This window comes from Rhipicephalus sanguineus, chromosome 1, assembly GCF_013339695.2.
Source record: "Rhipicephalus sanguineus isolate Rsan-2018 chromosome 1, BIME_Rsan_1.4, whole genome shotgun sequence".
Classification (NCBI taxonomy): domain Eukaryota; kingdom Metazoa; phylum Arthropoda; class Arachnida; order Ixodida; family Ixodidae; genus Rhipicephalus; species Rhipicephalus sanguineus.
The window spans coordinates 189,036,811-189,180,989 of NC_051176.1; the positions used below are offsets into that span (position 1 = coordinate 189,036,811).

The window sequence follows — 144,179 nt, forward strand, 5'->3', positions numbered from 1 at the left end:
GAACATCCGCAAAAGAAGCAATTCAATGTGTACTCTCTCAGCTGGAATTGGTGAAGACCGTGAGAATTCGGGAACAGGTGAGGGCAGAGCATTCGTGGTGCTATGAAAACATCAGCTCTTGGCTGATGCACCTAGAGTTTGAAGCCTATACAGTTAAGGGCACACTTTCTAATTCGAATGGCTCTATGATGGAAATTTTAAATGGCACCTTTATGGCACATACAAATCACATAATTTCAAAAGGAATCAGTTCCTCGAAAGCTTAAATTGTGTAATTAATAAGAACTTGTTGTTGGGCGAGTTGGTGAGTACTTAACATCGTGCTTTAGCGCTAAAAAAAGACATACACACGTGAGAGACAAAACAGGACATTCTAGGAAGAAGCTGGAACAAGTCAGCCCGTGAACTTTGGGAGGTGTATCATATAAAGAAAAAAGGTACTAACCGTGTTAGCGACACGTATATCTGCTTGTATAGAAACGAGATTAGGCTTTTGATGCCACATGCCTGTAGCCTGATAAGTGGTGACGCCTTGTGACGCGCTCGTCGCGTCTGCGCACCAGTGTGCTATTTATTCCATTGCAACCCTTGCAATAAACCAGTTGTCAGTAGCGCCTGTCCTCTCTCTCACATGTGTCTGTCTCTTTTAGCGCTAAACCACGATGTTAAACTGTGTAGTCTGTTGGTTTGCCATTGGTACTTATTGATACATGGACAAAAAACGCTGTGACAAACACAAGCGCTAAACTGCAAATTAACAAGAAGGAAATTAATACACCAAATAACAAGTCCTTGATCTTTGCATGTGTGGTGGTGTGTCACTTTGTGCTCTGTATCCCACGGCAGAGAGAAATTTGGGGACTTTTGTGGCGGGTGGGGAAGGGCACCCCCTGGCTACAAGCAATACATTCAGATTCCACAAGTAAACTATGAACAGAAGGAAGCAAACATCAGCCAACATTTGTGTAGTGTGTGCCAAATCGACATCGTTCGCACATGCGAACATTGGGTTCTTTTGTTAAGCGTGCTCCAAACATGCGGCAATACTGAATTTAGTTAGAAAATAGCATCACTGCATAGAAATAATCGCAGCATCGCAAGCCTCCCATGAGGATACAAAAATTCCATAATCAATACGCTTGCAGGTCAAGCAACCATCCTAGCCTGTATTTTATTTTAGTCAAGAGTATATATGTTGAAGACGGAAACGAGTCACAGAAAAACTCGAAATCAAGCGTAAACATGCCACCGGCATTTGTCCCACATGTCTTTGTTCCGCATGTCTTACATGCTTACTGATTGCGAATCAGTTCTGCAAAATTCCGCAGAGGAATGTTTATAAGAGCGGAGGAATGTCATCCACAGATTTGTAGTGCGAAGTTACAAGGGAACGCGACCTCACCAGGACAAATTTTCTAAAGGCTACGAATTAAACTTCCTCTCTGAGACGTCAATGTAAACTTCCTTTGTAGCTTTGTAGCTTTGTAGCTTTGTGCTACAAACGTGTGTACTACTATATTTTTGTATGTTTATTGATAATGCGGAATCAGCAGGGATCATTTTAACATATAGAAACCACACAAAATGACTTCCACAACATTTTGCCACATTCGCAGAGCTTCTCTATTTTTTTTTTCTTGCTGTTCCTTTTTCCTTTGGCCACAAAGCCCGCACAGAAGAAACTTCAGAAAGTTCTTTTTTTGTCTCATTCATTCTGTGATATGGACCATGCAGCAAGTTAATATATTTCAATACGTTGATGATGTCTCAGCCGTTATTCTCGAAGGCTCAGCCCATACAGGGAACTCATGGTAACGATAATATGAGCACACGATGCCTTGTCCTTGTTAACGTCAATAATAGTTCCATGAAATGATGTCTGCCGTTCTAATGCGATTAGCATTTTTTGAAATTTCCTGGTATGTTCGTACTTGACCTCGTTCAAGTTAACTTTGGTTTCACTGGCCACGTGCCGCTGAAAAACATTAATACAGTGGATCCCGAGCGTGCATTCAGCAAAGAGCGTTGAATTAATGGAGCCGTGGAGAAGACGTCAGTAGCAGAAAACTGACAAAGTCGGTTGCGTACGGGTGAAGAATTTGGCAATGTGTCTCATTACATTGCTCCGCTGTTAATCGCATTAACGTCACTATTCACCGTGAGGTGGGTTCTGCCGGAAGTGCTTAAATTGAATGCCCTGGATTTCCCTTTGCTGGAAAAAGAGGAAACACAGCCTCCTCCCTTTGTTTGCGTGCGTGTATAAGTGCCTCTCTCTACACACGCCGGCATGAGCGTCACCCCTTTCGTTCCTTCCCCTTCAGTGGTTTCCTCGTTTCAGCATTTCATGCATTTATTCATTCGCTAACAAAAGCGTAACATGTCAAGCCAGAGTGCAAACACAGCTCTGGTGAAGTGCACGAATCGTTCGGTTTAAAGGAGCCATCGCGTATAAGGACAGCGGGCATCGGGCCATCGTGGTTAAACGCTTCACCGGGTGCCCCAGCGCGAGGGCGAGCGCGCGTGCCCAGAAAGCTGACCCATCTCCGAGGCACCCGGTCACGGGTCTCCGTCGTGCAGCAAAGCCGCAAAACAAACAGCACCCGCGCCGCGAGCTAGCAGCTACAAAAATAAACGTAGAAAGACGGTGAGGAATGTCGTGGGATGTCGCGGCGAAATCGTGTTCTACGCTGCGCCACCAACTCCCATAATACATATCCGCGGCTTTAAACAAACAAAGCGAAGAGCATAAAAGAGTCAAAGAAGCACGGGAGTAAAACGAGAGACTTGTCCCTCGTTGGGTCCCCGCGGCGCCGGTCCAAGCTGGCGCGGACGAGGAGGTTGTGGAACAATTATTCTGGGAAGCTCGGTGTGGCGCCTTTCGCGCGCGACGGCGTCACTTCGCATTATAGCGCATGCTATATATTCATGCAGCTCTTTTTCCTAAGGCAACACGAGCCCTTCAGCTCACGTTCTTTCACCTGCCAGTGGGTAAAGTATTGCAAATGCGCTCCTCTGCAGCGTCAGGCGAAAGCCGAGCCAGTGGCCGGCGTTGATCGCGTATAGCCCTGGTGCAGCTGCGCGTTATACGTCCGCGCGCAGGCCGGCAGCTGCGAACCACGCAGTCACATGCGTACAGCGTGATTTGCAGCTGCTGCCGTCTCGGGACTTCGAGTTCCTCTTTCTTATTGGTCTGCTATGGGTAGTATACATAAAGCACTCGCCCTTTATTATTATTCTTCCACCGAAATCGACGAAGGAACGCCGTTTATATGTGCACGCAGAAGCGTCCTCGACACCTTGCACGCTATCGATCCATCCATCGTTGACTGAACCGAAGTTGGATTTCTCAGAAATATCGACTGTAGCTTTGTCATCTTTTATAGTGAAAACACGTGTCTGCTGATATGAACGCAAGCGAAGAAAGTGTGCACTCTCCAACCAACTTCGTAGGCCACAACTGTCTATAGCGCTTTCTGCAGTCAGAAGTGCACCGAACTTTTTCTTAGAACGTTCTGTAAACCTCTTTTCGCTAAGCGCTTGCAAACATCGCCCGGGACGCGGTAATAGTTTATTCCAGTCCCTCTTGCCGCACGGTCACACCATTTTCTACCGACGCCCGTCTCGAACATGTCCGGCGCAATACATGACGGTGGCGATCGAACGCTACTTCAAAAGGGGCACACCTGCGAGTAATTGTCATAAGTCATCAGGAGTCAGACATACGAAGTGCGCTTTCCGTTTTTTTTGTTTTTTTTGCCAAAGTTCGAACTATCAGAATAAAAATGCAGAAGTACAAAGTACGTTATTCAAGATCAACAACGTGTCAAAGTTATTACCTGTTCCTTCGCAGACGTGTGTACTCTCACAGCAAGAGGGTTGCGTTTCGAAAACATTTCCTTTCTTTTTTAATTCTACTTTTATTGCGATAGCGATTAAAGGTATAATTCAATAAAATTTCCGTCTTATCACTCATGGACATCGCATAAAATCCATACGTGATAATACCCTGCAGCGCCGCGCGAACCGTATACCATCTGTGGATGCGAGGAAAACCGTGCAAGGTTGAGCACACAGGAATGGTCGATTAATACTTGCCGTCTACCCGCACACCCAGTATAACGGAAAACAGAGTGTGTGAGCGCTAACCTCCTTCTCTAGCTGGCCTTGCCACCAAAGGACGGGCGAGCAGAGATGGCTGGCGGCTTCGTGTGCGCTGTCTTCAGTGGCATTATCTCAAAGCTTGGGAGGCGTGTTTAATAATAATTATTATTGTTATTATTATTGGAGTTTTAATTCAGCAGAGTGGCTTGTTGAGCGAGTTGGTACTGGATCATCGTAGAAATTAGTGCGACCACGGACAGACATCGCAACAGTGCACAATGAACACAACAGACAGAAACAAGTCAACGCATCGTGTTGCCTCTGTTAACCGCGCCTCCCTATAGTGGTAATGGTACTTGACTGCTGACTCGAAGGTCGCGGGATCGAATCCCGGCCGCGGCGGCCGCATTTCGATGGAGGCGAAATGCTGGAGGCCCGTGTTCTTAGATTTAGGCGCACGTTAAAGAACCCCATCGGTGGTCGAAATTGCCGGAGCCCTTCACTACACGTATCTCATAGTTATTCGTGGTTTCGGGACGTAAAACCCCATCATCGTAGAAATAAGCGATAAAAACAGAGACAAGGAAATGACCACACGTACACAACGCAAAGTGATCCGTTTACTGCACATTGTTGCATTTATGCAACATTCCAAGAAACGGCAATTAAAACAAAAGAAAATGCCTGTTTGAAGCCGCCGGTACACGTTGTTGCATTTCCGCAACATTGCTTTGAAAAAGGCAACGTGTTGTGTCGCCATCAGTGCTCATCCTGTGCAACTATTCTGAAAAAAATCCATGGCCGACGTTGCACGCGCCAGCGTGCAGTTGTGCAGTGATACAGGGAAGTTTTGCCAATTATAAATGCATTGCCTAATGTGATAAAGCGCGGGAAAATTTGTAAGCTCTGCTACACGTCCTCCTGATTATGTAGATTCCAAAAAGACATTGTCATCTCGTAATAGTTTCTGGCGACGGAACGTTGCTATGTTGCCAAAATGCAACAAGGTGTAAATGGGGTTTGTTCTCCTCAGAAGTGGAAATGGGCCCTAAACGCTTCTATGGCAGAGTAATTCCTTCTGATAGTGAAGACAGCGACCTTCCGGGACTGAGGATGACCGCAAGTGTAAATCCATTTAGATTCAACATGAGTGAAGCATGTTTTTAGGTCGTATGTCCAAATTTTCTTATAGTAGTTCGGTGTATTCGCGCGCTACCGTATCGCTTCGTCCCGGGCGTATACCCTTACGCCTCTGCTTCTACATTCGCTGCGATCTGTTTCCTCCTCCCGAGGTCATCCGAGCCATAATACAACGGGCCCGACACGTCGCCGGAATCGTCCTAGTTACCCCGGACTAGAGTTTCCTCCCATGCTCCTCGCTCAATTCCAATAATAATAATAAAGATGTTTTACTCTCTCTCCTTCAAGTGTTCAGCCTGATGTGGAAAGGCGCTGCAAGTTTCCTGGCGGCACGGAAATCTCCATGACGTACTGCTAGAAGTGTGGAAACTAGCTTTGTTCAACAAGCAAGAACAATTGCTTTCTTTTGCACCACACTACAAAATGAGTGCACCCACTCATTGTCACGTGCAAATAAATATTTGAGTTCGAATCGCACTGAGTATCTTTCCCCTTCATCTTGTTCTTTACTTGCTCGTTATTGCAAATTTGCAACATATCTTTTTTCTGCTTTGACAAGTTGTAAAAATCCACAACATTTATTTTCGATTGTAGTACAGCTGCTGTTATGCTTCCATGGAAGCATATTATTGGTGGAGTAGCGTGCACACTACTCCACGAATAATATTATGATGAAACAAAAAATGTGCAGTAAAGGGATAACACCAAAATTGTGACAGCGAGGGCTCGCGGTCATGCAGTGAGATATGTTCATGTTCGCCTGTGCGCTTCTGATTCCATGTTTTGATGTTTATAGCAATATACGCGGCCAACAAAACCACGAATCACACTTGGCAAAGCTGCCTAACATATAGCTGTCGTTATCAATGTTTCGCCCTTCGGGCAAAACAGCGACATCTTCTAGCACCAATGTGCGATGTGCATTTCTATACCGGCGCGTTTCACTCTTTTCGCGTTTTCATGCCTTCGAAGTGAAAGTAGGTAAAAATAAAGGAGTCCCCGCCCCCTTCTTTCTCTTCTGCTCCTGCTATAAACGTGTACTCGTTTCTGAATTTACATTTATGAAAAATCCGCGATAGCCCCAAACCCGGCCCATCAGTGCAACAGCATCCAGACGTACACGTTGCTAAAGATGACCGCGATGAGCAATCGCTCTCAGCATATATGACCGAAAAAAAACAGAACTGCGTATTGTTCTGTGTATTGAACTGCGTATTGAACTGCATTGTTGTATGTGCGTATTGTTCAGTTACTCTCTGGCTGCCCTGGATTGAGGGACAAAGAGTTATCACGCGATAGCTTTCTGCCCTTCCTTCTCATCTTCCCCTGCTGCTCCTTGAAGCACAAAAAAAACATTATCTGGGTAAAGGGTACTTGCCAAGAAGTACTTTTCGCTTATCGGAGTCTCAATTTTTGAGCAATACATTCGTCAGTGGAGAGAGCGACACTCTGCCTCCGTCATAAACAGGACCGGCCGGCCATCAACGGTCGATGACGGCAGTTACGCGTCAGGTGAAGAATGTCGCTATAAATTTGTGGCAAAAAATGCTTGGCGCGCTTGCTGGGTCATATTAACATGTGGTTTGTGGCAGGTCATGCAACCACCGTGGCTAAAAATGATCCACAGCTATAAACACCATATACACCAGTGTAAATATGTATAATTCTGTCGAATGTTAATGTAATTGTTTCTGCTTAATTATGCTTGAGTTTTTCTGAGGATAGAGAAATGCATAACGATAGCTTCCAGTAATACCTGCAAGGGTCTTGAAAGTATTAGAAAATGAGTGAATACATAAATACTGTCAGAAAGCAAGCAGCGTGCTATCGATCACGTTATGAAGGCGAAAGCCTTATGTGTCATGTGAGTAAAAAAATCAGGCGTAGTTGGCGTCAACAGGAATGGTAAAAAAAAAACTATGTAATAAAAGTGTGGCTAGAGGCACGCGAGTCGTTCTCACTTTGTCTTTGCGAACGCACGAATCCGAAGCGATAAAACGTTTCAGGAAGTTTTAAGAAAAACAGCTCACTTCAAGAATGCATTCATCTGTGAAATTGCATACTTTGACACGATGTACTTTGATATGATGCACTGATGCACCGATACGTAGTACTTTGATAGGATGTACTTTATTTTGTGTCGTCCTTCTGGTCAATACCAGCTATAGAGAGCGACCGGCGACTTATAATTTTCTCCCCTTCCCCCTCCCCCCGTGTAGGGTAGCAAACCGGGTACAACCTGGTTAACCTCCCTGCCTTTCCTTCGCTTTTATCTCTCTCTCTCAAATCAATAAAAATGGCGGACCGTTATAACAACTAATTCGCATATTCGCAGAAAAAAATATTAAATAGATATCTTCTTTCCTTATCCACTATTCCCGACCGGCTGATACTGGTGACAACATGCATGTGAAGTGCAGCTCAGACTACTGATGAAGCGTGAAAAGGAAGATCATTCACATTGAACCGTCACATTGTCCCAGCCCTGAAGAAAGTTAATGCTTCTTCTGGCTCATGCATCTCTTATTCGAAAATTGGGCCGTTTCACCCTAATGACATAGCATTAAAATAGAAATCGGCGTTTATAGGGTTGCGCTGAAGCTTCTCAAACAGTGTTGTAAGAATACGGCGTGCCTTATAATCAGATCTGGATTTTGGCGCGTAAAATCACTGACTTCTATTGTACAGAGATTGTTTTCGGCTCCGCAGCAATAGCATATTTACGTAAAATTTTACCAGCAGAAGTTGATGGTAGATCATTGCACCTAATTTATACTTAATCATATGTTTGGCTTACATACCCTATAGTCGGACAACGCAGATGCGCCGATTGCCGTAGCTTTGTGGCATCCTTTTATGTATATATACATAAAGAACCTTAAAAGCCTGACTTCCCGGACAGTGTAAGCAGTCTGTGAAGCGGTCATAATTGCAGTCCCTAGCCTCTGACTGCAGTGAGACTGACTGAAACGAGCAGAGCACGCACATCTTCCTCTTTGCACACATGCGCTAGAAACAAAATTGAGGCTCGAGAGGAACGTCTCCGAGAAAAGCACTCTTCCAAAAAGAAATGAAGACTGCCAACAGAGTGCGCTGGGCGTACAAGGAAAGTCGCATGTTCCGACCAGATTCGACACGGGCCCAGTGCACGTTCTTGCGCTGGGACACATAGCGGTATATAAGGTCCCCCTTCTAGCCGTCGTTCGCTGAGTTTTGCCTTGCTCGCTGTGCTGTGGATACACGCAAGTTTCTCCTGCCTCCTCTGCCCCGAGCACTCGTCCAAGATGTGCCAAGCAACTTGCACGAGCATGTTCGCTGCCGGTAAGGCTTTTCTTGCACGCCGTTGTCCAGAGCGCCACGATCGCCTCAGTGGCGTCGGACAGTGTTGCTCGAGGTGTTCGCTGCTAAACAAAGACTGTCCCGCTGTGTGCGTGCACTTGTACAGCGACTTTTGCAGCAGACGCTGCTCCGGTGTTTTATACTCAACAAAAATGTGTGAATTTACATTTGTGACTGCAGTTATAGACAGATGATGCCTGCAGGTTAATACAACGTGATGAACTACGTGAAATTGGTTGAATAGGCCATGGTATCGCTACGCAGATTGCATGCCCTAATAGTTGCAGATTTGGTAAAGTGGTGAGGTTTCATATGGTAATTTTTTGCATCTCAAGGCTCTAATACTAAACTGTTGTTTAGTATTTCTGTCTTGTAGAGGGAACATTAGATATTGCTGCGACGTTCAGTACTACTGTGCCATTTTTTCAACGCTGTGAATCGGGTGAAACCAGTTAGGTTGTTTTCTAACATCCTTGTTTGTTTACTAGTTTAAATGATCTCTCTTTCTGTCGGCCTCCACGAAATTGCACGAAGAGAGATCTTCTATTCAGTGTTTGTTCTGTCAATTAAGGCACGAGATTTTCAAACAAACCTGCGTTCCAGCAGGCATACCACGTTTTGTCGAAACACTCGTTGCGCTTCAAAACGTTCTCGAGAGGAAAAGCGGCTTCCATGGTGTCTGCTTAAGACCGCAGTTCCTCTGCACGCTTTCTTGTATTTCATGTGGGCAATATGCCGTAAGTTCCCTTCTAATGTTATATCCTATCAATGTCTCAACTCTTTTGTAAGTTTGTTTTACTGCTGTGACTTCCAGCTGACGCGAATGTACCCTTATTCGCAGTTCTGCTCATCCTTTCATTTGTCGCTGCCCACGACATTGCTGAGGAGCTCAGGGTAAGTTCTCCGTGAACAAGTGCCGGAGTAGGAAATGTTCAGTGCTTTTGTAACACAAAACACAGCGCCGAACGAATGAACTGCTTGAGCTTTATGGCGTATCCTGGCGTGCAGCCACCGAATGCGTTTTTACGATAAAAAAAGATAGGCGTGTAGATACGGATGCAAGAGAAGAAATCGAAGCAACACAAACGCCGGCTATCAACTGAAAAAGCGCACTGCGGGGGACATAAAAACTTTCTTTAACGCCACCGGGCACTTTTGCAGTTGATAGCCGGCGTTTGTGTTGTTCTGATCTCTTGCGTCCGTATGTGCACGCCTATCTTCTTTTACCATGAATCCGTGCCAACTAGCTCAACTTTTTATCATTCCAAAGCGTTTTGCTTTAGGTTCTTCAAATTGAAACGGACGGCTAGGAGGACGGGAAATTGAGTTTACAATATCTTTACCCAAGACAGGATGTCATGTACTCCTTAGTAAGGATGGCTGTTTCTGAGAATTCTGAACGCGTAACCAACCATCTCACTGTTGCAGGGGCGTAGCCAAGAAGGGGGGGGGGGTTGGGAAGTTCAAACCCCCCCGAAATTTTTCAATTTTGCTTGCGTATATAACACGCAAACATACAAACGCACGCACGAACATCATAAAGTATGGTTGAACAACCCCCCCCCCCCCCCGAAAACAATTTCTGGCTACGCCCCTGCACTGTTGTCTAAGTTTAAGTATTGGGACAACATGAGAGAGGTTTACGTAGCACAGTGTGTTCCTATCTCGACTCTCCGGTGTCCTTAATTAATCAAATCAGAGCCGGCTAGTGAGATGGCGCGTAATATTGGCGTGTAACTCTCAGCTGTAAAAAGGAACTATGTAAGCAGTCTACAAGGAAGAATACGAAGACATTTGAACCGTCTGTTTGATGCACTTCAAAGCTCGTACCCTCTTAATCCTGTCCACAGCCCACGTTTCAGTGGAGAACAAGTTATCTTAGAGGTGTTCAGCGCATTCTCTACATTTAGAGCGCCGGCGAAGATTACGTGTCTCTTTTTTCTTTTTTTCGGACAAACACAACGAGAAAATATCCGGTGATATTCACATCATAACTACGAATTAAGCTTACAAAGTACAGCTCAAACGGCACTCAAAGCACCGTTGAGATCATGCCTCCCGTCATGTATTGTGTCCAGCAAGCAGAGTAGCGTATGGAGCAATTTAGGCGCGATGCAGCATCTCGTGGGACATGTTGAACTAAGTTGACCGTGTCCTTAAAAGTGATAACTACTAAATGCATATATTCCTCACAGTTTAAAAAGTACAAGAACACGCGGAACTCTGCAAGAGATTCCATTCTTCATTACACTGCACAACTGAAATTTTGTTAGACCTACTGGATTAACAGCGGTTTATTGGTATAACAGCAGAAATTTCCATGTCAGTATGCAGCCATAATTTCCGCACGTAGTTTTTTTTTTTTTTTTCGTGAAACCTCTACGTCTACCACCGCTTTGTCTATTGCTCTTCAGTACTTATACGAAAATTCCTGATATAAAAATTAACCGATCGAATACGAATCAGTTCACGAGCACTGTTCTATCGGTGACAATAATTTTGAACAACTGCAGTAACCATGGACAGCCTCCGCAACACCGCCAGAAAGGAAGGCTATATTGTGAAGAGCACTTTGAGAGAGAAGTACGCATCCGCATATTACAAAGCTTAGCTAACAGTTGTTGGTCTCGAAGGGCAAATGCGACACGCAGGCGAATCGCGTACGCCCCGCCCTACATAATGGCATGGGTAGCGATATTTTGTGAGGAATACTTATCGCACGCGCCATTCGCACTTATTAAGTGATTGCACGAGCTCGCACAGTAGGATAGGAGCCAAATTCATAAGAAAGATTATTTGCTGCTTCATAGTAAGAAGCGAAATATTATAGTGAGAGAGAGAAACGATCCCGTATTTCCGCAATTCTCTGTATGACGCTGCAGGTTTAGAGTGTTGCGCCTAAGTGAGTTCGACAACAGCGAGTAGAGACAGTGTAGGCATTGTCTTCTTTGTTCTACTAAACTGCAGATGAAACGCCAGACGTACTCACTGCCACATGGTTCCGAGCTGCTTCTCGATCCCCTGACGACGAGGTTCATCTGTCGCCACGACGGCTACTTCGCAGACGTGGACAACAACTGCAGGGTTTACCACATCTGCACTCGGTGCGCGAACGCGTCCCTACATCGGGTGTACACTGAAGGGTTGACTACAGAAATTCCTGTAGAAAGTAGTCCAGTGACAAGCTGATTGCTTAGCACCCTGCCTATAGCAGAGGAGCACGTTATAAATAATGTGGATATAAATCTATAACTAAACAGTGGCTCGATGTTTACGATCGTACGGCATACGTACGATCGTAAAATTAGTGTGAAACTAAATTAACTCGAATTACCTCACTACAGATGAATTATATTTCCAGGCAGAAATAATTTGCGAGAAGAAGAAAAGCAATCTCTTCACTTATAACTAAACTAATGACATCATAAGTTTTGTTACAAACTTTATCTACGGCATATGTTTAGCGTCAAAAGCTGAATGGAATCGTTAAAGAAAGTCTGGTTATGGGTTTTTACCTGTCAAAAGGGCCACTTACCTAGCAAGAGTAACTGGCGTTATATTATCCGGTCAACCTGATTACTCAGACGGCACCGAGAAGCGCGTCTTTCTGTCCAAGACGTCTGTGACGTAGAAACCTGCCGTAAAATCAATCGTCCTTCATACTTTCTTCTTCCTACACGCTGATTGGCGCTTTCCACGAATTCCTAATGAACGCGCAGTCATTTCCGCAGCAGAGGCAAGAGAAATATGCGCTGTCCCATCTACGTCACATGGGAGTTGGATCACGAGCCACGCTTCCCAGTGCTGCATGCGTAATCAAGCTAATCGAACGAACACTTTGATGACAGCTACATTGGCCTACTTGGTCGTTTAGAGATGTAAAAACGCGGTACTGGACATTCATGGCGTTATTCCTCAACATTCCAATCTGAACACATGCTGTAAACTGTGTGATTGGAATGGTAATTGATGTAATCATGTTAATTAGTGAACCGGTTGATTTTATTTTTGTTGTAAATGATATTGGCCTGAGAAATTGATGTGTAGTGACTTTTCTTTTTGTAGTGACACCTTCCATTATATTTTTGTTGTTCGACATAAGAAAGAAAAACACCCTGCATATTGATGTTCCATTTAGCATTTTATTGATGTACGCGACGTTTTTTCGCAAGGATAGCATGTGTAACACGTGCTGACGTATTCATCGCGCATACCGCGAAACAAATATATCTCGATGCTCGTGCCATTATCAGGATTACTAGTATTATATCACTTTCTGATCACTCACCAAAGAGATAGATAGCCGCTAGAAAGGTTAAATAGTGAATGCTCGGTAACTTAATAGCGGCTGTCTCAAAATTTCTGGCGTCCGTTCGCGCGAGAAAAAAACAGGAAAAAGGGACGTGCACCCCTCAAAATGAACAATGTAATATCAAATGCACTGCCTTCAGATGTTTGCGTGGACATGCGGTAAAATAGAATACTAATCCTTGTCAAAGTTCAACTGGCAGTATTTTCTCTCTCTCTCTCTTTCTCTCTCCAGACTGCTTTGCTGTGGTTACATTGTGTTTCAAGCTTCGTCGGCGCGCTAATGCAAAGGAAGAACATCGGACGAAACTTTGTGCGCGGTAACACAATTTGTCGGCGCGCGAAAATACGCCCATACCTCTCGAATAGAAAGCAAGCACTTAGTAACAGCGGCCTAAGAAGAGTTCAGTACCTCTATGCCGCTTTGCAGAATCATTAATCAAAGACCACAGACGCAGGTCAATGCGATGCACCCCGCTCTCTGGAAGCTGTTTAGTGTTCTGGACACGTGCTATCCACGCGACCTCGCCATCGTCATCGCCGCCGACTGTGCCGCGCCTTTGATTAAGGCGCTCAAGCAAATATTTCCGACTTCGTAGGTCAATATGTTATGGGCACACCGATTCGTAGATAAAGTCATCTTCTTTTACTGCTTAGAGGGGTGTCCTTAAACTGCGCTCTTTTGCATGGCGCTTCGTTGGGCCTCGCAGTACGTTGCTCCTACCTTCCGGCATGCCTAAATAAGTCGCTCCCTTCAATATTCCTCCGTGGATACCGTGCACGGACGTCCACATTTCCTCAAAGTTAATCTTTTAACAGGCTTCTAATGTTATACAGTCATTATCCTAGCATATCTGCGATCTTTGCGGCTGGATCATTCGCAGGTTTGGTAATATCTTGTGACTGCTCCCATTGGCTCTCACATATTTATACAACTCATGTATTTACACGACTCTATATTTTACTTATTTTGCAGCGAAATCTCCAAGCTAGCGTTATATCAAATTAGCGGGACTAATAAGTATTCTGACTCCCGACAATTAACTTGAATATTTGCAGTGCTTCCGACAGTTGATATTAAATGCACTCCGCAGTCGTGTAAAGTTTCATTCCGATGCTACTTCCAGCACTCTTGTGCTCAGTTCAGACATGTTTTTCTAGTGCATGTTTCATTTGTGCGCGCGGTTTCTCGGGACGCGAGAAGTGAATGCATTATGAGCATTACCAGCTTCTCAGGAAAAGAACGAAAAAAATGAATAAAAACGGGCGCTTACATTACGAGTAGAGGCTGCGGACATCGTTCTAGCATAGCATTGTTTTGTGACCCAGTTCATGCTCCAGTATGACAAGCCAGTCAGATGTCTAACATTTTTCGCTTCTGATTTGTAACTAAACATGAATTTCAATGGCTTCCATCAAGCCACTAGCGCGAATCAACTTTTCGCGCAGTAGTACACATGGGTCGGATAGAGAGAACCGAGGATTGGGTAGCAGGAGCCGTTGTGTTATGCTCGAAGAGCCCCACAGCACTCACTTTGTAGCAGAAACACGTTACCACTGGCCATGGCGTGCTTACACTTCGTATAAGTACTTAGCATTGATGCTTGAAGCGGCTATATATATATATATATATATATATATATATATATATATATATATATAAAACGAACCTAATAATGCTCGTGCAATACGGCACGGAGATTCCATTGTTCAGTTCTAACTCTAGTAATGATGCCTTCATGAAATTTTTGGCTCTGTTAGGCATATGGAACGTTCAGACATGTATTTAAAATTTCATTACCAGTGGAACGTCCAAAATTGCACCAATGTCGCCTCGCCACCACTCTGCACGCGAATTTTCGAAGCAAGTCATGTCTCAGTCCAACAACGCAGAAATAAACCCACGTTCTATCACGCCGGCGAAGGCATAGTTTGCATACGTTGTGTTTACGAGAGCGCAACAGCCACAGTGCCTGTTGAACGAAGGGTGAGACGAGTGGCGCTTCGACTCACGTATTCCCCGCGCCACTGCCTTCCCGCAGGTCCGCCGAGACGCGACAGCTGCAGCGGTACAGCTTCCTGTGCGGAAACCTGACCATGTTCAACCAGCTGACGCTGACGTGCTCGCGACCCGAGGACTCGGTGCCGTGCCGGAACGCTCCCGTCTTCTACTACGTCAACGACAACATCGGCTACCAAGACACGCCCTTCCTGTACGACGATGACGTCAGTAATGCCGACCAGTTCATTCACAACAACAGGCTGCTCGAAGCCAATCCGGCAGCCAAGCGGCCTTTCTAAGCCGAGCGGCCTCGATTACGACGCGCATGATGTAACGGTGTGATGCTGACACGGAGATGCCGTCTTCGCGAGCACCTGATCGGCGAAGTTCGGGAAACGCGACCACGGCGTGTCATCCGTGGTCAGCCTGTCCGAGAGAGTTGACGTCGAAGAAAAATGTGGGGCAAAGTCGGCCCGCGCTGTCATTTATCCAACAGAGGACAACCCCTAGAAGCGAGCTAAGGTTCGTGTGCGGGCCATTAGCAGCACCAAGAAAGCACGGGTCAAGACACACGGTCTGACAACAAAGTAACGAAGCTGAATAACTATACGAAGCAAACGTGCTCCGATTGTCTGTACATCTTATCCACGGTAGGAACATGTAGTACTTCGCGTACACTGTTACAAGCAGTAGTTCCCAATGCGTGGAGCTCAGCCTGCATCGCAGGCATGATGTGATAAATTAATAAAAGAAACACAATCTCTTAAGTGTGCCCGAAAAATCAATATTCAAGCTACACCGGAAAGCCCCGACAGGTTAAAGACCGCATGGACATATCTTCTGTCGATGCCTTGTTCTCTATATATACGGAGCGTTTTTCCGACGACTGCCAAACTTCTTAAAATATGGGGATCCTTGTCTCTGCCATCGGGTAAGGAGGAAATGAATGAATTTCTCGGATTTTACATGCCAAAACTCCGATGTGATTATGAGGCGCGCCGTAGTGGAGTACTCGGGAATAATTCAGCCCATCTGAAGTTTTTTTAACGTGCACATAGATCTAATTACATGGGTGCCTTGCCTTTCGTCTCCATCGAGATGCGGCCGCCGTGGCGAGCAATCGAACGCGCGCCCTCGAGCTTAGCAGCGCGACATCTTACCTGCTAATTGCTACCACGGCGGGTGGTTTACTGCTACGCCAAATTCGATGTATTCGTCGAAACCTCCCACAGTACTGGCTTCGAAGTTGAAAGAAGTGCGGCAATGTGTAGTCGTCTAAGATGAGAGCCAGAACCTTGCGAATATGTAAGAAACTGGACCTTGCGAAGCCATCCAGTGCTATTGATTCGTGCAATACGCTACGCCTAGGCAAGTTTTTGGCAGCAAGTACCCATAAATCTTAATTTCATTTGCCTATAATTGCATCGGTGAACCGAACATACCAAAAATTTTCATCTCTGCACCTTTGCGTCAGCTAAACAAACTGCCGGTAGTGGAAGATTCTCAAAAAAACAGTCCGAGAGAGTTATACGCTCTCTCTTGCCGGAAATGAGACCAAATACCTCACTCCTTTTTCAGTTTGCATAAAAAATGTACATTATTGGATACTACAGGATGCTTTTATTAACAATGTTCCAATTCCAAACAGCATCCCGTAAAACGACAGGTTCGTTCTTGTTATTGCTAACCGACTACCTTGGTTCCAGTCTCGTAAAGTGGAATGGAGGCATCCTCTTACGGCAGGAGGGTGTCTGTATTGGATCATGCATTGCCCCTATTTTAAGTGACATTTTTTTCCATAGCAAAACTGCACAAACTGTTGCAACAGCGCCTATGCAGCACATGCAATAGTTTTGTGTTTTAAAATTTGTTGACTAATTTATAGTAGCCTTGGAATGGTGACAGGGAAGCATTCTTTCGCCCCGCCACGGTGGTCTAGTGGTTATGGCGCTCGACTGCTGACCCGAAGGTCGCGGGATCGAATCCCGGCCGCGGCGGCTGCATTTTCGATGGAGGCAAAAATGTTTGAGACCCGTGTACTTAGATTTAGGTGCACGTGAAAGAACCCCAGGTGGTCGAAATTTCCGGAGCCCTCCACTACGGCGTCTCTCATAATCATATCTTGATTTTGGGACGTTAAACCCCAAATATTATTATTAAAAAGCATTCTTTCGATATAATTTCAGTTTTACAATGGTGCCTCGCCGCCTAATTTATCTGTGACTCACGAGTTTCCGGTAGACTTCTTTTTGTAACGTCTTCTCGATTTAGGGCCGCGCATTTCGTTCAGACAGGTTTGCAGGGCAGTCCAACCGAGAGCTAACAAACCAATTTTATCTGTTAACTACTCTTATTCCGAACTAGTGAAGCGCATCATCGTTTACTCGTGCTTTGACAATACCTACACGAAGTCATGTGTTTCGACCACCTGTTTCGTCGCCTCGCTGAGCTGGCTATCCTTGAGCGATTACGTCTCCTGCTGCAGAAAAAAAAAAAAATGCTTAAGAAATTCAAGAAAAAGCCTCTGAATTCCAGCCGTGATACAGCATAACAATTTAGACAGCATGTGCCCGTAACTGCCTAAACACACGATGTTCCACGTGAACTGAAGAAAGTTGGGTAAAGGGCAAGTTTTAATCCTGTCTCTCCCGCGCCTGACATATGCTCGCACAGTTCTGCGGCGTAGTTAATAAAGAATACAATATACAAAAATCTCAGTGCACAAAGAAACACCGCGACAGGTTTTCAGAACGTTCTGGAAACCGGGCACACGCAATTTCATAGGTATGCGGCGCCACGTACGTAGGCCAAACGAGCATCTGCCTCAACGGCAGGACAACAATTAGCAACACAAGAAAATTATAATCTCTTTGTAGATTACCCATTGTAGATACTCTGGTTACGCCAATTACTAGCAACCTGTCCGAATTAATTGATCAACTGAGTAGAGAAATTATTAAAGCCCTTGGGATAAAAAAAGGCTGGGTGAATCATGCGTGAGCATGCACTAGTAACGCAGTGACAGAGGGATCTTCGTTTTCCACCAAAACCTCTTACGCATGCGCACTAGGCTTGTTCATTTTTTCTTCTCTTTTGCACATGTGCGTATATTTCGTTTATTCTTGCACAACCAATAGCGCGCAGAGTAAGTACGGAAGTACTTATTCTGCGCGTTCAAGAAATAAACCTTCAATTGTTAGTGCAGCTCGCGATTGTCAACGTCTCCATTTTTTTGTCCTCCGTATTATCTGGCTCCGTTTGTTGCTGTAGTTAACCAACTAGACGAACAATGCGTGCTGGTTAGGAAAATGACGCATAGAGCCGTCGATAAGGCCAATATGGGTTATTACGTGACAAAATACACAAGGACACAGACCAAACACACGAGCAATTTAATGACGCTATCATGTTTCATAATCGCTGCACGGCTTCGGCACGTGTCTTGTGAAAGGAAAAAGAAAATACGAAATCCAAGTCGTCCTGCCACTAGCCCGGTAGCACAAAGGGACGCGTCCGCACAGGTGCACTGTCACGCCTGCTTTTGTACAGAAAGAGTGCATCGCGCTTGCACAAAGAGATCTTGCCCCCCACCCCTTCAAATCTCCCTTCGGTCACACTAGAGCTTGAAACCAGTTGTTTTCCGTTTAGTTGCACCGGTATCCTGAAAAAGAACGTTTCTTTGGATTGTGTTCTATTCCCCCTCCCCCCTTCTTTTTCTGCTGTTCTGCAATATGCGTCATCAGCCACAGTCAGTGTCAACAAAAACATCTGCAACACGGTCACATCACCTGCCTCTTTCTTTTTCTCTTCTTTTTTATTTCTGTCTCAAAACCTGGTTGCCGCAAGGTGACTCGCCGGGCTCAGCACTTACGGCCGCCTTTCGCAGCACACTTGTCAGTGTGCTGCTGCCACATGCGCCGAGCGGCCAGCCCGCTGTTTCGTGGGCGGCTGCCTGCCTGACTTCTCTGTCGGCCGCGGACGCGCCGGCTCCTCTTACGCGCCCTGCACAGGCCGGTCCGTTTGACGCAGCGCGATCCCACCGGGCAGAGGCTGCACGTGGGGCCCTCCGTGTACACGGGCCTGCCTTTGATGTTGCCGCTGCGGTGGAAGCGAACGCTTTTGACTGCGAGCGAAGGAGGCTTCGATCACGTCGGATCGAGAGTCACTCGCTCGCACACTCACGCACACAGGGAGTAAAATAAAAAAAAAGCTAGCGGGAGTCGTCTGCGCTCGCCTCAGGAATTGCGTAGCTTTGTACGGCACGTGTACCTCTAAAGTACCCGCACGTATCTCGCAACAGGCCGGAAGTATTATGCAAGCGGTGAGACATCTAATGGGAGCCGGCCCTTCATGAAGCGTCTATACTTAGTGCACAGTTCGCGTTGCTTCAAAGAGACGTCGCATCGTGCTCGGTGCACCTCGAGAGCGCTGTGTTACTCGGAGTTAATACTGCTAAGATTACTTTAGGCGTTCCCATTCAGATATATATAACCGAAGTGGCGTAAAATCTAAGGGGAAAGAAGGCGAGGCTCTATGATCTACGTGGAGGACGTTAACAAAAATGAAAGATCTCGAATTAGCCTTCCCGTCTTTTCCTTCTTCTTTCACTAGGCAATGAGTCGAAATCCCGGTAAGCTGCTCTTCAACTCCGCTTTAGTTTATTTAAATAGTGCTCGTAATCTTCTTAACCAATTTCGCATCTACCGACTTAAAGCAAACTTACTGCCTTCTCTCAAAAGATCCTCGAGACGATTGAACTTAACGCATCAGTTCATGCACATAAAACGCGAAAGAGCGCTTAAACTAAATGGCTAAGATGAAAGATTAGCAACGCCTCAGCTGGTTTACAACCCCGCTGGAACGAAACGCTAACGAAGTGAGTCCACACAAAAGACAGTTTGCGCAAACTTACATCAATACTGTAACGCAAGCTTTATTGGCAAATATTTGCCGCAGTGCCCGCTATAAAGAGAGATGACGTTGAGCCAGAGAAAAAGACCCTACTTCGTCAGTCACCTTGGAAGAAGCACGGCTCAGCGTTGAACAGCGCACACGGGCAGTCACTCGCGGCGACCGCGCTGGCCAGTCTTGATGACAGGCCGCTTTCAAAAGCATAGAATCCTGCAATGCTGAACTTATAAAGAGTCGTCGCACCAGAAGTCGGTGAAGTCATTATTGAAATTTTTACGTGGCACTGGCCAGTCAGAGAGACAATACTTCTACCGATCCTCACCTCCTGTGTTTGTTCACACATCCTTTTTTGCCTCCGCTAGTCCTTCCGCTTTTCCCACTTACTGCTCCCCCTACTGCAAACAAGATGTTTCTCTTGCGCTTAACCACACGGCATTTCACTCATTTGCCTTTCTCTTCGTTGGCGGATTGGTGTTTATTTTTCTTTTCTTTTCTTTGTTTGTTACCAATATGACTGCGCAAATAGAGGGAACACAAAGAAACGCAGACGGTGCAAGAGTGTTGTAAACTACGTTTGTTGCGCGAGTAAACAAACAAACAAAAACGGGGAAAAACTACAGCGCGGCGTTGAAACTTGCGTATGCCGTGCAGTCCGCTATTAAATGAAGCGCTATATGTACACTGTAATATGCGGCTCTCACTTTGCTAGCCATCTAGGCCCAGCTGCTGGCTGAAGTTATGTGAATGCACTATGAAAGTGTGCATAAAAATTCTATGGCGCTACCGACCACAAACTATTCGTTTCCGAGTGAATGAGATTCGCCAGATGAAAGGATGTACCCACGCCTTCCACACTCGTGCACCACTTTCCCATTACCAGTGGACCGCACGCTACATCTATGTTAGTTCCGTTTATATGTGCAGCCGTTTTTAAATGCGAAGCATTTCTTAGCGCACCCAAGGCACTTTGAGCGTTTATATCTACATATCTATCTATCTAGCCACTTACGTCTGGGTGCTCTCGTGATCGCCTCCTTAGCTTGGTGTAGACCAAAATTGGCACGGGAGGGTAAGAGGGTTTGACGAATATGACTGTCTGGTCCCGACATGAATAACGTAAAAATCCTGTCGCGTGATTGACAGTTTATGTCTTCCCAGTAACGGCGAGAACAGACATTGGTAATTTAAATGCGAGAGCGTAAAGAAAAACCGACATCGGCAGCGTTGACCCGACGAATGCAAAGAATAAAAATCAGGACTCCAGCAGGAATCGAACCCAAGCATCTGCGTGGCAGTCAGATATTCTACCATAGAGCCACGCCATGTCTTGAAACTGCTTTGGAAAAAGACCCTATGCAGGAGTAATGTCGGTGCAACGTCAATTGTGGTTGCAGTGCTGGCAATCTAATTTTATAACAAAGCAATAAACATTACATATGCTCTCCTATGATACAGACGTCATGCCGGGTTAACGTTAATTGTGGTTCCAGTGTTGGCTCCGCTTTTATAGAAGTCTAATAAACATTATACAGTGAAACCTCGGTGATACGATCACAGCTCATACAAATTTCGGAGTGATACGAATTTTTCGTTGGTCCCGGCCAAGGCCCATTGGTCTGCAATGTAATGGAGTACGGCTGTTGCGAACCGATTTTCACCCAGCAACGTTCCATACGAACGCACGCTACCGCCCAGGTACGAAGAGGTGCTGCCCGCGGTGTCGCGGAAGACGCGCCAGGCGCGTGCGAGCGCGGGAACGCAAGCGTGGCCATGCGCGCCGCCCCGCCAAATCGTCAGAATCGCTGTGTAAGAAAAACACTTTTCTTACAGTGAGAATAAACCTTTAGAGACGCGTCACGGCCTCCGAGATTGTGTGCGCGAATCTTTGGGGCTCATGTGCCTCCGTTATGTGCCTCCGTTATGTGCCTCCGTTTAGATTACACAGAACATTATCGCCATGCTTTTTTTTTTTCTAACAAGTCGACGCGGGCTGCTGTCGTTGTACTGTGTTTATACGTGCCTGCCTCGTGCATCAGACATCCTATGAAAGGTAGACGAGGACCGAGAGAACGCGAGGACGGTCTTGGCGAAGGAGTCAGGCCTCACAACGTCAACATGCGTGACCGTTGAGGTCGCACTTGTGCGGGCACGGCCGTAAATCTCCCAAAAAGCATCCCAAACACCTCCGCAATGACAAAATCATAACACAGGACCGTGGGTCTGTAATTTTGTGGCCTTGATCCAGCACGTCAAAGCGCTTCTTTTGTTACTTTCGCTGCAGTACTCTGGTGTCATGCAAAAAAGCATACTAAAATTTAGAAGGGGCTACTGCTGTCGCGGGTCACAACGCACCTGGTTAATTAATTAAATACATGCGTACGGGCCGAATATTTACGAGAGCTGGTATGATTGCTGACATCTAAAAACTTAACAACCATTCAGGGTTCTTCCTGACGTTGCTGCGGCCCTGAAAAACAATAAATGAAAATGTACGCTAGCTTTCTTTTGTCGCATGCTAATTTTCCATGCTTTCTGGTGATGCGAATTTCAAATGATACGAATATTTTGGTGGTCCCGTGAGATTCGTATCACCGAAGTTTCACTGTATTTGTATTCCTATGATTCAGCAAGCTATATTCAAGCGTTGCTCAACCCCGGAGGCGCACGCTAACGAAAGTTGCATATGATATTCACATCATCTCACCGTAAAGTGCACTTCGTTTCGATAATACTGACATCTGTGCTCTAAAGTGAGTGCTGACGTTACGTTACCCTTTAAACGCCAGTGTAGTCGACGTGACTGGTAAAGCCACGTTGTTCACACAACTACTGCGCTTACAAAAACACTTCGATCCACCTCGAACGCTTGGCTCAAAGTCGAAAAATGCAGCATAGACAACTACTCGCTGACTGCTTTGCATGCAACCGATTCCCACAAGGCGTGGGATCTGCTGATTTTTTTCTAGAGTTTGGTGTTCGGCCGGCCACTGAACGAAGTGTAGTCTCGTAACTTAGCGTCCGAAAGAGGTAGAGAAGCAAGTAAAGGCAGGGATGTTGACCACAGGAACGTCCCGTTTGCTACCCTGCACTGGGTGGAGGGATAAAGGGGCGAAAAGCGAGAGAGAATGGAATGACACGCTACATAATTGTCTAGCTTCGGCCACGTTCGGTCGCTGCCCGAGCAGAGGCTCAACGCCACCGACGCCAGAATCCCGCTGGGCTCAAATTCCGCCTAACGGATTATCGTAATCGTCTGTGAGATTTCTTTTATTTCTGTTTACTTAGCTATACACTTACGAACGCCACTTCACCACCACCACCTTTTTCCATCTTCCCCACTCTTTCTGTCTAGCCCCATTCACTGTTTCGCACACGCCACCGGCTTCAGAATGACTCAATGAGCAATTTTTCTCAACTGACAGCTAAATCGATAATAGTCCTTAAACACGATTGTGTGAATGATATGCTCTGTGCTAAGACACCTAAAGTATTCGTTGCAGTTCAGTTTGTGGCTGGCTTTGCACACCTCATGCATGAAGCATATTCGCACAGCGCGTCAAGGCTGCATTTGCGTATACCCACCTATCGGCGTAGTTGCAGACGTAATGCTTTTGGTATGGCATAACACCGATGTCGCCTTTCATGCGAAACATGGTGAAGCCACAGCCAAGGTACTGCGTATCAGCCCATATCATCTGCAAACGACAGGCAAATAAACATCAAGGGCATTTTTAAAAACCGCACTGAATGCGCATACTGAATAAGCGATGTTTACGCACACTTCATCTTGGTAAGTAAATATTGATAACGGCACGGCAAAGACTAGACTGCAGATACGTTATCCTACCTTTTGAGTTATTTCGCGTACTGTCATATTGATACACGTCAGCATTCATAACGACGAGGCAAAGGTGGCTCATGCGATACTCTGAGTTATTTTAGTAAACTTAGAGGATACGCATTTCTTGACGATATTTTCACATAGGGTCTGAATTACGAAGTCGGTGCAGTAACGCTCAAACTGCGTGCTCAAACCTGCACAGCCGCTCAATAAGTTCACCCTTAAACCATGCCAGTCTGTCAATCGACCTTCCAGAGAAGGCGGAGACAGGTCCCGCGGAGGCGTCGACGATGGAGTTCCCGAACCAACCAGAGTGGACAGCCGGCTGGCACATCTCGTAGCGGCCAAGAAATCCATGCAACGGAGATCGAGTAAGCAGAAGCTCAACCGAAAGCTACGCAAGAAGATCGCCGAGATTAACCGAGAGATTGAGGCACACTGCGCTCGGCTGTGCGAACAGGAATGGCAGGAGCTGTGCGATACGATGGACGGGAACATGAGCGCAGGACGGACCTGGAAGATCCTCAGGCACCTGCTGGACCCGACCAGCACCAGAACGGCGACCCGTGTGCAGATGGCGAAGCTGCGACACAAGTACAAAGACGACCCGGAGGCCTTCGCGGAGGAGATCGTGCAGACGCACCTCGCTCGCCCGGCAGGCCAGAGTCATTTCGAATACCGCGGGGCTCCCAACGAGGAACTAGACGCGGACTTTTCCGTGCAGGAAATCAGAGCGGTCCTCCAGCTACTGAAGACCAAGTCGGCGCCCGGTCCTGACAAGATCACCAACCAAATTCTGAGGAACCTGAACGATGACGCCATCGAGAAGCTATGCCAGTACATCAACGCATGCTGGAAAGAAGGTCGCATTCCGCACGAATGGAAGACTGCGGACGTGATTCTGATACCCAAGCCAGGTAAATCGCTAGAGGTTCGAAACATGCGGCCAATCTCCCTGACGTCCTGCGTCGGGAAAGTCATGGAGCACGCCTGTCTCAACAGGGTGACGACGGTCCTCGAAAAGCGGGACGCCTTCGGCACCCACATAATCGGTTTCCGGAGGGGGCTTTCCACGCAGGATGCTATGCTGCAGATCAAAGAACAGGTCATTAATGCACCAAGCACGCATGTGCGCGCCCTGCTCGGATTAGACCTGAAGAGCGCCTTCGACACCGTGAAACACACGGCTATATTAGACAAGATAAGCCGACTTGATCTCGGTGCGAGGTTCCACCGTTACGTGAGCAGCTTCCTGAACGGGCGCAAGGCGACGGTCAAGATCGACGGGGCTCTGCCGCGAACGGTTGGCATGGGGGGTGCGGGTACGCCGCAGGGCTCTGTGCTTTCCCCCATGCTTTTCAACCTTGTCATGATCGGGCTACCGGAGCGTCTTGACGCGATAGAGGGTATCAATCACACGATCTATGCAGACGACGTGACCGTGTGGACGACGGAGAATACGAGCGTCGGCGAAATGCAAGACAGACTACAGCGGGCCGTCCGGGAGGTGGAGCGGCACCTCGAAGACACGGGTCTCGTCTGCTCTCCAGATAAATCGGAAATCCTGCTGCATAGACCGCGCAAGAAAGGACCTCACCCGCAGGCTGTAGTGGACGCCCGTCGTTTGGGCATCCACGTCACTACGCAGGAGGGGACCCGAATACCGATGGTGTCCAAAATACGAGTGCTCGGCCTGTGGCTGGAAGAGAACGGTGCCAACCGCGAGCTGGTTGCGCGACTGCAGAAGAAAGTGGCCGCCGCCACGCACCTTGTGCGACGGGTAGCGAAAAAGAGGAAAGGGCTGAAGGAACACAACGTGACAAAGCTGATACAAGCGTACGCGCTGAGCCACATAGCGTACGTCGCCGCGTACGCCGACTGGAACAGGAGCGAAACCGACAAGCTGAACGTGGCGATTCGCAAGGCCTTCAAGACAGCCCTGGGTGTGCCCCAGTACACGGAAACCCATAGGCTCCTCGAGCTGGGCGTGCACAACACGCTCGACGAGATCGCCGAGGCGCAGAGAATCGCACAGCTCGAGAGGCTGTCGGGCACCAGAACGGGAAGACGCATTCTGGACCAGCTCGGGATTCGATATCACGAGGCGCGGGGACTGAAGGAAGCATTGCTACCAGAAGTCAGGGACGCCATACTGACAGAAAACATCCCCAGGAACATGCACCCCGTGCACGACTTGCAACGCCGAAAACGCAGAGCGGTAGCGATCCTGAAGCAACACGGAAGACGAGAGGGCGTCCTCTTCGTCGATGCGGCCAGGTATCCACGGCACTCCGGCGACGGCAACGGGGAGCAACCACAACCACCGCCGCTCCAACAGAACGTGCGAGACGAACTGGGGGCGCCACTACCATCACCGTTACTACTGCTACGACAACAACGGCAACAGCGCCAGCGGCAACATCAACGACAAGGCCAGCCAACAGCGGCGGTACCTGCTTTCTCCATGGCGGTCGTGGATACGAAGGAAAAGGTCCGGGTCACGGCATCTGCGAGGCTGCGGTCGGCCGAAGCTGCGGAAGAGATGGCCATAGCCCTCGCGGTACTCCATGGAGGTGCGGAAGACACGTTGATTATCAGCGACTCAAAATCAGCGATTCGCAACTACACCAAAGGCTGGGTGTCCGAGGAGGTGGCTCGCATGCTAAACGCCAGGGCTGGGGACTTCAGGTCAGGCAAGATTACGGACAAAGCCCTCAAGTGGTTCCCCGCGCACATGGGGGACATTGCAGCTATCTATACCAGCAGCCGTAAAAGCAACAGCAGCAATGCCAACGGCCAAAGACCCACCTGCACCCTGCCCAACCACAATGAGCGCGCCCACCTCGTCGCGAGGCAACTTACCCGCCGCGACGCGGTTACCCAGGGAGCAGGCACCGCCATTGTTGTGAGGGACTCCGATGGAGGAACGGCGGTGGAGGCCACCGGCTCCGGCGCCGCCGCTATTGACACCACCACCACCTCCGTTGTTGCGGCAACCGAAGTCGTGCCGCAAGGAGCAAGGGACCAGATGTACGCCGACTGCTATGCCGAAGAGTTCCCGGCCACGTACCACGAGGTGCTTGGGCACTATAGGAAAGACCGCAAGATATATCCGGAACCCCACGTGCGTCTGGACAGGTCGCAGGCGGTTGACCTGAGGCGGCTGCAGACGGGTACTTTCACCAACCCCTACCACCTGCACCTCCTGTGGCCCGCGCTGCACCCATCGCCTGGCTGCCCGTGGTGCGAGCACGGACGGGCCGATATGGCCCATGTACTTTGGGAATGCGGAAGAAATGAAGATACACTACGAGGAAGGATGAGGACACCTGAAGGACCCTCTGAAGCGGGGCGCCTTGCTGAGCGATGGCGAACCGCCCTTCTCAGCGAGGCCCCCGAAGACCAGGAGTGGGCCGTCCAGCGGGCCAGGGCCGTCGCTGAGGACCTCGAAAGATGTTCCTCGAATGGCGGATCCCTGGCAGCCTAGCCCCGGGCACAATATCAACCGTTGGGCAAATAAAGTTTATTCAACTCAACTCAACCATGCCAGAAGTGTCATAAAAAGTCACAGTTTCACCGCAAGAGCGAAGCAATGAATGCTACAGCAACAAGTTGTAATGTTTTACGAAGTGAGGCTGGGAGCTAACTCTTTTGGGTCCGACCTGGCGTAACTCTACAAAACGGCGGTATAAGAGAATACGGCCGCTCCAGGGAAAGGTGCTCTTTCCGCACAGTCTCTTCGCGTTGAGAGCGCAGCACGTAGAAGGGGGTATACGAGCCGCGCCCCCCCCCCCCCCACTCGCGTCTTTTCGTGCTCGGTTATGACGGGCGGGGCGTTTCCTCTCCGCTTCGACGGCAGGCCTCCCGAGTGGGGTGATGTTTCGCATGTGCCCTCCGAGCGACGGAGGTGGACCGGCTCGTTTGATCTCTGCTTCAGCCGCGTTCGTAGCCCCCGCTCGAGCGCTTTTGCCCGCGGTAGAACATACGTTGCGCGAGAGGATGTTACCAATTTGAATTTTATACGGGACATGACGGCGACGGCAAAAACCCGTCGAGAGTGTCCATATAATTGCTATCGCAATAAAAGCGCAGCAAATATGGTGTTTTGCAGTTTTGCATGTTTCTCTGTTTCGTTTTTGGCGGAGCCATATATATCCTTCTGGAGTCTTTGTGAAACCACCGTTAAAATACCCCTGTGGGGTCTTTAACAGCGACAAGTTGCCCATAGCCGAGCTACTCTTTTTGAGCAAAGCGGCGCCAGATTTGGACAATGCGCTGCATTAAACAAGATACAAACGAACAAAAAGTGCTGCAGAAGGAAGCGACACGCAAATGTCGGCACACCTGGCTGCATTGTCAGCCGAATACTTGAGCGCGCTTAAGGACGATACCGAAGTTTCGGGACCAGAGTCCGTTTACTACGTGAATAAATTAAATGCTGAATTTCCACCCTGAACAGACTATTTTCAGTCACGGACTACTCGGGATATTCGTCCCGCAGTTCTCTAGTTAAACGCTCAAAGACTCACTCTCGGCGCACAGCCTCTCCAATGCGTGCATGCAACTCTTCTAATAAATCTAGCGGTCATTACCATATGTTTATGGTCTGATAGTTTCGCCACATATGCACTAGGTACGGGAAACCAATGCAATGGACCATATGTTCATTCCAAATTCACTTCTGCGAACTACGTGCAGGTCGGTATCGCTGGCCACACTCCCTAAATCACGATAAATATCGAAGTAACATAATAAAGGCCGTTTGCACGTTCGCTATTTGATGGAGCAGCGCACAAAAGGACAAATTCACGCACACATAAAATTACACAAACACAAGCGCTGTGCGCTGCTTCATCAAATACCATGGCTCACCAACTAGCCCATCAGTACATATTAAGTATGTACGATTCTCATTTAATTTGCACCATCTATAACGACGTTCTACAAACCGCCCGAACAAGATAAACTAAAGCAGGCAAGAAATAACAGCGCCTCCAGTTGCAAATGCCACGGGCCTTGGGACCATATAATATGCAAAAATACTTAGGTTTAGTATCTCCATAAGAGTAGGAAGTTAATATTAATTCGAACGCTACTTCAAGGCAGGTTTAAGGAAAACTATTATGAGTTTCTATAATTCAAGGTTGTTGTTTTTTATGTTTTTTTAAGCTGGCAGTAGTCGTTATTACCTGAGTAAAATGACCGGTAGGCCGTGGGCCGAAACTCGGCATGAAATGCTTCACTTGGTGTGGCGGGTAATCGCGGTGCTCCTTAAACCAGGTGTCCACAAAACGGAGGCCGTCCATCTTCCGAACATCATTCGAGCGCCGCTCCGATGCTAAGTTTTGGCCGGTGACCCTGAACCGACCTGCAGCGCCATGGTGTCAGGGTGAAGGTGGTTACGGCAATTCTCGCTGAATGCGCTCGATTATTTCAATTCTATTACTGTTGCCTGGCGACAGCTCGTATTTCATTGCTCCTCAAGGCGACAGCATGAAATCCAATTTTATATGATCATCCCGGGCTCATGTGTAATTACTTTTACGATAAAAAAAAAGAACACTTAAGAAAAAATTGCTATTCACTGGTTTATAGTACGTCCCTTGTTCTGCGTTTAAGTAATCTTTCTACCGATAGCACCAGAAACGCTTGCACATCCCTTCATCAATGTCAGAGCGTAACCGCATTTGTTCGGTCAGTAAACTCATACAATGACAGGCAAGTGTACTGCAGGTGTCTGCAGCACAAGCAGACGAGTACGTCCTGCACGTGCTTGCAGCGTCACACCAATTAGGCCAAAGGAACGCCTTAACGGCCCACTGCTCTGCGTCACCTTCCAGGAAACTCCGATATGACTGCAGCTTTTAACAGCGGAGCTGTTTAAGCTTTTCTTATCGCCGTTTCGCGTGACCAGAAAACTAAGCTGCGCCTAGCGCGTGCAACTCAATAACACGACCGGCACGCGCTCTCTTGGTCCTCTTCTTCATCTCAGGAATGACTATAAATAGACAGTTTGCTCTGGGCGACGTACGTACGTTCGAGAAATGAGGATAGGACATCTGCCAAGTTCAAGGCGACTGAATCCGAGAGATTTAGAAACGGGGCGACTTATCTCATTCACCCCCCCCCTCTTTCTTTTTTTCACAGGAAAAAAAAATATCTGAAGCAGGCGGGGGAAAGGGGGGTGGGCGAGTCGGGTACCACCTCCCACCCCCTATTTAAAAAAAAAAGAATATTCTTTTTTTTTAGCAATGACAAGGACAACTAGATCACATCTTTATTGCATATTTACATGTGGCTCCACAAGCAACAAGCAATCATTTCTGCAGGCATTTCGTTGCAGATGCTATCGCCTTTTTCAAAAATTCCTCAGATCATGTTATTTCTCTTCGGCAATTTTTCCAAGTAGTATTAAAAAATATCAAGAACTTAGTCCACCTTTCAAGGCAGGGTCGATGTTGCCTTTTCAGCTGCATGATTTACGAAGTGACACAGGCATCCTACTAAGTGCGGATCACTTCAGGGGCCCGGGCTGTTGTATGCTGTCGTAAGTTGTCATCGTATGCTGTCATCTCATGTCGTCGCTTGGCATCACCCAGGCAAAAACATGTAGAGCATAGCCATCTATAGCATAGCAAGGGGGAAATGAAGTGAAGGTGAAGAGGGCTGATGTGAGAGTGAGGAGGAGGGAAACTAGGAAGAGAGAGGGTAAATGATAGCATAGCCATGTACGGCATCACGCAGGCAAACCCATCTATCGCGCAGCGATGTATAGTATGGTATAGTAAGGGTGCGGGAAACGGAAGTGAGTGCGGGGAGGAGGGAAAGGAGGAGAGTGAGGGTAAAGCATATAGCATAGCCATGTATGGCGTCACGCAGGCACAACCATGTATACCACAGCCATATATAGCATAGCCATATGCAGTAGCCTATAGAGTAGCAAGGGGTGGGGAAGGGAAGTGAGAGTGAGGAGGAGAGGTATGAGTGTGACGAGGAGGGAAAGGAGGAGGGGGAGGATAAAGCATAGCATAGCCGTCCATAGTATGGTATAGCAAGTGGGTAGAAAATAGATGCGAGGGTGAGGAGGAGTGATGTGAGAGTGAGGAGGAGGTGAGAGGCCGCCACTGCATCACAAATGAAAATTTCCTTTCCCGCCATGGACTCCGAGCAGGATGCACGTTTGAAACGCCAGTGCTTGCTTGCCCGTGAACGCGAGCGTCGCTGAAGAGCAGGCGAATCACTGCTCCGCACTCCCTTCAGTTTTCACGTTAAGTGCAACCGCATACATTTTTTTTTTTGCAAAGTTATACCTTTTTGCACTTATTCAGCGCCGCAGCTACGGCCTTCTTGCCTATCGTAACGTTGACATTCTCCTAGCAGAAAGCTACGCAGTTTGCGACAAGAATATCAAAGGACGCCAGTGCACCCGTGACCAATTTTGCAATGTTGCGTCCAGCTGCTTGACCCTGCAGCACAGCAACCTGCTCTCAAGAAGGCCCGTATCCTGTCCACAATACTACGTCACGACGATAGGAAAAGTTGGGCCTCGCTATCATGCTGCTGGTAGTGACTCGCCATTTCATCTGCAGTAGCAATTGTTTTCCTTCGTGCACAGGCGTACCATTTCACAATGCCCGAAGTCGGAAACACCTTGCGGAGCAGGAGCCCACTTGGTCGGCGGCTCCAGCAAAAATCCCGTAAAAAGGCACTCCACGCACCCAACATCACTGTCACGCAGTCCTTTGCTAAAGAAGTGGCTCAGCTGCTGCTGTTTTTCTTGGCTTTGAAAGTGATTGGCATGAGATTTCCGGGATTTTTCTGTTAACCGTACAACCGCAAGAAATGGTCGAAATCCGCGAGATTTCGCAGGTATCGGATAGTTATAGTAACTTTTTCTGTATCGCCTAGTAATTTGGCGGATAATAAGGCCTGTGGTCAGTACATTCATTGAGGTTGACACGATGGATGTGCGGTGTAGGCGTTTCTTCAACGCGTGTGCCTTCTGAAGACAACAAAGTAGAAGCACAGAACAGATAAACGGAAGAGAGAGAGAGAAAGAAACAGACAGGAACAGAGGGAGGACCTGCCCAATTAAGACCTTCTTAATTAATGCCTGCTAATTAGGACAAAGCTAAAGTCATATTATTCCCCTGCAGTCAGACTCCTGCCGCTGCGTCGTTCAGCTTAATCAGTCTATAAGCGCCTAAATACTTAGATTTCTTTGTCATAAAATTTGCAGCTCATGCTATACATGCACTTTAATTACATGACATAGTTGGGGGAAAATTAATGTTCGTTTAAAACTGCGATACGGTCAAAAAAGGTCCTAGAAATGTCACTAAAGTGATTTATAGTCGTGACATGTGTAGGATAATTAGAGTTCAGTTACGAAATTCGTTTCTTTATGCAGTCGTAAGCGCTACCGTTGGAAGGTAAGGTGCATACTTACATATTAAAAGCCCAAACACGACAGGAACGACAAAGAGCACAACACGAGAGCCAAATAAGCATGAACCAGTACCAACTAGCTCGCCTTTCCGTTTTGCTTCAAGCTCAGGTGTACTTTCGACGGCCCGTAATGAGGTCGGTGAACGTATTACGCCGCGAGTGGCATTAAGTTTTATGGTCAATAAGTACCCCCGTTGCTCCAACGCGCGAATGGCATTAAACTCGAACGGGAGTGTGCGTTCGCCCTGCGGCACGGATAGAAGGCAAAGTAGCAGATCCGTTCATGCAATACTTACCCCTTGCAATGTTCACCTGTGACCTTCATCTATTCTCTGGCTAACTAACAAGCAGTGCCGATGACCGAGTAACATATGCCCGTTAACGAGCCATAAAGGGCAACAGCACTGAAATGGCGATAACGGTAGAGTTGTCAGTCTCTCAAGTAGGGTAAGGCGGGGCAAAATGAGACGAGGGGCAAAACGCGACATTTTGACTTTGCCGCCCTCTAGCTAATACAAAAAGTACCTTTTCTTTGTTGCTCTATTTCAGCGATAGGTGCCGGTAGTTTTCGACGTTTTTTGTGTAAAAGTTGATGATTGCTCACAGCGTTCGCGCGGGAAAAATTGTGCGGCTGATGTCGGTGTGTCCGTGGCCCGCCAAGGAGGGGCGAAATTCTGCTCGGCCAAATTTTCGGATTCGTGCATGAAGCTACTATGGTGTCAGTACAACAACGTAAGTATTTATATTGTTACTTTATACTGCCAGCTTCATTCCACCAAAAGTTTAGTTCATTTGGTGCCGTGGACCAAAGGGCAATTTTTGTTTTAATTCGGGCATGAGAGGGGCAAAACGCGACAAAAAGGCATTGAATTGCCTTAGAGAGTGTCTCATTAAGTGAGCCATTTATTTACGCTCAATATATATAATTTCTTTTTGTTTAGAATGGTACGCACGTACGAGAGAATATCATCTAGAGTTTCCTGGGAGGAAAACGACATGAAAAATGCACTGAATGATTTTCAGGAGTTTCGGAGCAACACAACGTCGGGTTCTGTTTGGATTCAATGCGTGCAGTGCAAAGACTGGGCTCATGAAGACTGCGTGGGGGCTGTTAGGAAAGAGGTAGCGTGGCCCATCGCTACCGCCACTTTTAGGTTCCGACGTCGTCCCTCAGGCTCGCTGCTGGGAATACGCGTCGTTGCATCCCTCCTCTGGAACCGCTGTTGGGACTCGGGTTGCGTGGCCGGTGCGAACACGGGTGTGTATCGTGCTCGGAGTAGTCAGTAAGGGCAAGGTGAAGAAGGAAAAGATTTTATGTACAAACTATTTACATAATTTTGCTACCAGGCAACATGACTGCCAGCCCGACCACGTCGGCTGGTTCGACTCCGTTCGAGTCGTTCTCCTTCTCGTTCCTCCTTCTCCCCTCTCTCTCCTCGTTCCACGGACCGGCACGGCCTTAAATCGTCTAGCCGTCCATTGTCCTGTTGACTGTCCGCCGGTCGCAGGTGTTGGCTCCTATTCAAGTTCTCTAAATTGCGGCGCGCTGCTAGAAGTCTCAATTGCGACGCGCTGCCAGAAGCCGCACGCAGGTGTTGGCTCCTGTTCAAGTTCTCCAAATTGCGGCGCGCTGCTAGAAGTCTCAATTGCGACGCGCTGCCAGAAGCCGCACGCAGGTGTTGGCTCCTTTCAGTATGTTGAGCAGCCTTTCCATAGCTGGGTAGCTTGGAAGAACGACTGTCGTCAGTTGACGGGGCCGGCTGGACGAAGACGCCGTTCTCCCGGGATTGCAGACAAAGCATGCAGGGGTTGATCCCTGCTTCGACGTTCGGTCACCTGCTCTGGTACAACAGCACCCCCGCCGCCAAACAATGCATCAGGAGGACGAGCTGCTCCACGTAGCTCGGCTGAATTGATGCGGCCGGACACCAGGCTCATCCACGGCTCGAGGCGAAGCTCCCAGGATCACTGCCCTCGTGACATTCCACACGAACACTCAGCTGGCACGTACTCGAAGTTCCTGTGGATAAGACGAACTCGACAGGGCAACCATTGTCAAACTACACCCAACGCTGCAAGTGCCCTCCGCACTCCCTCCAATTGCCAGACATGAATGAAACAGATCTTACTGACAACTAACGTTCCCCCTTTAAATAAAACAGGAGAAGTGCGTATCGCATGGCGACAAATTCAACAACAGACCTCAATTTCAGGTGTTGTTAAAGAAACAACTCCGAGGTAATACAAGAATTGTAATTGTACTAAAGCTGCTCAGGCATGGAAGGTAAACAACCAAGGAAGCCAACGGAAGCTCAAAGGCTCCGCTAAATTCTCACTAAACGCTCTTAGCGTAAGCGTAACACACTAAGAACACAACATGGTTCTACTAACTATGAAGTGAAATTGAAAATAAAGCTTACACGCTCCACATAAAACAATGTTGAACTACCCTTCGCCCTAAATGCTCATGCTAACTAGTACAAAACAAAACAAAACTCAACCTACAGCTAGCTCCGTTGAACCATTTTTCAACTACGACGCTAGATTACCCTCCAAAATATAGACACTACATAGGTCAAAATTACTGCCTCTACAGTAAACACAAACAAGTAACATTCGGTTACGCTCGACAAACACCACTCTTTCACAATTAGCGGTCGTAAAATCTTTACTCACGGCTAACGTGTCTTATTCTACGCCGTCAGCTCACTCCCATGCGGGTTACTGCTTCCGCATGTTATTTTTAATATTGCGCCACTAAAGCTAGACATGTTCCCGTGAGCACTCTGTCACGCTGCACCCACATCAGGAACTGAATCCGCAAACGACATCCGTAATTGCACGTACTAGTGCCACTGCGAGCGTCTACTCCGCGGATGTACGACTCACCTAGCTCTACTCTTGTGGTCACAATTCTTACAAACAACCGAGCGACTCGCTATAGCCTTTCCTCATTCGCTCCTACACAGAACGCACGCGAAAATAACAACAAACAAACAAAACCAATCTTCGCGTGGCTCTACAAAAACTCGCACAAAGCATAGGCTTGCTTACCCTTCCCGCAAGCTCCCAGCTTAACGCCTAAGGTTCCGCTCCACAACTCGTGGGATACCCTGACTTACTGGGGAGCTCCCGAACGGCGCGCGCAAAGCCCTGCGCCGGCCTTTCATGCAACTGCACACGTGTCATACGCCAACCGCTTGCGGGCTCCCGCTAAGTGACGGAAACAGCAGGCCTCAAACGCCAACGCTAACTCAGCGCACGCCACCCGAAAACTGCCCAATGTTTCCTTGCGTCCACGCATGACACGCAACGGAAACGCCACAAACTCTTTTCATAGTCAGCTGACGTAACCCTATTCAAGGCGCTCGTCCCTTAAAGCCCTCGACTCGCTCTGATACGTGTCACTAACCATCTGATAGCTAACCGCACAACGCATATCGGCAAACAAACAAAACCACAGAGCGCTAAAGAAAACAAGGTCAAATAACAGTTAACTAAGCTATCATCACTCGCGGAAATAACAAGGAATACTAATTACTAACTAAAATCAACAGTCAAAATTCCTTCCAACAAATCCGGAGTCGATATTCCAAAAAAAGCCAACAGCTGTCCTCAACAACTTTTCAGGCGCACTCGCGGTGGTCGCGCCCAGAAGGCTTTTCTCGTCAAGCGGGGTGTACGATACGCATGAAAGTTAATCACCCCCTCGTCGAGCCTCACTACTTTCCCTGTAGCGGACTTTTCTTTGTCGCCTCCTGCCACTTCGCGAAGGTCACCGACCTCGCGGTGTCGCACCTGTTTCAACGTTCCTCGAAAGGAACAACGGGGAGTTCTTTTACCCACTGACCCTTTCCGCGAATCATGCGCTTCTCTTTTCTTTTTCTTTCGGCGGTACGGGCGCATGCGGTAGAAACCTGTCCCTGACGGCAATCGCACTTGTCTTGCAATTTCGCGCCGACTTTTGAACTTCTTTCTCAACCGCGTCGCGACCTTTGTCGCATTTCTATCTTTCGGACGCTTTCTCCCTTTCGCACGCTTCTTGGTGCAGACTTTGGAGCATTCCGTCCGCCTCCGATGCTCATCAACATGCTCCTCAGCTGTCTCGCGCTTACTGTCTTGATGATTGCGCATCAATTCCTCCTCTGACCGATTCCGCGAACCATGCGCCACTCTCCTCCTGTTCTCTTGGTGGTTCAGACGCATGCTGTAGAAACCGGTCAACAATGACAATCGCGCCCTTCTCGCAATTTCGCGCCGACGTCCGAACTTCTTCCTCAAACGCGTCGCGACCTTTGCCGCATTTCTCTCTTGCGGACGCTTTCTTTTTGCACGACTCTTTGTGCATACTTTGGGGCCTTTGTCACGATACCTATGTGCGCGACACCTCGTTGCGCTCCTGCCTCTACACGGCAGTGAAAAAGATGAGAACAGACGGAAACCTCGGCGCCTGAATCTCATCGACATTCGCTTCCTCGCGATGCGCTTAGCGCACAATCTAGATCCCCGCGGGACTCTCAACTTGGGACGTTTCCTAGCCTGCCTTTTTGGGATTTCAGGCCAAGCCTTCAACTTGGCGTCTCGAGAGATGCGGTCTTCGCGTTCTGCTAGCTCTTTAGCACGCTTACCGCTACTAGTCTCTTTTGCATTCCCCTTTTTCTTTCGCCGGCGCCTTTTCCTCTCTAAACGGCTCGGAATGCTGGCAGCTTCGACGCACGCGCGCGCAAGTACGCTGCCTTCGATATTCACCGCCAAAATCTCAGGCGGCTCAACTAGCCTATCCTCGGTGTCGTCGCTAGGTGTCCTTACTTCTGACATAGCGACAGTCTCGACACTCTCCAACTCAGTTAGCTCGCCCTGAGATGTCTCTCTAGTTTCGGGTGATCTATCACTGTCCTGGATAGCCCCTTTTCTCAGGCCTTCGAAGGCGACCTCTGCGTCCTGCGCCTCGCGACGTATCTTGACCTCTTGGTCTCCACGGCGCGCCTCGTGTTGCACATTTCGACGCGCTTCGTCCTCACGCGCCTCAGCTTCTCGCGCTATATGAAGTGCCTCTTGTTCTCGCGCCTCTTTCGCTTTTCGAAGCGCCTCGTCCGCTCTCGCCCATCGAAGCGCCTCAGCCTCTCGTTTTCTCTGATGCGCCTCCTCTTCTAGGGCCTTATGACGCGCCTCTACGTCCTGAAGCGCCTCGCGACGGGCCTCAGCCTCCTGTGCCTCGCGACGCCTCTCGACCTCTTGGTCTCTGCGGCGCGCCTCATCCTTTTGCGCCTCGGAGCGGCTCACAATACTAGACGCCTCGTCCCTCGTACTTGCATGTACGGAACTCTGTGGAGTCAAAGCTCCAAACGGCTGAACTGAGCTACCCTCGCGGTCTTCGTCAGTTATGTCCTGTGACTGAACGACAGCCGCGACGCTCTCTAAGCTAGTCAGCTTGCTCTGAGGAGTCTCTTCCATTACTGGGGCTTTATCACTGCCCTGCAAAGACCTCTCTCTTGGGCCTTTGCATTCGGCCGAACCTACATTACCCCACTGGCTGAACAACGTATCCCTAACCTCCGTTACTTCCTGCTGGTCATCTGACACTAAGGCTAAAACTGAGCCTGTCCCACGTCTGAGGCACTCTGCGTGCCTGTTGGCCATCTTTCCTCTTCCCCCATGCGTGCCCTCCTCCGATGTCCTAGCTTTGCGCGTATGACTCAAACGCTGTTGGAATCCTTTTGCTGACAAGCGACATTTGCGCAACAGCGCCTCTTTGACCTTGTCATACGATACAGCGTCCTTCCTATTGAGTCTAGCTATTACATCGGTGGCCTCGCACGGAAGAAGAGTTAGCAACTCTTGCGGCCAACTTTCGAGGGGAAATCCGGCCTTCTCGCAGGTTCGCTCAAAATTAACAAGAAAAAGTGCGATGTCCTCGCCAACCCTGAACGGCTGCAAAAGGTCTTCCATCCTTACGGACTCCCTCACTATGGGAACTTGTCTTGCGGCGGATATACGAAGTTCCAGCTCCCTTAGGTTCAACTCATGTTCCTGCTCGGCAGCTTTCTCTTTATCCCTTTCCTCCTTTCTGGCTCGAATCTCCTCATGAGCTTCCTGGGCCTCCTCGACAGTCACCTTCTCTGCCTCCATAATCGGGAGGATCTGTCGTTTCCGCTTGGCCGAGCCAACCGAAATGCCCAACTCCTTGCAAATTTCAAGGAGGTCTTGCACACTGAACTTGTCCATACTGACACTGCACTCCGCCTCGTTTACCCTCTACTTAAACTAAGCGGTCAGACCATCCAATTCTTGGCTGACCAAACAAAGTTAGAAGTCTACACAAAACCTGCTAACAATGACTTAGGCTAGCTAGGTCTGGCAATAAGAGAGGTAAACTTCAGGCACTCACCACACCAGGGTAGCTGACGCTGGCCGATCCCACCGAGCTGCCATCCACTGTTAGGAATCGGGGTTGCGTGGTCCATCGCTATCGTGCTCGGAGTAGTCAGTAATGAATGTGTGATTAGAGGAAAGGAAAAAGGCACCTAATTTCTGCAGCCCTATAGGGAGCACGGCGCAGTGCCTTAGAGGGTAGGGGGAAGTGGGAGAAAAGAAGAGGAGAAAGAGGAAAGGGGTCAAAGCGCAGCAGGCGCGGGCGCGGCAAGGTTGGCGTGGAGCTGAGGCTGCAGCGGTTGAATGCCGCAGCCGAGGTTGTGGTCAGCCGTAGCCGACGATGTCGGGATTCCTTGGGAGGATGTGCCGACGAGTAGGGGCGAGTCTACTCGCTCCTGGGGGCACCTGGCTGCGCGCCGATCGCCTGGAGGCAGGTGGCTCGCAGCGGGTGTTCCTCAGGCAGGTACTGGATCACTGCCCGCAGAGTTGCCATCAGGTTCGCGATGAGTGCGTCCCTGGGATCCTCTGCAGGCGTGATAGGAGAGGCAGCAGGCAGGTGGTCCACCACGGCGGAAGTCACTGCTGGCTGCGGGGGTCGGCGCGGCGCTGTAGGAGTGCGCTACTGGCCGAGGTCCTTGGAGGGGCTACGAGGAGGGCAGCGTTTCAAGGCGGCAGCGTAGGAGCGCACCTCGCGGGACTCCTCGCGAACCGCCGCCCTGACTGCCCGTCTCGACATGATGATGATATGTGGGTTTTAATGGCGCAAGGGCCATGCGTGGCCAAAGAGCGCCATGAAAATGATAAAAGTGTAGCAATGGTCGGTGGTTTACAATGGTATGTAAGGGATGTGAGCTATGATGGTGTTACGTGGCTGTATATGGGCCTAAAATTCCGCGCCCTAGGGCGGGTAAAACGTATAAGCATTAAAATCATGAGCGTGATGTGATGTGTGTTTGTAGTGAGAATGAATGTCGGGTTGTTGTAATAATAAAACTAAGGGTATATGGCACGAGCACAAATGCCTCGTCAGCGCCCTTGAGACCAAGGGCTGCGAGGCAGGTGCTTACTTTAAGTGTAACTACCGCAGCAGCAGCCTCTGTTAGGAGGCCGTGCTACGGAATGCCTGGGTAAATAACGTGAAAGTCATGTACATCTTTTAAAAACGCGAAAAGTGACTGATGTTTAAAAACAGGTTCCCTACCGATGAACATTGATGGGTGAAATGGTAATTGTTGTCGGTAGGGTATATAAAATGTTGTTTTCCTAAGCGTGTCTAGATCATTACACTGGATTAGAATGTGAAGCACGCTAAGTGCTTCACCACATCGATCACACAATGGTGGGTCGCCGCCAGAGAGAAGGTGTGAGTGTGTACTGTATGTGTGTCCTGTTCTTAGCCTTGTGAGTATTACTTCTGTGTGGCGTGACTTTGACACTGGTGGCCAGTTACCAAGATGAGGCTTGATAACGTGTAGTTTATTATGTGTTTGTCTATCCCATGTGCTCTGCCATCGAGCCCTGAGCTTTCTTTTAAGGAGGGGTTTTAGGTCAAGGGCAGGAACGGAAATGAGTGCATTGGCGGCAGCATTTTCGTGGGCGGATGCAGCTAGCTGATCCGCCAATACGTTTCCTTGTATCTCTCGGTGCCCTGGCACCCAGCACACCACGACATGCTGTTTGAGTGTGTGGACCGTACACAGGAGTGAATAGAGTGACACAAGGACAGGGTTTTTATGCTTTTTGAGAGATCTCAGGGCTTTTACTACACTTAGAGAATCAGTGTATATCACAGCACTTTCTAGTTTTAATTCTTTGATGTGTTTGACAGCCGCAAGTATGGCGTAGGCCTCTGCTGTGAAGATGCTTGTATTCGGGTGTAGTATGCCGGCATTGGAAAAGGATGGACCAATAGCTGCGTAAGACACAGAAGTACTGGACTTTGAGGCGTCTGTAAAGAATTCTGGACAAGTGTATTTGAGCTGCAGTTCGAGGAAGTATGTTACGGATATGTGCAATAGGTGCGTGTTTTGTAACTTCCACGAAAGATATATCGCAGTCTATAAGCTGCCACTGCCATGGCGGGAGACGAGCAGCGGGGGGCCATTAGACTGTGTTCAAGAAGTGGAACACTCATTTCCTCTGCCAAGCCTCTCACATGAGCGCGTAAGGCTCTCGCACCGAAGGACGGTTGTGAAAAAAGGCAGACGTGGACAAATCATTGATTGTGGCGTGTGATGGGTGTTCCTTGTTTGCGTTCACTTTGAGAAAATATACAAATGATAAGTAGGATCTCTGTAGATGAAGCGACCACTCGTTTGATTCGACGTAGAGGCTTTCTACGGGGCTCGTGCGAAAAGCACCCGTAGAAAGACGAATACCTAAATGGTGGACAGGGTCCAGCATTTTCAAGGCGCTTGGTGTCGCGGACTGGTAGATTATTGCCCCGTAATCTAGGCGCGTGCGTATGAGGCTCTTATAGAGGTTCATCAGGCACTTCTTGTCACTACCCCACGTAGTGCGTGACAACACTTTGATGATATTCATAGTTTTTATACACTTGTTTTTTATGTACTTGATGTGTGATATGAACGTTAACTTCGTGTCGAAAATCAGGCCAAGGAATTTATGCTCCGTCTTTAGAGACAGACGGTGGCCACCCAATTCAATGTCAGGATCGGGATGAAGGCCTCTCTTTCTAGAGAATAATACGCACGTGCTTTTTTGTGGGTTAAGGCTGAACCCGTTCTCGTCTGCCCACTTGGTTACCTTGTTCAACCCAAGCTGTACCTGCCGCTCACACAATGCAAGGTTGCACGACTTATATCCGATCTGCACGTCATCAACGTATGCGCAATAAAACATATTGCGTGGGATGCATAGATGCAGGGAATTCATTTTTACAATAAAAGTGTGCAGCTGAGGACACCACCTTGTGGCACCCCAGTTTCTTGAACAAACGGTCGTGAAAGAATGTTTCCTACTCGGACACGGAATGTACGATCCGTAAGGTAACTCTCTATTATGTCCAACATTTTACCTCGTACACCTAAATGGGACAGGTCTCTCAGTATTCCGAACCGCCATGTTGTATCGTAGGCTTTTTCCATGTCCAGGAATACCGAGAGAAAAAATTGCCGATAGACAAATGCTTCACGAATTTGTGCTTCAATCCGTATTAAGTGGTCGGTTGTAGATCGCCCCTCTCGAAATCCGCACTGGTACGGGTCAAGTAACTTGTTTGTTTCGAGGAAATGAATTAGCCTGCAGTTTATCATTTTTCGAAGAGTTTGCACAGGCAACTCGTTAGCGCGATAGGCCTGTAGCTAGTAACAGCGGTTGGATCCTTTCCCTGTTTCAAAACAGGGATCACTATAGCCTCTTTCCAGGAACTAGGCATCTCGCCGGAAAACCATATGACATTGTAAAGAGAGAGCAGTGTTTCTTGTGTTTCAGAAGGTAGCTGTTTCAACATTTCATATAATACCCGGTCAGAACCTGGGGCGGAATTATTACAGCAGTCTAGCGATGTCTGAAGCTCAGCTAAGGAAAAAGGTTGGTTGTAGGCTTCGTATTTTGTGCATTTGCGTTCTAATAATTCTGTTTTTCTATTCTCGTGCTGTACCTCTGGAAAGCCTCGGAGTATTGCGACGAGCTGGACACCTGTTCGAAGTGTGCGCCTAGGAAGTTCGCCTGGTCTTCCAAGCTGTCGCCTTGTGTATTTACTAGAGGGAGTGAATGTGTTGCTCGTCCTGCTACCCTACTAACCCTGTTCCAGACTTTAGCCTCCTGTGTATATGAGTTGATGCCCGATAAAAACTTAACCCAGCTCTCCCTTCTTGCCTGTCGGCGCGTTCTCCTGCCTTGTGACTTTACGTTCTTAAAATTTGTAAGATTTTCCGCTGTCGGCGAGTCCCGAAGTAACCTCCACGCTTTGTTTTGCCTTTTTCGCGCATTTCGACATTCGGTGTTCCACCATGGGACACGTCGTTTGCCAGACAGTCCACTTGTTTGAGGATGCATTTGGTGGCAGCGTTAATCAAAAAAGCTGTAAAGTAGTCTACGGCTGCATCTATGCTTAAATCACACATCTCCGACCAACTTAAAAGTGTAATTTTCTTAACTGTTCCCAATCGGCCCTTTCAATCTGCCATTTAGGAATCTGTGGATGAAAGTCATTTCCTGTTGGTGCGCTTAGTACTATTGGAAAATGGTCGCTTCCGTAAGGATTCCCGATAACTTTCCAATTAAGCAGGGGAAGAAGGGATGGAGATGTAATGCTGAGGTCTATGGACGAGTAGGATTTGTTCGCTAGGCTATAATATGTTGGCTCTTTCCGATTCAATAGACACGCACCGGAAGAGAAAAGGAATTGTTCGATCAGACGACCTCGTGCATCGCAGCGAGAATCACCCCACAGACTGCTATGTGCATTAAAGTCCCCAAGAACTAGATATGGTTCTGGGAGTTCATCTATTAAAGATTGAAATTGATGTTTTTGCAGTTGGTACTGTGGGGGTATGTAAAGAGAGCAAATGGTCACGAGTTTGTTCATAAGAACCGCTCGAACAGCCACTGCCTCAAGGGACGTTTGGAGAGGTAAGTGTGTACATGCAATTCCTTGATTAACGACAACCGCTACACCACCGGATGACGCCACAGCGTCATCCCGGTCCTTCCGGAAAATAATATAACTGCGTAGAAAGTTGGTGTCTTTGGTTTTTAAGTGTGTTTCTTGTACACACAGCACTTTTGGTGAATGTTTATGTAAAAGTTCTTGGATATCGTCGAGGTTTCTGAGGAGTCCTCTGACGTTCCATTGCAGAATTTGTGCTTCCATATTGGAAGTTAAGTAGTGCTGTGTGTATGTACGGGAATTCGTTGTTGTTCAGACAGAAAGTTGGAACTTAGGTAACAGAGCCGTCGGTGGGCCCTGTTATAGGCTTTTTCATTTTCTTAGCGCGCTCCAAGGAGCTACGCCGCTCTTTCGGCACCAGGGGTACCGAAGTCGTGTCCATTGCCTCGTGTGAGGCACTGGACGCCCGCGTACGCGAGCTGTTGGCTTGTTTTTCCGACCTCGCCTGGCGAGGCGTGGTCGTGAGACCCGACGACCCTGGAGTAGCCGGGATCTCTGGCTGGGCAGGTGGAGCAGACTTAACTGCTGCCACCACGGGGGCAGCCGCCACGGCCGGTGGCTCACCTTGTGTGAGCCGGGGCTGTGGCGGTGGCCGATGCGACGCTGCCCCCTGACGCGCCGCATCAGCATAAGTTGGACCGTAAAATGGCGAACACCTTCTTCGTGCTTCTTTGAATGAAATGTTTTCGCGTACTTTCAGTGAAATGATATCTTTTTCTTTTTTCCAGCTTGGACAAGAACGAGAATACGCGGCGTGGTCGCCGTCGCAGTTAACACAGTGTGGGGTTTCGTTGCAGGTGTCCGAGGCATGGCCTTGGACACCGCATTTTGCGCAGGTGGGTCGACCACGGCAGCTCTGGGAGCCATGGCCAAATCTTTGGCACTGAAAGCATCGGCGAGGGTTTGGGATGTAAGGCCTGATGGTTGTCTTTGTGTATCCAGTTTCTATGTTCTGTGGAAGTTCACTAGTAGAAAAGGTCAATATCAAATGTTTGGTTGGGATTTCCTGATTGTTTCTCCTTATTACAATTCGCTTCACATCGGTTACGTACTGGTCCTTCCAGCCTTCGAGGAGTTCACTTTCTGATAGTTCAAGCAGATCTGAGTCTGATACTACTCCGCGTGCGGAGTTCATGGATCTGTGTGGTGTAACGCTAATAGGAATGTCGCCAAAAGTTCGGAGGTTCTTTAGTTTATCAAATTGTATTTTGTCATTTAGTTGGAGAAGCAGGTCACCACTGGCCATTTTTGTAACTTTATAGCCAGCACCTAAGGTGGCTGTCAGTGTTCTGGATACAACAAATGGGGACACGGTTCTAGCTGTTTTGTCAGTCTTGTCACAGTGCACTACGTGATAGTGAGGGAATACTTCTTTGGTTCGAGTGAGAAAGGAGAGTTCATCGGTGCGTACGCGCTTTGAAGCGGTACGATCTTGTAGCAACGGGAATGCTCTATGCATAGTAAATGAATCTGATTCGGCAGCGATGGCAGCCACCCACCACGGAGCCCAACATGGGGACGCTACAAGATTCATGGAATTGAAAGCATGCAGACGCCAGCCGTACACCGCTACTATAACCAAATGCGCATAGAACAAGGTTGCCTATTTGCACAAGGTTAACCCTCGCCGCCAGGAAAAAACGGAAGTAAATGGAAGAGAGGAGTGGACAGGAAAGATTAAAAGTGAGAGAGACAGACGAAGACGTGGGGGAGAGAGAGACAGGAAAAGGCGACTGCCGATTTCCCCTGGGTGGGTCAGTCCAGGGGTGCCGTCTACGTGAAGCCGGGGCCAAAGGGGTGTGTTGCCTCTGCCGGGGGGCCTTAAAGGTCCAATCACTCGGCGTCGGCTCAACCCCCAGGATCCCCTTTTCCCCGGACACGGCAATGCCACGCACGGCTAGGCGTGGGAGGGGGTCGAAACCCCCCCGTTAGCTCGGGTCCGTGGTGTCGCTACACACCAAACGCCTGCTCGCGCAGACGCCCCTGCGGGGGCCCGTCTCGACAGCGGCGTGGTAGAAGTGGCCAGCAGGGTGGCCACACGACGTTCCTCCTGCCAGCGGGGGCAGGAGGGGGTGTCAGCTGCATGGGCTCCGCCGCAGTTGATGCAGTGGGGCTTGCAGCTCTCGGCAGGCGGGTGTTTACGGCCGCACCGTATGCAGTCGCCAGCACGCTGGCAAGCGGCAGCGATGTGGCCGAAGCGGCCGCACTGTCGGCATTGCATAGGGCGCGGCTTCACGTGACGAACACGCAGCTGCAGCCCGTAGATGGAGATCTGCGCTGGGGGAACAGCACTCGCGAAGCGCAGCTTCACTGAACGGCCCTCCCTGGTCGCAGCAGTCACTGGAGCAGACGAAGCGATGGCCCCGATCAGCTCCGAGTCAGCAAGGTCACCGTCCACACCGTACACGAAGCCGAGGCACGATCGACGGTCGGCAGGCTCCCTGGCGGTGACGGGGATGTCGTGGAGCTCCGAGATGGACAGGAGCCCGGCCAGACACTCGGGCGTGGTCGCGTCGGCGGCCACAACGTTGCGCAGGTGGTTAACGCGCACCGCCGCAACTCCGGGCCGCCCGGCGAGTCCCGCTGCGAGCGTCAGGCGTGGCGTTCCCCGAAAGGTACCGCCGGGGGTGGAGGGCCGAAAGAGTACGGTCCCCACGACTGCCGCGTCGATGTTGATGGCCGCAGTCTCCATGGCCCTTGCTCTCCGACTAGCTGCCTTGCACATGACGACCTTGAAGTCGTCACCGGCAGGCGGGGAGCTCGGGCGCGGGTGCGGGCGGTCGACCACGATGGAGGGAGGCCTCGGTGCTGTCGCGGCCTCTCCTGTTGCAGCTGTAGAGTTGCGGGGCTGCTGCCGCTGCTTGCTCTTTCGCTGGTGCTTTCTGCGCTGCTCCGGCTGAGATGGAGAAGCTGCTGCGAGTTTGCACGCCGCTGTCTCTTGCGAGGCGGTGGCGAGCACGACGCTGGTGTCGTCCGTTGTGTTTACGGGCGTGAGAGGTGGGGAAGCGTCGGTCACGACCTGCTTGGACGGGCCTGCTGGTCCGTCTTCGCTGCTGGCCTCGCGTGATCGCTTCCGCGTTGCTGTGCAGTCCATCTGCTCTTCCTCGGCTGTCTCGGAGGGCGGGCAGACTGCGTGTTCTTCAGCACCGTCGCTTGCGGGAGCCGTGGCCTCCTCCGTGATGGTGCGTGTGGCGGTAGCTGCCGCGATGGCTGGGGCCGGCTGAGAGGGTGGCGGAACCGACGTAGTCGCCTCCTTGGCCTTCTCCTTCAGCCAACCGCCAATCACGTTGACGGCTTGCTTCTCCAGCTGTAGGCTTTCGTCCCTGTTCGTTCCCGAAGCCGCGCTCGCCTTGGCGTGCTCGTGGCTAATAGGGGCAGGCAGGGAGTCGCTCCTTGTTGCACTCGCAGCCGGGACTTTCGTCCGGTCGGTGCGTGTAGTAGCGGGTGCCGTGTTAGCGGCTGCGGACTCGGGTGGTGGGAGAAGAGGTGTTCTTTTTCCCTTTTTGGCCTTGCCCTTGGCCCGCTTCTTGCTGCTGTTAACTGGCGCTGGTTGTGGCTCCGGCTGTTGTTGTTGTTCTACTGCTGCGCTCGCTTGTAGTCTCTGAGACGCGATGTAGAGCTGCAAATCTTCCTGAAGCTTTGCCATGGCGTTGAGGGCCCTTTCGGTAGCCATCGTCAGACAAAGAGGTGAATAATCCTACGGTGGTGACGCCGCGCGTGAGCGCGGGCCGTGCTCGTGGTTAGCGTGACGCCCAGACGTCCGCACTCGTCAGTGGTTCCAACGGAACTCTCAGTAATGGCAAGGTGAAGAAGGAAAAGATTTTATGTACAACCTATTTACATAATTTTGCTACCAGGCAACATGACTGCCAGCCCGACCACGTCGGCTGGTTCGACTCCGTTCGAGTCGTTCTCCTTCTCGTTCCTCCTTCTCCCCTCTCTCTCCTCGTTCCACGGACCGGCACGGCCTTAAATCGTCTAGCCGTCCATTGTCCTGTTGACTGTCCGCCGGTCGCAGGTGTTGGCTCCTATTCAAGTTCTCCAAATTGCGGCGCGCTGCTAGAAGTCTCAATTGCGACGCGCTGCCAGAAGCCGTACGCAGGTGTTGGCTCCTATTCAAGTTCTCTAAATTGCGGCGCGCTGCTAGAAGTCTCAATTGCGACGCGCTGCCAGAAGCCGCACGCAGGTGTTGGCTCCTGTTCAAGTTCTCCAAATTGCGGCGCGCTGCTAGAAGTCTCAATTGCGACGCGCTGCCAGAAGCCGCACGCAGGTGTTGGCTCCTTTCAGTATGTTGAGCAGCCTTTCCATAGCTGGGTAGCTTGGAAGAACGACTGTCGTCAGTTGACGGGGCCGGCTGGACGGAGACGCCGTTCTCCCGGGATTGCAGACAAAGCATGCAGGGGTTGATCCCTGCTTCGACGTTCGGTCACCTGCTCTGGTACAACAGGGCCCACGGAATGAATTTGAAGTGCTTTTACTGCAAGAACTCAAAAGATAGAATTTTTTTCACACTGTCTCGTTTTGCCTCACGCAGCGTCTCGTTTTGCCCCGCAGGTTGGGGCAAAATGAGACATCTGGTGCATTTTTTCTTTCTTTTTAAAATAAACTTTTGAACAGTTGCAACATCGCCATATTTATGTAGCCCATACCTTGTACCCAAAAGAAACTTCCTGCATTAATGTTTTATGGTAACAAGTGAAATAAAATAAAATATTCGCTATTTTCAAACTTTTTTCTCACTTTGTGTCCCGCCCTACCCTAAACAACTACTGTATAAGACTAGCACTACAGTTTGGGAAAGAAAGTTCAGTGGCTATGCCAATGAAGCAGCACGGGCTCTTCCCGCGCACAGCTGCAAGAAGCATGGGTTAGCTCCGTCGATTACCGCAAGTTTTGTGGCCGTTTGCTGAAGCAAGAGGCTGCTGGTTGAGCAATATTTTGTCAAAGGTGTAGAGTTCATAGAAATCAAGGATTGTGTAAAGTAATAGAGTCATTCAAAAAAGCACCGATTGAACACATTAAAGGGGCCCTGCAATACTTTGCGAAATAATCATCGAATGGCTCCATTAAATGAGTTTATTGCACCACGAATCGACCGCCGCAACAATTTTTCTAAATGCATCAAGTACGAGCGGAGCCACATGCGTGCGTTGTGGCTCCGCTCGTACTTGATGCATTTAGAAAAATTGTGGCTCCGCTCGTACTCCGCTCCGCTCGTAAGAAATGCGAAGCATTTCTTAGCGAACTTCTGCGACTTTGAGCGTATCTATCTATCGGTCTATCTATCTATCTAGCCGCCTACGACTTTGTGTTCTCCTGGCCGTTTCGTTAATGGGATGTATACCAAAATTGGTACGACACAACATGACCGTATTACGAACATAAATGACAGGTCATAACATGAAAATCATGACATGCATGTCATAAACAGCATGATTTACATGCCACGGTCTTGGGGTCTTGCGGCCGTCTCGCTAATTTGATATATACCAAAATTTGTATGGCGTGACAAGAGTGGATGACAAACATAATGACAAGTCCTAAAGTGCAAGTCATGACACGCATGTCATGTACTCATGTACAGTATGATTTACGTTACATGGTCCCGGGCCGCTCGCGGCCGTTTCAATCAATGGATAAATACCAAAAGTGGTAAGACGAGACATCTCTGTGTGACAAACATAACTGACACATGGTAACATGAAAATCATGACATTCATGTCATGTACGACATGATTTACATGCCACGCTCATGGTGCACTCGCGGCCACTTCGCTCGCTTGATATTCACCAAAATTGGTATTGCGCGACGAGACTGTATGATGAACGTAAATCAGTGGTGATAAGGGGAAAATCATGAAATGCAAGTCATGTACGACATGATTTACATGCCACGCTCATGGTGCCCTCGCGGCCATTTGGCTCGCTTGATATACATCAAAAAATGGTATTGTGCGACGATACTGTATGATGAACGTAAATCAGTGGTGCTAACTTGAAAATCATGATATGCATATAATTTACGGCATGATTTACATGCCACGCTCATTGTCCGATCGCTGCCGTTTCGCTCGCGTGATATACACCAAAATAGGTATTGCGCGACACGACAGCATGACGATCGTAAATGAGAGGTGGTAACATGAAAATCATGACATGCAAGTCATGTACGACATGATTTACATGCCACGCTCATGACATACTCGCGGCCATTTAGCTCTCTTCATATACACCAAAATTGGTATTGCGCGACATGGCTGTATGGCAAACATAAATGACAGGTGGTACCTTGAAAATCATGATATGCATATAATTTATGGCATGATTTACATGCCACGTTCATTGTCCAATCGCTGCTGTTTCGCTGACTTGATATACACCAAAACTGGTACTGCGCGATGCGGCTGTATGACGAACGTAAATGAGAGGTGGCAACATGAAAACCATGACACGCATGTCATGTACGACATGATTTCCCAGCCACGCTCACGGTGCGCTTCCGGCCGTTTTGTTAACATGATATATAAGAAAATTGGTATGGCAAGACACGAGTGCATGATTAACATAAATGACAGGTCATGCATTGTATATTCCAGAATACACGTTTCATTAGCATCGTATATACCGGATTGGACATGCATGCATGCATACATGCATGCATGCATGGCAAACATACGATATATAGTGAACTAGATGCCATGGCATGAATGACTTCATTTGCCTCAAAAACGAACAAGGCCATGTAGCAGCTCTTTGCCGGCTGCTTCGCATTACATCGATTCACATGGTGCGTGGGATCTGGCGTATTTTTCTTTGTGGCTTTTATATATAATATACATACATATACATATACGGAACATGACGGTGAGGGCAAAATCCCGCCGAGAGTGTCCATATAATTGCTGTCGCAATAAAACGGGTAAGCGGCCATAGGCACTGGGAATCGAATTATGTGCCTCCCGAAACCACGATTTTCGAATTGAGTGTCCGGTGTTCTACGTATTGGACTATGGTGGCATTGCTTTTGTTCAAGTACGCAGAAGGGGGGGGGGTGACAATCAATAGGGCAAGAAGATACGTCCGTTCGCAAGCGCGCGTTGTGACCTTGGGCGCTTTCTTTTCTTTTTTTTTTAACGGTGAATCTGTTTAGGGTGCCGGTAACTTGTGCTCCATCGTAAAAAATTACAATAATCATGGATCGGCACGCGCTCTTTTTCATTCTCGTTACAGTGGAACTTGTTAAACTATCGGTAACTTGTGCTCCGTCGTGTAAAACTTCAGGTGAGTATGCGCCACGGGAATTGGGCAAGCCCCACTACTGAGTACAGCAGGTGCGAGCGTTAGACGAAAACTCTGCTCGGTGAAGTGGACCACGTGAAAGAGAAAGAGAGACAAAGAAGGAGATAGAAAGAAAATGAAAATAGAGAGACAGAAAAAGAGAGAAAGAAAGAAAGAGATGATGATTAGTGGGGTTTTGCGGCGCAAGGGCCATGGGTGGCCAAAGAGCGCCAAAGAAAGGAAAAGATAAAAAGAGGGAGAGAGAGAGAAAGCAATATAAATAGAAAAACACAGAGAAATAAAGTGAATAAACATATAAAAAGATAGAGGCAAAGAATGAGAGAGAGAGAGCGATAGAATGAAACAGACACGAAAAAGAGACAGAAAGAAACAGAGAGCAAAACAGAAAGAGAAAGAGAGAAAGAAGCAGAGTGGGAGAGAAATAGATAGAAGGGAAGAGAAGCGATAGAGAGAGAGAAAGGGAATAGAGAGAAAGAAATATAGAAAGAGCGAGAAAGCGCAATAAAGGGAGAAAGAAAGAATAGAAAGACACAGATAAATATACATACAAGAAGCAGAGAAATAGAAAGAAAGAGAAAAATAAAGAGCAACATGGAAGGCCATTCAGCTTCGCTCTTCCTTCAGGCTTGGAACCTCTAGTGCGAAGCTGCCTTTTTTTTTTTTTTTTTTCGCACGCGCGGCTTACTTCCAGTGTGACCGCGAGCTGCGCGCGTTAGGGAGCTAGCGCGCGTGGGCATGTGGCGGTATCCCGCGGCGGACGCGCCAACTAGGTAGTTCACGATGTTCAAATCAGCCAATAGCCATGAACTTTGGGTTTATGGCGCGGTCATTTGGGTTTATGGCATCATTTGTTGAAAGAAAAGCAAGCGATTTCCGTAGCTGACTTTGAGAATTAATTGTAAATTCCAGGCCGCGTGCTGCGCTATAATGTTTGGCTCACGTGTTCTCAGCAGCCTCGACTACCGATCGGCAGCGTTTTCTGACCATGCTGAAAAAGTGTTGCAGGGCCCCTTTAATGTAATTTATGTCACGCGAATCTTGTCTAACATGGCGAGACAGCACCGTTAATGTATGAAACGAGCACACGCTCGCTGCCTGTAGTTCTCTGCTTCCCGACAAATCTAGCTCGTTGAGGGAAAAGCCTTCATTTCATTAGAGTGGTGTGCACATATATACGTACGAGAGATACGCAAATACAGTTAAAACTCAATCTAACGAAGCCCAATTTTACGAAGTTCCCGATCTAACGAAGAAATCTCCATTACTCGGCAAATACCCATAGGGTTCAGTGTTGTCATCAACCTAAGCTCACAAAATAATGTCGCCACCAAACCCGATTTAACGAAGTATTTCTTGAAATATCCGAGCAAGAAGGCGGTGATTTCTTTATAATTTTGACAAGAGGCGTGTTTATCCTCGAGGGTGCGCTCTAACGCTATCGCGTTAGAGCATCTAGGCACTCTAGTTACCACCCTAGCTTTACTTTCGCTAGGCTGCATGACGCGCCAATACACAGAACTGACTAGACAGTCAATAGCGCTCTTACGTACCGGAAGGCTTAAAGCGGCAGTGGTTGCTTTCGTTATTTCATGGTTTATGCGACAGACAACACTGATAATCTCCTCGCAACTTTCTCGCTCGGCCTTTTGGCACAGTTGCTCGATTCGTTCTCCACGTGATCGCATATCGGTAGCACTTCATAGCTTCACGTGACCGTCTACGTGGCTTGCATCGCCCGCTCATGGTGTCTCCCATGTCCAGGCCGCCCTCGCAGACTTTTCAGATGCGTAGTCTTGCTTTTCGGCAAAAACAATGCCGTGGTAGTTTTTGGATATCGCTACGTTACAATTTTAAATTTCGAAGGACCGGAAAATCATTTTCTCGACCTTACGAAATTCCCGGTTTAACGAGCTAATTCCAACGTGGTCATCACTTCGTTAAATCGAGTTTCAGCTGTTCATTTACGGTATCTGTAGGCTATTTGCACCGCGGCCAGAGAGCACTGTGACGATTTCATTTACCCCTGAAGTTTTGTTTATCACCGGATGCGAATAAAATCAGAGGTCATTCAAAACGAGAACGAGCAATCATTCGTTAGAACGTAATGGGAAGTGTCGGCGCCAGTATTCATCGCGTCTTTCCCATTTTGCTTTCAACACGTTCTGACAGTGCTTTCAACTCCTGAAAAGCTTCAACACTAGGTGCTTATACCCGACCTGACAAATAGGATCATACTTATTCCTGGATATTGGCCAAGAATGGGCACACACCCAGTAATATACCCAGCAGCTCAAGTCAGGCACGTAGCCAGGATTTTTTCACGGGGGCCCAAGGCCTAATTGATCGAAAGAAAGCCTTTCCATAGCAAACAGAAGAAAAAGTTGCCCGGCAATATAGAAGGATGGACGAATTTCGGGGGGGGGGGGCGGGAGCTGGCCCCCTGCCCCCCCCCCCCCTTGCCTACGTGCCTGGCTCAAGTTATCTATATAGGCGCCTCACCCGTGACACGTACTCAATGGATAAAACTGTCTACTAGACATGAATGCACCCACATATAGGCAAACAAACTTTGAAACAAGGCGGAAACGCGGGCTGGTTGGTTTAACATTACTTCAGAAAACAAAAACCTCCACTTTTTTTTTCTGGCACAAGAAGTTGTAAGCATGCTTTTCGCGCACATAACAAAAAAAAAAGCTTTCTACATCTGAAATAATGTGTCTCTGAAATTTCCGTCCTTGGTTTTGTTATTTGTTTTCCTTTTTCTTACTGGATGTAATAGCGACGCTTCTGCTAAGTGGGGCTAATGCAAAGCACGAACCTCCAGATTTTCTCGCGATAGCTTCTGCTATGTACAAAGAGAGATCTTGGATTTGGTTACTGCAAACTCTGGTTACGATAAACTAGCTTTCGCGAAGTGCAGAGCTAGACAGAAAGAGAGAAAGAAAAACAAGAGGGAAGGCAGGGAGGTTAAGCAGATACAGATGCAAGTATCCGGTTTGCAGCCCTTGGGTGGAGAAGTAGGGGAATGGAAAGAGGACAGAGAGAGAAAGAAAAAGAAGGAAATTCGTTCCAATAATAGGCGTTCGCAAGGGCCGGTGGATCGCAAAAAGCGCTGTACAAAGCGTTCGCACAGACGTCTTATGCCATGCGGTGACGTAAAATGATTTCTTCCGACAGTGGACGGTCGTCCAACTAGTACGATGGAAAGAAAATGTCTCTATGCGCTCTACCGTGGACACTGAGACAGGGCATACCTAATAGTTTCTTCGTGGCCGATGTGGCTACAGGCTGCGGTGTCGGCCATACCTATGCAGAACGCATGGGCATTTGTTAACGCGACGGACAACCATTGTCTGCACAATAGGGTCCCGTTTTTCCGGTGAAGTTTTGTTTGTCGAAGGCTTAAGGTTGGGTCCAAGGAATACAGTCAGGGTGTGCATGGGAGCAGTGCAGGAATGACTGAATGCAAACTATGGACGTGACGTCGACGGTCTCAACCACAGGGCGTAAGCAAAAGGGGCCATCTTAATGCTTGTTAGCTGCATATGCGTCCATTGGTCAGCGTTTTCCCGTTACCGTATCCGTGGTCACATGTGTTTTTTTTTTTTCCTCTTTCCATACGTTATTTTATCTTTCCACCATAGGTCGGCAAACTCACTCATGAGTAGACTCACTCAGACTTAGATCGGCCGTGAGTCTGAGTCCGAGTGAGTCCGGCTAACGAATGTTTTAGTGAGTCTACGTCCGAGTGAGTCCGGTCGAGTAAAATATTGGTGAATCCGTGTCCGAGTGGGCCCTAAGCGCAAAATATATTTCTTGAGTGAGTCTGAGTGAGCTCCGCCTTCTATTGCCGACATATGGTCCTATCTACTCATCTTCAACATTACTATCAGCTTTATATCGGCTTACGTTTGTATTCAAGTCTATTTCCACATATCTCAGCGCACTAGCGTTCATGCACCACCTCAATATTTATTGATCAGAGGCGGGAGTTAGGGGGGTGGGGTTCCATGACTTCCCCCGCAAACTTTTTCACGGGGAGTTCTTGATAAACATATCTCGTGTGAGTCGCGTATTTCACAAAAATGTCCTTACTGGATTGAAACCCCTGATAACTCGTATTTGAAGGTACAAGACCAAATGGCATATCGTAGAGCACCGATTATGTGAGATATTGGCGTTAGAGATCATTGACACCATGATCGAAAAAGCTTATTTTACGCTAACGGACTCACGAGTCGACTCACTCACGCTCACTCAAACTCAGGTCAAGCCGTGAGTCTGAAGGAGTCCGACTGAGTAATATGTTGGTGGGTTTGAGTCCAAGCGAGTCCAGTTGAGAAAACGTTTAGTTAGTCTGAGTCCGAGCGAGTCCGGTTGAGGAAAATTTTGGCGAGCCTGAGTCCGAGTGAGCCCTCAGAGCAAAATATATTTCTTGAGGGAGTCTGAGTGAGTTCCAATTTTTTTGCCGACCTATGTTTTGCAGGCATCATTTCTCTGACGCAGTAATATTTGGAAGTGGGTAACCCGATTCACCTTTAAGTGACCAGACCTCAATTTAGGTATTGAAAACACAGAGTGGTGTATGAATTCACCAGCTCAAAAAGAGTAGTGTGAAGTCACGAAACGTGAGAACAGCTTTTTATGCCGTTCCTTCCTCTTCTGAGGAGGAAGGAATGGTGAGGAGGGATTCAGGATCGCGTGATTACCTCTTTGCGCCAATATACTATATACATAGTCTCAAAAGTGTGAAAATTAAGCCTTGTTTGCGAAGCAGCGCACCTTAATTTGCAGTTTAATTACACCACACCCCTCCCCCCACACACGCACGCGTGCGCGCGCACGCGCTGATTCATATAATATTAAGACAAATCGGGCGGCACACTCTTTTGAAGAGCTCTTTGTTCTACCTTCTATAGACGCTTGTTCTACCGCAGACGTAAAAATTCTTGTTTATAAAATTGCTCTATCAGCCTCAATATAATGATGTGCAAAATTTCTTACTGACGCCAAAATGAGCTCTAATGGCATTTAAATTAGCAATAATGGCGTCTAAGTGAGGACATTGATGCGTAAACATCGTCGTGCTGATACCAAACATTATCCTACCGTTGCACTAAGCCTGAAAGAGAATCAACGAGATTTATGAGTACAACGAGCAATAACGCGTACTCCCTCTGCTTTGAGAAGATGGACGTTTCAATACAACAACAAAAAATGGATTTCTGCGCTCATAATTGAAGTGGCCTTGAGACACAACCTTTCAGATTATGTCACAATACCAACATTAGGCACATAACGTTTGTTTCATCACGTGTTCGCAAGGAGGCTTCACAGTTGTAAAATCCACGGCGATGTCTTCTATACCTCAGTCTTCATAGGTCGCTAGTAACCCTGGAAATCTGGCATGGCACCATCGACCAGTGCGTGTATTTCGTCATGAACGTGACAAACTTCTACAACTTGAACAAATGAGCCCGTAAATAAATCTCGTTGCAATTCATCAAGAGTGTGGTATAATTCTACAATTCTTACTTGCATAAACGTGACTAAATCAACGCTTGCCAGTCTCCAGTACCTTAAATACAGGGTGTTTTTTTGTGTGTCTTAGCTGCACAAAAAAGTGCCTGAACTAAAATTTCGTCACTTCCTTGTGACGGGAAATTCCGGTCTGCCGTAACACAGTGCCCGCGTTTCCTGCGCGCCGTGCGCGATCAGTTTCAATATCGCGATTAAATTTGGATGATGAATATCTCATATTACGTGCAACTTTTGTGATTTCTAAAAAATGGGTATGCCATAAATTGTTAGCAACTACAACTTTTGAATATAAACTGCCCTCAAATCAATAATTAAAAAGTTAATTAACGAGTTTTTTTTTTTTAATCTGTCGCTTCAGTGTCAGTTTACCTGCGGCAAAGTATTTCCGACTCGACGCAGAGTTCGTGTGCAAAAACGACAGGAGCCTTACTGTCATAGGATTTTCGTTAAAAGATCTGTATTATCTACGAAAAAACACCCCGTATACAAATGCATACGTGCAACAAGCCACCAGGACAGCAATGTTCTGGTGCCTTTCTCCACTAGCAACGCGCCCGGACAGGGTTCAACGATCTTCACTTTCGAATAGCCATAATGGCCACTGAACGAACGCAAGCAGGGCGTCGAGTATTTGTGAAGTGTTTCTATCTGTAGGCGGTTGCAGCTTTGCAGATTTGTTGGTTGCAGATTATAAACCAGTGCATACAGCTTAACGACGACCTGCGTTGTAGGTGTTCCTCTGGCAATTTCTTGGGAGCTAATGCGGAGCCGCGCTGTCACTATCGCCTGCAATTTAAATGATAAGCCTGCCAGTGTGCACCAAGAATTAGAAGCCGCACTCTTCGCAGCTTTGTTGTGCCTTCCATCTTTATCCTTTAAATCCTTGTTTTTGAAGTTAAAGGAGCCCTGCAAAACTTTTCCGAGTAGTCATGGAACGGCTTCCTTAAAGGAGCTTATTTTCTCACGAATCGACCTCCGCAAAAATTTTTAGAATCCGTCCAGTACGAGCGGAGTTACAGATTTATCGCACCCTGCAAATGCTTTCTCTCTTCTCTCGTCCGGACGATCAAGCGCTGGAAGCTAAGCAGGGAGGGGTGGCGCGGGGGAAGAAGGCACGTCACGCGCACCTCGTGACCTTCAGCACTTTTTCTCTTCGTTTTTTTTCTTCGAACGCCCGGCGTACTTTCAGTGCGATCGCGCGCGCGCGCGCGATCGCACTGAAAGTACGCGGCGGCCGCAGTAATCACCAAACGCGCCATGTTCAAATCAGCCAATGGCGGGGCCAGTGGCAGTGACGCCGTAAGCATCATTTTTGTCGAGAGAAGAGGAAGCGCTTCTTAGATAGCTTTGAGAATTTATTGTAAATCCCAGGCCGCGTGCTGCGCTATAAAGGCCGAACCATATAGAGCGTTTTTGCCGGCGTTTTCTGACGTTGCGTCCCTCGGCGTCGTCGCATCAACGCCGTCAGAGAGGGCGGCAAACCATATGAGGAGCGTTAACTCAGCGTCGCACAGTGTGACCAGAGGGAATGAACCTGACACCTCGTAAAGCAGTGTACAGTTTCCGTCAATGGACCAACAAGATATATTCCTGATTATAGCTTTTATGTCTCATTTGCAGTTCTGTGGTGCAAAAACGAGTCGCAGTGCCATCGAAAAGCCTATTTTTTTTTATTTGACTTGTAGCGCCAGCTATTGGCATTCAGAAGAACCACAAACTTGTAATATATGGCCTCTGAGCTTGAAGCTGCCGTATATCTTTGAGGCCACGTATTCGGCCAATACACTTATTCCTGCTAAGCCTACCGATGAACTTGAGTACGGCGCTCGGAAAGACTTCAAAGATATCACGATCGCTTTGCTGTCGAAGCTTCTAGGGAACAAGCTAAGTCAAATACAAGCATCAGTTGAGAACTTAAGGGCCACACAGTGCACGGCGACGACTTATTAGATCCGAGGCGGGCGGCAGCCATTTTGGCAGCAGCGACGACGCCGTTACGTAGCGGAAGTCGCTGCCAGCCGCACGCTGATTGGTCCTACGTACATCGAACTGCTTCCGGCGTCGACGCTGCCGCCCGTGATGTCTGGACCGTCCAGAGGTGGACGTTTCGTCCACCGTCACCGGTAGCGTCGACGTCGAGGGACGCCGGCGTACGAAACGCCGGGAAAACGCCGGCAAAAACGCTCTATATGGTTCGGCCTATATAGAGCCGAACCATATAGAGCGCATATAGAGCCGAACCATATAGAGCGCTTTTGCCGGCGTTTTCCCGGCGTTTCGTACGCCGGCGTCCCTCGACGTCGACGCTACCGGTGACGGTGGCCGAAACGTCCACCTCTGGACGGTCCAGACATCACGGGCGGCAGCGTCGACGCCGGAAGCAGTTCGATGTACGTAGGACCAATCAGCGTGCGGCTGGCAGCGACTTCCGCTACGTAACGGCGTCGTCGCTGCTGCCAAAATGGCTGCCGCCCGCCTCGGATCTAATAAGTCGTCGCCGTGCACTGTGTGGCCCTTAAGTTCTCAACTGATGCTTGTATTTGACTTAGCTTGTTCCCTAGAAGCTTCGACAGCAAAGCGATCGTGATATCTTTGAAGTCTTTCCGAGCGCCGTACTCAAGTTCATCGGTAGGCTTAGCAGGAATGAGTGTATTGGCCGAATACGTGGCCTCAAAGATGTACGGCAGCTTCAAGCTCAGAGGCCATATATTACAAGTTTGTGCTTCTTCTTAATGCCAATAGCTGGCGCTACAAGTCAAATAAAAAGAAAATAGACTTTTCGGTGGCGTTGTGACTCGTTTTCTGCACCACAGAACTGCAGAACTGCTAATGAGACATAAAAGCTATAATCAGGAATATATCTTGTTGGTCCATTGACGGAAACTGTACACTGCTTTACGAGGTGTCAGGTTCATTCCCTCTGGTCACACTGTGTGTGACGCTGAGCTAACGCTCTTCATATGGTTTGCCGCCCTCTCTGACGGCGTTGATGCGACGACGCCGAGGGACGCAACGCGAGGAAACGCCGGCAAAAACGCTCTATATGGTTCGGGCTTTAATGTTTGGCTCGCATGTTCTCGGGAGCCTCGACTACCGATCGGCAGCATTTCTGACCATGCTTAAAAAGTTTGCAGGCCTCCTTTAAGTCGGTTTCATCTGGGCTCCAGGCGACGTGGCAATCACGCACCTGAACCTACGCATGATAGCAACCATACATGATTTATTGTGATAGCAATTATATGGACACTCTCGACGGGTTGCTGCCGTCGCTGTCATGTCCCGTATAAAGTCCAAATTGATAACATCCCCCGCGCATCGTATATCCTACCGCGGGTAAAAGCGCGCGAGCGGGGGCGAGGAACGCACCCGAAGCAGAGATCAAACCAGCCGGCCCATTTCCGTCACTCGAAGGGCGCATGCGATAACATCACCCCGCTCGGGAGGCCTGCCGTTTAAGCAGAGGGGAAACGCCCCGCTAGTCTTGAACGAGCATGAAAAGACGCGATGAGGGGGGAGGGGGGTCGCTCGAGCAGCAACTTTGAACTTTGATTCTAAGGGCGTGGTCGCGATCGCTAGCGCGCGCGCACTATCTCAGGAGCCATCAGCGGGTGGATCGTATACCCCCTTCTATGTGCTGCACTCTCAACGAGAAATGACTATGCGGAAAGAGCATCTTTCTCTGGAGCGGCCGTATTCTCTTACAACGGCGTTTTGTAGAGTTACGCGAGATCGGATACAAAAGAGTTAGCTGACAGCCTCACTTCTTATAACATTACAATTTGTAGCTATCGCATTCCCTGCTTCGCCCTTGCGGTGAAAGTGTAACTTTCTTTATGAATGTTTGCGATCGGAGCATGGTCGGAGTCGTTTTCTTGCACTGTGTGGCATCTTCTCGCTTATTCTTCTCGGTGAGACAAGTGATCCCTCACCAACAGCTTCAATACGGCTATTTCTTTGTATGTGAGGGGACACTCTTTGTAAGACGCTTCACGAGGTCTTAGAGCTAGGGCACTTCAGTGGTTACGATTATCGTTATTGCGCGGCCCGAAGCAGCGGAAGAATGCTGCCGTTATTGCGCACACGATGTTCCTGTGTCGAAGCTTCATACATTTCTGGCATTTGAGTGGTCTTCGTAGGAATGAACGAACTATACGCCGAAAACTGTCCACGTTGGCTTGTGACGGAACCTATGAGGCGTAGAAGAGCCCGCAATGGTGGGATTTACACGAAATTCAATGCCCACATGCGTGGTATTTATTAACGAACAGCTGATATCCTCCAGCAGAAGTAACAGTTTTTGGAAGTTGTAGCAATAGACGAGCAAATATCCCACGTAAAGGAGACTTCCCTGTCCCCGGCTGAATGCTATATATACGGCTCCGTGTTTTCGGTGTCTACTTTTCTTGAAAATCGGCGGGTGTTTATCGGAGTTTATATTTTTGGCGGAAATTCGGCGTTTATCGGAGTTTATTTCTCGTAAATCCCCAATTCTCCGAAATTCGGAGTTTTGCATTATTCTCGAAACCCCAATATCCTAGATTAATTCATATCTTAATACTAAAACATCAAAACACACGACGTTCATTTTTTTTTCTAGAAGGTTTGAATGCACAAAAACATATACGCACAAGCGAAATAATTGAACACAAAACACCTGCATTTGTATAACAACCTTATGCTTAAAGCTTATTGTAAAACACGCAAGCATACTTTGCGAGGTTGCTGTCAGTGATCGAACCGCGCTCTTTTCGATTTACTACTCACAGCTTTGAAAATGCCCTTTCAACGTTAGCGCTAGGAACAGGAAGCGCCAGAAGACGCAGCGCGCAGCGAGAAAGCACTGGCCACTGGACATTGGGAAGTCTCCAAAACGACAGGGGTTCAGCAATGTTACATATTTCATAGCACTGATAGTTTGCAAATCACTCGGGAGCTGGCTCATGTCGTCAGTTTCAAGAAGCACTAAATGAAAAATAGGCGCATAAGTTTCGAATGCGCAGGGCAGCTCATGCTTCACATTTGGATTCACAATTTGAACAGTGTACCGAAACGATTCTTTGATGTACTGTAGATGATCCCACAGGTTCCTCTCAGATGTCTGTCTCCATTTTTCGGCGACAGTAGCGTAGTATCCATGAAAGTCTGCGACAGTCGTTAAGCGGTCGGTCTCGTCAAGGAGGTCCAACAAGTATGTTGTGACTTGTGACATCTGATGCGAAGACCTCGGTTGGATCACGTCATTAACTGATGAGTGCGTGCAAACGAACCCCCATTATGGGATAAACTTGGTGTACCAGGGTACTCTCTGCCTCAAGTTCCTTGATGATTGAGATCACGGCACTCGAATTGGTCATCAGAAACCTCATCTTAATGAGCAAGTCGTGCACAGCTTCAGGTGATGAAATAAAACTCTTGAGCTTCTCACACTTCGTTCCCTTGGCTTCGTCGCTTCTCAAGAAAGACAAAATGGCGCGCCAGTTGTCCAAAATATTGCCGCGAGTCTTTTTTTCATGCGTTGAAGCTTCACCCACAAAGACTGTGGGCAACGCGCTGCGCAAGCCTCGCCGTGATGTGTAGGAAGCTTCGCGATTGTTTTGGAACAATCCGTTAAGATTACGCGCCGCACGAGAATGCTCCAGCTTTGTCGAGAGATAACGCCGCCAACAGCGATATCGCTGGAAAGTTCGATAGCGCCTGTATAAAAGCCGACGCGCTTGACTGCTTGTCAGTTGATCGACGGTCGACGCCCCGTTCGCCGCTATTATTGCACAGCGTGTATTGCTGTAGTTTGACTATCAGTTTCCCGGCCACAAGTTCGGCCAAATAAACAGTTTCATCTCGGACGTGCTGACTGCTGTCTTCGTCGACGTCACGACCCCGTGACATCTGGTGGAGGTGCTGCTTCATGATCCGGACGCCACCGCGGAGCGCTGACCCAAGCCCAAGCCGCGAAGAAGACGACTCTAAGGACAACCCGGATCCTCGAACCAGCCGCCGGCAGAAGGGACTACAACCAGAGTACGGGCTCCTTCCCGAAAACGCCAGGCAGCCGAAGACCGTCACATCGACCGCCGAGACGATGACAGACCCCCTGCCGCCTACAACGGTAGTGATGCAACAGCCAAGGGAGCCACCGACTTTCCGTGGATCGTCGTTTGAAGACCCGGAGAGCTGGCTGGAGACGTACGAGCGAGTCGCCACCTTCAACCATTGGGACACTGAGGAGCAGCTGCGCCACGTCTACTTCTACTTAGAAGACGCCGCGAAAACGTGGTTCGAAAACCATGAATCGAGCCTTCAATCCTGGGACCTCTTTCGGACGACGTTCCTCAATACCTTCGCGAGCATCGTCCGCAAGGAAAAGGCCGCTGCTTTGCTGGAGACAAGAGCACAGCTACCGAATGAGACGGTCACTATCTACACGGAAGAGATGACGCGACTTTTCCGCCTGGCCGATGCTGCCATGCCTGAGGATAAAAAGGTCCGCTTCCTTATGCGGGGAGTGAAACAAGACCTCTTTGCACGATTGGTGCGGAACCCACCGAAAACTGTCACCGAATTCCTAATGGAAGCCACAACAATTGAAAAATCCCTCGAGATTAGGACGAAGCAATACAACCGCTCAACCCTGTCGACAGGCCACACCGAAGCGCACTCGCTAGGCACCGACGACCTACGGGAAACCATCAGAGCGATATTGCGGGAGGAGCTGCGCAAGCTGTTGCCTTCAGCGCAGCCTCAAGTGGATTCGATCGCCGACATGGTCCGCGAGAAAATCCAGCAGTCGCTGGGCACCCCCGATGCAACGCAGCCGCAGCTGCAAGCAATGAACTATGCGGCAGCAGCCCGACGCAACGCCCCCTCCTCGTCCACGTCAAGACGCCGCGGCGCCGCAGCAGTTCCGCCGCCAGACGCCGCCGCCGCCACCACCACCGACACCCTACTGTCCTCCTGTCGCCCAGCGCAATGCCCCGCGCTACGCGCCAAGGAAGACCGACGTTTGGCGCGCCCCTGACAACCGCCCGCTGTGCTACCACTGCGGGAAGGCCGGCCACACGTACCGCCGCTGCCAGTACCGTCAGATGGGGCTACGCGGATTCCCCGTCAACGCGCCGCGCCCGCAGCCAGGCGAACGGCCTCGCGACATCGACGACTACCTCACAGGCACACAGTGGCAAGAACGACGACCTTCCCGCTCACCGTCGCCCGGCCGCTACATGTCATCGCACCGCCGGCAGTACACTGGCCCAAACCGGGGCCGGTCGCCTAACCCATATCCTGAAAACTAAGGGCAGCAACCGGTGGAGGTGCGGTTGCTGAACGACGAAATCCTGAAGATCCTCCGCCGTCGACGACGACAACGCGACGAAGTTCCGAGCCCCCGCCGCATGCCGAACGACGTCGACGTCCTGAAGACGAAACTTTGCGACCGGAAGCAGACCTGAAGACGCAACGCGGAAGCAGCGGTGCAAACCGACGTAGCCGTGACCCGACGCCGCGACGTAACCGCAACGCAAGACGGCGGACTAGCGACCTCGACGTTCTGATCGACGGCCACAACGTCACCGCTCTCGTCGATGCTGGAGCCGACTATTCCGTCATCAATGAGCCGTTCGCAGCAAAGTTGAAGAAAGTTAGGACTGCTTGGGAAGGCCCCGAGATCCGGACCGCTGGAGGCCATCTAATAACGCCGATTGGTGTCTGCACGGCGAGAGTCACTATGAACAACCGGACTTATCCTGCGAGCTTTGTAATCCTACAAAACTGCTCCAGGGATGTGATACTTGGAATGGACTTCCTAAGTGACCACGGCGCCGTCATCGACTTAAGAACCAGGTCGATAACCCTATCGTCGGAGAAAGCGACACCGCCGGATACGAACCCATGTCAACATGCCCTGAACGTGCTCGAGGATCAAGTCACCATTCCTCCTAGATCCAGCATCATAATTCCCGTCGGCACCGAAACGGCTGAATGCATCGAAGGTGTCATCGAGAGCGATCAGGGTTTGCTGCTAGACCGTGACATTTGCGTCGCAAGAGGCATTGCTCGGCTGTATGAAGGGAAAGGAAGCGTGATGCTAACGAATTTCAGCCAAGAATACAGACACCTGAGCAGGGGCACGACGATTGCGTTCATCGAAGAAATCTTGGCTGTCAGCGATGCGTTTGCCTTTTCAGATTCTGACGAAGCTACAACGACAACCGCAATGCCTGAGCCATCCTTCGACGTAAACCCAAGCCTTCCCGCCCGCCAACACCAACAGCTCCAATGCCTTCTGAAGAAATATAAGGACTGTTTCTCGTCGTCATCACGGGTCCGGCAAACGCCCCTTGCTAAACACCGTATCATAACGGAAGAAAATGCTCGACCACTCCGTCAGAGTCCCTACCGGGTTTCGACGCGAGAAAGGGACGCCGTTAAGAAGCAAGTCGACGAAATGCTACGCGATGACATCATCCAGCCGTCCAAGAGTCCGTGGGCGTCTCCCGTAGTGTTAGTGAGGAAGAAGGATGGAACCCTACGTTTCTGCGTCGATTATCGTCGCCTGAACAAAATCACGAAGAAGGACGTGTACCCTCTTCCACGGATAGACGACGCCCTGGATCGACTCCACAACGCGAAGTACTTTTCGTCGATGGACCTCAAGACCGGCTACTGGCAAATCGAAGTCGACGAGAGAGACCGAGAAAAGACGGCCTTTATAACACCAGACGGCCTCTTCGAGTTCAAGGTCATGCCCTTCGGTCTTTGTTCGGCACCTGCGACATTCCAACGTGTTATGGACACAGTGCTGGCTGGCTTGAAGTGGCAGACGTGCCTCGTGTACTTGGACGACGTCGTTGTGTTTGCCTCAAGCTTCGACGAACACCTCCGGCGCCTTGGAGCTGTACTTGAAACAATCAAGACCTCCGGCCTCACTTTGAAGCCTGAAAAGTGCCGCTTCGCGTACGAGGAGCTCTTGTTTTTGGGTCACGTTATCAGCAGGGATGGTGTTCGTCCAGACCCGCGGAAAACAGCTGCCATCGCTGCCTTCCCGCCACCCAGCGACACCAAATCCGTGCGCCGTTTTCTCGGCTTGTGCGCCTACTACAGGCGCTTCGTCAAGGAATTTTCACGAATCGCCGAGCCGCTAACTCACCTCACGAAGACCGACGTGCCATTCAAGTGGGAAACGGCGCAAATCGAAGCATTTGAAGAACTGAAACGACGCCTTCAGATGCCTCCGATACTAGCGCATTTCGATGAATACGCCGATACGGAAATCCACACCGACACAAGCAGCGTAGGACTCGGCGCAGTCCTTGTGCAGAAGACTGCCGGGCAGGAAAGGGTCATCAGTTATGCTAGCCGGTCGCTATCAAAGGCAGAAACAAACTATTCCACAACGGAAGAGGAGTGCCTAGCGATCATCTGGGCTACATCCAAGTTTCGCCCCTACCTCTACGGCAGGCCCTTCAAAGTTGTGAGCGACCACCATGCATTGTGTTGGCTAGCTAACTTGAAGGACCCTTCAGGTCGGCTCGCACGGTGGAGCCTACGACTTCAAGAATTCGACATTACCGTCGTTTACAAATCCGGAAAGAAACACTCCGACGCCGACTGCTTGTCTCGTGCCCCCGTCGACCCACCACCGCCCGACGACCACGATGATGACAGCTTCTTGGGAGCCATAAGTACCGACGACTTCCGAACAACAGCGAGCCGACCCGGAGCTGAAGAGTCTAGTTGAATACCTGGAGGGCAGGACCATCGTTGTCCCAAAAGTATTCAGGCGAGGGTTGGCATCATTTTCCTTGAAAAACAACGTCCTCGTAAAGAAGAACTTCTCTCCTGCCCGAGCCAGCTACCTTGTCGTTATACCTTCAGGACTGCGACCAGAAATCCTGCATGCCCTGCACGACGACCCGACGGCTGGACACCTCGGACTTTCCCGCACGCTCGCACGAGTACAGGAAAAGTACTACTGGCCGCGCCTTGCCGCCGACGTCACTCGCTACGTAAGGACGTGCAGAGACTGTCAGCGACGAAAGACACCGCCCACAAGACCAGCAGGCTTCCTTCAGCCGATCGAGCCTCCTCGGCGACCATTCCAGCAGATCGGGATGGACCTCCTGGGGCCGTTCCCAACGTCGACCTGTGGAAATAAATGGATCGTCGTGGCCACCGACTACCTCACCCGCTACACCGAAACAAAAGCCCTGCCCAAAGGCAGTGCCACTGAGGTAGCCAAGTTCTTCGTTGAGAGCATCGTCCTTCGACACGGCGCCCCAGAGGTTCTCATCACCGACAGAGGTACGGCGTTTACGGCTGACCTAACTCAGGCGATCTTGGAATACAGCCACACAAGCCACCGCCGGACCACCGCGTACCACCCACAGACCAACGGCCTCACCGAGCGTCTAAATAAGACCATCGCCGACATGTTGGCCATGTACGTCGACGTCGAACACAAGACGTGGGATGCCATCCTTCCGTACGTGACCTTCGCGTACAACACGGCCGTACAGGAAACGACGCAGACGACGCCATACAAGTTGGTCTACGGACGGAGCCCGGCAACGACTCTCGACGCCATGTTACCAAACGTGACCGACGAGGAAAACATCGACGTGACCACCTACCTACAGCGCGCCGAAGAAGCACGACAGCTCGCCCGCCTGCGTATCAAGACCCAGCAGCACACCGACAGCCGTCGCTACAATCTTCGACGACGATTCGTGGAATACCAGCCCGGCGACCGTGTCTGGGTCTGGACGCCAATACGACGACGCGGACTGAGCGAGAAGCTTCTTCGACGATACTTCGGACCGTACAAGGTACTTCGACGTCACGGCGCACTCGACTACGAGGTTGTCCCCGACGGCATCACGAACTCTCAGAGGCGCCGAGCTCGACCCGAGGTCGTACATGTGGTGCGCCTTAAACCGTACTATGCTCGTTAACGCACCTGAGGACTCTAATGTTTGCTTTCTTTATTTGTTTTCTTTAGTATTGCATGTATTCATGTTCTGTTTTTAAGCATCGGGACGATGCTTTTTCAGAGGGGGGCATTGCCGCGAGTCTTTTATTTCATGCGTTGAAGCTTCACCCACAAAGACTGTGGGCAACGCGCTGCGCAAGCCTCGCCGTGATGTGTAGGAAGCTTCGCGATTGTTTTGGAACAATCCGTTAAGATTACGCGCCGCACGAGAATGTTCCAGCTTTGTCGAGAGATAACGCCGCCAACAGCGATATCGCTGGAAAGTTCGATAGCGCCTGTATAAAAGCCGACGCGCTTGACTGCTTGTCAGTTGATCGACGGTCGACGCCCCGTTCGCCGCTATTATTGTACAGCGTGTATTGCTGTAGTTTGACTATCAGTTTCCCGGCCACAAGTTCGGCCAAATAAACAGTTTCATCTCGGACGTGCTGACTGCTGTCTTCGTCGACGTCACGACCCCGTGACAATATCTTCTAGAGTTTCATAAAAAGAGAACCACCTCGACGGACATATGGTTTTCAGCGACTTGATGGACATGCTCATAGCCAAGCACACAAGACCAAGCTTACGGCGCAGCTCCCGCGACGACTTCAACAGGGCAGGAAAGTGCACAGCAAAATCGTGAACTACGTTAAACGAGCTCGTCCTGATTCCATCCTCCAGAGCGTTGTTGAGTAGGTGGCACGGATCTTTGAAGTGAGGCGCCTTGAATTCGGGGTTGGAGAATTGCAAGTCCTTGTGAAGCTTCTGCATGTATAGGAAGCTGAGTCGGAACACACTACAGCTACATCGCCTAATAGAGCTACGCGCGGTAAACTTTAAATCGGTCAACCCAGATGTATCAATGAGCGCTTAGAGCTTGCTCTTTCGATAAAGAATGAAATCAGGTCATATTGGCTCTTGAAATCGGAGTTTATCGGATAAATCCGAATTGTCAAAAATTTTATCGGCGAATGTTTATCGGATTTTTTCGGATAAAACCGAAAACACGGAGCCCTAGCCTATATACCATACGCATAGGCTTCTTGCTGAGAACACCAAAATAGTAGTACATATTTTTATGTTACAACTTTACAGGGTGTTGTAAAGCTGTCAGACTCTTGTCGTTTGATTCGTGTGGTAGATTCCACTCGTCGTATCCGACAATTGCAGAACTAACCTGCGTGCTAATCAAATTCTTCAAACAGGAGCTCTACATATGTCTTGACTAACTGGGGAACGTGTCAATGGCATGAAACTATAGTCGCTCAAGGCTACGTACTCGCGACGCACAATGGAGTTTTAACAATGCGCGTTCACGTCAGGCACTGCGCTGGAACCCGCTTCCCATCGTCTACAGCAATTCTTCCAACAGAAAGGTTGTGCACGACATTCAGCGCAACTGTGCCCACATTGCGCTTCGCTTACGTCAGGATACGCACCTGCAGTCAGGCCATTGTTTCTTCCATTGTGTTTGAGCTGTTCTCAAGTACACCTAAAGGATTCCGGGGTTCTGGAAAAAGGCCTGCCTACCATAATCTCCACTCAACTTGCTTTGCACTTCCTATGCGAGATCTACTGCAACGACCCACACGGCTGTAGTGATGACTCCCCTACACTATATAGAGAGTTATGACGAGTCGGTGGCTAACCAACAAAAAACAATAACACTAAGATTCCAAACACAGCATGCTTTCGTAGCCGCACGCAATGTGCTGCACTCTCTCTCTCGCTCGCGTATAAACGTGACTAATTTCTTATTGCAGTTTTCTAAAAACTGCTCCTTAACCAGCAGTTCGACCAGGCCTTCGAACGTTTAAAGAACCTCTGATAGTTCGATCCACCTATCGAAGTACTCTTTGATCCTGGCTGCGTACTGCGTAGCTGTCTCTCCGTCCTCGGGTATGGAGGAGCGGAAACGCTCGCGATGTCCTTCTGCCGTGAAGCGAAAACGCTGTAGCAAGGCTATCTTTACAGTACTCTAATCTAAATAGTCTTGAAGGGACAGTCTACCACACACTTTCAAAGCTTCTCCCACGAGGCACATGCTCAACGCGATGGCCCATTGTGACTTTTCCCAGCTCTGGCTGGTTGCAAACCGGCAAGTCTGATACGTAGCTAAAGGCTACGTTCCTCTGCTTCAGCTCGCGCTCGTTCCGAGGACACGCGTTCGGTAGCTATCTCGTGACTCAGCGTTGGGGGCTTGCGTTGATTTGCACAGAGCGAGAGCGAGAATATTTTAAAGAGGCAATGGGGAGGGCTGTTCAATTAAAAACGACTTCAGCTATTTATCCTTGTACAGCCCTCAATACCAGCCGGCGCAGATCATCTAGGTTGGAACTCGGCAGTGTATACCCTCCTACCATTCGACAGAGGGTCACCGAGGATTCCGCAGAAGCGGGGAGTCATGCTAAATGGGCCGGTTCTTGGGCTTCAAACTCGGCTTTACGGGGTATGCACTCAGTTTTCCGATATGCCAACCCGTTAAATAAAATCGTAGGATTTCACAACCACGGAAATAAAAATGTCTTGCTAAGAGATGCTTGGTCATTTTGGATTCACTGGAAGCAATCACCGCTCGAATGTCAGACGAAAAATGCCACTGCATTTCTTTTCCACTCTCTAAGCGAGGCACATTCACCACTTGGCACGCAGACTCTCTCTGGCAGTGTGGAACGCCCCGTATACAAGGGTCGTCAAACTACACGAAAATCTTTCGCTGAAATTCCGACCTCAGCACGGGGCACGTGCGACGTGCATTTTGTGTCGGCTGCGGTTTGAACTTACTTTCACGAGGCCTTACACGACATTAGACCATATACCAGTCAGTTTCACGAAATTATTGGGTCCGTGACCAACAAAAGCAATTAAACGCGCACCTTAACAGCAAATAAAAACATTCTTCGGGACACTGGCATTGCCGAGAGTTGTCAACATTTTTAACGTTCCTTTCTTTATTTTAACATCGGCGTGTATACATGATATTATTTTCCTTGACATTGTTTTGTGTTACTTTCAATGTCACTGTGCAATGTTATGTGCTGGGGTATTTTGATTTCTACGTTACCGTATGCTGGATTACCATCTGTACATTTCAGACTATCGTTATAAGGGTATATTATTGTTTCCATTATAAGATTGATAGTTTTTTTTTTGTTTTTTTTAACATAACGGTGTTCTCTGTTGCATGATACAGAAACTGCATGTTGTATGCGCACGTACCACCTGTTCCAGTGGCAAGGAGTAGGCGACGCCGTATATATGCACCAAAATTTCCTTATACTATCTCCAGCAAAAAAAAAATAATAAGTGAAACACCTAATTGGAGTATAACCGCATGTGATGCGTAAGGCCACGAAGAGAACACCGACCACTTATGTGTCACTGTTCTAATATAAACGAAAATCACACTCTCTAACGCATTGCGACGACTGGAGGATGGGCCACTCCGTGAAGGCGCTGCCGTAACACCACGTTTGCGCTCTCTTTCTTCTTTTGTCATGTTTATATTCCTCCTTTTTCCTTCCCTCTTCGTAAGGTAGCCAGCCGAAGGCTTTTCTAATCGTATTTTCCTGCCTTATCTTTTACCTCCGTATACTTGACCGTTAAAGCAAAGATGCTTCCAAGAGCTGACACTGAGCCATGCTCCCGCAAGGGTTGCAGAAGATAGCGCCATCGTCTTTCTTCAAGTGCCACTTCAGTTTTCAAAGAGCGCGCATTCGCTTCCGGGTTGCTTTTTGTCGGCTTCAATTAGCCGATATGAAGGCCTGCAGTTCTTGTTCCTCGAGACCGGCCTTTTTTTTTTTCGCGGCATAATGCACCGATAACGAGAGCCGGCTGAAATTCTTTCTAGATTCATCTCTCGCCCCACACCCACCGCATTCCCACAGTGATTTACCCTTCCTTCCTGCCCTGCATCATTCTACTCTGTCCGGGCAATACAGTCATCCAGGAAGGCACCCATCCGACCCATTTTGTAGTGATTTATTACAGTGTTCGGCGAACTTGGAGAAGTGGTTATAGCACTTGATCTACCCCTACTCCTAAGTGCATACTTCCTCCACCGTACTGGAGAAGTTGCAGTTAAGTTGTACGAAAGTCTTTCAAAATATTTGCACGCGGGCGAACACGCTCAGTACTCTACCCAGAGTAAAATGAATTTACCATCAAACTGAGTGCGACAGAAACTCACGTGTGAACCTGCCATTCGCATTATCATGCATCATGTCGCCACACTGATCGGCCAAGGCCTGCGCCACTTCGGCCAATTCGTCGTCCCACACCTGCGAGCAGCGTATCAACAACAATGTACGAAGCCCTCTGCAACTCAATCAGCAGAGAAAAAAAAAGAACGTTTTCAAGTGCTTCCAGTATGAAATATGGTTTCAAACGTGACAATGTTGATCGACATAAGAACTGCGTTTAAAAACTGTATGAGAACAAATACGTCTAAAGCAGAAGCCAACTAGATCATTTTCTGGTCAACCTCCCTGCCCTCTGCCTTCCTGAGCGTAAGCTGCGGAAATATGTCATATACAAGCAATTACCACCATGTGGATCTGCAGTTTATGACGCCGCAACCCGCGACCCCATCTATTGCTTGTCGCCTGCAATACACGGGCTACCAGCCACGATTAGCCACCCATACAACACCCAAGGTAAATGTAAATGGTAGCGAAGCTTCCATAGAAGCCCATACGTTCAGAAAATGGCTGCTCATCAGCTGCTCATGGGGCTTGGCGCCATCTGTGTGAGGAGGGAACACTTCCGGCGGAACAAAAAATAAAGCGGATGTGACGCAATATCCGGTAAAAAAGTGACGTCATTTTGTTGGCACTAGCGCGAAATTTGACCTCAAAATATTTTTCCTAGGCCCCTGATCACTAAGGACTCGCGCTACAGCGAGCCGGCAAGCCCTTGGCGAATGCGCTTGAAGCCAACGCTAGCTAAACTAGTATCGACCCGTGAATAAACAGCCGTGTTTAAGTGTACCGTCGTGGAATTCGCCTTGGTTTTACCAGGAAACTTTATTCTCTGAGCTTTTATTCTGCGTTCGTGTGATCTTCCACAGCGTGAATAACGTAGGCAGCAGCGTACATCTCATATTTGCAGCGTTGCTTATTTGCTTCGCACATGCGCAGGGGACTTAAAGAGCGCATTGCATGCGTGCTTCAGTTCTAACGAGAAGAAATGACGCCTGGTCACGCCAAAATAATGATATTTCAGTTTTATTCAATGGTCACAATAAAGCAATTTAACACACCCTACACAATGAGCAACAAACCCTTACAAAAATTTATTTAGGCAGTCTATAGACTGTCAAAACCCATTTCTAGACAGTCTATAGACTGTCTAAATGTATTTTTGTAAGGGAATGTCATAAGTACAAAAGGTGCGTACACTACGTGCACTATGTTTTGCCTTTTGTTCCGATAAATTAACCTTACGTGTAACGTGTCAAGACATGCGAATTGCAGCGATCGTAGCGCGACAGATAACTTAGCGATCTGCTCACCGATAACCGGAAATATAGTAGGCACCGCATGTTCACGAAGGAAACCGGGCAGCAGGAATACTGATCCATGAAAATCCAGCAAGCACACTACTCCGAACCGTTGCCCCGGTGTCTTATCTAGAAGAGAGGGCTCGCCAGGCGTACGCGTGTTGCTATTGCATCCTTGGAACACCACATCGTTTCCGCTAGTACCGAGGAAAGCGTTCGGCGTGAAATGTTAGCCGCCTCGTGCCGTTGTCCGTTGAACACCGTAGCCAACACGTTCACCAATGATGAAACGCACATCGCAACTTCGCGCACACAAAAATCAAATTCTCACCACAATAATTCACAGCACGCATGCAAGTGCGAAACACCAGCACACCTGAGGGGGTGTGTCGCCGCAGGACGAACTTTACGCGCGCCTTTCCGAACACTACAAGGACTGCGTCGCAGAGCAATGGCATGTGTCATTCTTTAGAGGGCGCTAATAAGAAGATTTTTGATAATGCATATACATTTTCATGAATTCTTTGTACACTGGATCTAAATAAATGTTATTCTGAAATAAATCTCGGTCATAAAATATAAATATTATTTTGTTGTTGAATGAAATTAGGTTTTTTGTTATTAGTGTTTGTTCCCACAACACCTAGTCGCGCTTCAATCGCTACTCCCATAACTCCCCATGCTGATGTCGCTGACAATAGGATCTGAACCGCTTTTCGCCCGAAGCTTCGCGACCTATTTGGATAGACCTTGCAACACCTGCAAGCAGTTATATAATCGCAATAATCGCAACGCTTTCCAAAATACAATTTTTCCTGGTCGCTTTAAAGAGATACGGAACGATAACTTTGCGGACGGTCTTTTGTGGCAGAACAAGATAACTACTAAAAATACCAATGCAACAAAGCGATTTGAAAAAAAAAGCAGGACGCACGAAACAAACGAACAGGTACACACAAGACGAGCGCGAACTAATTGTCACAGTTGTTACTTATTTCTGTTTGAACAGCGCGCTCCTTTCGCAAACGCGGCCCCTGCAGCGAGCGAAGCGAAGCACCCCACCGGCCGCCCCTTCTTTCCTTGAGATAAGCGCACGAAAGCAACGTCGCCCTGTAGAGCCAACAGCAACGGCGTTCGCAGGGGCGGGGCGACGATCTTTAAAGCGCGCAACACGCGCGCACGTCGCGCCATCTATGTGGCCACCAAGAAAGCATGCTGAATTTCATAGTGTATATAAATAGCTCGCCGTTAGCAGGCTGAGAGACGATGCTGTCGTGGCCTAACGTCTAACGCGGCGGGCTGCAAAGCGAGAGGTCGCCCGTTCGATACCGCGCGTCGGAAAGAATTTCTTATTGTGACCTTTCTATATATATACATACTTATACATATACGGTGAATGACGGCGACGGGGACGGACATTTTCCAGCCGAGACTTTCCATATAATTGCTATCGCAATAAAAAAGGACGATAAACATCTTTTTTTCAGCGATTTTCGGTTGTGCCTAGAGGCTGCCGGTAGCAGCTGCAACACGTCATCACACCCCGCGAGCGCGCGGCCGCAGCAGCCACGGGGGCCGCAGTGCCTTCATTGCTGTCGGCGCTACTCGCTTGCAATTGACGTACAGCTGTTCCAAAAGTAAAACGGAGCACGCGAGCTGTGGCCAAACGGGGCGAAGCTACATCGAAGATGCGCAGCAGATAGCGAGAGTGCGTCGGCATATCCGGCTGACCCGTCCCGATATTCTGATGCTCGCCCTATCGCCGGCTGGAGCGAAGCCGCGCTACCACAATAACTGCTCGACAGGGGGCGAAAGGGGTGGCATTCTTGGCTATACAGAAAGCGCATGTCTCCGAATATTTTGTCGCGACGCTGGCGAGAAATGCCTAGAGCGTTGAAAGCGTTCCCTGACGAGCAGTGATGGTAGCAGTGCGGCTTTCGCTCGAGCCGGTGATAAGGCGAGCATCAGAATATTGGGATGGATCAGCCGGATATGCCGACGCACTCTCGCTATCTGCTGCGCATCTTCTGATAGAGCGCGCTGGCATGCAGTTTCGCCTAAAGTCCCCGGATATATTGAGGGACTTTAATTTCGCCCCGTTTGGCCACAGCTCGCGTGCTCCGTTTTACTTTTGGGGCACCTTACGTCTGAAACGTCGGGGAAATTTATCGCTTTGTATGACACATGCTTTCCCGCGGTGGGTCTTCAGTTTTAAAGCATTCGTCGCGGCGGAAGGAAATGCCTTGCTATACTGCTGCGTTGAAGGCTGTCATAACAGCATCGTCGGTCGCAACACACCGTCGCATGCCTTTCCTAGAGATGACAGTCGGCGTAGACTTTGGATACGTGCTTCCCAGCCATCACGCCAAACCTGGACACATTTAAAAATTGACTTTTATTTGCTAGCTCGGACCACTTTGTTGCTTGACTTAGCTGCGTCTGAAAATAAAAAAGGAACAGCAAAAGCAAGGAACAGTGGCACCATCTTGCCGTAATGCGCGCAAAGAAGGCTTGCTTTCGAATATTCCATGCTCTCCATCGTGACGAAGTCAACCGATCTCGATTAATTCAACCTATAAATGGCTTGTAGTAGCGTGGATGTGACAGTAGCTGCCGTATGCACAGAGCTATGAAACGGCCGAACTGCCTGACCGGCACGTCCACGGCCTCCTGCGCCTCTGCGTCACTTGGCGCCAGTGGTAGCGAAATACAAAGCTAGTGTAAGTAGACTAAAGTACACGTCAACCCGCCCCCGAAAGCATTCGTAATGCATCCGCAGTCCCCAACTATGGCACGCTCCATAATCAGATCACGGCTTCAGCGCGAAAAACTCCAGAACTTATTCTTGAGTAACAGCTCAAATCTGAACACATTGCGGTTGTAGTACAGCACTGAAGCAAATGTTCATTTACACCATTTATTACCATGAGACGTATTAATCCTTTACAGCTTGACCAAACACTTAATCGCACCTGCAAGTACGCAGCTTCGGAACCCGCTCGTTTCTGGTCGCTGTTCATGCAGCTTGTTTTCTCTTTTTTCTTATAAAGAAAGTTCAGGTAGCCAGATCCTTGCCCTTTGCTCTTACTGGCACTGCTGGGCGCGTTGGCGCGTAGCTGCAGCAAAACAATCTTTTTCAGAAACAACGCTCCTAAGAAAACTGCGCAGGTCGATGCAAAGCGTGAAGCATTGCAAGTGATAGCTAAGAGAATATTACATGGAGCTAGACTCGCCGACGTTTGCCGGTGTAAAAGTAAACGGAGACGGCTACCATATATATATATATATATATATACAGTTGACCCATGTGTTCGCCGCTGCACGCGAACCTTTCTCTGCGCCCCTCTTCGAGTGAAACGAGCTTTTGCATGTCCTCTATAGACACCGCATACTTAGGCCAAAGAGAAAGCTCGGCTATGTAAGAGTGCTTGGCGTCGTTGCATGGTGACGTTATCATTGGTGCGCTGCGTTGGAACTGTGTATTCTCCAGCGGATGTCAACGAGGCGGTATGTCAAAACCCCGCGTGTTACTTTTTGCGCCCGAGCTTCGCTTCCGGCAACATCAGCCAATTACGCCGTTTCTGTTCACTTGTGTTTTCTTAGCTTCGCTATACGCAAGGGAACAGTTTCTATTCTCACCGCCAACCTTGATTTCTGTCCGCAATGGGCTCACCAGTTCGTACATGTTCGCCGCCGGCTTGAAGCCCTTGAGCCGGCCCATGGCTATAAGGCTGCGTAGTTTGTTGTGGCGCCGCAGAAAGTCCTTCTTCTCGCGGTTCGACAGACCCCGTAAGAGTATGGTGCAGTTGCGATTGCGTGGCTGGCAAGCAGTGTGAACGACACCGTTGCGCGTGTTCCAGTAGGCGGGTCTACAGGGCTTCGCCACGACGGCGCTGGAGCCGCTGGCTAGAATGGCCACTGCCACCCAGACGCAAAGCACCAGCCACATCTGAGCAAAAGAGCAGAGTCGGCATTCACAAAAGAAGCTCCTACACCAAGACTGCTTGTAATCGTCGTGTTATCCTCGTGTCGGTCATACAAGCGAAGGCGACCGGCCAATGGCATGCAACGTTTAAGAAAGAGCTTTGCAAATGGGCCCAGGTATACTGCGATCTGTAGATAAATGCTCTAAAGTGCGATATTAATGATAACTAACAGACAATAATGCCAAGGAAAGTACAGGGAATGTTATATGTAGTAATTAGGTTATAAGTGTGAAGAAAGTAAAATGGACGACAAGATAACTTGCCGCCAACAGGAACTGAACCTGCGTCCTTCGGATAACGCGTCCGATGCTCTACCACTGAGCTACGGCGGCGGTCATCCTCCCGCCCACTTTATGGCGTATATATGTGCATTTTTAAACGTAGGAGTGTTAGTAGGCGCCCATCGAAGCCATGGCGGCGAGTGTGGAACACTCTTTTCTTCTGCCTGTAGGCGTCACGTAGCACGTGATCTTTTTACGAGCTGCCAGCTGACCAATAATTCTTCGCATACTACCTGAAGGCATCAAGTCTGCTAGAACGAGATCCTCGCTATGAATGAAGGAAAGAAGATGGCTTTCAAGAGCTAGTTTTTCTTTGTTAGACACAACATTAATGATAACTAACAGACAATAATGCCAAGGAAAGTAGAGGGGATGTTATTTGTATTAAATCGGATACAAATGTGAAGAAAGTAAAGTGGACGAAAAGATAACTTGCCGTTTTAAATGCACATATATACCCCATAAAGTGGACGGGAGGATGACCGCCGCCGTAGCTCAGTGGTAGAGCATCGGACGCGTTATTCGAAGGTCGCAGGTTCAGCCCCTGTTATCTTTTCGTACACTTTACTTTTTTCACATGTATATCCTATTACTACAGATAACATCTACTTTCCTTGGCATTATTGTCTGTTAGTTACCATTAACATTGTCTCTAACAAAGAAAAACGAGCCCTTTAAATTCATCTTCTTTCCTTTTAAGGTGAGAGGGATACTTTTGGTCAGTGATCTCCTTATTGTGCAGAATGCACTGTTACTTTGCGCTTCTTGAAGTCCACATCACAGCATCATTGGTAACACTAAATAATTTCATTAACTTTTCTCTCTGCTATTTTTTATCAAACGCATAGATTAAGCAGAAATATAGCAGCAAAAGCACGGAAGTGACAGTTTTACAAAGAAACGTGTAACAAAAAAAAAGCGCAAGATAATTCTGAATAGCGCCGTGGTACGTATTGTGGACATAATGCACGCCATGCCGTGCGTAAGGCTGTCGGTCAGCAGTGCTGGAAAAGTCATGCAAATGCGACTGCGCGTAGTCGTTTATATGCAAGAAAGAACAAGCTCCTGTCAAGCCAGATCAGTTTAGTGCTAAAGATAATGTTAGGTACGAGTATGTGCGGAATCGGCGCGAATTTGGAGGTATAATTGCGCTCACGCTATTATGATACACGGGCGTTTAATGTCACCGATTTTCTCTCGGTGCACATTGAAATCAGAACAGCTGTCTGTTTATACTGAATTGCAATAAATGCGAAAGTATCGAATACAGTGAAGCCTCGGTGATACGATCACAGCTCATACGAATTTCGGTGTGATACGAATTTTTCATTGGTCCCTGCCAAGGCCCATTGGCCTGCAATGTAATGGAGTACGGTTGTTGCGAACCGATTTTCACCCCGCGACGTTTGATACGAACGTGCGCTACCGCTCAGGTACGAAGAGGTGCTGCCCGCGCTGTCGCGGAAGATGCGCCAAGCACGTGCGAGCGCGGGAACGCAAGCGTGGGCATGCGCGGCGCACCGCCAAATCGTCAGGATCACGGTGTAAGAAAAACACTTTTCTTATGGTCAGAATAAACCTTCAGAGGCGCGTCACGGCCTCCGAGATTGTGTGCGCGAATCTTTGAGGTTCTTATGTGCCTCCGTGTGCCTTCGCGTTTAGATTAGAGAGGACATTAGCGCCGTGCTTTTTTTTTTTTTTTCTAACGCGTCGACGCGGGCTGCTGTCGTTGTGCTGTTTACGCGTGCCTGCCTCGGGCATCAGACATCATATGAGAGGTGGACGAGGACCGAAATCTCCAAAAAACATCCCCAACACCTCCGCGATAACAAAATCATAGCACAGAACCGTGGTTCTGTCATTTTGTGGCCTTTATCCATCGTGTCAAAGCGCTTCTTTTGTCACTTTTGCTACAGTACTCCGGTGTCATGCAAAAAAGCATACTAGAATTTGGAAGGGGCTACTGCTGTCGCGGGTCACAACGCACCTCGTTCATTAATTAAATACGCGCGTACAGGCCGTATATTTACGAGTGCTGGTGTGATTGTCGACAACTAAAAACTTAACTGACAATCATTCAGGGTTTTTCCTGACGTTGCTGCGGCCCTGAAAAACAATAAATGAATATGTACGCCTGCTTTCTTTTGTCGCATGCTAATTTTCCATGCTTTCTGGTGATACGAATTTCGGATGATACGTATATTTTTGGTGGTCCCGTGAGATTCGTATCATCGAGGTTTCACTGTATTTTGCCACTTATGGGGGCCTGTAGTTCTGCCCGCCCATGACTTCATCCTTCAGAGTGACTACGTTGACTTTACAAATGGTATGAGTATGTAAAACAAGATAAACGTTTGGAAAAGACTCAGAAACTCTTCAGTAGCACTGAAGGTTTGAAATTACCATTAAACACTTCAGTAACATTAAAATTAGCATGTAATTCTTCTTTTTACTCGATTTTACTCGATCGCAAGTAAATATTTTTGAAGCCAAAATGTTTTAGCGCTGACTGGAGCTTTATGATTTTTCTGAACCATAAACCTGGTCACCTCGCAAGCAAGCGCAGATGTACGTAAGAGAGAGTATAAAGCAGTGTTGTCTATACTCCCCACGATGATCTTTGTCATTCTACAGAACACACAATGAGGAATTGATAGGTAAGCTAGAACCAAACTACATAAACCTTAAACACTAACGTACTCACGTCATTAAAGATGAATTTCACGTCGAAGAGTCTGAGATGTATCCACACGTATTTCGCACGGCTAGAGAAGCAACTGCAACTGCAAAGCTTGTTTGACAAGCCACCAACGTCAGAACGTGACACCATAGACGCATGACCATAGACGAATGGCTTAGGTTTACGCTGAAACTTGAGCAGCAGGCAAAACAACGCGTTGCCAGTATACAATAGTGCATGTACGAAAATTTCATACGGTGTTTTGACTGCGAAAAACGAAACGCCCGCTTTACTGCTACTCATGTAAGGTGCTTCCGATGAGAGTGCTGCTCGCACTGGCGTGCCATACCCCGCGAACGCGACAACGGAGCCGTGATGCTGTTTATAGTGTACATATAAAGATGACGTCAGTAGCAAGTAGAGAATAAAAGTGATTTAAGGCATGATCAGGCACATTTAGGCGTCTTGTGGACGTCCCTATTGTAATAGCAGGCTATTTCCTTTGCCGTAGCGTGATAAGATGCGGCAGTTAGTTGTGGTTCATTGCGGAACAGCGCAAAATAGGTCAAAACACCAAAGATAAGAAAGCGACCCAAACAAGCGCTGACTATAAACTGAAGCTTTATTCCTAAGAACAAGCCAATATAAGGGAAAAGGTCAAGGAACATATATAGACTACAAAAGAGATGCAGCGAGGAGGGAGGGAAGAAAACCTTATAGTGGCTTGTTCTTAGGAATGAAGCTTCAGCTGATGGTCAGCGCTTGTTTGTGTCCCTTTCTTATCGTTGGTGTTTTGTCCTTTTTTGCAGTGTTCCGCAGCGACCCTTTGCCGTGGCCGACACTAAGTGAGCGCGCACTCACCGCGAGGTTTCCGCCGCAGTGTCTACACTGGCGTCGAAGACACTGTAACCGAAGTGGTTCGTCGCTGTCGACAGGGTGCACAGCTGCCGGCCTCTGGTCTGCCCCCTTTGAGGCTGCGGTGGCACGCGGCCGCGCCTATTCACGCTGGGGGCAGCTGCGTCACGCCGGCCCAGCAGCGTGCACGCCGTGGCGGGGCTGCGCGCAGAAAAGCACAAGTGACCGGAGAAAGGAGGGAACAGGGCACACTTGTGAATAAAGTCCCACGGATCCAGAACGTCGCATGCACTAAGCGCGTGCCCTTCCCATGCAGTGCGGTCTTACACGGTGCTGAAACTGCAGAAGGTGAGGGAACCAGCAAGCGCGAACGAGTGTCACGTTCACGCCTGACGACAACTGGCGGCATTCAGAGCAATTGCTGCGACTTGGGAGAGAAGCGGGGCGAAAGCTCTGCTTCCGCCCCAGGTTGAAATAAAACGTCACCACAGTCAAAAATGATAAAAGGGGAAACGCAAAATGCAGGCGCACTAAGCAAGATTTCCAGCTGCCACCCATTTAGTGACTCTCGACTGTACCCGGCCACTACCTCTACGCTTCTACTTGCATAGCATTTCTGCGTCAGAGCTGAGACCGTTATCGGCATTGCTAAAAATGAAGAAATGTTCTGCGTCTCGTTTGCTTCTGAAGTGCCGATGGCGGTGCAAGAGGCGCGGAAAGCCTGGCTTGCTTTGTCGGCAATTGCACCATCTCAGCATCGGTTACACTATTAGCCCTGGTATCGCACTGAGGGCACGATGTAGGCATCGCTACCTCACTACACAGCGCATACCCCTTATAACTTCGGCTATAAGGAACAGCATCATGAGAACAGAGAAAACACATGAAAGGGGTCATGAACCACTTTTCCAAGTAATGATCTAATAACCTTGGTATCGGAGTTTACTGCCTCCCGAATCGATTGCCGCAAAAATTTCTCGAATCCGTCAAGAATCAGCGGAGTTACGGGGGTTTGGCGCACGCTCCCAGCGCTTTCTCTCTTTCCTCGTGCCGACGAGCGCACTCGAAGCTAGACAGGGAGGGATGACACGGGGGAAAGAAGTTACGTCAGTGCGCGTCATGAAACGCGATCGCTCTCCCGCTGTGATTCGCTTGCGCGAGTGCGGCTACCGTGTACTGAGGAGTGCGGCGCCGGCAAGTGGCGGCACCCCGCGGCAAGAAGCGCATCTGATCCGAACTCCGCTCTCGATTTACGTCGGCTATCGGCCAATAAGCATGCTATGTCTCTTGCGACGTAAACTGACAGATCCGCGACGTAAACTGACAGACGCCCCGCCCACCGACGAGAGTGAGAACCGGCCTCAGTTTGAAAAGAGGGCGCCTGGGGAAACGGCAACTTCGCGCTCCGATTGTGGCCTTTACGCGGCGCGCACGACTGTAGTATTTGGCCGAGTAGTTCATAGCCGTGTCAGCTTTCCGCAGGATGTGTTTTTTCAACAAGCCCAAGGGGTGCTTCATGACCCCTTGAAGGCAGTAGGCCAGAGAACTGATTATCAATGAATGTGTGACAGGCTCATGTTTCAGGTAGCATACAATGGTTTATTTGTCAGCTGCCTACTCCGAAGATTCACGTACACCATTGGTTAAAAGAATGTTCCACTTCCGCCGCCGTGGCCATGAGTGACTTAGGCTAACGCTCCGCTGGTTAGATCTTCTACACATAATAAATACCAAGTAATGTAGTACACGTGAAAACAGACGCCGCCCTATCGCAAGTGGTAGCTCAACGCTCGTGCAGTCATAAGGCTGTGGGTGCGGCTCCCACTGAATATCCCCTGCATTTCCATTACAAATAAACACCGAGACACATCCTCCAATTTGCTCCAAAACGGGCTCAGAGGTTTCAAAACTTGCGGGTGATCTTTTTTTTTTAACTTACAGCTTGCAATAGACTATTTTACGTAAGACATGTGGGCGCCGCCACCTTGGGCTGTTAAACGAATGTTTTCTCATTTTTGTATTTCGCGACGTGAATTGATAAGGTCAGGAAACGTTGAATGCACGAACCCAACCGTTATAATGCGTATACCAGGCACGTAGGCAAGGGGGGGGGGGGGGCGGGGGGCCCGCCCCCCCCCCCCCGAAATTCGTCCAGCCTTTTATGTTCCCGGGCAATTTTTTTTCTTTTTGCCATGAAAAGACTTCCTTTCGAATATTTAGGCCTTGGCCCCCCCCCCCCCCCCCCGAAAAAAAATCCTGGCTACGTGCCTGGCGTATACGTCTGCCGTAGCACTGTTCGTTTATTTGTTAAAGATCGAAAATGGCAAGGTTAACAGCCCAATATGGCGCCACCGTAACCCATCCGTAATATAGCGTATACGGTGTATTATGCGTATACTGTGGCAACGAGGAAAAACAGGTGATGGAATCACGTCGCAACACAGACCATGCAGTTCTATATACTGGGGGCAGACGCGTCAACTTTGTAATCTTCGTAAGTACGGTGGTTGCTGCTCAAGTTCTCAGCTTCGTTCACCATGACAGTCTAGCTTTACGTCGTGGTATTCAAAGCAGCGGCACTGATCGAGGCTTGGTTCAACGGTCGCACTGACAGAATAATTGCTTGATTCCTCACTCAATGAAATTTGATTGTTTCTGAGACAGTTAACGGCAAACTACGAACAAGTCCGGCGAACAGTAATCCTTTGACGCCTCGCATTAGATGGCGAAGTTCTTTGGCATCAGGGATCTCCGGGTCGGCTCGGGGATACAGACGGGCCGTGTCCACCTCAGACTCAGTGACACCCTCATCAAATATCACTAAACGTGACTCTACAAGTTGCTGTACCCAGTCATTACGACCATTACTTGCGACGGAGTCTAGAAGTTACTGACAAAAGACAAGAAGGCAGCATAGCTTCCCCGCCACGGAACAGTGTACCAGCGCTGCCCTGCATGGCGAAGTATATGTTCGAGTGCGTTATTTTTATTATTTTTTTGTCCGGGGTTCATTGATCTACCTGGGCGACCCGCTTGTATGGCTCGAGCTAATCTTCGATGTCCTCGACTGCATCACCGTGAAAAGTGTCTGGAATCCTAAAATGTTGAATAGTCGCATATGAAGGGCCGGCATTTACTATTTCGTTGAGAAACGGCTCCTGGTTGGCTGCGGTAATTCGAGGGACATTGCGTGAGGGCTAAGACCTTGCAGGCGGCGACTGTAGCGGTGGACAGGAGTATCAATGGGAGGAAGTGGCTCTGCGTCCAGACTGGAGGTGCCGGTCCGCGCGCCAGTCTCGAGAAGTAATTGCAGCACCTTTACCAGTGTCGCGACAAGGAAGAACAGGAGGCAGAACCCTGATGCTGCAAAGACCACTTTTATATCCAGGCCGTCGGCAGTTACATCATTCCGACGTCAGGAGATTGGAATTAATCACAGTGAAATAACCTGACGTTACAGTATCCCAAGAACGTGAAAAATCTACTGAAGAAGCTTCGCATGTGGTTGTTCAATTAAGTAACGCTTTTCTTATAATCCAAAGAATTGTTATCGCTAAAATCTATTCCGTCTCTCGTAGACATGCTATCATGGAGCCACCTAACACCATGGCTAATACCGTTCAAAACTGGCTGATTCCATCGAAGGTCACTAATCGTATAGTGAAAAAGCATCCCAAGCTTTCAGCAGCTGCCCCTGCTCATAACTCACCATGAAAGGCAAAATGATTGTATGTTTCTAACCCCGAAATTATGACTGCGCCAAACGAAATAAAAAATACCTTCGGAGCACGTCTACTCACCTAATGTTCTTAGCCCTCAACGAGAAACACGAAGCCATGCCAGTTCTCTTGCCTGGCAAAAAGCAGCTATCCTGGTGAAAGTTACAAGCGCATACACGCAACCATCGTCGCCGTTATGGACTCTCAATTCTGCACATTGTAGAACTCATTTTTCCCCTCGCTCGCATTTAGGAAACGATGCAGTCATACGTTGCGACTCTCCCATCCTGTGGATGTGCAAAATGGCTAGCAACAACGCTCCCAATATTTATTTTTCAGCGTTACGCTCTAGTATCGAAGGCCGGACAAGCAACGTGCCAGCAACCGATCTATGCCCTTACAAAAATGGATTTAGACAGTCTATAGAGTGTCTGTAGACTTCTTGTAGTCGAGTTCGCCTTTATGTAGATTTAGTATTTTGCCTAAAGAAAATCTTTTGACAATCTATAGACAAAAGTTTATACATGCGTGTCATCTTTCATCTAATTGCGTTCTATAGATTGTCTATAAACAAAAGTTTTAAAAAGCGTATGGTTCTTTTTTTTCTATTGTTGGTCTATATACAATCTATAGACAAAAGTTAAGTTGATGAAGTTTGTGTTTTGTCTAATCCCAGTGTATAGATTGTCTATATACAAAGGTTGATAAATTGGTGTTATTTCCTATTGTCAAATCCCAGTCTATAGACTGTCTAAAGACAGAAGCTAAAGTGGAGTTATTTAATTTTTTGCTGAAATAAGGCTTTTCATTGAAATTTTATCAGACGTGTGTACTTTATGCAATTTTGCTACCTTTTTGTTTATATAACATCTAAGCATGCACTCCTTATTGCCCCATTGGGCCCTAGCTGTAAGGTATGTTAAAAAAGAACTAAGGGGGCTCATTAATTAATTGAACCACAATGAAATTGAGCAGGAATGCGTTTTTGTATAACTCATTAACACATTCTGGCGCACATGGCACATATATATTTCCCCTCGTAACTCGCATGCTCACATTAGAACAAAAGATGTTTCTCAGTAAGTATGTCGCACTCTATGGCTCACCGACTGGATGTACTGCAAGGACTGTGTGGTTCTTTCCAACGTTACTAGAACAAACTCAGTTTCAAAGCTCCGTATCTCCGCCAGCGGAGGAGGGTGGTCCGAACGGCGGTCGCGAGAACTAGCGGCGCTGCAGTTCCGTCTTGCTCCACTATCGGCGCGTCGTCTGCTGCCACGGCATAACGCTGCGGTGCACCGCGCAGTTGCTCGCGGCAACTGCGCGGCAACTTTCTTATTGTATTAGTTAGGTGGATGCTTAGGTGGATATGCATAAGGTCGTCTGTATGCATTGGACCGCGTGCGTTGTTCATTGATTGGCTAAGAATCGATGTTCGGTCTATATTGCCACGCCACTTCTTGTTTATTTTGATGTATTCGGGTTTGACCAGCAAGGACGGTTATCAGCGCCCGACGCTGTCCGCGAAGCAGTGTTCGAGAAGCTTCGCGATCGTAGATCGTTTTGGTAAGATTGCGCGCTGCACGCGAATGTTCCAGCTTTGTCGAGAGATAACGCCGCCACCAGCGATATCGCTGGAAAGTTCGATAGCGCCTGTATAAAATCCGACGCCCTTGACCGCTTGTCACTTGATCGACGGTCGACGCTCTGTTCGCCGCTTTCAGTGTATTGCTGTAGTTTGACTTTGAGTTTCTCGGCCACAAGTTCGGCCGAATAAAGAGTTTCAACTCGGACCTGCTGACTGCTGCCTCGTCGACGTCACGACCCTGTGACAATATTTGAGCTGTCTACATAGCGCTTAACTTCCAGGCATAAGAGTTTCTAAGTGAATGAGGGTTTTCAGCGTAATTTTTATAACTACCACCACAATTTTAGCCGCTGCCGTCTTATCTAGACCAAGAACAACCCAACACGTTTGTAAAAGCCTTTATAGTGTACAAAGAAGCGTACTTACTCGAGATACAAAAACGTTCTAGAAAAACAGTACTCGTGTTTCTACAATTTATTGAAAAAATTGTTTTTGAAAAACATTGCCAATGCTCTGCAATGTTTACAAGACACGTTTTCGCGACGGTTAAAGGGATACTGACCCAAAATCGGAAAATTTTACGAGAACTCCGTAAATGAAATCTCAGTGTGCGATTACATCGAATAGCTGTCGTCTCTGAACAATTTTTTCAGCGATAGTTGTATTTTCGGTGTCTCATCTTTCTACGTCGCATCCTTCTACGGTGCCTTACACAATTCGAACAGCTCGGCCGTGATGTGAGCACCGAGCAGTTATTCGCGCGTACTCTGTCACAGTCGTCAGCATTCAACTTCAGTTTTTCAACTTCACCGAGCAGATGTTCCATGCCCGCAGCACTTACACTGTACGACAGCCGTTTGCGTTTCGTGCTGTAGCCGTTCACTACGCAGTTAAACTGCTCGTCAACTACAATTATCTTTTGCACAAGTAAGTCTCCGTTCCCGAAGCAAAGTGTGGGATTGGGCTAGTTGGTATTACATTATTAAACTGCTCAGCGCAAAAGATTTGACACGGTACAGCTAGAAAAGACGAGAACCAGCGCTGGTCCTCGTCTTTTCTATGTGTACCGTGTCAAATTTTTGCGCTGAGCAGCCCGTTCCCGAGCCGGCGAGTGTAAAATATTCCGCACATCTTGTTGGATACCTCGTCGTAAAATCTCTCGAAAATCCACTGCTTTGAAGGCATGGCGACAGCTGACAACTGATCGAATGTCAGTGTGATGCAACTCTCAGTCTCGGTAGCGTATATAGGTAATCGCCTGCCTTTCGTTTTGTTGTTCTATTTCTGGCGGCTCCTCCAAACTGGGCACGGGGCTTTCGCGGGGACGCCGTGCGTTTTGGGGAGGATTTGCGCCAAAACCCCGAACATTTTGGCTTTGAAATGTGGGGTGGAAGTGCTGGGAACAAGCGCGGCACGGCACCGGGCGCGAGTTCCCACTTTCCACGTGGGATCAAAACCTCTTGTCTCACAACGACACGACGATAGTGCTTTACAATGTCGTCACTCTCAAAATGAACGTCACAGACCCTGCATTTCGCAGTAAGCTTTCTATCTTTGCGATGCGAAGCTTGAATGGCGTAGGGTCTTTTGGAGGTCCGAAGAAGTGTCATGAAGCGGAGTCGTCGTTGCGGTAGCCGCTCTTGCGGCCCGGCGCAAAGCAAGTCGGCATACCGCACTGTGAATCTGTTCGCCCTCGTTACGCTTCGTACATCACTTCGTACAAGACGCTAAGCCCGGTCAAGAACAGTCGCAAAAATGACGAGCTAACAAAGCGCAGACGACGCTGTAACCCACGTGCGCTCGTACATCGCCGGCGCCGATCACAACAAGCGCCAGCCGCGGGAGCTAGACGTGACTGCAGCGCCACTAGTTCTCACGACCGCCACGCGGACCGCCTCTCCGGCGGAGCTTTTAAACTGAGTTTGTTCTAGTAACGTTGGTTCTTTCCGCCTTCGTTGCTACAATGCAAAGGGCAATGTATTTCGTGGAACACTGGAAATCGCAGCTTTGAAGCGGGACGATGGTCAAACAGTGAACCGAGTTCAACAGCTCTTTTTCAAGACACAAATAGCAGGGCCCACTGCAGTGCTTTCATTTTTGTTACTATTCAATATACAGTATTTCGCCATTCTTTTCATATACGAAGCACTGTGCCCAGAAACCAATTTTGTTAAAAATATTTTACGAATTAGCTGTGGCCCTTTCACTAGCTCATTATATATGTTCATTTTCACGACATTTTCAGAAGGTAATATGTTAATTAAGATGTTCTTCAACAAATATGCATTTTTTCTGTTTTCATTACGACGACGTGCAATGTAATATTAAATCGTGTTTCAGTAAACGATTTCAAATTGATAATGTGTGTATGCACTTGCTTACATCTGCCGCTTAGAATATATTAATTTAAATTAACAGGGAACATCAATAAGAAAGAACTTGCAACTGAATCGCCCTAAGGGCGAGGCATCGATGGCGACACTGGCTCGGTGCAAATTTCAGAGAGATATCACTCGGCACTGCATCCACTTGCTATCAAAGGCTCAAGTTTTCCACATGCTTGTGATCATACACACAGACACAGCCGTGAGGGCAACAGCTGTTCAGATAGTAGTAAAAACGGACCATTCGTTACATATCCTGTACACGAATGGTCCACGAACGGTATGTTTAAACAGCAAGCACTGGAAATACAATTGAAGAATCGCTCAGAAGCGGCCTCCCCACTAAGAAGTTGCTTTTTCGTTCAGGCACTGCCGTGAAGGCCAAACCCCATATACGCGAAAATGCCCGCGACAGCGACGAGCGACGCGACGTAGATCGTCTTCGCGCAAGCGGTCGCTTGGATGGGCAAACCCCATTCACGCGACGCCCTCGGCGAGCGATCTCCACTGTTGCTGGCATGAGGGCGTTCACTCGTACCAAAAGTGGCCCGTTCTCAGCGGTATGCAATGTAAAATACGATGTTTTGTTGCATAATGGTACATAAAATGTTTATCATTGTCTTGCAGCATTTTTTTCGATCCCATCACTGCTGCTACGTGCTGCCAAGCCGCGTCACAGACGGCGCGGGTCCCAGCGTTCGCGTTCAACAACGTCAACATTGCGCTCGTCGCCGTTGGTCATGTTGATGAACGTTGTTGTTGATGTGCGTCGATAAGAAAGTGGCGGCAATCAGCAATACGTCACTGATGCATCTTATTCCGGTGTTTTGCTATTGGCTGCTTGAGCACAGCACTTCCGGGCGACGAGCGACGGACATGCGACTGCATGCGACGCATTCCAAATCTGAAAAACCGAGCGATCGCGCGAAATCGACCACGCAACACGTCGCGCGAACGGCTCGTTTCGTCGCTCATAGCATCACTCGTCGCTGTCGCGCGAATTTTTGCGCATATGGGGTTTCGCCTTGAATCGTGAAGGCGCGTGAGCGAACACGATAAGGAAGGGGAGAAAAGCGAGAACCGGTGCGGCAAACGAACGGAAGAGGTCGCGCAGCTGCAACTCAGTTTCAAATCGCTCGCTGAGCGAGAGCCAATCAGTTCAAACCAGGGGGCGCGCAGGCGCACTGTTAAGCCGTTCAGGCAGTTGACGCATTTGAGGGTCGTTGTAAAAGAAGTTCTTGCAGCGCAGTGTGTAGTGCAGAGAAAAGTTTGTTGCGCGCATGTATTTTTACCACGTTGATTAATATTACGTGCCGGTATCGTCGCTGGAAGTCGTGGAGTGGACACGTACTTACACCGCGTGTCGGGGCGGACGCATCGTTGTTTGGCATGGAATCGTTGACGGCCATGTGTTGTCGTAGCCCCAACGAGCGCGAAGCTTTGAAAAAGATCACAAGCGCGCGCCTTTTGACGAGACTGTCGCCACAGCGAATATCGGTCTTCGGTGAGTTCAAGAACGTTGCCAAATCGCGTGACTGTGCATGACGACTTTGTGTAGGTAAGATTGCCCGAGCGGCGAGCTGCCATAATAGAGATGGTGTGCAAGAGGAAGTGTTTGATACGAAAGTATGCCTTGTACGAGTGTCTCTGCCTTCTGTGGTGTTCGTTATACGCTTCCGCGGAGCCGTTGCCGTGTGCGTCGATTAGAGCTAAAAACAGCCTGAAGAATACGCGTTGCATTGCGCGATGCTATGCTTGTGTTATGCAGGCCTTGTGTTGTTTCGCCCTTCTTCCTTGACTGTATGCAATGCGGCATCCTTGCATGAAATGACGTGCACATGCCTTGTCACTATAAAATTGAGTCTGCTTTTAAACATTGCTGGTCGCCCGTACTCTTTCTGTGGTGGAAATGCAACAGACGTTGTCGTTCAATAAGCATAGTGCTGACCCACAGGTCGCGGAGATCGAATCCCGGCCGCGGCGGTCGCTTTGCTTGAGGGCTCGCGAAGTGCTTGAGGCCCGTGTTCTTAGATTTAGGTGCACGTATAAAGAACCCCGGGTGGTCAAAATTTCTGGAGCCCTCCACTACGGCGTCGCTCATAATCGTGGTTTTTGGATGTTAAACCCCATCAATTATTGTTATAAGCATGGTTATAGTTAACTAACGTGCAAATCAACTTTATAAAAGTAGACGGGTGTGCAGATAGAGAGACACATGTACACACACGGCGCGGTCATGCATACGCCATGCTGCTCAGAGGCTATGTGTTTGTAGCTGCGTCGCCGTCTATACGGTGCCGCGCTCGTTTTTGCAAATGGACGTAGTTGCTCTATATTAAAGATTTTAGTCTGTCTGTCGCGGATCGTAGCTCTTGGGTGTGTACAGACACAACCAAATCAATCGATTAGCCAAGGGAAAGCATAGCGGACTTTAATTGTTGGCTTTATTTAACTGTAGTGCAGTAATAATGGCCTAAATTGAAATGGAATAAAGTGAACGGAAAATCGCCCTTTGCGTTGATGGTATCTAAACGCCCGATGCTCAGCCGATTGAGCTACGACGGAAAGCGCTTCGCCGTACGCTTTGCTGGGCATTTATGTATGTGTAGTCCCTTGGAGTGTTAGCCAGTGCCACTCGTACTCAAGACGGTGAGTGTGGAACACTCTTCTTTGCCAGAGTTTGTCACGTGGCACGCGATCTTTCCATGAGGCGGCAGCTGACCGATAAAACGTCGCATGCGAACTTGAGGCATAAGTCAGCCGGGGCAAGGACTTCGCGGTGAATGAAAGAAAAAAAAGGGGATTTTTGGAGAGCCTCGTTTCTTTTTTATACACAACCAAAACGATCGAAAAGATCCCCTTCTTTCGTAGATTCAGCGAGGGCGTCGCCCCGGTAGACTTAAAGCATCAAGTTAGCATGCGAAGGTTTATTGGTCAGCTGTATGTGGTGCTAAGACCCCGCCGCGGTGGTCTAGTGGTTATGGTGCTCGACTGCTGATCCGAAGATCGCGGGATCGAATCTCGGCCGCGGCGGCTGCATTTTCGATGGAGGCGAAAATGTTTGAGGCCCGTGTACTTAGATTTAGGTGCACGTTAAAGAATCCCAGGTGGTCCAAATTTCCGGAGCCCTCCAGTACGGCGTCTCTCATAATCATATCGTGCTTTTGGGACGTTAAACCCCAGATATTATTATTATTACGTGGTGCTAAGATCAAGTGCCACGTGATGCCCTCTGTCAAAAATGAATGTTCCAAACTCGCCACCTGGGCTACGTGCGGTGCTGGCTGACACTCCTAGGGATAACAAATACATAAGTACCCAACGAAGTAAACGGGGAAGCGCCAGACGTGTAACTACAAGGTTGTGGATTCAGATCCCACCGACGGAAAGGGTGAGTTTTCGTCCACTGTAATCAATTTCAACGTACGCCATTATTACTACACTACAATTAAAGGAACACTAAAGAGAAACAATGAATCGGTTTAGATCGATAAATTGGGCTCTGAGAACTCTAATGTCGTTAATTTCGCCACCATAGGTTTATTAATAGAGGAGAAAACCAACGTCAAAATTTCATTTTTAAATTTCGCGCCGAAATCTTCCCGCGTGACGTCACTGATTTCAAAGTGTATTTATCTTATTTTGGCGCCATTTGCTCAATGAAATTACCCCAAACTTGGTATGTCAAGTCTCTGGCCCCGTCAGAGGACAATGTACTTGATTTTTACCGATTAGGAACTACGTAGTCCCTAGTAGGCGCCGTCAAAACATGTAACGTCACGGCGAATGGTGTGGAAACATCAAGGTGGCGTCGCCACCCACATTTTGTTTTTGCGTAGTTTCGTGCTTACTAAGCATCTTCTCGCAGCAAGCGTGGTGGTTTTGGTATCGTGAAAGAGTAATTTACTAATATGAGAAAAATTGTTTTGCTCTTCAGTGCCCCTTTAAAGACGACAATTAATGTCCGCTATGCTTTCCCTGGCTTAATTGTCTGTTCGATTAATTTGGTTGTGTCTAACAAAGAAACGAGGCCCTCGAAAAAATTCCCATTCGCTCGTTCATTAGGTTTGTACACGAGGCTCACTGTAAGGCAATTCATTTGTCTGAAACACGTTTTGAACTGGTAGTAACAATAAGTACACACATACAACTACAAACTTAATTCATTCGAAGTCGCACACCACGTATATGTAAATTATCGTTGGTGGATGTGAGCTACAGTTCAATTAAACTTGTTAAGCGAGTGCATGCTCTCCTTGTTGTTGTATCTGTGTGAGAAAAATTGGGGCAAATATTGGTCCTGCCACTCCATATTTTGTTTGTTTGATGAACCATAAATTGTCTGTCTAGTAAAAGTTCTATAACGGAGAAGTAGCTTCGTTACATTGTATGCAAAAATGGGTCTGCATTTGTTTTTCGCGCATGCTTTGTCGTAAGTTTTTATATTTTTGTATGTTTTACTGATTAAAGCTCTGTTGTAAGTCAGCGCTTGTGCTTGTCATTCTTTTCTCTGTGCTTTGCCTCGTTTTCTTTTCCAGAATTTATTGGGATAAATTTATACATCACTAATCTACAGGAACTACCTCTAGGCAATCTGTAGACCACAGTATATTTGTGAGGTAATAAGTCCGTAGACACTCTATATACTGGGTCATAGGAATAGCCTATGGATAATCTACAGACATTTGTCTGTGGATATTTTATAGACAAGAGTAAACCAAAGTAGATTTATATGAGCCTATAGACTTTTGTTTATAGACATTCTGCAGACATCGGTTTAAAGGCATGAATTTTTATTAATCTACAGACCTTCTATAGCCAATCTATAGACTTAGACTTTCTTGTAGACTGGTCTATAAAAACGAGTGCGGCCACTATTCCATAGACTGTCTATAGACCAGTCTAAAGAACTCAGCTATAGAACGTCAATTGATTTTATAGACAGATGTCTACAAACTTTATATGGACTATCTAAACATATTTTTGTAAGGGTGCACCCAACTCTGTCGTTTCGGAACTCGCTCGCACGGGTCCCGGATTGAGAGGGCTTCGCGGCGCGGATGCTGTGCGGCGTTCATTTCGTGAAGATCGCTCACAGTATAATATTTCTTGATATTTGGACTTCTTACCCCTACGTTTCTTATCAGCCTTTGCATTGTTTCGTAGATTTTTTTTTCTTCTCTTCATGCGCACCAGTATCGGAACCTCGGGCACTTTTGATTGATTGATTGATTGATTGATTGATTGATTGATTGATTGATTGATTGATTGATTGATTGATTGATTGATTGATTGCATCCAGCAGATTGTGCAGACATGCTCAGCACCGCAATACTAGCGTTCTGCAGACAACCGTACGTTCGGAGGCGGCACATAAGTGCACTAAAGCTTCCGCGTCTCATTCTACAGCACGCTCCAGCTACCTGGAGACGCTGCGCTCAAGTAGCAATCCTCGGTGCACGCACACGCAGGTGTTGCTGCGGTCACTGTAGGTGTTTGCGTGCACAAATTTTGCGAGCAGCTGCAGCTATCCATTTATTGTCTATTGTTGTAACATGTCACGTACACGAAAGCGTGCAGGACGCTGGAACCGCAGGTATCGGTAGGAGGCGAGAGCACGAGTCAAAGTGGTCGTCCTTACTCACAGCGCACACAGGTTACGTGCCGAGAAGGGCTCCAATACCGCTGTGCAAGATGAAAGCTACGGTGGCATGCCTTGTGGTAATATTCCTCGTTTTTGCGAGTGCACAATATCCTCCAAGACGTCGCCCGCATCATCCGAGACAGTCCCTCTGCGGTAAGTGAACATAAAGAAAGAAATTTCTAATTACTTATTGTTGCCGGACGGACTACTAGCGATCAGCAGATCGGTCTTTTTTTTTCGTAATTCTTTTTCTTTATTAAATGTAAGTAACGAGTTGTTGAAGTAACAGCCAGGACTCCTTCAGCCCTCATATCAAATTGCTATAGCTCAGGCTGAAATATCAATGTGCGCTTAAAACAAAAGCGCAGAATATGTGGCGAAAATATTATATCAAAATCGGCAGTTGGTCACATACTGCTTAAGAACAGGGCTTAATTTAATTAGTCTCCCTTCATTGCAGTGGGGGACTCTCATAGGGCGGTGACCGATCTATCTTATATATATATATATATATATATATATATATATATATATATATATATATATATATATATATATCGAATTATTTTTGAAAAAGCATTTACAAAATGCCAATTTTGCAGTATGTACCACAGAAGTGCAGTATGTACCACAAGCCCGCATTAACACACTGTATCAGCTCTAGCTGTAAGGCAGAACATCAGTTCACTCGCTGCACTGAGAACCTCAGGCACGACAACGCTATATTTCATTTTCACGCCAACTTACCTAAAGGGTAGGCAAAATTCATGCGCATTTGGCATTACTCCTGACTCGTAATGCACAACAAAACGGATGAAAATTGACTGGCAACCTAACGAGACCAAGGCGAACCTTCACTGATTCACGAGCAGGTATAGCTTCACGCTCAGCTGCCTCGTGAAACAGTGTGCTGCGCCAAGAAGCTTAGTCGAACAGGGTGGTGACCCGTCATGTGCGGGGAAATGCATGCAGCTGTGCGGTGATACCTGTTTTCCTGCTTTACTCACGCCCCATCAACCGAATAATCACTATCAAACCATTGTGCGGAAAAGTGCATAGTTAGAATTTCCCCGCACAAGGCACTACTGCGTCCGGCCCCAACGGACTCACCTAAACCTAATAAGATACGCTTATTAGGTTTGGACGGGTCCGAATGTGAATGTCGTCTGAATGGCGTTTTTCATGTATCTCAATTTATTTATGTGTTACCGTATCAATGTGCAGTAGCATGTCAGGTACCACCGAGAGCTAAACTTTCCAAGTTTTCATTAGCGATCGAGCATATATATATATATATATATATATATATATATATATATATATATATATATATATATATATATATATATATATATATATATATAGGCAGGCATGGTGGCGAAAGTGGCCGTAGCGTTGAAAACAGTGAAGTGGATCCTCCGTGAGTAACAGTAAGAACGGAAATGTAACTGTCGATATATATATATATATATATATATATATATATATATATATATATATATATATACAACACGCACAATCAGACATGTAGGCAAGGGGGGAGGGGGGGGCTAGGGCCTTTCCCTCCCGAAACTCTGATGAAGTAGGGTGTTTTACCAAAAATAATATTGAAAATAGGCGTTTTGCTAAAATAGTCAAGGCCTTCAGCAAGTGCCCCCCACCCCCTCGGAAAGTAATTCCTGGCTACAGGCCTGAACACGATGCTCTGATTCAAAGTTCGTGGGATCGAATCCCGGCCGCGGCGGCCGCATTTTCGATGGAGGCGAAAATGCTTGAGGCCCATGAACCCATATTTAGGTGCACGTTAAAGAACCACAGGAGGTCGAATTTTCAGGAGCCCTCCACTACGGCGTCACTCATAATCATATCGAGGTTTGGGGCCATTAAACACTAACAATCATGTCAAGAATTATTATAACAAGCACGATGCAATGCGCATGGGAAAAGTAAGTGCTCAGAGGTGCGTAGGTTTGCTTGTTTGCGAATCAGCGTCACACCAGCCCTATTCCTTCGTCTTACCTGTCGCGGTGTGGCTTCGTAGCTACTGCGGTGCCCCACCGAGCTCGATGTGGGCAGTTAGATCCCGGCCGACGCTACCGCATTACTTTGGGAAGAAAGGGAGGGGGTGCAATAACAACGCCCCTGCACTCAGATTTAGGCTCGAGTAAGATATCCCCGGGGATTCCGGTAGCCCTCCCTCTGTCTATCTGGCCTCTTATGGTACCCGCTTTACGCTGTGTAATCAGGTGGAGCAAGTGTCCGTGCAAAACGGGCAACTATTTGACGTGCGTCCGTTTATGGCGACGACATAGCAAAGACATGACGGCAACACCGGAATGACAACGGTGAGAGCAGGACTAAACTGTTGTCACAGTAATATACACACATATCGCACACTTTGCATAACATCGAATCTCACATTGCGGGACATCTTACTTTTCGTCTTACTCTATATGCAGTGGATAATAATGAGAACTAACAGACAATAATGCCAAGGAAAGTATAGGAGATGTTATTTGTAATAATTGGAATATAAATGTGAAGAAAGTAAAGTGGACGAAAAGATAACTTGCCGCCGGCAGGGACCGGCGAATGTTCCACACTCGCCGCCATGCCTGCGATCGCCGCTGACTAACACTCCTAGGTTTAAATGCACATATAAACCCTATAAAGTGGACGGGGGGATGACCGCCTCCGTAGCTCAGTGGTATAGAGCATCGGACGCGTTATTCGAAGGTCGCAGGTTCGGTCCCTGCCGGCGGCAAGTTATCTTTTCGTCCACTTTAATTTCTTCACATTTATATTCCAATTATTACAAATAACATCTCCTATACTTTCATTGGCATTATTGTCTGTTAGTTCTCATTAATATTGTGTCTAACAAAGAATAACGGGCCCTTAAAAGCCATCTTCTTTCCTTCATCTATATGCGGTGGGACACAGAGTTAGTCATTGTGGATGGCACTTCGGAAAGTATTTAGAAGCAAATATTTCCAATATTTGGACCATTAAAATACGTTGGGCAAGAAATTGTTTCATCCGTATCAGAAAAAAAAAGGAAGTGTACCATGTGTGAACGTTAAGTTTTCTACTTTGGTGTGACGCAGGTAAAGCCGAGGACGCATAGAAGGATCGCGCAGTTGATAGCACACACCGCAAACTTCCAACAATCCGTTCATTTCAGTTTACACCGCCGTACGCCTCGCAACTTCAAATGACACGCGTGCTTTGCATTGTAAACGTAATCAAAGAAAGACATCACAGGCAATTTTCAACATATCGTGATTACACAAAGTGTGCATTCACCACGAACAAAGATAGTCTACCTCTCTCGTTGACAATGAAATAGATGGGTTACTGACGCAAGCTTCACCAAATGCGTCTTTGTTTCTTGCTTACGTAATAAAACGTGTCATTTCGCACTTGCTTCTGCTCATAATAACGGTTTCGTTTATTCTCGGCAGGCAGCTGCATCTCTGACAATCGAAGGCGAGGAAACCGTCAGTCGCCACGTCATTAACTTTGTTACTGCGCCCTCGTAACTTATCGTTCACGCATCTCCCGGTTTGACCTATAGCTTTTACCACAAGTGAAGGGAATGCACTATGCAACGCGTGTGATGCATTCAATGAATTTATTCTTATGCTTTTTTTCCACATGCGGTGGGTCTGATCCCTTCTGGACTGGTCTTTCTGCACAGAATCAATAACTTGCTAGGCGCTGACAAAACAAGCGAGGTTTATGTTACTCTTTCATGCAAACTTTTTTTTATTCTGTGGGAGAAACTATGTATGTAAGAAATGACGGTGATGTCCTTGTTAGTGTGTTTGAGTGTGCGAGCTCGTCACGTTATTTATATTCGCATTTCACAGTATTTGAGCACAGTAATGGTGATAAAGCGAAGCGGTGATAAGAGAGGCTTTGCGAAATTGTCCAGCGTCTCATGACACTCCAGCTACCGAAGCTACAGCCGAAGCCACAACCAGTTTGCGCGATACTGCCCACTGCAGTATATTATAGTCCACAGCGCCGGTTCCCTACAAATTCCCCGAGAGTTGCGACGCTTCGCTCTTTCAGAAATATACTCACCGCATACCCATCAGTAAAGTGCATACTTGGTCAGGCCTAATGGACCAGAGAGTGCTTCCAAACCAGAATTAGCAAACACTCTCTAGTCGATATTTCAATATAATCAGTGTTTCCAGAAAAGCACGGTTTACTTCCTTTCGAAAAGGCCGCAATTTTTCTAAGGAATGTCAGAGGTCTGATCAAGGCACCTGTATCAGACTTTCATAAATTAGTTTCTGAAATCACCTTGCTGTGCTGGTCATTTGTGAACTAACTACATCGGCTACACTCCAAGTGGGGCAAGATATAAATATTTAACTTCGTCCACATGGCTTTGTACGCCGCAAGATAATCACCTATATCCGCGCAGATTTTGGTACGTTGCCCAAGCGGTAGAGCCTAATGACGACACTGAGTATGTATGCGTACATGTCAAAAATAAATGCGTGCCCTTTACAAGTAACGGAGCCTCCATATCCTCAGCAGGTCACACTTAAATAGGTTAAAAAATCTGTATGCTGCTAATAACCACTGGCCTAGGAGTCATCACCAGTGGCTTCAACGGACATCACTAGCTATGGAGGATCTTCAAGACTGACTTTAGCAGCAGGAATCTTGCCTCCTTTGCCTCCAACCACGATATGTGTATGTTATGTTGTGTGAATAATGGCAGCCCGGCTCTTCTGCACGCCATAAAGTGGAAGCAGCCGTGTTCCGACATACGTAAAGATTGGTGGAGCACATCGATCCTCTTCCACTTTTTTACGCATAGTTGATTGGTGAAGGTTTAAGGAACACATGTACGACGCATGCTAAAAGCATTTGATACAATATAGAAGACACTGTGTTGTCCCGTGCTGTGCTGTGCGCGTAATTCTGATACGCTACCTTTGCTTGTGTCAACGGGAATACGTGCAAGGGCAGGGCTAGGAAAATGAAGGGGGGGGGGGGGGGTCTCAAGGAAACATAAAATATAGACGCCATCATAGATATCTTGCACTTGTCCCTCGATTCAAGTACAGTGAAACCTCGGTGATACGAATCTCACGGGACCACCAAAAATATTCGTATCATCCGAAATTCGTATCACCAGAAAGCATGGAAAATTAGCATGCGACAAAAAAAAGCTGGCGTACATTTTCATTTATTGTTTGTCAGGGCTGCGGCAACGTCAGGAAGAATTCTGAATGATTGTCAGTTAAGTTTTTAGATGTCGGCAATCATACCAGCACTCGTAAATATACGGCCCGTGCGCGCGTTTAATTAATGATCCAGGTGCGTTGTGACCCGCGACTCTCGGAGGCCGTGACGCGTCTCTGAAGGTTTATTCTGACCGTAAGAAAACCGTTTTTCTCACACCGTGATTCTGACGATTTGGCAGTGTGGCGCGCATGCCCACGCTTGCGTCCCGAGCTCGCACGTGCTTGGCACGTCTTCCGCGACAGCCCGGACAGCACCTCTTCGAACCTGGATGGTAGCGTACGTTCGTATCAAACGTCGCTGGGTGAAAATCGGTTCGCAACAACCGTACTCCATTACACTGAGGCCAATGGGCCTTGGCCAGGACCAACGAAAAATTCGTATCACCCCGAAATTCGTATCAGCTGTGATCGTATCGCCGAGGTTTCACTGTAAACGGTTTTCGCATATACTTCAGAGCCGTTCCACTGCGCAACATTGCGTTAGCGTCCGCAACACATTTCTGCTGCTAAGAAAGCATCTGTCTGATAGTTAAAATGCCAGAAAAGCGAACAGCGTTCAATATAGAATTGGAGAGGCTGTATGGATCCCCTCTACAGACACAAGAAAAAATGGTGCACGAAGTTCGCTTTATATCTCAGGGCTTCACGACGCACAAAAGTCCAGTGTCGCATAGATAAAAAAAATGGAAGGCAAACGTTTGAAATCCTTCTGCCAGTCTGGAGTCATAGTCACCATCACATACGCAGCTCGAAGTACCGTACACGAGTCACATGTACCAGATATAAACATGTCGTTTTCACTCGAGGAACCTGACACTGCATTAGCGAGACATCCTTCGTCACCGAGACTATATACCACATCCAGTATACGCTGCGGTATGCAACCTTGAACATGGCACGCATGGTTAGCTGCTCAATCACTACAATGAGCCATAGTACAAAGTTGTGTCTAAGCAATAGAAATTAAGGAGCTTGACCCGCATTTTGAAATCTGGGAAGCAATGACTCAAATTGTCATCTTATCTTCCAATTGGACTTTCCAGCTGCGTCTGCGAAGTAATGAAAATAACCATCCTTGCTTGCTTGGAATGGTTCCTCAAATACCTTCTATCCTGGCGTTTCGGCGGACTTGCGGCGAGTTCAACCAACCGTTGACAACGTTGTTGACTTCGTCTACCTAGTTTAAGAACCAAAAACACCTTAGGGCCTACCAATGGCACTCTTTCTAGACGTCTAAATACCATAAGCAAGCGCCGCACATGAAGCAATCGCTGACCACAGGCTGTTGTAGTTATTAGTTAACCTATCAACAAACATGGTATTCTGACCGAGATGTGCTCTCTCCTGTAGACAGAGGACGGCGCCACTTCAGAACACTTCATCTGCTATGGAGTCCCGCAAGGTGTGGTATTGAGCCCCACATTGTTGGACATCGTCCTTGTAGGATTTTTCAGGTTATTTACTGCGAGAAGTTTGTATCTCAATATGTGCCCATAATATTTGCGTCAGGGACCTTGTGGTGACTCGTCCAGTGCGCGCAAGGTTTATACGGGTGTCCCTGCGCGCAAACCTACGTCATCGTACTTAATTTTATGTCATCAACCAATCTGCACCCCCAGCCGTAAGACACATCGCTTGCACGGTGTCATCACTAACCACAGCTTCTCTTTCTGTGTCTCATATTCGCGGCAGCGTGTCGTGAACCTTTTGTTGCGGATATAAGTGACATCTAGTCTCTCCTGCTGCGATTCAACTTTTCTGCACTGCTTACAGTTTGTCGGGTCGTGCACCAATGCTTACTCACTTTTTTTAATGAGACTACCGTGAGACTACTGTGTGCGCTATAAAGAACCACTTAACATCTGTAGTGCGACATCTCTCTCCGCGTAACCTTAAACCGGATGGGCTCGAGACCGTTACAGAGTGAAAGATACTCAAACCGTGCCCCTCACAATTGTGGCTAGCGCATAAAGCTATTGCCGCACTAGTTAGTGTTGAATTGCACTGACGGTAGTGACCGTTTACAGTCTAGCCAGCTTCCTGTGCGCACGCTGTGCTCCCTCTCTCTCTCTCTGTCTGCCCGTCTTTCTCTCCAAACGGCCGCGGGCTGATGAAAAAAAGAAAGTCCGACCTGCGCGGAATACGCAGCACAGTCGCAGCGAAAGCTGGACGAGTGGCTTTTGTAGAACCCTTTGTAAATTCTCTTGGGGCCACTACTACAAGTACACTTAAGAAAAATAGACAACCACCCATTTGTAGCCCGTAGGATTTTTCAGAAAGAAAATTGGCCGCGTATCTGCGTGCTCCGCTGCAAATGCCATATAAAGACGATAGAGGAAACGCTGCGTGAGATATGAACGCCATCTGGCAATACGTCGGGAAACATGAGCTTGTGCAGATGGTTTCCTTCCTCCGTGGCAGAGGGCGTTCGTCGGCGTGCATATGGCATTTTCAGCGCAGCTTAAGATACTAGGGACTTTAGAATTACATATCTATGTATTTTCTATTAAAGGAACACACCACCTAATACTTACCTAGTGATGTTGCGCCTCAGATATGCGTAATATTTACTTTTTGATCGACAATGTTCACAAGTATGAACAGCCGTAACAGTTCAAGATGGCTGGGCGGTAAGCAAGTGGTTCAACTTTGACCGGGTCGCTGAATCGGGTGACAGACAAACAGAAAGACACACAGACAGACCAAAATTTCTGCGTTTAAGTTTCCCAAGAAAGACTATCGTCTTTAAAAGCCTCATAGTTGACAAAAAATGCCTGGTCCTGGTCCGGGTCCTGGTCCTGAGACCAGGACGAATTTTTCGGCAGCTAAGGAGCTTTCTTTCTGAGATATCCGTATGGATTTCCTTGTGGCTACGTGCTACAAACGGGTGGTTGTCTATTTTCTTCAACCCTTCCGTCACCTTGAGGGATTCCGCAGATTTGATTTGCAACAAGTACACTTGCAAGGTACCCACTACGCCATAAATCATCATAATTTTTGCGAAGTAGGGGAGCACCTACTATACCATTGTTCTTCATTCTGCGGAGAAGCGTGGTACCTGCTACACATCTGTAAGCCATTATGTGCACTTTGTTGGTACTGTGGCTGATGGTGATGAATTTTGGCTGAGCGCTTTGTAATGGGTATGAAGCTTTAAACGACCCACTCTTTACGCAATTCGCATTGCGTGACGCCTGGTTGTTAGTTCATTCTAGTACCACGCTATTGGGCGCGAGGCCCACCACTGGAAACGCTGGCGCCACCGTCGGCGCGACGTGCTTGGCAGGATCAGCGGAGGCGGAGCACCGACGCGCGCTGGAAACGAAATTTTATAATGCCACCTGTTCTGTAATTCTGATTAAATGGGGAGGTTTCCTCGCTTCGGCTGTGCGCTTGACAACACTTGAAAGCATTGCAATATGCAGTCGCTGCCTTTGAAGGCGTCTTATACGATAGGCCAGTGCTCGGTGCCGGAGTGCAGGACGTACGCAATGGAGCCCAGTGTCAGCCTTCACACGTGTCGTCAGGGTAAGAAGCTGCGGGAAGGTTGGATTTTCAGCTTAGAAATGGTGAAAAGCCATCGGCTAGTACACGCGCGTGCGGTCAGCACTTCCGCGAGGAAGATTTATGCTTCGACGTGGGGCTGCGATGTTTGGTTAGTAGCAGAAAGCGCTCGCTGAGACGCTCGCCCGTGCACGCTGGCACGCTGGCCGGCTAATGACGCGGCAAGCAGGCCCATATCTTGCCCTCCTCCATTTAAACCCCAAAATTAGGTTGATTCACTTCGAAATTCAATATGGCTCATCCCAACCTTATTTGTTTTCTACGGAGCCGTATCTAATCTTGTCGCAAAGATACCCCGCCTTTTGTGTTATAGGCACAATTTTGCCATTAATATTGCTGGAGAGCTCGCCAATGAATCTTGCACATTAAAACTTTACATTGCGGTCTCTGCACCTTGTTTTTACCCCGCTTTGCAGCTACTTGCTGCAATGACTTCTCTGTTTTTAATTGCGCTTCCTAGCTCATGCAGCGGTTGTTTGTCTACTGCGGTTGTTTGGAGAATTAGTCCGGCGAACGTTGTTATGTGATATTTGCTGGCCTCCGCGTTGCACGATGCCACTTGTTTGGCATCGTAGACTGCTTCATAACAGCAGTCGTCTTAAACATTGGTCTATGCACGTTTTGATGCTGTAGATACTGGCAAGTTCATTGGAATGGAAAGTGAGCGGTAGGAATCATGTTGAAGAAGAAGGTACGGCAAGTGCCCATGTTTGGCTTAGCTCCAACCAATGAATGTACTAGAAGAAAAAAAAAAAGAAAGAAGCAGCGCGATATTGCTCGCTGAGGAGACCGATAAACGTTTAGTGCGACGCTACTTGAGTAATAATGATAATTAAACGTCCAAGGACTTAAAAATGCATATGAAAGGAATCTTGCTGACGGCGCGCACCCGTAGGCGCCAATTTCCTTGAAGTTTTTTTAAGAAATTATTTTCAAAAAGCTTTGATAACGTCCACGCAACAACCGTTAGTTGTGTACACATTTATAAATGCTGATGTATGCTGTGGCCGCGCGATCCATCAATTGAGGCTTCATTGTGGTATGCCCCATTTATTTCCACAGACAGACCAATATAGGAGTGTATGTTACAAAGTTCGCCTTCAGGGATTGCCTACCTTCCACGCAAGAAGCTTATAATAATAATTGTTGGGCTTTAACGTCCCAAAACCACGATATGATTATGAGAGACGCCGTAGTGGAGGGCTCCGGAAATTTCAACCACATGGGCTTCTTACCTAAACCTAAGTACACGGGCCTCAAGCATTTTCGCCTCCATCTAAATTTCGGCCGCTGCGGCCGGGATTCGATCCCACGACCTGCGGGTCAGCAGTCGAGCACGATAACCACTAGACCACCGGGGCGGATTCCACGCAAGAAGCTTGTTTGGGGATTCCTCATATCGGCGACCGCGCGCAATGTGCGCTCACTGCACATATTCTGTAAACAGATAGCGTCTGCAAACAATTATGTGCTTTCTTTTTGTCCGAGATTATTATACTTACTGTAAAAACTGCCCTCGATTAGAAAATATTCACAGAAATGCCCAGGAGGGCTTCCGCGCGATGCACGTTGAGCACCGACAACCAAACCTATGACGAGCGCGCCGGCGTTATCCTCCTAGCACGCAAGAGGGACACGTCCGACAGAGGGCGACTCCGTAACTCCTCGCCCCCAATATTACACCTGTTAACCTGGTTTCTTACCCGACATGACGCCTGCATAGGATCTTTATACGAAGGAGTTTCAAGCACCAATGTGGCTCTGTGGTAGAATATTACTCGACTGCCACGCAGAGAGCACGGGTTCAAAGCACATCCGATCCTGGATATTTTTTTTTTTTAATGCGAAGCATTTCTTAGCGAACTTCTGCGACTCTGAGCGTATCTATCTATCTATCTATCTATCTATCTATCTATCTAGCCGCCTACGACTTTGTGCTCTCCTGGTCGCTTGGTTCATCGAATGTGCACCAAAATTGGTATGGCGTAACATGACTGTATGACGAACATAAATGATAAGTCATAACATGAAAATCATGACACGCATGTCATGTACAGCATGATTTACATGCCACGCTCATGGTGCGCTGGCGGCCGTTTCGCTAGCTTTATATACACCAAAATTGGTATTGCGTGACGTGACTGTGTAAAGAACATAACTAACACGAGTTAACATGAAAATCATGACACGCATGTCATGTACAGCATGACTTACGTGCCACGCTCATGGAGCGCTGGCGGCCATTTCGCTAGCTTGCTCTACCCCGAAATTGGTATTGCGCGACGTGACTGTGCGGCGAACATACAAACACGAGTTAACATGAAAATCATGACACGCATGTCATGTACAGCATGACTTACGTGCCACGCTCATGGGGCGCTGGCGGCCGTTTCGCTAGCTTGATCTACCCCGAAATTGGTATTGCGCGACGTGACTGTGTAAAGAACATAAATAACACGAGTTAACATGAAAATCATGACACGCATGTCATGTACAGCATGACTTACGTGCCACGCTCATGGGGCGCTGGCGGCGGTTTCGGTAGATTTATATGCACCAAAATTGGTATCTTGTGACGTGACTGTGTGACGAACATAAAAACACGAGTTAACGTGACAATCATGACTCGCATGACTTACGTGCCACGCTCATGGGGCGCTGGCGGCCGTTTCGCTAGCTTGATCTACCCCGAAATTGGTATTGCGCGACGTGACTGTGTAAAGAACATAACTAACACGAGTTAACACGAAAATCATGACACGCATGTCATGTACAGCATGACTTACGTGCCACGCTCATGGAGCGCTGGCGGCCATTTCGCTAGCTTGCTCTACCCCGAAATTGGTATTGCGCGACGTGACTGTGTGGCGAACATAAAAACACGAGTTAACATGAAAATCATGACACGCATGTCATGTACAGCATGACTTACGTGCCACGCTCATGGGGCGCTGGCGGCCGTTTCGCTAGCTTGATCTACCCCGAAATTGGTATTGCGCGACGTGACTGTGTAAAGAACATAAATAACACGAGTTAACATGAAAATCATGACACGCATGTCATGCACAGCATGACTTACGTGCCACGCTCATGGTGCGCTGGCGGCCGTTTCGCTAGCTTTATATACACCAAAATTGGTATCTTGCGACGTGACAGTGTAACGAACACAAAATCTCGAGTTAACATGAAAATCATGACACGCATGTCATGTACAGCATGACTTACTTGCCACGCTCATGGAGCGCTGGCGGCAGTTTCGCTAGCTTGATATACACCAAAATTGGTATCTTGCGACGTGACTGTGTAACGAACATAAATAACACGAGTTAACATGAAAATCATGACACGCATGTCATGCACAGCATGACTTACGTGACACGCTCATGGTGCGCTGGCGGCCGTTTCGCTAGCTTTATATACACCAAAATTGGTATCTTCTGACGTGACCGTGTAACGAACATAAAAACTCGAGTTAACATGAAAATCATCACACACATGTCATGTACAGCATGACTTACGTGCCACGCTCATGGAGCGCTGGCGGCAGTTTCGCTAGCTTGATATACACCAAAATTGGTATCTTGTGACGTGACTGTGTAACGAACATAAATAACACGAGTTAACATGAAAATCATGACACGCATGTCATGTACAGCATGACTTACGTGCCACGCTCATGGAGTGCTGGCGGCCATTTCACTAGCTTGCTCTACCCCGAAATTGGTATTGCGCGACGTGACTGTGTGGCGAACATAAAAACACGAGTTAACATGAAAATCATGACACGCATGTCACGTACAGCATGACTTACGTGCCACGCTCATGGGGCGCTGGCGGCCGTTTCGCTAGCTTGATCTACCCCGAAATTGGTATTGCGCGACGTGACTATGTGACGAACATAAAAACACGAGTTAACATGACAATTATGACTCGCATGTCATGCACAGCATGACTTACGTGCCACGCTCATGGGGCGCTGGCGGCGGCTTCGCTAGCTTGATCTACCCCGAAATTGGTATTGCGCGACGTGACTGTGTAAAGAACATAACTAACACGAGTTAACATGAAAATCATGACACGCATGTCATGTACAGCATGACTTACGTGCCACGCTCATGGGGTGCTGGCGGCCGTTTCGCTAGCTTGATATACACCAAAATTGGTATCTTGCGACGTGACCGTGTGAGGAACATAAATAATAGGAGTTAACATGAAAATCATGACACGCATTTTCCTCAATGACATACAAGACGATGTATGCAGCTCTTTGCTGGCTGCTTCGCATTACATCGATTCCCACAATGCGTGGGATCTGCCGGCTTTTTTAATGTACGGATCACCTTAGGGGCCGGGTTGTCGTACGCTGCCGTGCGCTGTCGCACGCTGTCGTATGCTGTCATCTCATGCCGTCGCTTGGAGTCACGCAGGCAAAACCATGTATAGCATAGCCAGGGTGCTGGGAAAGGAAGTGTCGGGTGAGTAGGAGTGGTGTGAGGGTGGGGAGGTGGGGAGGGGGTGGAGGACGGGAGTATACCGTCATCGTATGCTGTCATTTCATGACGTCGCTTGCCGTCAGTAGGCAAAACCATGTATAGCATAGCCATGTATAGTATGTTATAGTAGGAGGAGGGAAAGGATGAGGGGAGAGAGCGGCACTGCATCAAATGGTGGGTGATTCCACGTAAGATCGAACAATCGATGGCTGGTCGACCTCTCAAATTTATTTCAAAATTTTATATATTATTGACTGATGAGTGGAAAGAAGAGATCCGCAATTTGTTTTGCCGCCAAAAATTTTTTCGAAGCACAGGAAATCAATAATGACGAAGAGGTGGAGTGGAGCGCTCATCCGCTCTGCTGTTTTGGCCAACTTTCATTATAAATTGCACAAAATATATTGAAGTTAGGTAGCTGAAATTTTTTTAACTAAATATATGCATGTTTTTGCTTCTGCTCAGGTATTTTTAGTGTTGATGTGTAGTGTAGATGTTTTTTATAAAAAAACCTCAAAATTGGCCCAGGGAACGTTATTTTCTTTACTTTGAAGGTCTTTATCTCAAAAAATCCTTGTAGCAGAGCGACAAAAATTGCGCATAACGTTCTTCGCATGCTTATCTACCACACTGCCGAATCTTACATTTATGTAACGTTTCAGTAAAGAGATATGATTGGGCTAATTTAAAGAAAACACCGGACAATGGAAATTTCTGACGACATTTAAAAAAAAAAAACATTTTTTATATTTCTTAAACTTTGTCCACTTATTCTCCTCCACATCAGCTTTCATAATCAATGAAAACATGTTGCATAATGTCGTTGCACTAATAGTTACGACCCCTCCAATGAGACCCTTAGGCAAGGATTGGCAATTCCGACTTCTTGCCCAGCAAGTGTATAAAATGCAGGCAGGATTGAATTTCTTTTTATTAAAAGGCCAGCAGTACCGAAAAAGGTGTTGCCGGCACTGAAGAAGTTAATCCTGAAATTATTTCGTCACTGCAGCAGCCACGAGCGCCGGGCTACCGAGCAGGCGCCCGCGCACCCGAGATGCTCGTTGTAAGAGACGGCGCAGTGAGAGCTCGTTTTCGCGTCCTCAGAACGATTGAGTTCGAAACAGCAACACCTCTCGGGTGACTTGAACGCACGTGCACTGGAGCTTCGCTATTTTATCCACCCTGTGTTCGCATCGCAGCTAGGCGCTGATAACACGGCAGGGATGGAAGCAAGATGAAAACTCTATAAGGGAGCAATAAGCGCTCGCTTCACACACGCTGCTGCCAGAGAAACTGCGCTGCGCCAGTTGCGATCAGTGGAAAGCATTCACGTGGCGCTCCAGTGGCAAAGCAAAATATGGAATGTCAAAGGAAAGAAAAGCAAAACTATCGGTAACCGGATGTGCTTGCCTATCTTAGATGTCGGCAGCAGACGGCCTGAACTAGCCGCGCGTTCAGAGCGCTGTTCACACTTCATTCGGCGCGGATGGTTCTTTTGCTTTGCTCTTACTCTACTCCTCCTGTGCGTCTCATGGCGAGAAAGTATAGCTCGGAATGAGTGTATTGTGGAGACTACCTTTCGAAGCACAAGAAGCTTAAAGGAGTACTGACACGAATTTTTAAAAATTTCGGATTGTTGCTCTAAATAAAAATACTGGTGTCGAGAAACCTAAAACGACTATTGTGGTGCCTGGGAATATGGTATATATTTTAATTAGCGCCACCTTAAAAAGACACTTTCGGTTTAGATATCGAGGGGCTGGCTTTTCAGTGTCGTTTCATAGCAGTGTGACGTCACGGAGATACAGAAACTCGCGACGTACTAGCAGCAAATTCGTCATCTGCTCGTGGTGCACATAAACAACGATGAGTGAATTGCCGTCCTGTGACCCTGACAGTGATTTCTGCGAATTAGGCTGCATGCAGGACGCAGAACTCGCATACTCGGGGGGACTGTCTTGACTCGTCGGGATAATGTCCTTGCAATGGACCTGGCTTGCAGATGCTCAGCGACGAAAACTTCAAAGTGAAATTAAAATATTTTATACGTGTTCTCCGACTCCACTGTGTGGACAGCGTTGACACTGCATACCAACGAAGCAAAATATGTCCCTTTTGCGATGTCTCAGATTCGTGTCAGTACTCCTTAATTTTTGCAAAGAAGCCAAAATTTCGCAGAGTTACTGACCTAGGCATATACGCTTTGAAGGAACGTTTAACGCCCGAAAGATCAGTGACTGCCAGTGAGACGGACTACTTGTGCTACGCGTGCTTTTGCTACCACTGCAATGAAAGATCTTCACGGAACGCACAGTTAAACGATGACATTCTGATGCCCCCTGAAAAAGAAATCGACGTCATTAACCAAATCACTGCGACTACCGGTGCACGTGCGTTCAAGTCACCCGAGAGGTGTTGCTGTTTCGAACTCAATCCGTCGGAGGACGCGAAAACGAGCTCTCACTGCGCAGTCTCTTACAACGAGCATCTCGGGTGCGCGCGCGCCTGCTCGGTAGACCCGCGCTCGTGGCCGCTGCAGTGACGAAATAATTTCAAAATTAACGTGTTCAGTGCCGGCGACACCTTTTTCGGTACCTGCTGGCCTTTTAATAAAAAGAAATTCAATCCTGCCTGCATTTTATACACTTGCTGGGCAAGAAGTCGGAATTGCCAATCCTTGCCTAAGGGTCTCATTGGAGGGGTCGTAACTATTAGTGCAACGACATTATGCAACATGTTTTCAATGATTATGAAAGCTGATGTGGAGGAGAATAAGTGGACAAAGATTAAGAAATCTAAAAAATGGTTTTTTTTTTAATGTCGTCAGAAGTTTCCATTGTCCGGTGTTTTCTTTAACTTAGCCCGATCATATCTCTTTACTGAAACGTTACATAAATGTAAGATTCGGCAGTGTGGTAGATAAGCATGCGAAGAACGTTATGCGCAATTTTTGTCGCTCTGCTACAAAGATTTTTTGAGATAAAGACCTCCAAAGTAAAGAAAATAACGTTCCCTGGGCTAATTTTGAGGCTTTTTATAAAAACATCTACACTACACATCAAAACTAAAAATATCTGAGCAGAAGCAAAAACATGCATATATTTAGTTAAAGAATTTTCAGCTACCTAACTTTAATATATTTTGTGCAGTTCAGAACGAAAGTTGGCCAAAACAGCAGAGTGGATGAGCGCTTCACTCCACCTCTTCGTCATTATTGATTTCCTGTACTTCGAAAAAATTTTTGGCGGCAAAACAAATTGCGGAACTCTTCTTTCCACTCATCAGGCAATAATATATAAAATTTTGAAATAAATTTGAGAGGTCGACCAGCCATCGATTGTTCGATCTTACGTGGAATCACCCTGGTTTCCTTCCCCGCCATGGACACTGAGCAGGCTGCACGTTTGGAACGCCAATGCGCGCTTGCCCGCGACCGTCGCTGAATGGCAGGCGAATCACTGCGCCACACTTCCTACAGCTTTCACTGCAACTGCGTACATTATTTTCTTTTTTTTTTCTCTCTCTCTCTCTCTTTGCGCCATAGCGGTTACGGGCACCGGCGGCGGCAGCGGCGAACAACTACGCCACCAATAACAGCTGTCGTTGTGATCCCATGACCGCTTTCGTTGTAAAACAATAACACGTTGTTTATAACGCTGCGTACGGGTTATAGCAATAAACTAGATGTCCATGTTTCGTTCATTGCCCCATAGCTTGTTTGTGCGGCCGCCATGGTGGTACAGTGATTACGGTGCTCCAAAGTCGCGGGTTCGATCCCGGCCGCGGCGGTCCCATTTTGATGGGGGCGAAATGCTAGAAGCCCGGGTACTAGATTTAGGTGCGCTTTAAAGAACCCCAGGTGGTCAAAATTTCCTGAGCGCTCCCCTACGCTGTACCTCCAAAGCATATCGTGGTTGTGGCACGTAAAACTCCAGATATTATCATCTCTTTGTGCGTTACACGAGCCAACGGTGATGGTACAAATTGTGCGTAGGTGCCGTCGCTGAAATTCTACAGCGTTAGAGCCCTTTTTTTTTCTATGGTGTTGTTTACATAAAGGGGATCAAAAAGGTTGCATACGTCCAACATGAAAGCTACGATTTTGGTAGCGCATACTTTAATGTACGAACTTCTTGTTATTTTGCAGTCTGGCCAGAGGAATACCGTGTCTGGACACTCAAGTGCATGTACGGCCGCGTTGAACCCCAAGTACGTAAATTTTTCACAGGTTGCTTTGAGGTGGTGTTATGCGGCCACAAGGCAACTACTCCTTCCTCCCTTTTTAAATTGCTTACACAGTATTTTTCATGCGAAAATCCCAGTGGGTTCTCATTTTGTCCCAGAATACGCTCCCTTCCTCTAACGTATCATTCTTGCCAAGCACTGAATAAATTACAGACTAACTAAGCGTACCAACTGTTTCTACAAATGACTGCACGTCTGAAATTATTAAGAGTGACGATTTTACTGCTGGGTCGGGAGAGGGGGGGGGGGGACGTCAGATTTTACTCAATAATTCTGGTGGGAGGAGGAATGCAAAAAACACTTGTGCGTTTATATTGAGGCAGACGCCATTTATGCCTCAGGTGGTTGAAAACAATCGTGAGCCATACACTACAGCGTCGCACATAATTAACACCATCGACGCCGGAATTTCTGCGAAACGAGCTCTTTAACGCTGTCGCGTCAATATTACCTCAGTACAAGAAGGCACGAAATGTTTAGCCTGCACTCGCGCTCCTCCAAATGATGCATTGTTGAGTAAGCCTGTATGTTCCTGACCCTGGGACAATGACCTAACATATTATTCTTCATCTCTCGTTCTGCAGGTGCAGCAGCTAATGCGCTACATTCTCAATAAAGGAGGCTGGGGAGTAGAAGAGTTCGCTCGGGCGTTGTGCAGTCCGGTTAGTATACCAACCTGAAACGGGGCGATATAGTTGCGTTCGGCCGTACACATTATTCATCTGCAAACTCAGTGCAGGAAATCGGTGTCTCGTCGGGGAAAGAGTAGCGAACTCGTATGGTGACGTACGAGACTCTGAGGCACGTTTGGTACTCGCGGTGATCTTACCCTCTGAAGCGGAGGCAAACGCTCCTTTTATTTTTTCTTGATCCCAGTAGCATTCTTCCTTCTTTTTTTTTTTTTCAGATCGCATTTTCTTCCCGCTAACTAATCTGCTTTCGCGAAGCACCCTGAACGTACTACTAGAGAAATTTACGCGAATAATTGTTATCAAAAGCACTGATTAAATCAACTTGAGAAATTTACGCTCCGTACCGATCAAGGGGCACAGGACGACGATCCATAATCTCAAAGCAATGCCATTCACCATAGTCATCAGAGATAATTTCTAGTTTGTAGTTTGTAAAGGTTCTTCGTAAGGCAAGTCTGTTATCCTTTCGTTGATTTTTTTTTACTTTTTAGTCGCGGTGAAAACTTTCGCGAAATGGAGCAGCCGCAGCAGTACCGCGAATATACGTTTCCACAACAACAAAAAGAGATGACGAGGGAACAAAACAGGACGCACGGCACTTGCCCGGCAATTCTAACGTTAATAGCAACAACGTTAACAACAATATTTAAAATGCCATCCTTTTTTTTAATTGTATGTACTTTTTCGACGCTGGTCTAATTATTCCAGTGAGAATGCAGGGATAAATTTTCCCCGAGCCTTTCACAATGTACGACTAAGAAAATGCGTCAACAGATGAACCTTATCGGTTTTCTAGCCGGTGAAAACCATTCCAAGTAGACGGTAAGTAATATAGACGCGAAGTTTTGCTGACAAATAAACAGTAGCGCGAAGATGAAAATTATATAGTATTCATAGAAATGTGCGAGTTTTACGAGCTAGAAATGAAGACCCCGCTCCGGCATGCGCTGTGGCGCGGCGTGGTTTCCGTGGTAGGCTGGCCTGGCACGAAGCCGAAATTCCAGTTATGACTATCATCGGCGATACAATGCCATGGCATACCATCTGCTCGCACTGTCGACGGCGGCGACGACAAAGTACCGAAGCCTGCGTGATTTGCCAGGGATTTAAATATTCCATTCCATTTGAATGTTGTGCCGCGTCGCAACGCAAAAAGAAAAAAAAAAACAGGAGCGAAAAAGAAGAAAAGAAAAAAAAGGTCAAACCACCAACTACCGTCGCATGCCGGCTAGGGTATCTTACCGCAAGGTAACGAATGGACCTAAGAGAAAAATGCAACGACGAGTGCTTTTGTTCGTGCCTCTCCGTACGCGCTAAGTAAGCGCAGTCAACACCCAAGACCAACCGGCCCGACAGTATTTTTCTTTTTTTTTTTTTTCTTGACAAAAATTGCAATCGACGTTGAAGTACCTCAGGTGGCCAAAATTTATCCTTGGCTTACGGTGTGCCTCATAATCATGGTTGTGGTTTTGGCTGGAAAGTATGAACTTTGCTCCTCCTCATATTCCATTCCCCTTGCCCAGTATAGGGCATGCAACAGGGCCAGTTAACCTCCCTACATTTCCCCGTTATGGCTTCTATCTTTTTCTCTGTCTGGCACGTAAAACCTCAGGTTTCTTTGTTTTATCAAGCAGTGTCAGACACAGGACAACTGACAGTGCAGCTGATTCTTGCACATGATTGCTACTAATGAAAATAGTCGCAGTCGTTCTTTTATAGCCTATAAAGTATAAACCGTTGTAGCGTCTAAAGCACAGAAACGCCCTACATAACGCAACAAATCTTATTCTCTGCCGCCTACGAAGTCGTTGTAGTTATTTTTTAAACACTATCTCTTTTGAAGGAATAAACCACGGGCCCTACGAATAAAACATTTATTTATTGTAACGTTTCTTAATTAATTGACTTGACTGAATTGCCGCCTTGATCAGAACGTTTGTCTTCTTTTCTAGTACGAGGTGTTCAAGCTCAGGTCGCACTTCCGGGTGAGTACATGCGTTAATAAACGGCAGCATGGCCAATGCGCCGTACGTACAACAGTCGGCATCAAAAAAAGTTTAGAAACCACTAGGTCTGAGAATACTTTGAATATCCCAGCAATTTTGGTCGTATTCGGTCGACTGTATTCGGTCGAACTGCACAGTGTACGTGTTGTTATCGCGTTACAGGCCGGAAGTCTAAATTCAAGGCTGCCTGCCAAAGCAGCGGGAGTATTCAGCTTTTTCTTGTGTCTCGTGTTCTCTAAACCTTTGACGCTGACTGTACGTACAACAATGACAGAGAGATAATATACATGGTGCACAGGACACGCGTATACTGTTACGGTGCTATCACCCGGCGCAAGACATGCAATTCCAGTACCGAAACTTCCTCGAATGTTGCCACCGATTCTATAGTAAAATCTTATTGTCGCCAGATTTCACGCGCGACGTGGATAGGGGTATGCAGATTCCAGAACGTACGCGAGCACCACCGACTACACTGGAATGTGCCATGAGTAGTGTATAAGTAGCCGGCACGTTTCACCCTTAGGTCGTTGGTGCCATAACTGGTGCGTGTCGTCATCTTCGCCTAGTTCTCCAAGAACCTGGAAGCATAAAAGGTGTGCGCTGACGTCATCTCCACCGCCTTACTGCTGAACGGCAGGGACATTACGAAGCTGCGCGTATATGTTGATCCATTCAATTCAACGCTCTAAGAATAAAATGTACGTCTGTTGTGACTCGGCGTTTCCCGAAACAATAATCGTCCCCTATCCCGCATGCATTTCCTTCATTCAACACTCCGCCTCCGCAACATTTCCCCCAGGAATACTACGGTAAGTCATGCCACTGCGCGCATGTTTCTTGTGACCTGAAAGTATACCGAAAGCACAGCGTTAAATAAGGTTCGAAAGGCGACGATTATTGTTTGGGGAGAAAATAAGCTTGCACAAACTTTAATGTATACTTTTGGAGCGCAGCTCTTAGGCGCCCGTTCCTGCGTTGAGCGGCGCCGCTGTCGTCGGCGTAACCGATAGAGCGAACGAGGACGAAAGAGAGCGAACGAGGAGCGCAGCGAGCCGCTGTGTTAGCGTCTGCGATGCCTCGTGCCTGCTCGCGCTTCTTGTAAAAACGCAATGCATGCCTCTCGCGCACGGGCACGAGAAAGTGGTTTGACCTGCGAGGCTTGGGAGAAGAAGACGTGCGTTGGTCGAAGGGACACTTTGAGTGTGGAATGCTCTAGCGGACTCTTAGATATTGCATCTAATTTTCCGGGCACACATTCGACCATAATGAACAAGTTTTAGAGCGCGCCTCTTAGGCGCCCGTTCCTGCGTCGGCGTCGTCGTAACCGGCAGAGCGAAGGAGGACGAAAGAGAGCGAACGCGGAGCGCAGCGGAGGATGAAAGACGGCAATAGCGAGGAGAATGCGAGGAGGAGGGAACGACAGTGGCGAGACGACAGGTTCCGTGGCGCCACAGTAGTGCGCGCCGTCGTGCGGTCGCCGATGACGTCATCACTAAGGCATGCTGCGAGGGCGTCCACCGATACCATATATGGAAATAAAGCGCTGCATGAACGGAGACCTGTCTACGGCGGCTGTTGCGGATCGCGCCCACGCGCTGCCTTCCGCGGTCTCCGGTTAGCGAGGCAGTCGCGCCTCCACTTATCGCGAAATCAAAACACCTAAACGCCTAAGCGCTCAGAATTCGCATTAGGCAGTTACGTAATCGTCGGTGATTTTTTCTCCCTTCACTTTTTATTTGTTTGTTTGTTTTTTGTTCTTTGTTTATGAACTTCTTTGTCGTGTGAAATTCTATCCGTTGCTTTGTTCGCACGTTCTTTGTTTGTTTTCGCGTACTTGAATGAAAGTAATTCCTTTCATGGGAATTATGTGATACGCGCTCATTACAGCGAATAAAAGGCACAATAAAGTCTCTCACACAAGAGTTCACTAAACTGTGTGTATAACACAACACGCTATCCTAGTCAGAGTTTGTTTTTTTTTTTTTTTTCAGAAAAAGTCGGATCAGAAGCTCCTGAGAGAAGCTACTGTCGAAGCAGACAAGTGCCTCCGCTACCTTATCAAGAATGCAAAAAACGCTTGAGAGGTGTAAGGGAAGGAAACTATTAAACACAATGTTTGAAAACATGACTGTCTCTATTGATTGTGTTTGTGCAAAAGTCCCGAAGGCTACAGGAAATTCCATGCGCAAAGTGAGTGAGTCTAGAAGGAACACCTTCCGTAACCTGGACGGTCGCACACATGAAGACACCGTCCACACTGTGCTGCTCCCGTACACATAATGGATATTTACCACCTGTTGTAGCTTTGTATACCTAGCAAAGGAGGATATATCGAGAAATTGTGAGGGCTGCGAAAGCTGTGAGCGGAACACAAAGACGTTGGCTCACGGAATAAAGTTTCCTAAGCCACTACTGCAACATTTACATGATAAGAGCCTCCGCGATTGTAGTTCAAGGGATATCTCTGCTGAAAAAAAAAGTCTGCTAAGCTCGATAAACCGTCGTCCCATTTTATTTACCACATTTTCTTCTTTCCTTTGCTTTCATTTATACAATAGTTATTTGAAAGAGGCGTCGCCTTAAAGCACCTTCCGCTCTTCGACAGAGGTCTCCAACCTGCGGCCCGCTGGGCTGTACTATGCGGCCCCCGGCACGACTTCAGAACCCCTCCCCCTCTCCCTGTCACTTCCTATCTGAAGGCCGACGTGGCAGTTTTGACCTCAAATAGGGTTAAACAGGAATACAGAAGGATCGCTGCCAGGTGGCGTTACAACCTATGTTTGTAAATTGCAACCTTGTGACATGCGTGCTGAAAATAAACATATCTGTTCCAGTTTGTTTGTTTTTGTTTGTTTTTTTGCACAGTATTGTCAAAGCGCCTAAATTTTTTTTATTTGTCTGCATGCAAATGCATGCCTGCATGCAGCTTCATGCAACTCGGCCCTCCGCCTCAAAAGGTTGCCGACCCCTGATGTAGACTTTAAAAAGACACATGGCTACTCTAGTTTTTATGCATTTTCAGTTGCAAAAAGAAACGTTTCGCTAAGATTTCATTGCACGGACATTTTGCGAAAGAATATTTTCTCAGCTAATCGCTTTTATTTTCCTATTTTTGCCGCAGGCTTGTTGACGTTGGCAGCGTTACAATTCCCCGATCAATAAAAATATCCAATGACAGCCTCCCCTTTCAGTAAAGACAGCGGGGACACGTTTTAACTATACCCTCTTGATAGCCGCTCAATTGAAGAACAAAAATCATCCAACGTACAATGGTGTTTCATGTGCGGAAACCACGATCTCATTATCAGCAAGCCGTTGTGCGGGATGCCGCCGGCATAATACTGATCACCTGGGGTCGAACACAGCTCAGCCGCGAAACGATAATATCTGAACATTGTGGAAGAACAGCGCGAAAAAACTGGACAGGATACCTTCCTGTTCTTAATAATATGTCGGGTTTAACGTCCCAAAACCAAGATATGATTATGAGAGACGCCGTAGTGGAGGACTCCGGAAATTTCGACCACCTGGGGTTCTTTCACGTGCACCTAAATCTAAGTACACGGGACTCAGACATTTTCGCCTCCACCGAAAATGCAGCCGCCGCGGCCGGGATACGATCCCGCGACCTTCGGGTCAACAGCCGAGCGCCATAACCACTAGACCACCGTGGCGGGGCTACCTTGCTGTTCTTGATGGATGCTGCCAGTTAGGTCAAATCAGTCTCCTCACATTTCTTGAATGCCTCCTTTCTCACTTTTTGTGTGTCTACTTTCACATTCCGGAAATTTCCGCTGTTCTGCCACAGCTTTCACGAACCAACTGGCCCACCTATGAAGATAATCCATTGGCTACAAGGCAGGTCGGAATGGGAGCATCGAGTTAAGCCAGGGTTCTTCCTTCTTCATATGTACCATCTGTGTATTAGCAGCTACGGCGCGGATCTTCTAATTCCGAGGGAGCGGGTTCGACTCCCGGCCACGGCGGTTGCATATCGATGGGGACAAAATGCAAAAAACGTCCGTGTAATTATATTAAGGTGCACCTTGAGGAACCAGGCGGCCAAAATTATTCCGGATTCGCTCACTACAGCGCGCATCATTACTAGGTTTTGGCATGTAAAACTACAGCATTGTATTTGCTTTCTTCGTATACGTACGGGCATATTCGTTAATGTCGCACCGTGTTCATCTGGTCTTCAGTGACAAGTTGATACAGAAGAGTGCTCAAATTTTTGACACAAAATGCCTTCTGGTATTGCGTTCCAAGCGGCGTGAAAGAAGCACGCTTCTTACGCTTCAGGTGCCATGATAGAGATGAAGTGGCGATCGATGACAAGGCACTAAAGCAAAGTGCCATCGTGTCATCCGCCGCAGTAGTGACGACAGTGGGCCAAGACGAGCACGGACGACTCGAATGGGACCTCATTCGATGTACGAGAGAAAGCGCAGACGTGCGCGTAGGATCCATTACTAGGGGTGTGCGATAAGGGAACTTTACAAACCAATCGAATCCTATTCGAATAGTTATCGAATACTGAGGCAACGATATTTAAAACAGCCCTATCATTCCATAACATTTTATGTTAAACAAATATTCGCAGACTTTAACAAATGAACGTTACGGTCAGCACGGACAGCTATACAGCAGCGACTATGGAGCCTTCAAGATATTTTGTAACTGTGGATTGAAATGCAGCAGTGACTACAGTATTTAAGGTGGCACTTTGTCATTAGCTTTTACATAAAACCGAGACATAGCAATTAAACATTGTTGAACCAAACACCACACATTCAGCTAAATATGTAATGAAACAGATAAAGCAGTTATCACAGCATGGACGTTAGGAACAAAAGTTGAATACTGTGGACAATTTACACAAGCACAACATTTTCTTCTGCGGTTATTCGTGTAAACGTGTACAAAAAGTACCTAACTCATGATGATGACAGTAGAATGATGAATGATGACACTTTCACTTCCGCGACGCCGCATGTTAAAGCAAAAACACCCTCATCCGGTGATCAATACAGCATCAATAGTCCCGTAGAAGATGGGGCTGCCCGCCTCTTCGTAATTACGTTAATAAAACAGGAAAAATGACTCCACGCTGTTCTAACGTTTCGTTCCTTTGGGGCTTTCTCGTCTGTGATAATTATTTCAAAAATATTCCGTATTTCAAATATGCACTATTCGATTGGACTACTGAATCGAACAGAACGCTAATCAATTTGTTATTCGAAATTTTCGAATATTTGCACACCCCTATCCATTACATATTAGTTCATCAGTTCACGTCCCAAGCCTACAGCCTAAACATGAACTTCTATCATGCGGAGAGAGAGACATAACTTTATTTTTGTCCTTGCTGGGTTTAATGGAGGCGGGGGCCGGGAGATTAGCCCTACTGGAGCCCCCCTTCCTCAGGCGGCGGCCAGACCTTGGGTCGTGGCGGCGTCTTCGGCCAGCCGGACTGCCCAGAGTTCGTCATCGGGGCACGCACTGAGCAGCATATCCTCCCACTGCCCGGGCGTGGCTATCTTAAATTTAGGTTTCATGGTATGTTTGACGGTGTGTGTCGCCGCGCGACATGCCCAGATAATGTGGTCGAGGTTGGCGCGAGCCGCCCCGCAAGCTTTGCATTGTGGTGTATAAACGTCCGGGTATTGGGTGCGAGGCCCACCACTGCAGACGCTGGCGCTGCAATCGCTGTGACGTGCAGGGTTGGATCACGTGATCTCACTTCGCTTTTGCGAAGGGAAGCGGACGGTTGAATGCGTTGTTTTTAACCGCGATTTTGCGGCGTTTTCCCCTTTTGAACAGCGTTGTTTTGCTCTCACTTCATGTTTGCGGACCCCTAGAAGCTACGCAATCCGGAAAAATGCAGTAAATGTTATCGGCGGCATAGTACATTTCTGCTCCGTGCCGCAGTGCGTTACGTACGCGAAGGAGCCAGGCGTGAGCTTTCACTTTTACCCCTACACTGCTTTGGAAGAGCATGATGCCGCTGTCACTTGTCTTTCGTTCATTGTTATTTCAAGCCCATAAGGTTAAAATGGACACCGACCACGACTGTTCACATAAAAGCAAGATGTTTCGGCTCCCGCACGGGAGCCTTGTTCACAACGAAAAATGAATGCGCAAACAGTCCGGTTATGTATGTTTTAACGTAGGCAACGTGCGTACACGTGTGAGAAGTTGCCGTCATTACGTTTAAAGATTCAAGATAATGCCGAGATGTTCAGTTCTTTTCTCTTTCCGTTAATTTTGCCTCATCCCAGCCGCTTCTGTGTGTTCGTCCAGAGCGTTCGATGAAACCTTCTTTCTTACATCATACATGTGCTGCTTGAGTCTTTGCCCAAAGTTACATGTATCGCCGACGTAACTTCCACCACAGTCAGCCCCCCCCTCCCCCCCCCCCGCCCTTCCCCCGTGTGCATTTTAATTGTCGTGATGTCTTTTCCCGACCACAGGGGTTTCCGTCCGACTCTAGACTTCAGCCCATGGGGTTCCTTGGTTATAGATTATGCCTGTAGAATGAGCCCACAGCCAGTGTCACTTGTTCTTCTCTAAGTTACTTTACGCTAGAGGCGAAAACGTGGCCACCTTCAAACACCGATTCACCTTGTAATAGCAGCCGCGATGTGTCATATTGCTTATCAGTGAAGAAGCTGTAAATGCTGGAGGCTGGTATTTTCACTGAAACATAAAATTGTCATTTAGACCACAGTAAGCCACACCTTGCAACATGCTTATTCAAGTAATACGGCCGGCTGGCACGCATTTGCTATCGCAATCGAGCCCGATCAAGACAATATTTTTCGATCGCGGTTGGCCCGTTTGTAGGAGCTGCAAAAATGAGTCAATCGTCGAAAATTTTCATCCTGATGTGGCTCGACGGCGATCGAAAGTGCACCGTGTGACAACCGTAGAAAATTCGTGCAATAAGAAACAACAGATAAATATTAGGTTCGTGCCACAGTGAAACTTGTGCTCATGTGATGTTATCTAGCTACAACTCTGCATGAGGCGCGCGCGTACATATGGTTCTCTTGCGTTTGCCTCCAATCATGAGAAAGGCTGCGGCTGCATGCAGCTCTAAGCATGTTGGGTTGCTTCCCATAAACCGCTTGCGTCGTGCTCCACAGGGCTATGTGTGCTAAACAGGAACGTAAATTTGCGCGTGCTAGTCGTGTCAACAGCGGCCCATTTTGAGATGCAAACCTACAATCAATGAAGCTGCACGGGTGCACACATTCCTTGTAGCCATAGGCGTGCGCAGGGTTCCCCATTAGGGGGGAGGGGGGCGAAAGTTCATCGCAGCGCCCCCCCTACTAAGTCCATGTATGGGGCAGATTTTGCGACCCCCCCCCCCCCTCTTAGGTGACTAGAAGGGTCAATGTACGGGGCAGATTTAGCGCACCCCCCCCCCCCCCCCCCTGTGCGCACGCCTATGCTTGTAGCAAAAATATGGTTCTTTGCCGCAAGCACGCGCTAAAGATCATTTGATGCTTAATTCAAATGGACACAAAATGGTTCGTTATCTTTTACAATAGCATCGCGCTCAGCCCCCGTGGCTTCCATATCGGTGGCCATAGCAGACGACGCCGGCATTCAGGGCGCTGTGTATAAGGCATTATGAGGAACGTAACATTTTTTCGGGGCAGGTATTTAGCATTTTGTACGGTTAGTGACGAAGCCGCAACAGTATTTTACTGATCTCTCTGAAGTGAAGTACAGCCATAATAATAATAATAATAATAATAATAATAATAATAATAATAATAATAATAATAATAATAATAATAATAAGACGTGAAAGCGGCTACGGGCTGTGCGGGAGAGGAGGGCTGGTGGAGCAATCCAACCTAGCACGTCACAGGGATGCCTCCATATGGCGGCGCCACGGTATGTCTCGCGTCCATGTATACAGCGTGGGTTTGGGGAATGTTCGTGTCTGTAATAATCGCCATGTTGTCGACTGGTGCTTATTTAGCGACTTGTCAGGGATTGGATACTTCAACCTTGCCCTACGGTAATGTATTACACTTTAACATCTCCCAGAGGAACCGATGTCAAATATTTCTGGGTTGTGACTGTCTGTGTGTGTGCGGTGAACACTGATGTGTGTGCGCGCATTATACTTGTTCCCGCTTTCCTCCCTGCTCTCTCTATTTTTTTTCTTCCCTTCCCCCTCCCCCGTGTAGGGTGGCAAACCGGGTACAACCTGGTTAACATCATTGCCTTTCCTTCGTTTTTTACATCTCTCTATTCACCATACGTGACCATTCTTTCTTTCTGGTGGCCGCACAAGGACTAGACTTCCTCGTCCTCAGCCTGCTGGGTCCGTCGAGAGGGCATCTGCTCTGATGACGAGTGACGCGCCCGGTGGACGATTTCTCGGGCAGCGTCGTGAGCGGCTTCGTTCTCGGCAAGGCCTGAATGGTCCTGGAGTCCAGATTAAATGAACTGACGGAGACGAGATGGGGATGTGTTTGCGAGTATGCGGTTCGCTTGCGGTGAGATGAGGCGGAGAAAATCCGAAATTGCAAATCCCCGCAACGTATATGGCAATACATTTATTTCCATGCGGGCTCTTGAATGCGGTGTCTATGTGGTCGATTACAAACTCTGAGCAAGAGATCTGGAACTGTGTTATGTAAAGATGCTATATCGCTTCCATCCATTTCTTGTCATCCATCCCGCCCAGTGTCTGATCTCGGTGGTAGCGATGAGGGTTCATCTTTGCCTATCTATGATTGCGAAAACAATGCTACAAAGTTCGGCCCCTGTGCGCATTTAAACAGCCAATATATAACGTCACATAGTTTTTCAATAACACTTTTAGAGCAGTTTAATTACATGCCACATTCGGACGCAAATTATAAACCTTAGGGGTAGTTTACACATTAGATTATGAGGCAGTCGCGTTTTATTTCATCCCACCTTTTAAAAACCTCGTTTGCATGTTGCCTATTGAGTGACGAAATGTAACTACGAACATTTCGAACCTAGTGCACTTTTCAAGATGTTTAACAAACGGGGCGCAATAAAGGTATTTGAAAATTACCCTTCTGAAGCTCACGTTAATCTAAAAAAAAAAATTATCGCAGTTTTTCGAGAACGTGGTGCTTGCTACTCTACATAGCCTTTCTATTAACAATCTGTATATTCTAATTTGTCGCCTGCGGCTCGGTGTGGCATTCACGAATGCCCATTCTTCTCGGTTATTGCGGTGTGGCAAGTGTTCTTGACTGGACTTTGTAAACCGGACTATTGCACCTTGACAGCATAAAGATTCATGAGAGCTTGGTCTAGACCTGGCTTTCAACGCACTGCTGCATTATTGAATGTCGTCGAATGCGTGGCAGGCTACAAAAGTTGCATCACGCTGCATCGCGCTCGTATGTCCATTTTCACCCCTTGTGCCTTTTTTTTTTTCTTTACACTTTTTATCCCTACATTGGCCTCATTCTACACCGAAAGCGGCGCTGCTCACAGCGCTCCGGTGAAAACCAATGTTACTCTACTGTAAAACGCAGAAAGTTAAGCTACCAATATACCGCGTGTTCAAAGTTAAGCTTTATGGCATTTATGGTTTTGTTAAAATTCAGCACTAGGAAAAACGTGAAGACCCCCTTTGCAGATACGTTATGTATCCAGGGGGAAACAAAGTGAGACAATAATTATCGCTGTCAGACGGCCAATTAAATAAGATTGAATAATGAACTTTTTAATGAGCGCAGCAAGCGGCCACCTTTGTATTGACACAAGGTGGTTTCAAGCTACGCGCGCAGGCCGATTTGTACGCCCTCCCAATTGTTTGTGGCATACGTGCGAAACAAAGTAAATGTGTGGCGGAGCGCGCGTGCGTGCTTGACCCAGGCCATAACAGCTGCGCGCGACCCACGCTAGACACAACCCAAGGAAAAGATGATGATGAAAGAAACTTTTAATTTTCCGAAACGGTGTTCAGTTCCACTTGGAAGAATTAATAATAATATCTGGGGTTTAACGTCCCAAAACCACGCAATGATTATGAGAGACGCCGTAGTGGAGGGCTCCGGAAATTTCGACCACCTGGGGTTCTTTAACGTGCACCTAAATCTAAGTACACGGGCCTCAGACATTTTCGCCTCCATCGAAAATGCAGCCGCCGCGGCCGGGATTCGATCCCGCGACCTTCGGGTCAGCAGTCGAGCGCCATAACCACTAGACCACCGTGGCGGGGCACTTGGAAGAATTCTTCTAGCATGTCTGTGCCCCGAGATATCCCGCTGCAAAGTTTAACTGCGGTTTGCGTGATTACGCATGCAAGACGGTGAGGATCGGCGCAATGTTCCTCCCTGATGTGACGGGCAGTCATTGCTTGCTACCCCCAGGCGGTAGCAAAAGGGTAACCGTTATCATCTTTGGCTATGCCTTCGACCCGTTGTCAGATCAAACGCCGCACGCAACTGCCGCGGCATAACGGGGAGTAGCTTTGCGCCCGTGCTCACTGTCTTGCATGCGTAATCATGCAAGCCTCAATGCAAGCCTCAATGCAAGCGCAAGTGTGCACGATGAAGAGCGGAGCGATAGGGACAGCTTCTAAACCGATGAAATTGTTCGCTATGTGAATCAAGATCTGCGATTTGCTCGACGACTGGCAATAAGCGCTCTGATTGATGTATATCATTTAGTTGTGCGCCCCCCTATTCACTCGATTGTAACATAGAACACCAGATATTGCCAACTGTTTTCAAGGTGGGTATCGAAAATGCTTACAAGTCAAGTGGACGACCGTTTTTGGATCGCTATCGACAAAACAGAGACGAATTAGTTTCCTATATGTTGTTACAGGTGACGAGATGTCGATATCCTACACCAACGCAGAAACAAAAGGAAACATTGAATGCAGTAGCGTCATTCTTCTTCACCGAAAAGTACAAAAAAATTTAAAGGCCCTCGTTGTCAAATGGTTGAATTGCCAGACAACGAACCTCAATGCAGATGGATTAAAGAGCTGGTGCTGCGTTACGAAAAGTGCTCAGAAGCCAACGCAATTATGAAAGAAAATGAAGAAAGTTTGTGTTAATCTAAAACCGCCATAAAACACTATCATTAAAGAAATATCTTTTTTTACAACAAAATGACCCTTACTTCATGAATACCTCTCGTATGACAGATACGGGCCGTGCTTCTCTGCTGTATACAACTGCAATCACTATTATTCTTTTGACAATCATCAAACATTACGCTCGTCCTCGTGACATTGCTGCAACGTCTGAAAGTGTGCGTCCTCACAAACTGCTGCTGGCACTTCGGCGTAGCCTGTGCAAAGTGTAATGCATAAGAGTGAACCTTTTATGCAATTAATCTTAGGGCCACAGCGGTGCATAAAACTAAATATAGCATGAGCTTACGCGTTGCATATATAGCATGAAAATAAATGCCATTTTCCGCATCTCTATTAGTTGTACAGCATTCGTTTAACCATTTAAATGACGCTTCGCTTCACGTAGGTTCCGGCGTGCGAATTTGACCTGCATTTTTTTAAACCCTCAAATAAATTCTCCGCATGGGAACCGCTCACACAAAGCACTTTTTATCCAGAATTGACGACGAGGATGTGTATCACCTGTTGCTCGACTGTCCCACGCACATGACACACAGCTCAGCGACTCGAACAGGAACTTTGTTTATTAGATTCAGCGCCAACCGTTTCACTTGCCAAAACATGAGGCCCTTGGCCATGAAGGGTTCATCACAAAGCAATGAAAGTCCTACAACGCTTCTGCTTTTTATGATGTATGCTGACTAATAAGCGGGATCTGTTAGAAAGATAATTTTTTAGCCTAAAATCTCGTTTTTCTTTCTTAATTTTTATTTTTATGCTAATAACAAAGTGACATGGTGTTGCCACCACCAGAAAATGTCGAAAAGAACTCCCTACATTGAATTTTATTTCAATAAATAAAGGGCTTTTTTAAAATAAAAAAGAGAACCTAGTCGGAGCCTGGCGCCAACATTTCGGCCGTACAAACAAGTATTATTATCGAAACGTTGGCTTCGGCCTCGGCCTGAGACAGCCGTTGTTCAAGCACTGTTGACCATTGCGAGTCTCCGACTTCCTGTCGAACACCTGCTTTGTTTAAAGAACAACGGCATATATTCTTTCTCTTTCTTTAAAAAAGAGCACATGCTTGCTTTCGCAGTTTTCTGTACAGGACATATTTTGCTCGCTGAAAATTTTCTATATATACACTGCTATTATTCTTTAAGCATATCGCTGCGCGTGCAATCCGGTGGACAAGAATTAATGCGATGCATTGCAATAGCCACGAAAGCCCTTTCCGATATTTCAATCAATAATGCCGAAAAACATGTATGACAAGTAGGGTGTACAATACAGAGAGCGGAGTGTGACAGCTGCTCCACATAAGGGAAGACGAAACTAGCTCGGTGTCCTCCAAGAGTATCTCACGACGCGTAAGCAAGGAACGCACAGAAGAACAACAGCGGCGACCATGAAAGTCACGGTGCTGAGCTTATGCTTGGTGTTGAGCGCCATATGCGCTGTACGCGCCCAGTCATTGCAGAATCCTTTATTTTGCCGTAAGTGTTTCTGTTTTGCACCTACTCGTAACAACATCTTCCGGCAAGACTCCTGTCTCGAAGACTCGACCCTAAAGAAGATGATTTTGCACACCTGTTAGTACAAGCAGCGCGAAGTCTGGTGTAATGTGATGGCGATGAATGAGTGGTACCGAATCAGAGACTGATTCCGAGTCGCTCAAGTATCTCTATTGCATTACTTCAAGTATTTTATCGGCGATCTCACGGTTGTCGAACAAGGTTTTAGTAATGTCCTTTAAGTTCGACGCACAAATGACAACACTGCGCTCGCGATTGTTAAACACCAATGTTTTCTGTCGTGATTCATCACATCGTACCACAACTTTCTACAAATAATCTTTTTTTTTTCTTATTAACTAAAGAAAGAAAAAAATTGAAGCTTTGTTCAGAGTTCCATCGAGAGGCTTACTACGTCGACAACCGGCAGTAAAGGCTCAGAGAACCCACACAGTTACCCAATGCATGTTAAGACTGGGATGGCGTGAAACTTTCTTGTGGCTTTAGGCTTTTCCAAAACGTACTGTGAACAAGTGCTCCTTATAGCGTAACAGTACCTTGCGCTTCTAAACCTTTTCTTACTTGAACTAAACGTTCACGGAAAGAAAGAAAGAAAAAAAAAGGGGGGGGCGCAGGTGTGGAGGTGACATATATGTATGTCCGCGGCAACAAGAAGAAGAGCACGAACAAAAGAACCTGCCCGTCATATCTGTACTCAACCGGACATTCAGAGCAACGTTCGCAGAGTAGTGAAGCCCACAGAAGCGCAGCCGACGCAACAGCCTGTCGAGCAGTTTCCTTTTCAGCAACTGACGAGCAACACGTCGACAGGCACGCGCATGTGCGCGATGAACCTTCTGATAGTAAATGTCGCAAGGTGAGGCGTGAACTCAGCAGGTGACCACAAATCACTCCACACAAATGTAATGTCCCACTGGCTGAACTAGTATGTTTGGCCTAGTTTCTGCTCTAAAGAAAAAAAAAGAGGGGGAGACGAAACGTGGCGCACGATGCAGGCTTGTACGTATAGTCTAAACATTCTACTGAACTTACAGCCCATAAGCTAAATACGTGCGCGAGTAAGTTGCTATTTTGCAAGTATACTTCGAGCAAGCAATTAATACTTTCGCTAAAATATATTTCGATAGTAACTTGCACCTACAGTGTGAATTAGTTGACGGCTACCTGAGGTGGCAATGCATCAAGCCGCTACCATATTAATTGTACGTGTACAGAGGCTCATACACATCTGGGAGCCTGTAACTATGAAACATAACCGGTGCTAGAGATAGAGGCATCACTAAATAGTAGTAATATATTCGAACTAGCTAGCCCAGAGCGTTAGAGCACAAAAACATTTGCGACAAGTAATACATACATATAAACATTATCAATAATTAGCCGCAGACTTTGAAAAATATATTTTAAAGAGTGCTAAAAACGAAATGCCCCATGTCCTTTAACCCGGTGACATTATGCAATCGAATATGCAAGTGCCATTAGAGGGAGAGAAGGAAAAGCTCTTTGTTGGATATTTTCTATGGTGTGTATACGACCGCTGATATGCTACTTTGCACAGGGGGCAAAAAAATAAAGGAAAATAAAGATAAATATAAAATGACCTGGTAAATGCGATATTTACAATGCATGCTTTTCTATATACTGCATTAAGAGAACGTTAAAAGATTTCCGCGAAGACAAGTTTCTGAGAGTTATCGGTACAACAAATTCAATGTCCGCGGTTTCGAAGGTCAGACCGTAGGACCTATAAGATGCCGCGTGAGGTTAACGGAGCATGACAAATAATCTCCATTTAGCGCTCATTAAAAACCTCTTGAGGCACGCGGGACATACAAGTAGTATGCATGCGTTTATCACACTCTCTTTCTCTCCTATGCGAGGATGCGAGACAGATAACTGCCAGTCAATACCTCGTTCAGGAGTAATACTAGACAAGACCGATAGTACAATGTCGCTGACTAGCGAGGAAGAAGCCGTGGAATTTTCCATCTTAGTGAGAAGACCACGAATCTTAGAAAGTTATCTTGGAAAAGTGACAAATTGAAGAGACAATTCTATTATTCACTGGATATTTTTTTTTTGCCATCTTCGAAGATTCATGTTTTATTATATTCTTTTGAAGCTTGTGCAATAACGTCCGTTTCGGGCGTTTTCATTCGCTTTCAAGCTTTCTTGAATACCGGTGTGGCCAGGTATAGATTGGAAATGACGCAAGGCCCAACAATAATTGCCTTCTAGAGAAGACAGGCGATGTGACAGGTTTGTCATACTAGACAGGCATAGGCGTGCGCAGGGTTTACCATCAGGGGGGTGGCGAAGGCTCATCTCAGCGCCACCCCCCCCCCCTTGTAAGTCAATGTACGAGGCAGATTTTGCACCCCCCCCCCCTCTTAGGTGGCTAGGGGGGTCATGTACGGGGCAGATTTTGCGCCTCCCTCTTAGGTTATTAGGGGGGGGCGCCCCCCCCCCCCTCTGTGCGCACGCCTATGTAGACAGGTTTGTAATTTCTGGGCTTATATAACACCGCTCGTTGCGCAATTCATATGTTTTGAGGCCTGGCGCGATTCTACGCTTCTGCCACGCAATATTACATTCGTTATGGAGACCCCTTACAGTATACGACATTCATATAGTGTTTTTTTTTCGAAGCAGTTTCAAGATATGGCGTAGCTCTGTGGTAAAACCAGTAAAGCACCCACATGCCACGTGGGTGGCCTCGGTTCGGTTCTCCATCGAACCGATTTTATTTATTATTTATTTTATTTGCATCTTTCTCGATTTTTCACTCTCGGACAACGCTGATTTTTCGCTCACAACCAACGACGCCGACACCGACGCCGACACCGGAATCTCTCCGAAACGAGCTCTTTAACGCTATCGCGTTAATATTGATAATTTGGTTCAAATCGAGGGAACAAGAAAGTAGCCAAAAAGTAGTCAAGTAGCCAAACCTGGCAACCCTGGCGGAGAGTGCGTGATGCACCGGGTATGATGACATTGTTTGGCGTCGTAATTTGGTGCTCACAGCTGACATCCACGCGTCTGGGTCAATAAGTACTGCGACACTTACGCCTTTGACTACAGGATGTTAATATTTGTGGTGTTGGCCGCATGCACATAGAGTCCCAAGACTGACGGAAAACATCGCCGGATGCACCTGCCGTCACTGCCAACGACGACGTTGCAACAACGTCTCAATTACTCCTACGCGGTATACAGCTTACGCGATTTACTGTCGCCAAGTGCCCGATATATCAACATTGCACATGTAAAAGAAAAGCTCATTCACTTGCACGAGCCCCGTTCGTTTCCCCGCATCATTTTGCGATAGACATCCTTCGTAAGAGAACCTGCGGCGTACGGGTGGATGACATGACCTTCAAAACTGTTCACCAAAGCTGAGAGAGAGAGAGAGAGAGAATCAAGTTTTATTGCCGCCACCATTGACAGGGAGGGCGCAGCGTCTCTCCGCCTGAAATCCTTTGGCTATCAGCAGCGGCTTATGCCAGCTGGACGGCTAAAACCTGGTATCGCTGGTCTGTGCTGAGCAACACATTCTCCCACTGCTCTCGGTCTTTAATTTTGCGGCCCTCGGACACATCAAAAGCGAAAAGCCCTTAATGCAGCAACTCGTGAAAGATTTTGGCTTGCCACACAAGGCCATAGTTACATACCCCTCCTCCATCCCAACCCATCCACACGCCACGGTAGTCTAGCGGCTATGGTGCTCGACTGTTGACCCGAAGGTCGCGGCGGCCACATTTTCGATTGAGGCGAATATGCTTGAGACCGGTGTACTTAGATTTAGCTGCACGTTAAAGAATCCCAGGTGGTCGAAATTTCCGGAGCCCTCCACTACGGCGTCCCTCATAATCATATCGCGGTTTTGGAACGTTAAAATCCAACAATTATTATTTTACCCTCCCCCTTTCCTGTTACTGTATCACTCTTCAACCGCACCCGCTTTTCTTTTTTTTTTTGCTAGTGGGAAAAGGCGTAGTTAATATTAAAGTTCTGCTGTTATACGTCCTGGATTTCGCATGACTGTTGTATGAGTACGTGTGTTAGTATTAAAGGGGTGCTGACACGGAAATTTTCAGTTGTCGTTTTTTCGCGTCAAATGAAAGGCCAGGCTCTCAAGAGCCTAGAAAAGGTAGTGCTAAGCGCGATTACACCCTAAAAAAAGTAATTAAAACATGTTTTTAAAAGTTGGTTTCGGTTCGTATACTGTATCCTGACGTCACAACGCGGTATGAGCTTCTCATCACGTGCTCGCACAATATATGGTGACGTTTCCACGGCCGCTCCACACCGTGGCTCCGTTGATGACGCACAAGCGACCATTTTGAATGTTTTGATGACGCACAAGCGGCCGTCTTGGAAGTTTTGGTACCCGACGTCACGACAACTAGCCAGACTGCTGCGTGAAGTCACCAGAATTAGTACTGTAACCTGACGTCAACCTAGTGTCGATGTTGGTAGGTGCGCCATAAAAAAATTGACTGTAATACTAAAATAAAATATCTTAGCATTTGATGAGCTTCACACTTGCTCAGAGCCGTCTCTGCATACAGGAGATTTGTATGGCAGAGTAAACTCGCCTTCGAAAAAAGGTGTCAGTACCCATTTAAGGATCTACGATTACGTACCTGCCGAAGCATCGTGTACTCTGTACTCGGTGACAACCTAAGAATTCAGTAGTAGCTCCGCCAAAATAACCGCGGTGCACCTGCCCATAATGCCCCTCTGCAATACAGCAGTGTCAGCTGGAGTACAATCGTAAGTGTATGTTTGCTCTGCGCGTATAAATGTTAGGCTTATTCAAAAATAAACGGTCGTTATTTTTAGATAAAATGTTATCTTTGGCCTAATATGACTTCAGAATCTTGTATAAAAACTGCCAAGACGTTCAAGTTCAATACTGAAATCAGCGACACAAGGTAGATCTCTACGGTAATATTAATCATAAACACGCAAAAGCGTTGAAGTCACGAAAATCAGTGAAAGTAATTGGCAGGCGCATTTTAACAAATTTTCTTTAAGTGCCCATGTCGCGGTAATCTTAGGTCGTCGCTGACTCTAGGCGACACATATTTCTCATTTGTATGTTACTTCCTGCCATACACTAGTGTTCTTCTCGAATTATGTATGTGTACGTGAACAGTTGTTGCTTTTTTTTTGCGTTTCTTTTAGCTTTAAGGCTGAGACTTAAGGTACACGTACTCCAGTGCACGGTGAGGAACTTGCAAGAAAAAGTAAGTACGGCATCCTTTACGTTATGGCTCGAACCATGGTTCGGGCGTTGCGTTTATCCAGATTCCCACGACGTATAGGCCCCGGGACAATTGATGATGCGAGGTCTGCGTGCGAGGTCCGCGTGCGGTCTGTCTGAGCGCAGCGTCCACACGGTGGGCCACAAATCAGACAGATGGGCTGACCAACTGTTTTGTACTTTCGACTCTAGGAATTTACCAAATGACACCCGCCGCGAGCGTTTCCGAAAGCGTAAAGGGTGTACAAGCAATAACAGTCTCATTAACCATCAGTTTTCTGCCGTGACGCTTGTTTCCCCGAATTATCAAAGAGGTCATGCACCACTTCTCGGGTATGGTGAGAAAGTACATTCTGCGGCAAGCATACACAGCTGTGTGCAGCTCAACCAACTATTGCAGTCATGCAAGCGGAGCACGAAGTTGCCATTTTCTCAGGTGCCCTCTTTTGATACACAGGCCTGTTCTCGCTCTCCTCGGAGCTGCCGGCGCCTGCTGTTTGACGTCAAACAACAGATATCATACTATAGACTAACAGCCTACATAAATCAAGAGCGGCATTTGGATCAGATGCGTTTCTTGCCACGGGGTACCGCCACGTGCCGGCGCAGCGCTCCATAGTCTAACATTACACAGAGAGCCGCACTCGCACGCAGGAATCACAACGGAAGAGAGCTATCACGTTTCATCACGCGCGCTCAAGCTGATGGCGCGCGCTGACGTAACTTCTTTCTGCCTCGCCATCCCTCCCTGTGTAGCTTCCAGCGCGCTCGTCGTGACATGAGGAGAGAGAAAGCGCTTGAAGTGCGCGACATACCCTTGTAACTTTGCTTGTTCTTGGCGGATTCGAGAAAGTTTTGCGGCAATCGATTCGTGAGGCAATAAACTCCGATACTAAGGTCATTCGATGATTACTTGAAAACATTAGGCAGATCCCACGCGTTGTGGGAATCGGTTTCATGCGAAGCAGTCAGCGAGTACTCTATGCTGTATTTTATGGCTTTGAGCCAAGCGTTACGAGGTGGATCGATTCTGGATCGACTAGCTGTGTGCACATCGTGGGCTTACCAGGGACGTCGACAACACTGGCGTTTAAGTGGTAACCTATGGTGCGACGAAACGTTAGCCCTCACGTTAGAGTACATACGTAACTTTCGTTAATGTATTCCTCCCGGGTAGAGCAATGCTTCAATATAGCTTGCTGAATCATAGGAATACAGATGTAATGTTTATTAGACTGTTATCAAAGCGGAGCCAGCACTGGAACCACAGACGTCAATCTGATCTGACGCCTGTATCGTAGAAGTGCATATGTAGTGTTATTGCTTTCTTGTAAAATTAGATAGCCAGCACCACAACCACAATTAATCTTGCACCGACGTTACGCTTGCATAGGCTGTTTTCCCAAACCAGTTTATCGACCTGGCGTGGCTGTGTGGCAGAATACCTGATTGCCACGCAGAATGCTTGGGTTCGATTCCTGCTGGGATCCTAATTTTCATTCTTTCCATTCTTCGGGTCAACGCTGCCGATGTCGGTTTTTCTTAACGCTCTCGCATTTAAGTTACCAATGTCTGTTCTCCCCGTGCCTGAGTAGATATACACTGTTAATCACCTGTGGCGCATACCCGTCCACTGTGGCCCGTGGTGAACGGGTATGTGCCACACGTATCTAGAGAAAAGTGTTAGACGATGTACGCGACAGGATTTTCAAGTTATTCATGTCATGACCCGTCATATTCGTCGAACCCTCTTACCCTCCCATGCCAATTTTGGTCAGACGTAGGCGGCTAGATAGATAGATAGATAGATAGATAGATAGAAACGCTCAAAGTGTCAAAGGTTCGCTAAGAAATGCTTTGCATTTAAAAGAACATTTCATTGCATTACAAGATGGAATGAAATGGAACTTGTGCATTTCAGTCTGGTTCATGCAAAAAAAAAGAACTTCTTGACTTTACCCTTGTGAACGACGCAAGTTCCGTTTTCTCCGGCTCCGCTAAAAGATGCTCCGCTGCGCCGGCCGTCGGGCAGTGCGGATATGGCAAATGCTACGTCAAAAGGCTGTTCTCAGAGGCGGGTGGTTTGAATGGCGCAAAAAGTATGCGGACTATTAAAACTTGATTTTCTTTCAAACTAGGCATTTCCTTGCCATGAAAAAGCACTAAGAGCTTTCTGGAACGTTATTTCAACAATCGACATCGACTTATAAAATACTTGGAGGACGCTTTCGCATCGCCATCAAGAGCAGAACGCGGTAGTGTAAGCGGGCCCCGTTCGCATCGCCTTCTCAGTCACATAGTCTCATTCGTGCCGCAAGGAAAAGAACGTCTTCGCGCTTAACATTGGTCATTTCAAACTGTCCTAGAGTGCCTAATCTTAAGTGCAGTTGCGAATTGCCCTCTACGCCATAAATCTTCCTTTTGCGAAAGGCGAAGCACCCTCTACGCGTCCGTAAGGCAACACGCGTACCTACGCAGCTGCACACTTTTTCGGTGCTGTTAATGATGATTATGCCAGGACACTTTGTAAAGGGTGGGCTTTTAAACCACGCACTAATCGCGCAATTTACATGCTTTGACGACTGGTGCGATTCAACGCTTCTACCATGCAATATTACATGCTTAAGAGTCCTCCCACAGAGTCCCCTACGCGCCGTTCGTGTAGGGTTTTTTCCGAAACACTTCAAGCACTGGATTGGCTCGGTGGTAGAACACTGCTTGCCACTCAGAAGGCCTGGATTCGATTCCCACTGCAACCGAAGGTTTTATTACTTGCTTATTTGCATCTACCTCGATTTTTCGCTCCACAACAAACGACGCCGACACTGAGGCCGACACCGGAATTCCTGCGAGACGAGCTCTTTAACGCTATCACGATAATATTTGCATTTAGTGTCCCTTTTAAGGCCGACCCATTACAAAGCACTCAGGCATAAATGATCAGTAGCAGCCCCAGCATCAAGAAATATTAAGCAGAATGCGTATAGGTGCGCGCATGCATTGCCTCGCAGAGCGAGTACTTCGCTAATGCCCAAAATTATGAAATATCGCGTAGTGGGCACTTTGCAACTGTGCTTGCAGTAGACACTCTAGGAGAGTTCAAAGGGACACTATAGGCAAATATTAAGTCGGCGTTGATTGTTGAAATAGCGTTCCAGAAACCTCGTAGTGATTGTTTCGTGCCAAGGAAATGCTTATTTTGAAAGAAAAACACAATTTATTGGTCCGCGCGGCGTTAGCGCACTTCAAGTCACCCGCCTGAACGGGCCTTCTGACGTAGCAGTTGCCGTGCCCAACGTTTTACTGCCCGGCCGCTGACGCTACGGCTTTTTGCGCAACAGCGGCCATCAACCTTGCCAAGACACATCCACGGGACACTCCGAAACTGTATAGTTCACTGTAACAGAGCTTAGCTTGGCCAGCAGCAGAAATAGAGTATCAACAGTGCGAAAATAGCGAGAGCCAAGCACACGCAGCAGTACGCGATACCGAAACTACCACTTAGACGCGACCGCGTGAGCGAAGCGCAGCTCGGCGAAAACAGAACTTTTGAACCACTCGCGCCTTTCCCCATGGTAATGTCAAGAGGTTCTTTTTTCTATGAATCAAACAGAAACGAACAAGCAGCATTTTATTACGTCTTGTGATGCACGGAAGGTTTTTTTATTGCAACTAGTTTGGTTACTAGTGATTAATTGTACTCGGGACTCTTGACGTCATCGGGATCATTTCCAAAATGTCCCACTCGTGGCGCATATCATGTCCTACATTTACCTTAATTTCTCGATTAGTAGAGCACTGCTGTTGATAATATTGACGTTTTAGGCGATATCACACATTGCATGTCCTTTCACTGACATAAATTGTCACTTGCCATCAGTGTCCCTTTAAAACGGCCAATGTTACGCGCACATATGTTTCTTTCCTCGCGGCAGTTTCTTTCCTTTTACCGAGAAGGGCAGCATGGTAAGCGAGTGAGAAATACAAACGGGCCCGATTATGCCATCACGTAACACTCTTAACTAAAGGCAGGAAAGATGGAATTTTTCGAGGGGCTCGTTTCAGTGCCCTGCGCGCCCATATTTATACCCGATAAATAAAAGGAAACATTGTCCTGGCCTTACAAATCATTAAATCGAACTTGTACGCATGTCAACGTTGCAGGACCAAAACCGCATGATCAAGGTTATGACCTACAATGGCTTGGATTACAACAGACTGGGATGGTGGATTTGCACACCGGTAAGAACGGATCCACGAACGTAATTGTGCTATCGCGGCACCAATACAAATCGGTACAGTACTCACGGATTGAAACGAGAAAATTTAGGGCTAAGTAACGCACGTACTTTCATTACCCGCGTTAGGGTGGCTACCCGCGTGTACAGTTCGTGTCATATACTGGCTAATTTTGACTCGAACACTTGCACCAGAGCCAACGTTAACTTTAACGGCCAGATTCGCAGCGACATGACACGGTTAATTATCACGAGCAATTGCACACAGCAGACGCTATACTGAAAAAAAAAATTGTGTAGGCGACCATAATCCTTGACTTAGGTCTCGGCACTCGCACGTCGGCGTTCGTTGTGTTGACTTTGCGTTTCGCGCGCTGCCGAAGCGGATCTCCGAGGCCACGTAGAAAGAAGCGCTTGGTTGATATCTGCTCCGCCAGGTGCCGCAACGATCCCAGCTGCTCACTACCTCTAAATGAACTCATCATTGATTATCCTGACAGTCAATTGGCCCTTAAGTAATGTTATCCTCCAATATGTATCGTGTGTATCCAATATAACTCTTACTTGAACCATAACCATTGATTTCTATTTTTTTATAAGACTTTTGCGAGTATTCTTAACCCTTTGCGACGCTTTTGCACACAATTGTGTGCACCACTTGTTTTTGCTGGTTGTGCCGACTAGTGGCTAAGAAAGAGCAAGATACATTGAGGTTTCTATGAATTGAACCTCCTGAGAATAACAGAGAGCTGAGCTAGTTGGTAAGTATTCATGTTAAAGAGACAGGGCATGTGAACACGGACACGAAAGAAGTCAAGACACCACAAACGCCTGTGTGATGAACTTCATGCTGTGCAATAAAAGTGCCTTCCTTTAACTTAATTTTGCAGTGTACTGCTCCATATCGTCACTTTGCTGAAGGCACTACCATATTCAATGAGTTGTTCGACATACTGCTTCCTGCGAGCCACGTCAAAAGCATAATTTTTCTTTGCTCGAAATTAACATAACTGAAAACAATTTTGCACTGTAGTCTCGCCTGGGACGTGATTCTATTTATGCAAGAACAGAACAGTTCAGGATAAATAGATATTTAATTACAATTTAATTAAGAATAATTACTATAAAACGCATAGATCAACATATTATGACATTGTTTTTGTTGCAACAGAATCGAGTGCCTTGAAATGATGTGCAAATTTGATGCATTTACAGACAGTTGTTCATAGGTGGCATCTGAAATGGTTAAAACCAGAAGTGCTTGACCGGATATGCCTGGAAGAAAAGCCAGAGTGTTGCTCGGTGTTCGTGCCATGTTGCATTTCAATCCATGAGTACTGTACAACCAATATTGTGTTTATGTTTATGTCAAGTCTTACATTTATGCCAAGTAGTACGCTATAAATTAAGCAATTGAAGTTCTAGCACCACAGCTCCTTTGCCTGTTTAATGAGGTTTTATGCTGCCTAAATAACCAGAGAAAATTTTATGCATGCATGCATGTGTGTTACATCAATTTACACAATCATGATCTTTCGCAATGTCTCCTCCTTCAAGATATTCTTGTACTGCCGCTTGGAAGATATGTTTGTCTTTCACCTCAATTTCTAACATCTTTTGTGTTGTGTTTATTTTTCTAGCAGGCGGAATTTGCATTACGGAAAGTATTTACCGTAAGTAAAAGCAAATACATGGTGCAACTGTATCAACATCTATGAGAGTCAGCAGTTTTTCAATTAAGTCTATGACAGAAATGTTGTTTTTTAAATATGAATGCATAGATGATATGAGGCTCGGTGCTGTACCCAGACTCATCCCAACTTTAACGTAAAATAACAACACATGAACCGTACATTAATATCTACTAAATAAGAAAGGCTGGTACTTCTTGCATATATACTCACCACTGAACATTAATTTCAACGAACGCAGCACGTTCCTTACTAACTGAGGATGTCCCAACAACGGCTTGAACCTATTAACAAAACCTTTACCACTTATAGGGTGCTGCAGGCTGCGTTCATCAGTTCCTACAATTTTCCATCCAATATCTCCTTCAGCACTGTTTCAGTCACCTTTTAATGTAATACACACTGACGACTTTGTTATGCCACACGGACTGGCAAATCAATCAAAATCAATCAAAAAGCTTTATTATTCACATGAAGATCACACATCAGTTATGTTATGAAGGCAGGGCCCCGTAACTCGTGTAGGAGTTGTGAAGGGGGCCCTTAGTCATATTCTGTTATACAAACACAGAGCGGGTGAGAAAAGTGTATGACGCTATGAATATAGGACATCAGAGAAGGGACGAGAGTATAAAATTACACCATCTCCCGCTAAAGGGGACCATGAGGCGATGCGAAGCCGGAGCACTTGCACGATCGCGTTCCGTTGGCGTTCGTTGGGCATGCTACCGACCTCGCGTCGCGGAACGCGAAGAGGGACGCTACGCGCGTTATATCTTCCATCTAGCCTGGCCGTTAATTCTCACAGAGCGAGCGGGGAATGCGGTCGACAGGCGGGCGAGAGGGGGCAGCGTAGGAGTGGAGAGAGAAGGGGAGGGGACGCGCATGCGCTCGAGCTCATCGCGGCGTTGCGCAGGAGAGAATTTCGGCATGTCTAGCCCGCGTTTCAGAGGAAGAGTGGAAAGGGGAAGTGGAGAGGGGTATGGGAGAGGGGAAGTGAAGAGGGGACGGGGAGAGGTTGAGTGGAAAGGGGAAGTGGAGAGGAGGTGTGTGGAGAGGGTATGCTCATGCGCAGTAAGGGCGGTCACGCCGCACACCACCACCACTGGATTAAGCTCCGCCTTAAGATACTTCGCATCTAAAAGAACGTGGGTTAGTTTTGTAACAAGTAAATGACTGTGGTTCTGTTAGGTAAGTGGGTAGTTTGTTCCAAAGATGTGATGCGGTATGTGTGAATGTAAATGATCCATAATTAGTGCAAGATATTCGAATGGTTAAACTATTGGAGGTCACTGATCGTATCGGGTAGTGGGTATCTTGGTAAGCAATTTTTACTGAGGGACATTGTACGATTTTGTGCATGATTTTATATAGTAAAATGAGAACGTGATAATCAATGCAGTGTTTCACAGGAAGAATGTTAAGTAATGGGTATGCGAACGTCATTGAATCCGTTCTTTTTTGAAAGAGAATCGCTCGGAGCGCTGTGTTTTGTGCAGCAATAATTGGCAATAGTGTGGTGCAGAGGCGTAGCCAGAAATTTTTTTCGGGGGGGGGGGTTCAATCATACTTTATGTATGTTCATGTGTGCGTTTGTATGTGTGCGTGTATATATGCGCAAGCAAAACTTATAAATTTCGGGGGGGGGGTTTGAACCCCCCCCCCCCCCGAAATTGGCTACGCCCCTGGTGTGGTGGGGTATGTGAGGCCATATATGGTAACAGCATATGTAATGTGTGAATGCATAAAGCTGATATAAAGAGTGCGAAGGGTGTGCAAAGTAATAATGTAACGCAGTTTATATTGCCACGCCCGCTTCTGCTTTTATTTTGATGTGTTCGAGTTTGACCAGCAAGGACTGTTATCAACGCTCGACGCTGGCCCCGAAGCAGTGTTCGAGAAGCTTCACGATTCTGGTAGATAGTTTTGTTAAGATTGCGCGCCGCACGCGAATGTTCCAGCGTTGTCGAGAGATAACGCCGCCACCAGCGATATTGCTGGAAAGTTCCATAGCACCTGTATAAATGCCGACGCGCTTCACCGATTGTCAGTTGATCGACGGACGACGCCCTGTTCGCCGCTATCATTGTACAGCGTGTATTGCTGTAGTTCTATTCTGATTTTCCGGCCACAAGTTCGGCCAAATAAACAGTTTCATCCTGCAAACGCCGACTGCTGTCTTCGTCGACGTCACGACCACGTGACATCTGGTGGAGGTGCTGCTTCATGATCCGGACGCCACCGCGGAGCGCTGACCCAAGCCCAAGCCGCGACGAGGACGACGGCAAGGAAATCCCGGATCGTCGAACAAGCCGCAGGCAGAAGGGACTGCAGCCAGAGCACGGGCTCCTTCCCGAAAAACCCAGGCAGCCGCAGATCTCAACATCGACCACAGCGACGATGACCGACCACGTGCAGCCTGCGCCAATCCTTTTTCGCCAGCCCAAGGAGCCGCCCACCTTCCGCGGATCGTCGTTCGAAGACCCGGAAAGCTGGCTGGAAGCCTACGACCGAGTCGCCCTTTTCAATTCCTGGACCAGTGAAGACAAGCTACAGCATGTCTTCTTCGCCTTGGAGGACGCAGCTAGAACATGGTTCGAGAACCAAGAGCGAACCTTGACAACATGGGACGTTTTTCGCAGCAGGTTCCTGGCAACATTCACCAGCGTTGTCCGCAAGGAGAGGGCCGAGGCTCTGCTCGAAACCCGCGTGCAGCTGCCAAACGAAAACGTGGCACTCTTCACAGAAGAAATGACGAGACTGTTCCGCCACGCAGACCCTGAGATGCCCGAGGAGAAGAAAGTTCGCTTCCTCATGCGAGGAATCAAGCAGGAGCTGTTCGCGGGACTGATCAGAAACCCACCCAAGACCATCCAAGAATTCCTCGCGGAGGCAACAACAATCGAGAAGACGCTCGAGATGCGCACTCGGCAGTACAATCGCCGCGCATTCCAAGACAGCGCAGCAGTTCACGCCCTCGGCTCCGACGACTTGCGCGAAACGATACGAGCCATCGTGCGAGAGGAGCTGCGAAAGCTCGCACCTTTTACACAGCCCGAAGTGACGTCGATTGCGGACGTTGTACGCGAGGAAATCCAACAATCACTGGGTGTTCCTCAACCGGCACCGCCGCAGCTGCAAGCAATGAGCTATGCTGCTGCAGCCCGACGCAACTCCCCCCCCCCCCCCCCCCCTCCTCGCCCACGTCAAGACGCCGCGCCGCCCCAGCAGTTCCGCCGCCACCACCGACGTCATACCGCCCGCCAGCCGGTCAGCGATACGCGCCGAGGAAGACCGACGTTTGGCGCGCCCCCGACCATCGTCCACTCTGCTACCACTGCGGAGAAGCCGGCCACACCTACCGCCGCTGCCATTATCGACAGATGGGACTGCGTGGGTTCGCCGTCGACGCGCCGCGTCCACAGCAGGGGGAATGACCACGTGACATCGCCGACTACCTGGCAGGAGCGCAGTGGACCCCCCGAGGACCTTCCCGATCGCCGTCGCCAGGCCGCTACGCCTCTCCCCAACGCCGACCATACACTGGCCCAACCCGGGGCCGGTTACCTAGCCCGCATCCGGAAAACTAAGGGCAGCAACCGATGGAGGTGCGGTTGCTGTACGACGAAATACCGAAGACCCTCCGCCGCCGACGCCGCCGCCACGACGAAGGCTTCAGGACACGACGCGAACCCCTGACGACGAAACCTCGCGGACCGAAGTAGACCTGACGACGCAACGTGGAAGCAGCGGAACAAACCGACGTAGCCGTGACCCGACGCCACGACCTAACTGCAACGCAAGACGACGAACTAGCGACCTCGACGTTCTTATCGAAGGCCACAGCATCACAGCCCTCGTCGACACCGGAGCCGACTATTCTGTCATCAGTGGACCGTTCGCCACGAAGCTGAAGAAAGTTAGGACAGCCTGGGAAGGCCCCGAAATCCGGACAGCTGGAGATCACCTCGTAACCCCGGAGGGAATCTGCACAGCGAGACTCACAATTAACAACCGGATTTATCCCGCGAACTTCGTAATCCTGCCGCGTTGCTCGAGAGATGTCATCCTTGGTATGGACTTCTTAGGCCTTCATGGTGCAATCATCGACCTGAGGTCTAAGTCAATAACACTGTCCACGGAAAAGGCACTGCCGCCGCACACTCCGACAAGAAAGCACGCCTTGAATGTGCTGGAAGACCAGGTCATCATTCCCCCTCGCTCCAGCGTCATCATTTCCGTCGGCACTCAGAAATCAGCAGACCTGGAAGGCGTTGTTGAAGGCGACCAGCACCACTTGATTAACCGCAAGATTTGCGTCGCAAAAGGAGTAGCAGAGCTGCGGGCAGGGAAAGCAACAGTTATGCTCACGAATTTCAGCAACGAGTACAAGCACGTGAGTAAAGGCACGACGGTCGCCTACATCGAAGAAATCGTAGAAGCCAGCAATGCTTTCGGCCTCACCGATTCTCCCGAGCCTACTCCGACGAATAAAGCACCGCAACCAGCTTTCGACATCAATCCCAGCCTTCAGAAGCACAAACAAGAACAGCTCAGAACCCTGCTCTTGCAATACAAGGACTGCTTTTCGTCGTCGTCAAGAATTCGGCAGACTCCCGTGGCAAAACATCGCATCATAACAGAGGAAAGCGCCAGACCACTCCGTCAGAGCCCGTACAGAGTTTCGACGCGAGAACGCGAGGCCGTGAAGAAACAGGTCGACGAAATGCTACGCGACGACATCATCCAGCCGTCGAAGAGTCCGTGGGCATCCCCGGTGGTGCTAGTGAAGAAGAAGGATGGGACTCTACGTTTTTGCGTCGATTATCGTCGCCTGAACAAAGTCACGAAGAAGGACGTGTATCCCCTTCCCCGGATAGACGACACCCTGGATCGATTACACAACGCAAAGTACTTTTCGTCGATGGACCTCAAGACCGGTTACTGGCAAATAGAAGTCGACGAGAGAGACCGAGAAAAGACTGCTTTTATAACACCAGACGGCCTGTTCGAGTTCAAGGTCATGCCCTTTGGTCTTTGCTCGGCACCTGCGACTTTTCAAAGGGTTATGGATACAGTACTGGCCGGCTTGAAGTGGCAGACGTGTCTCGTGTACTTGGACGACGTCGTTGTGTTTTCCTCAAACTTCGACGAACACCTTCGGCGCCTTGAAGTTGTACTTCAAGCAATCAAGACCTCCGGACTCACCTTGAAGCCTGAAAAGTGCCGCTTCGCGTACGAGGAGCTCTTGTTCTTGGGTCACGTAATCAGTAAGGATGGTGTTCGCCCGGACCCGCGGAAAACAGCTGCCATCGCTGACTTCCCGACGCCCACCGACAAGAAGGCCGTACGCCGTTTTCTCGGCTTGTGCGCCTATTACAGACGTTTCGTCAAGGAATTTTCACGGATCGCCGAGCCACTGACGCAGCTCACGAAGGCCGACGTCGAATTCAGGTGGGAAACGTCGCAAGTTCAAGCATTTCAAGAACTGAAACGACGCCTGCAGACGCCTCCCATACTTGCGCATTTCGACGAATACGCCGATACGGAAATCCACACCGACGCAAGCAGCGTAGGACTCGGCGCCGTCCTTGTGCAAAAGACCGACGAATTCGAAAGGGTCATCAGTTATGCTAGCCCGTCGCTATCAAAGGCGGAAATCAACTACTCCACAACAGAAAAGGAGTGCCTGGCCATCGTCAGGGCTTCATCGAAGTTTCGCCCCTACCTCTACGGCCGGCCCTTCAAAGTTGTGAGCGACCACCACGCCTTGTGTTGGCTAGCTAACTTGAAGGACCCTTCAGGTCGCCTCGCACGGTGGAGCCTACGACTTCAAGAATTTGACATAACCGTCGTTTACAAGTCCGGAAGAAAACACTCCGACGCTGACTGCCTGTCCCGCGCCCCCGTCGACCCACCGCCGCAGGACGACACTGAGGATGACTGCTTCTTGGGAACCATAAGTGCCGAATACTTCGCCGATAGACAGCGAGCGGACCCAGAACTCAGGCGCCTTGTGGAATACCTCGAGGGCAGGACCACCGTTGTTCCCAAGGTATTCACGCGAGGACTGACGTCGTTTTTCTTCCGCAACGGTGTTCTCCTTAAGAACTTCTCGCCGCTTCGAGCCGATTCCCTTCTCGTAGTGCCCTCGACATTGCGATCAGAGGTCCTCCAGGCTCTGCATGACGACCCGACGTCTGGACACCTGGGTGTTTCTCGCACGCTCGCAAGAATACAGGAAAAGTACTACTGGCCGCGCCTTGTCGCCGACGTAACTCGCTACGTCAAGACCTGCCGGGACTGTCAGCGACGCAAGACACCGCCGACTAGGCCAGCCGGACTTCTGCAGCCTATCGAGCCACCTCGACGGCCGTTCCAGCAAATTGGGATGGACTTACTGGGGCCGTTCCCGACGTCCAATACCGGAAACAAATGGATCGTCGTAGCTACCGACTACCTCACCCGCTACGCCGAGACAAGGGCCCTACCTAGAGACAGTGCCGCCGAGGTAGCGAAGTTCTTCGTTGA

General features: G+C 47.9%; 4 protein-coding genes across 4 annotated transcripts in view; 3 read left to right on the forward strand and 1 right to left on the reverse strand.

Moving 5' to 3' along the window:
- The first annotated feature begins 8,525 nt into the window (after positions 1 to 8,525).
- LOC119380889 (uncharacterized) lies at positions 8,526 to 15,196 on the forward strand. Its single transcript, XM_049412289.1, has 4 exons — positions 8,526 to 8,562; positions 9,422 to 9,474; positions 11,548 to 11,684; positions 14,931 to 15,196. The coding sequence occupies exons 1-4, from the start codon at positions 8,526 to 8,528 to the stop codon at positions 15,187 to 15,189; spliced, it is 486 nt and encodes a 161-aa protein (XP_049268246.1). The 3' UTR covers positions 15,190 to 15,196.
- Positions 15,197 to 18,610: 3,414 nt separating this feature from the next.
- On the reverse strand, positions 18,611 to 79,459 carry LOC119403994 (CRISP/Allergen/PR-1). Its single transcript, XM_037670628.2, has 6 exons — positions 79,373 to 79,459; positions 76,075 to 76,350; positions 71,091 to 71,181; positions 28,832 to 29,010; positions 23,384 to 23,496; positions 18,611 to 18,988 (listed from the first exon to the last, which is right to left on the reverse strand). The coding sequence occupies exons 2-6, from the start codon at positions 76,348 to 76,350 to the stop codon at positions 18,751 to 18,753; spliced, it is 897 nt and encodes a 298-aa protein (XP_037526556.1). The 5' UTR covers positions 79,373 to 79,459; the 3' UTR covers positions 18,611 to 18,750.
- Positions 79,460 to 93,442: 13,983 nt separating this feature from the next.
- Positions 93,443 to 115,939, forward strand: LOC119404003 (uncharacterized). The gene is made up of 5 exons (XM_037670640.2): positions 93,443 to 93,691; positions 111,013 to 111,074; positions 111,695 to 111,772; positions 113,755 to 113,787; positions 115,803 to 115,939. Exons 1-5 carry the CDS (start codon positions 93,589 to 93,591, stop codon positions 115,890 to 115,892), a joined length of 366 nt encoding a protein of 121 aa, XP_037526568.1. The 5' UTR covers positions 93,443 to 93,588; the 3' UTR covers positions 115,893 to 115,939.
- Positions 115,940 to 126,048: 10,109 nt separating this feature from the next.
- The window catches only part of LOC119404016 (uncharacterized), a 21,984-nt gene continuing 3,853 nt past the window's right edge, over positions 126,049 to 144,179 (forward strand). Inside the window, exons 1-4 of the mRNA XM_037670647.2 lie at positions 126,049 to 126,408; positions 131,641 to 131,702; positions 135,884 to 135,961; positions 137,598 to 137,630. Of these exons, the coding sequence (XP_037526575.1) occupies positions 126,321 to 126,408; positions 131,641 to 131,702; positions 135,884 to 135,961; positions 137,598 to 137,630 (261 nt within the window). The 5' untranslated portion in view covers positions 126,049 to 126,320. The remainder of the gene's footprint in view (positions 126,409 to 131,640; positions 131,703 to 135,883; positions 135,962 to 137,597; positions 137,631 to 144,179) is intronic.

Bases quoted from the DNA above. Each gene is read 5' to 3' on its own strand.
- LOC119380889 (XM_049412289.1), top strand. From the start codon at position 8,526: ATGTGCCAAGCAACTTGCACGAGCATGTTCGCTGCCG. The intron at 8,563-9,421 runs GTAAGGCTTTTC...CCTTATTCGCAG, and splicing joins CACGAGCATGTTCGCTGCCG to TTCTGCTCATCCTTTCATTT. The intron at 9,475-11,547 runs GTAAGTTCTCCG...ACTAAACTGCAG, and splicing joins ACATTGCTGAGGAGCTCAGG to ATGAAACGCCAGACGTACTC.
- LOC119404003 (XM_037670640.2), top strand. From the start codon at position 93,589: ATGAAAGCTACGGTGGCATGCCTTGTGGTAATATTCCTCGTTTTTGCG. The intron at 111,075-111,694 runs GTACGTAAATTT...CTCGTTCTGCAG, and splicing joins ACGGCCGCGTTGAACCCCAA to GTGCAGCAGCTAATGCGCTA. The intron at 113,788-115,802 runs GTGAGTACATGC...TTTTTTTTTCAG, and splicing joins AGCTCAGGTCGCACTTCCGG to AAAAAGTCGGATCAGAAGCT.
- LOC119403994 (XM_037670628.2), bottom strand. From the start codon at position 76,350: ATGTGGCTGGTGCTTTGCGTCTGGGTGGCAGTGGCCATTCTAGCCAGC. The intron at 71,182-76,074 runs GTGAGCCCATTG...CGCTGCTCGCAG, and splicing joins CGGCGAACATGTACGAACTG to GTGTGGGACGACGAATTGGC. The intron at 29,011-71,090 runs GTGAGTTTCTGT...ATGGCGCTGCAG, and splicing joins TGCGAATGGCAGGTTCACAC to GTCGGTTCAGGGTCACCGGC.